The sequence below is a fragment of the Bufo bufo genome, chromosome 10 (assembly GCF_905171765.1).
Source record: "Bufo bufo chromosome 10, aBufBuf1.1, whole genome shotgun sequence".
In the NCBI taxonomy this organism is placed as follows: domain Eukaryota; kingdom Metazoa; phylum Chordata; class Amphibia; order Anura; family Bufonidae; genus Bufo; species Bufo bufo.
The window spans coordinates 118746876-118891054 of NC_053398.1; positions in this window are offsets into that span (position 1 = coordinate 118746876).

The following is a 144179-nucleotide window of genomic DNA, read 5'->3' on the forward strand; positions in this document are numbered from 1 at the left end:
GGCCACAAAAATTAGGCATTTACCTGACAGAAAAGAACTTGTGATTATGTGGCTGGAGGTACATTAGGCGATCACTGGATAACAATTTTACTGTATGCCTGTACAGGCCCCCAAAATTAGGCATTCACCTAACAGAAAAGAACTTGTGATGATGTGGCTGGAGATACAATCGGCGGTCACCGGCTAAAAATTTTACTGTAAGACAGTACAGGCCCCAAAAATTAGGCATTCACCTGACAGAAAAGTACAAGTGATTATGTGGCTGGAGGTATATTAGACGGTCAGTGGATAACAATTTTACTGTAGGACAGTACAGGCCCCAAAAATTAGGTATTCACTTGACAGAAAAGAACTTGTGATTATGTTACTGGAGGTACATTAGGCAGTCACTGGCTAAAATTTTTACTGTAAAACAAAACATGCAATGCAACAACTCTCTGCAAACCAAATAAAGTACAAAATTGCATAATAATTGCTAGTGCTATACTTATAAATTAGAGATGCTTGGCAAATCATTTTGTACAAAATTATTTGAGCCCGTCTGCCGCAAGTCAAGGCGATCTCTGTAAGAAGGGTTCCTAACACTAAATTCTACCTGTTATGTGCCTGTTATGTGGCTGACACCTCAGTCGTGCACTCCTGACCAGCTCGTCTGCCCCATAGGCTGATTTTAATTAGTGTGAGTATATAGCTTGGCCTGCTCTCCCTCACTCACTGGAAGCCATTTGGCACCAGGAGAGATATAGTTGTGGACTCTCATTGCATTCTTTTGTGGCCATTTGGCACCAGGAGTGGTGTGGAGTAGGCCCGGCATGCATGTTGGTACCTGCATTCCTTGGATATAATGGAGGCCATTTTGGCACCAAAGATGACAGAAATTAAAGCAGGCGCAGCATGCATGTGGAACCTACACTCCCTGAATTGTATGGTAGCCGTCATGGCACATAACAGGTAGAATTTACTGTTAGGAACCCGTCTTACAGAGATCGCCTTGACGTGCGACAGACGGGCTCAAATAATTTTGTACAAAATGATATGCCAAGCATCTCTAATTTATAAGTATATCACTAGCAATTATTATGCAATTTTGTACTTTATTTGGTTTGCAGAGAGCTGTTGCGTTGCATGTTTTGTTTTACAGTGTTGTTCTCAGCCATAGCAACGTGCCCCTGCGCATTGGGATGTGCTGACTGACCCCCTTTTTCTTTGCAGTTAAATTTTTTACTGTAGGCCAGTGGAGTACAAGCCACAAAAATTAGGCATTTACCTGACAGAAAAGAACTTGTGATTATGTGGCTGGAGGTACATTAGGCGATCACTGGATAACAATTTTACTGTATGCCTGTACAGGCCCCCAAAATTAGGCATTCACCTAACAGAAAAGAACTTGTGATGATGTGGCTGGAGATACAATAGGCGGTCACCGGCTAAAAATGTTACTGTAAAACAGTACAGGCCCCAAAAATTAGGCATTTACCTGACAGAAAAGAACTAGTGATTGTGTGTCTGGAGGAATATTAGGCGGTCACTGGATACAAATTTTACTGTAGGATACTGGAGTAGAGGCCCTAGAAATTAGGCATTCACCTGACAGAAAAGGCCTTTTATGCCGCTGTATATGCATAAGACAAGGACCGTTCTTTGTTCTAGGTGGTGGCGGTTGTGTGTAGGCTGGCATGAGGAAATTCAATTACATGTGGTCATCATAGGTGTTGAATTCCTCCGAGATCCATGCCTCATTCATTTTTAGAAATGTGAGGTAGTCCACACTGTCGTGAGCTAGGCGAGTGCGCTTATCGGTCACGATCCCCCCTGCTGTGCTGAACGTCCTTTCGGACAGTACACTCAACGAGGGGAAAGCCAAGAGTTCCATGGCAAATTGTTCTTGCTCTGGCCACTGGTCAAGCCTGCACACCCAGTAGTCCAGGGGTTCCTTGCTTCTCAGAGCGTCCACATCGGCTGTTAACCTGATGTAGTCGGACACCTGTCGGTCTAGGCATTACCAGAGGCTGGATCCGGAGGGCGGGTGTTGATGGGTTGGCTGCAAGAATAATCTCATATCCGAAGTGACCAACACATCTTCAAACGGCCCTCTTCTTGCAGGCGCAGTAGGATTGGTACCCGCACCTGTTTCGCTGTTGGTGGAAATTCATCTGCCAGCGCCCGCAACAGCAGAATGCAGCATCTCTCGCAGCAAGGCCTGGAAATGCTGAATTCTGCCAGCCCTCTATGATGCTGGTAACATGTCCACCATTTTGTGTTTGTACCAGGGGTTTAAGTACGTTGCCACCCAGTACTGGTCCTTGCCCTTTATGCTTTTTATATGGGGGTCCCTCTTCAAACACTGGAGCATGAAGGCCCCCATTTGCACTAAATTGGAAGCAGTGGAGCGCCCTGGCTCCTGTTCATCGCCTAGGAAAATGTCATCCTTGGTCTCCTCCCACCAGCCACGGACAAAACCAGGGATCCCCAAAAAGTTTAAAGTCCCCCTCAAAGTCTGCTCTTCTTGCTTCTCCTCCTCCCCCAGCCACCATCCTCCTCTGACTCCTCTTCAGACTTCTGCTGACTTGTCTCAGATGGAGTAGCCCCCATTTGGGAATTCATTCAGCATTGCGACTTCCTTATCTTCCAGCTCCTGCTCCTGGACGGCTTGATCAATGACACGACGCAATGCACGCTCCAGAAAAAAGGCGTAAGGTACAATGTCACTGATAGTTCCCTGGCTACGACTGACCAGTTTGGTTATCTCATCAAATGGCCGAAGAAGTCTGTATGAGTCGCGCATGAACAGCCACTGGTGCGGTGAAAAGAAACCAAGCTCCCCAGAACCTGTCTTGCAGAGTTTGTACAGGTAGTCATTAAAGGCACGTTGATGCTCGAGCAACCTATCAAGCAAATACAAGGTGGAGTTCCAGCACGTCGGGCTGTCACAAATAAGACATCTGATGGGCAGGTGGTGTCGCGGCTGAACATGAGCAAGGCGAGCCCTGGCCGTGTAAGATCTTCTAAAATGGCCAGAGATTTTCCTGGCCTGCCGCAATACGTCCTGGACCCCGGGAATTTGTCAACGAATCGCTGCACGACTAAGTTCAGGACATGTGCCATGTACGCACATATGTCATTTTGCCCTGTTTTAGCGCGCTCGGCAGATTGGCACCGTTGTCGCACACCACTTTACCAACTGTCAAATTGAGCGGGGTTAGCCACTGATCGGCCTGTGACCGCAGAGCTGAAAGCAGTGCTGGACTGGTGTGGCTCTTGTCTTCCAGGCACAACAGCCACAGGACAGCATGGCAACGTCTCAGCTGGCACGTTGAATAGGTTCTGGGGAGCTTGGGGGGTGCAGCGGAAAAGGCGGTAGCAGTGGAAAAGGAGGAGTCAGTTAAGGAGGAGACAGAGAATGGAGTAAGAGGAGGAGAAGAAAAGGCAGGCCTGTATGCAATCCGTGGCGGTAACACCAAATCCACACTGGTGCCACGGGTTAAATGCTTGACGCCCGTCAGAAGGTTCACCCAGTGGGCAGTAAAAGTTATGTACCTTCCCTGCCTGTGTTTGCTAGACCAAGTGTCTGTGGTCAGATGTATCTTGGCACTGACACTGTGTGCCAGAGATATATTCACTTGCCGCTGAACGTGGCCATATAGCTCTGGGATGCCCTTCTGGGAGAAATATTTCCTTCCGGGGACCTTCCATTGCAGTGTGTTCTAATGGCCACAAATTTTCTAAAGGCCTCCGAGTCCACCAGTTTATATTGCAGTAGTTGGCGGGCTAGCAGTTTCCGACAAGCCAGCGGTTAGCTGTTGGGCATAAGGGTTATCCGGCGTCATCAACTTTTTACGCTCGAAAATTTGGGCCACGGAAGCCTGCCTTCTGCCAGATGAATTTGACGACGGCACGGTGGAAGGTGGAGTGGAGGACAAATGGGACGAGAAAGGAGAAGGAGAAGAGGCAGGACATGGAGCGCCAGGAGTGTGGCATTGTGGGTTCTAATGGCGTTGCTCCCACTGGGCTTGGTGATGGGAGGCCAGGTGCCTTTTTAAGGTGGTCGTCTCTTGGTGAGTGTTGGGCTTACCGCGACTTATGCGTTGACAGCACAGGCTGCAGATGGCAACACTATTGTCAGCAGCTGATACGTTAAAAATAGCCCAAACTGCGGAGTCATGTGCCGGCGTCCTGGGAGCGCAAGATGTGACTGTGCATGGTGGATGGCTCGCTCCAGATACATTTGCAGTCTGCTTTTTGCCTCCTGTGCACTGCGAGTTCTGCCTGTTTCTCCTCCCTATCTGCTGTTCCGTATCTCCCTCTGAACTCCCCTCCCCTTCCTCTCTTGTGGGCACCCACAGGACGTCCATCAACACGTCATCATCATCACCTTCACCACCACTGATATTAGAGATCTCAGAGTAGGCAGCAACAGCAGGGACCACCCTCCTTGGGCTTATCTGGGTACTGTCGTCAGACCACTGGGTGGCGGCCGTTGCTACCTCCTCTTCCTCATCCGATGCCAAGAATGGCATTACTGGGATTTTCACGCAACAACCATTTCTAGGGTTTACAAAGAATGGTGTGAAAAGGGAAAAACATCCAGTATGCGGCAGTCCTGTGGGCAAAAATGCCTTGTGGATGCTAGAGGTCAGAGGAGAATGGGCCGACTGATTCAAGCTGATAGAAGAGCAACGTTGACTGAAATAACCACTCGTTACAACAGAGGTATGCAGCAAAGCATTTGTGAAGCCACAACACGCACAACCTTGAGGCGGATGGGCTACAACAGCAGAAGACCCCACTGGGTACCACTCATCTCCACTACAAATAGGAAAAAGAGGCTACAATTTGCACGAGCTCACCAAAATTGGACTGTTGAAGACTGGAAAAATGTTGCCTGGTCTGGTGAGTCTCGATTTCTGTTGAGACATTCAAATGGTAGAGTCCGAATTTGGCGTAAACAGAATGAGAACATGTATCCATCCTCTGATGGCTACTTCCAGCAGCATAATGCACCATGTCACAAAGCTCGAATCATTTCAAATTGGTTTCTTGAACATGACAATGAGTTCACTGTACTAAAATGGCCCCCACAGTCACCAGATCTCAACCCAATAGAGCATCTTTGGGATGTGGTGGAACGGGAGCTTCGTGCCCTGGATGTGCATCCCTTTAAATCTCCATCAACTGCAAGATGCTATCCTATCAATATGGGCCAACATTTCTAAAGAATGCTATCAGCACCTTGTGGAATCAATGCCACGTAGAATTAAGGCAGTTCTGAAGGCAAAAGGGGGTCCAACACCGTATTAGTATGGTGTTCCTAATAATTCTTTAGGTGAGTGTATATATATATATTATATTATATATGTTATATTATATTATAAGTATATCACACCCCTCAGTATATCACACCTATCAATAGCACACCTATACCAGTCCTTAAAAGGACTTTTGTGCCCCTATTAGCTAGTGTTTGGTGTCCCTAACAGTCTGTCCCTGCTCCACAAAGCAACCTCTCCCTACACTGGCAAAACACAGAATGTAAAATGGCAGATCGGGTTCTGTTATAGGGTGGGGGTGTGTCCATGTGCTGAAATGTCTCAATTGGCTGCCCTGTCCCACTTGATGGATGTGTCATGGGTCAAAGTTTGGCGCAATGCAAAAGAATATGGCGCATGCGAACATCGCCATATGTTCGCATGTTCGGCGAATTGCGAACAAGCAAAGTTCGCCACGAAATGACAGCTGGGCGAACCGCAAGGCCATCTCTAGTCCTAATCAGTGGCGTAGCTAGAAATGACTCGGCCCCACAGCAATTTTTTTAAACGCCCTTCCCCCCCCCCGAAACTTCTTTGCAACCCCCTCCTTACATGCCGCTCCGTCAATTTCCTACAGTATCTCTGTATATTATGTCGTTGTATAATACTGTTGAGGGGGCCCTGACAATAAATTCATTTAGTCCTCATCATGGGTGTGCCCCTTCTGAGTTCAGGCCTCAATGCAGGAGCTTCCCCTGCTTCCTCTATAGCTACGCCCCTGGTCCTAGCCTTTCAATCAGCTTGTCTACCCGGGGCATGGGATACGTATCGAACTTGGAGATTTCATTCAGTTTCCAGAAACCAGACCCATCCAGCTTTGGTATTAAGACTATCAGACTGGCCCACTCACTTTTGGACTCCTCAATGACGTCTAGTTGTAGCATTAGCTGCACTTCCTTCGAGATGGTTTGTCGCCGAGCCTCAGGTACCCGGTATGGTTTCAACCAAATTTTGGCCTGAGGCTCAGTCAGGGCCGTCTTTACCGCAGGGCAAAAGGGGCAGCTGCCCCGGGCCCAGTTGCTCCTGGGGGGCCCAAGCAGCATTTTACTTGGGCCCCCTATATTTTGTTGCCGCTGCCGCCCCCCGGCCATGTAACATAACAAAGTCATGGTCCGGACTATAGAAAGAGAGAGTGAGGAGGGGGCGGGGCCTGGGGCCGCTCTGCGCTCCGCTCTGCTGCCTGGCCTGCCTGTCTCTTTAACAGAGCAGACCAGTGGCTGCTGGAGCGTGATGCAGCTGCCGCACAGGCAGAGAGAAGAAGGAGGCGGAGCCCCAGCCGGCATCCACAACAGACAGCCTGAGCCAGCCAAGCAACTGAACTTACAGGTATTTGGTAGCCATGGGGGAGGGGGGCTCATATAGGACAGGGGAGGGGGGGGGCTCATATAGGACAGGGGAGGGGGGCTCATATAGGACAGGGGAGGGGGGGGCTCATATAGGACATGGGAGGGGGGGGTCATATAGGACAGGGGAGGGGGGGGCTCATATAGGACAGGGGAGGGGGGGCTCATATAGGACAGGGGAGGGGGGGCTCATATAGGACAGGGGAGGGGGGGGGCTCATATAGGACAGGGGAGGGGGGGGCTCATATAGGACAGGGGAGGGGGGGGCTCATATAGGACAGGGGAGGGGGGGGCTCATATAGGACAGGGGAGGGGGGGGCTCATATAGGACAGGGGAGGGGGGGGGCTCATATAGGACAGGGGAGGGGGGGGGGCTCATATAGGACAGGGGAGGGGGGGGCTCATATAGGACAGACAGGGGGGGGGCTCATATAGGACAGGGGGTGCTCATATAGGACAGGGGGGGCTCATATAGGACAGACAGGGGGGGCTCATATAGGACAGGGGGGGCTCATATAGGACAGGGGGGGGCTCATATAGGACAGGGGGGGCTCATATAGGACAGGGGGGGCTCATATAGGACAGGGGAGGGGGGGCTCATATAGGACAGTGTGTGCTTTCCTGCTACTACATCACCCCCCCCCCCCCCAGGGATCTTGGGGGCATTAAGGGTTGGACTTTAACTCCTTGCTGCTGATTTTGAGTGTGCCAGTGTGTGTGTCCGTCCCTGTGTGTGTGTGTCTGTCCCTGTGTGTGTGTGTGTGTCCATCCCTGTGTGTGTGTGTCCGTCCCTGTGTGTGTGTGTCTGTCCCTGTGTGTGTGTGTGTGTGTCCGTCCCTGTGTGTGTGTGTGTGTCCGTCCCTGTGTGTGTGTGTGTGTCCGTCCCTGTGTGTGTGTGTGTGTCCGTCCCTGTGTGTGTGTGTGTGTGTGTGTGTGTCTCTCCCTGTGTGTATCACCATGCCCACAGTGTTCCTATGTCTTGACGCAGCTGCTTCAGAACGTTCTGTGCGGGACAAGAGGAAGAAGATGGAAGAGGAGGCAGCGCCAGCATGGAGTCTGTGCGATAGACACAGGGAGGCACACTAAGGACGAAGGTAACACTTCCACATGATCTACACTAGTGTTATCTGTGGTTTTACATAGGACTGCAGGTAACACTACTACATTATTTAGCACTAGTGTTATCTGTGGTTTTACATAGGACTGCAGGTAACACTACCACAAGGTTAGCTCGCACAGGGCGCCTGAACACCTAAGGCCAGCCCTGGCTGCGCACCCCAGCGCCAAGGGATGACGTCACTGATGTAATATGCCTCTTATATGTGGAGAGCGGTGATGTCACAGATGTAATATATCACCTATATATGGACAGCGGTGATGTCACTGATGTAATATATTACTTATAAGTGATATATTACATCAGTGACATCACCACTCTCCACACATAAGTAATATATTACATCAGTGACATCACTGCTGTCCACATATACCGGTAAGTAATATATTACATCAGTGACATCACCGCTCATCACATATATGTGGAGAGCGGTGAGGTCACTGATGTAATATATCGCCTATATGTGGACAGCGGTAATGTCACTGATGTAATATATCACTTATATGTGGAGAGCGGTGATGTCACTGATGTAAAATATCACTTATATGTGGAGAGCGGTGATGTCACTGATGCAATACAGCGCTCCAGATGGCGAGCAAAATGGTCGCCAATGTGCCTTAAAATTTGCAGATGGCGACAAGACTTGTCATAGACTACAGGCCTGAGGTCTATTTGGTAGTGAAATCCCAGCGCAGGCAGGCGTGATGATGTCATCACGCCCGCCTGTGCCAGGACGCGGTGAGGTGTGCTCGTCAGCGTTGCACCATCCCTCGCCGTACCAGCAGCTAGTGAGCGCCAGTGAAAGGAAACAGGTGAGTATAAGATTTTCGCTTTTTTTTAAGGTGTGGGAAGGCGGGATCCAGGGGGCCCAAGTAAATTCTTGCCCAGGGTCCAATCAATATTAAAGACGGCCCTGGGCTCAGTGACAATGTCATGCTGGATTATAGAAGTGCATCCAGGGAGGTCTGAGAACACGTCCGTGTTCCTGCTGACGAACTCCCTGGCCTCCTGAGTTTGTTTAGAGGAGAGGCTGTCAGCAATCTTCACTGTGGCAACCGCTTCCCTTGCATCAGACTGAGGGTCCGGAACCTCTCCTCCTAGAAAACTCAACCTTGGGCTATCGTCAGTACTGGTCTCCCTATCTTTTCAAGGTTTGAGCAAATTCACATGGTACACCTGCCTTGGCTGGTGTACCTTGTAGTTTACTTCTCCAACCTTTTCGAGTACCTCGTAGGGTCCCTGCCACCTAGACAGTAACCTACTGTCCACTGTCGGTACCAGAACCAAAACCCGATCTCCCAGGTTATAGATGCAGACCCGAGCCTGCCGATTATACACCCAACTTTGAGTTCGCTGAGCTGACTCCATATGTTCCTTTACCAGCGCCAACACGGTTTGCATACGTTCCTGCCTCTGGGTAACATATTCAATAATGCTTTTATATGGTGTGGGTTGTTGCTCCCATGCCTCTTTGGCTATATCCAATAGACCACGTGAATGTCTGCCATATAGTTCGAACAGCGAGAACCGAGTAGAGGCCTGGGGCACTTCTCGCACTGCAAACATAAGATAGGGCAGAAGGAGGTCCCAGTCCTTCCCATCCTTAGACACTACTCATTTTAACATGGTTTTTCAAATTTTATTAAACCTTTCTACTAGGCCGTCAGTTTGCGGGTGATAGACAGACGTCCGTATCTGCTTGATGTTCAGCAACTTACATAGTTCCCGCATGACCTTGGACATAAAAGGGGTCCCCTGGTCAGTCAGAACCTCTTTAGGTAGCCGCACTCTGGAGAACATCTCTATTAACTCCTTTGCTATGAGTTTGGCCGATTTATGTCGCAGTGGCACTGCCTCCGGGTACCGAGTGGCGTAGTCTAGGTTGGTGCCCTCTAGCGGACTTCGGTACTGGGCCTACGAGATCCATAGCGATTCTTTCAAATGGATTCTCGATAATCGGGAGAGGCACTAAGGGACTGCGGAACTGGTGCTGGGGGCTAGTTGTTTGGCAGGTTGGGCCAGACTTACAAAAGTCATCCACCTCTCGAAACACACTGGGCCAGTAAAACCGTTTTAGTATCCAGTCCTGTGTCTTCTGAAGTCCCAGATGACCCCCGAGAACATGTTGGTGGGCTAACTCTAACATGAGTTTTTGATAAGCCCGGGGCACCACCAACTGTTCAATGGGTTCACCCCGCAGCTGGTTTACCCGATATAGCATATTCTGGTTGACCACAAAACGGGGAAACATTGACTCGGGCCCAGGTTGTTGAGGTACCCGATCAACTATTACCACATTCTCCCAAGTCCGGGATAGGGTTGGGTGTCGGCTTTGGGCTGTACCAAAATTCTCCCCGGAGACGTTGAGGTCTGCCAACTCAGGTCCCGGTGGCAATTCCCCCACATCTACCACCATTACGCCTAGTCAGGGTTGTCTCCCCCTCTTCCACCAAGGTGGCTGTCACCCCTACTGCTGGCCCTTCGTACTCAGGTTCCCAGGGTTCTGGCCATCCTCCTGAACAAGGCCAATCTCCTGGGCTCACCCCTGACTCAGGGGTACCAGTCACTCTTACAACCAGCCATAGGGTCGGGAAACCCGGAAAGTCTCGGAGTTCATAGTGCAAGTTTGCGGCGACTGTCACTTTGTGGGTCCACCTGCTGGCTACCGTGGATAGATTCACCAGTGCTGTGGGTTAGTCTTTTAAGTCTCCGTGAATGCACATCACCCCAACTTTCCGGCCAGTATACTCAGCGGACCGCATTAGGGTATCCCTTACTAGGGTCACCAAGCTCCTTGAGTCCAGCATCACCTCAGCTTGAGTGTCTCCCACTTCCACCTGGCACAAGTGGTCTAGAGCCTCTGGGGTACCTGTGGCACACAGTTTCAGTGCATACAGTGACTGACAGTAACCACAATTTGTGTCCATGGGCTCAACCCGATGGGGACACTAAGCCCTTATATGGCCAGGTTCCTGACACCGCCAGCAGATTACCTGGGTCAGGCCCATAGTGGGAAACTCCCAGGTGGGTTTCATCGGCTCATACAGATGGGCCTGGGGTGGGGAGTTCTGGGGTTTACCTGCCCCTCTCCCGAAAGAACACCCATTAGGATTCTTAGTGGCCATAGCGTTCCACCAGGTCCACCATTTACAGGGCATTTCCAGGAGACAGCTTGCCGATCCAGAGCTAGAGAGGGGGTGGCAGCGCCCTCCAGAATATGTCAGCCAATAGTCTATCCAGCATAGCAGTGGAACTCATCACATCAGGCTGTAGCCACTTTTGCAAAAGGTGGAGTAAGTCATAATACTGGGGTCTCGCAGGCTCAGCCGGCTTAAACCCCCACTGATGTACCTGCTGGGCTCGGACCAACACATTAACCCCCAGTCTTACCAAAAATCTCACCCTTTACCTTCGGGTACTCGGCCGCTTGATCGTCCGGCAAGTCGAAATATACGTGCTGGGACTCTGATGCCAGGAAAGGAGCAATGACCTCAGCCCACTGGTCTTGGGGCAGCTTTTCCCTGGTGGCCACTTTCTTGTACATCGTCAGTTAGGTTTCGATGTCGTCTGCGGGTGTCATCTTAAGGTTCGCTGCACGGACTGCTTTCCGGGCATCGTGGACGCTTGGGGTTGCTCCTGCTGTCTGCAAAGCCATCACATGTTTTCAGCAGCAACTGGTTGGTCTCTTGCTGTTGCTCATTAGCCTCCCGTTGGTGCAGGTTGGTCTCTCGCTGCTGTAGATTAGCTTCCACGAGGGCCTTCACAACAGCCTCCATTTTGTCGTGTGGTACGGGTTGTAATACCGCTGGTTTGATGTACGACATACAACCGTGCCCAAAAATGAAAACAAAAAAAATATATCGACATTAACACCAGCCTCACTGTGCTTCCCACATCCTCCACCAATTATGGGGACTCGCTCTGGTAGTTAGGATTAGCAGGTGCAGCACAGAGGTATAGTACAAGTTCTTGGTTCAAAACATCAGTGTTTATTCACACGTGAAAGCAAAACAAAATCGCAAGTTGCTTGGTGATCGTTCATACCCATGAAAAGTTCATATACAAAACAGTCACCTTTTCTCCTGGGTGTTACTTCACACCCTGTTGGAAGTTCTGCTTTGTCAAGTCCACAGGCAGGCGTTAGTCGGCCTGTTCGCCCACACAGGGGTCTGAGCCCTCCAGCCCGGCTCAAGCCGCAGATCCCAACACAGCCCCCAGATCACAGCACACAGACCTCCTGAGCTCCACAGTCAGATGAGGTAATTCTCCCCACCTGGCAGTGCTGGCTAGTTTTTATGCCTGCCAAAACCCGGCCTGGAACATGGGGAGTAGTCACCTACCCAGCACTTTGACTACTCCCAGAAGGGCCATCCCGGATCAGCAATTACAGCCATACTAAGTATCAAGGTGTCAAACAGAAACTGCTGCTGACATATAAAAACCGGCTTTTACTCCACCGAGGCCAGGAACCTCGGTGACACGTAACTATCATCAACGATGATTCCGTGTACCTTCTTACATCTGTTATAAAGTATATTACTTTGCATTCAGTCCTCAGATGGAACTCATAGGCTCAGAAAGTCAGCGGACTTTGTATGCCAAAAACTGGAAATATCTTTTGCTTGGTCCAGTATGAACCTATTAATCTGAATAGGGGTACTGACCTCTGTTTGGATTTAACTGCTTACTGCATAGCATAAGGATCACACAATTAAAGGGGTTGGTTACTTTCTGGTTACTGTTGACCAATATTTTTGTGAGATGATTACATGACACTTAGCACACATATAGACACATATAGCGTTTGTTGAAATTCTGGTGCTGTCCTTAAAGGGTTTCTGTCACCTCCCATTTAGCAATTTTCAGTATTGGACATTAGCTATTTGCTAATGTCAGTTGAGTCCATATATATCACTCTTACCTCTCTCTGTGCTGTAATTTCTTTAAAAATCGTACTTGCTAATTACTTCACTACCAGCAAGTTGGGCGGTTACTTGCTGGTAGCCGCCGCATCCTCTGACTTTAAACACGCCCCGCCTCCACTTGATAGACAGGGCCAGCGAGCGCTCTCCTCCTCCCGTTGGCCCTGTCTGCCCATGAAATCCCGCGCCTGCGCCGTACCGGTCCTCATTTGGCGCAGGCGCTCTGAGAGAAGGACGCTTTTCTGGGTGTAGGCTGAGGTCATCGGCGCAGGCGCACTGAGGAAGGAGCGGGCAAGTGAGCGTCCTTCTGCGGTACGCCAGACCTGCAGGGTAATGCGATTGTGAGGTCACAGTTAATGGCAAGCGAGGGTTACTCACAGTTCTGTAGGGAACCCTGGGCAGGCATACGGCAGTGAAGGAGAGGCTGGCACAGGAGTCCTCTGGGGCACACTCTGTATTTAGGGACCAGGCCTGGTGGTGGATGAGGTGCCCTGGATGTTGCAGGTGTTTTATGTGCCTGGGGCAAGGTCCCTTTAAGGTACGTGACGCCAGTGCCTGTAACGGTGGCACACCGGTTGGTAGTATTAATAAGTGAGGTACACAGATGGTATGGTGAACCAAACTTTGCTTTACTGTGATCAATTCAACTTTATACAGTTGGATGTCAAACTCAGTTCCACATATCAAGTACACTTCGCAAGCAGGTTTTCATAATTATGGCAGGTATACTGTTTCTTGACAAGATACACAGAGGGTAAACATCCACATGCGCAGAATCAGGCTGTACAGACTCCTCGGAGATAGTGTACAACGTTCATTAGAACTCCTGTCTGGCTTTGATCCCAAGGCCCAGATACCTTATTGTAGGCTTTTATCCTTGGTAAATAATCCTCCTCAGGTACTCCTTCTTGCCTTACATTTCTACTCTTTCTGCCCTTCAGCTTACTTGTTTTAGCTGGACATGTTGACTCTGCTTGGCTTGATGGGAACTACAGGGTTGCTCTCCCAGGAGGTAAACTCTTCCCTTGGGGTAGATCTTCTGAGCTAACCATGGCTCTCTTGATCAGCAGGTAGACTAGGATCCCTTTACCAGTCTCCTGGTGGCAACTAGAAGCCTGGGCTGTCTAGTTGCATGTCAGGAGAAGGCTCTGGCTTGTGCCTTCTAGCTTGTCTCTGCAGACTCCTGACCTTCAACCACCTTCCCTGTCTGGGCCTGAATATATATACCAGGGGTTCTCTAACTCCCTCTAACGTCTGGGATGACTAACTGCAGCTAACTAGGCCTGATGTTACATATTACAGGGGAACATTGCATGCAAACAATACCTTATAAATTACATAAAATGCACAATTAGAGATAACATTCCTGTCCCTAGTGAGGAGGAGTAACGCACACACCAATTGACCCTTGTGTAGTGCCCACGCTTAGTCCGTGAGGCCACTACATACCCCCACGCTTTAACGTTGCCCGACCTCGGCGCAACCTGAAGGGGCCCTGCCCAGCTGGATACTGCACCTGAAAAAGAGACCAAAACGCAAAGCAGGAAACACATCTACATTTGCAGAAGCATAATATATGCACACATCAGGCAATTCCAACTGGCTTAGGAACAAGTACTGGTGAAAAGGGGCGTCGTTCTCTTCTCTCAGGATCATAAGAGGGAACAGGGGCGCTGACCTGGCGCAGCGTAACATTATTACCAGGATAGTCCATATGTGCAAATTGTCCTTAAGAGAACAGCAGGAAAATGTAAACAATTTAAAAGTTCTTGGAGGCTCAAGGAACAAATATGAGTCCGTACCCAGGTTCCTTTCTTATAAATCACAGAGGCTCGCGTACAGTGGAGTCCATCTCTGGACACGTTTCTTTGGAGTTCCGTTGCACAATAAAAATGACAGCACATAAAAGATAGTCCATACTGTCAGGTGATATAAAAACAAGTGCTGTAATACCCCTGATCAACCTGAAAAGGGGTTTAAGGGTAAAAGGTGCAACAACGGAACAGGCACAACTTGGTGTGTGATAGCAGAAGCAGGCAGGAAGTCCTGGAAACAAACTTGGCTTTGCTGACTTTATTATCTCAGTGGGTGACCACTACCACTGAGCCGTGGGTAACTGGCAGCAGCAACAAAGGACCATAAACATAGGACTCCTGTCCTGAAAGAGTTACATTTTCAAAAGTCATCCCTTGGCAAAATAAATCAAATGCCTAGCAGGCTAATTCACAAGGGCGTATCACAGTTACCCGGGTCTGCTGGCAAATAAGGCCTGTAGTAATCCTCTACAGGTGGATGTGCCCACATTACAGTGTTAGGGGGCAGCTGCAGCATGAAGGGACCCCTTATAGGTATCGGCCCCATAGGCCTAGGGGTAAGAACGTTTGAGGACCGCACCGGTCCAGGCATGATGATTGTAGGCGGTGCTGGATTAGATACCGCCGCAGCAAGCGGTCTGGTGGGCTGTGAAATGACTGACTCTGTGCAGCTAGTCATAGAGTTAGAGGGCCGTCTTGGAGGCACCGACGGTGCGGAGGTGGTAGAAGGTGGTCTACGGGTGGTGACAGGCACCCTTACCTCGTCCTTCCTAGGCGGCGTCTGGATCCTGGCGGTGGCAATCTTGCGCAGCTCCCGCAACTTTTCTTCCAGACGGACGATCTGGTCACCTATGCTGTCGGTCTCAGAATCGCTGTCCTCTGCTGTCGCCGCCGGCGCAGGTACAGTGTAGGATGCATCGGACGCAGCCGCTGCAGGTTCCGGTGGCGCATCGGGTCTCATACCCTTCCGGATATTTTCCAGGGTAACGCGGAGTCCTTTTAGATTTTCCATGTCCTGGATTGTTCTCTCCCGGCGTGGCAACTCGGGGGACGGATAGGGACTCACCCATTTTTCCAACACAGTTGGCTGCCAAAACACATTAGGACCAATGAAAGAGCCCCGCTCTTGGAATGCGTGATGGGCCGGTTCTGGAGAGCGCTCAGGTTTGCACTCGCAGCCAGAGTAGTCCTCATCTGCCTCCCAGTCCTCCGGTTCCTTCTTGGGACGGGTCACGGCAGTCGCATATGGGCCTCGCAGGCTCTCGGCAGGGGTGAATTCTACCTCCTCTCCCTCGCGGAGGTTATGCAAATGCTCAGGGAGGTACCCTCTCTTGACAGACCTCCGGTTGACGTACAAGTCTCTGCCAGTAATGTGGTCTTGTATGAACCCGTAGCCACGGGTCTTGTCAAAGGACAGCACCAACCCCCTTCTCCTTTCCAGGCGGGGTTGGGTATTAGGATGACGGTCGTAAATGGACTTGGTCAGTTCTTCATAGTATATTTTAGTTTTAGTATTCCTCTGTATAGCGGCCTCCCGGATCTCTGCCATAAGTGTCGACCACTTGAATGAGGGCTGAAAGAAGTCTCTCCAGGAGCCGTAGTAGTGCTCCGGTTCTTTCCCCAGTGGCGGGCAGGCGGGTCTCTCCGGTCCCGGAGAGTAGGCCGGTGGAGCCTCTTCTGGCTCTACACCAATATCAGTCACGTTCAGTAAATCAGGCGCGGACATCTCAGCAGAGCAGTCTTCACTTTCCAACATGCTCGATCCTTCTCTGGAGAGCGACAGGGTGGCGCCAATAAGTTCAGACAGATCCTCCCATCGCACTGAGGGGCCGCCTCCCAGGTACTCCAGTATGGGGAAGGCGGAGTCCATTCTGGCAGACATGCAAATGTCCAGACAGGCGGTGGCGCCAACTTTTACCGCCAATTTAGGATGAAGATGACGCAGCAGTAATCTCAAGCAAGCTCAGCGGCCATCTTTAGCAAAACGCTGTCTATTCACTGACAGCAAGCGGTGGCTTAAACAAGCAGCAAACAGTCCATAAAACACTATTTTCACACCGCTACTTAGGACAGTCCTTTGGCCCAGTAATTTTCAATAAACCAATTAGGGCTTGGTCACTTTAAGATGATTTTCAGCACACAGTTTTGTAATCCAACAATGGCGCAGATATGTTCCGTATCCTGTTCGTGACGCCAATTTATGCGGTACGCCAGACCTGCAGGGTAATGCGATTGTGAGGTCACGGTTAATGGCAAGCGAAGGTTACTCACAGTTCTGTAGGGAACCCTGGGCAGGCATACGGCAGTGAAGGAGAGGCTGGCACAGGAGTCCTCTGGGGCACACTCTGTATTTAGGGACCTGGCCTGGTGGTGGATGAGGTGCCCTGGATGTTGCAGGTGTTTTATGTGCCTGGGGCAAGGTCCCTTTAAGGTACGTGACGCCAGTGCCTGTAACGGTGGCACACCGGTTGGTAGTATTAATAAGTGAGGTACACAGATGGTATGGTGAACCAAACTTTGCTTTACTGTGATCAATTCAACTTTATACAGTTGGATGTCAAACTCAGTTCCACATATCAAGTACACTTCGCAAGCAGGTTTTCATAATTATGGCAGGTATACTGTTTCTTGACAAGATACACAGAGGGTAAACATCCACATGCGCAGAATCAGGCTGTACAGACTCCTCGGAGATAGTGTACAACGTTCATTAGAACTCCTGTCTGGCTTTGATCCCAAGGCCCAGATACCTTATTGTAGGCTTTTATCCTTGGTAAATAATCCTCCTCAGGTACTCCTTCTTGCCTTACATTTCTACTCTTTCTGCCCTTCAGCTTACTTGTTTTAGCTGGACATGTTGACTCTGCTTGGCTTGATGGGAACTACAGGGTTGCTCTCCCAGGAGGTAAACTCTTCCCTTGGGGTAGATCTTCTGAGCTAACCATGGCTCTCTTGATCAGCAGGTAGACTAGGATCCCTTTACCAGTCTCCTGGTGGCAACTAGAAGCCTGGGCTGTCTAGTTGCATGTCAAGAGAAGGCTCTGGCTTGTGCCTTCTAGCTTGTCTCTGCAGACTCCTGACCTTCAACCACCTTCCCTGTCTGGGCCTGAATATATATACCAGGGGTTCTCTAACTCCCTCTAACGTCTGGGATGACTAACTGCAGCTAACTAGGCCTGATGTTACATATTACAGGGGAACATTGCATGCAAACAATACCTTATAAATTACATAAAATGCACAATTAGAGATAACATTCCTGTCCCTAGTGAGGAGGAGTAACGCACACACCAATTGACCCTTGTGTAGTGCCCACGCTTAGTCCGTGAGGCCACTACACTTCTCTCAGAGCACCTGCGCCAAATGAGGACCGGTACGGCGCAGGCGCGGGATTTCATGGGCAGACAGGGCCAACGGGAGGAGGAGAGCACTTGCTGGCCCTGTCTATCAAGTGGAGGAGGGGGTGTGTTTATAGTCCGAGGATGCGGCGGTTACCAGCAAGTAACCACCCAACTTGCTGGTAGTGAAGTAATTAGCATATTATAAAAGTAGGATTTTTAAAGAAATTACAGCACAGAGAGAGAGGTAAGAGTGATATATATGGACTCAACTGACATTAGCAAATAGCTAATGTCCGATACTGAAAATTGCTAAATGGGGGGTGACAGAAGCCCTTTAAGATGACTGCCTATGGACAGTCATGTGACCAGGCAAATCACCTCCATGTGATGACTCCTCTATTCAGATACACTACATCAGCACTAAACTTCCAACAGAACAAGTGCAGAACAAGTGCAGATGGCAGGTGCAGAGCGTTTGATTGGAGGAGACATCATATGGAGGTGATTTACCTGGTCACATGACCCTCCATCAGCAGTCATTTTCTGGACAGGACCTCTGTGTGGACAGCACAAAAGACTTTGTAAACAAGGGGACATTTAATATACTGTATAAAGCTGAATGTATGTATGTATGTGTGTGTATGTATGTCCGCTAAAGGAATCCGCGCCGTCGCATTTACAATCACGAAATTTGGCACACAGGTACATCAGGTGTCCGGAAGGTTTTTAGACCAGGTCTGAGGTCTCTAGGACGTACCGTTCCTGAGTTATTCCCAAAAAAATGCATTAGCCAATAGAAGCCTGGTCACATGACCCTTATCAGCCAATAGAAACTCGCAAGCCCTTAGTCTTCACATACACACAGTTTTAAACCAGGTTTCTATAACAAGCCATCCATTTTTCTTCACTGCTGTAGGTCAGCTTTAAAGGAAATCTGTCACCAGGATAATTACTATTGAAGTAAAGCCATAGCCTAATAGCACTTAGTACCTTATTTCCAGATGTGCCTTTGTTCCAGCAATAGATGTTTTTAATCCTATGAATATCCAGTAAGGTGTCCAGAGGGGCGTCACTCTTGCAGGAAGGAGCCCAGGCATGTCTCCTGTCACAATGTGTCCACACACCCCTCCTACATCACATTCAAGCCATAACTCTGCCCTTCCTTTTCCCTGCTCCCAGCATGAGGGTGGGCTTGGGCACTAGCAGGAGGCGTGCCTGGGCTCCTTCCTGCAAGAGTGATGACGCCCCTCTGGGCACCTTACTGGCTCATTTGCATACCAAATAAACTGGATTTCCAGAAGATAGAAACATCTGTTGCTGAAACAAAGGCATATCTGGAAATAAGGTACTAAGTGCTATAAGGCTATGGCTTTACTTCAATAGCATGTATCCTGGTGACAGATTTCCTTTAAAGGGCCAGGGTGCTGAGGATGACACTGTTAAGGGAGCGAAGTGCTATAGAGGTCACAGTTATTTCAGGCCACCCTCAAAATACGAACTTAAAAACCCCGCCCCAATGTCTGCTAAGCCACTCCCCAACCCAGTTAGGCCACGCCCTCCCACTCAGCAGACGACGGAGATTGAAAAAATGAAGGTAAAAATCAACTTCTGTCAGCTGCAGGGGTGGAAGGGAGGGTGACTTTCTCCCTGCAGCTCACGCTCAGACAGCACAGTGCTGCTGTCTGAGAGAGAGCTGTTCAAAAGGACATCCCTGTGTCCGTCCAGGCCCTGCGCTGGACGGAGGACAGGGATTCTGAAAGCCAGACTGTCCTGCCTAAAACCGGACCTCTGGCCACCCTAGGGGACGGTCCGCTATGGAGGTCAGTGTTAAGGGGATGATTTCTGTTGAGGCCACTGTTAAGGGGGCCTGGTGTTGTGGAAATCACTGTTAAGGAGACGGGGTACTGTGGAGGTCACTAATAAAGGGTTGGCTGCTGAGGAGCTTACTGTCAAGGCGGCAGGTCGCTGTGGAGGTCACTTTTAAGGGGACAGGATGCTGTGGAGGTCCCTGTTAAAAGGGCGGGCGCTGTGGAGGTCTCTGTTAAGGACACAGGGAACGGTGGAGGTCACAGTTAAGGGGATGGTCCGCTATGGAGGTCAGTGTTAAGGGGCGGGGTGCTGTAGAGGTCCCTGTTAAGGGAATGGGGTGTTGTGAACGTCATATTTTAAGGGAGCAAAGCTCTGTAGAGGTCACTGTTAAGGAGGCGGATTATTGTGTAAATCATTGTTAAAGAGACGGGGTACTGTGGAGGTCACTAATAAAGGGGCAGCCGCTGTGGAGGTCACTGTTAAAGGGGAGGGTGCTGTGGATGCTACTGTTAAGGGGGCAGGCTGCTGTGGAGGTCAATGTTAAAGGAGCGGACACTGTGGAGGTCACTGTTAAGAGAGGAGGGGACTGTGGAGGCCACTATTAAAGGGGCAGCTGTGTACTGTGAGGTCAATGTTAAGGCAGCGGGGTACTGTGAGGTCACTGTTAAGGGAGCGGGGTTCTGTGGCAGTCACTGTTAAAGGGGCAGTTGCTGTGGAGGTTTCTGTTAAGGGCTCTGGGAATGTTGGGGGTCACAGTTAAGAGGATAGTAACCTATGGTCAATGTTAAGGGGCGGGTGCTTTAGAGGTCACTGTTAAGGGGGCGGGACCCTGTGGAGGTCATTGTCAAGGCGGCGGGGTGTTGTGGAACTCACTGTTAAAGGGGCAGACTGCTGTAAAGTTCAAAGTTAATTGGGTGGACTGCTGTGGACGTCCAATTTTAAGGAGACGCGGCACTGTGGAGAGGGGGTCAGTGGTAAGGGGTGGGGGGCTGTGGAAGTCACAGTTAAGGGGGCGGGGTGCTGTAAATGTCATTGTTATAGTGGATACTGTCGATATCTTCTAACAACACACACAAACATTAAATTAAATAAATTAAATATACCTGTGCGAAGCTGGGTCCTTCAGCTAGTACCTTATAAAATACAGAAAATGGGGCAGAATTTCAACAAAGGCTATATTAGTAATTACCATATAATCATCTTACAAACACATTGGTTAACAGTAACCAGAAAGTGACCAAACCCTTAAAATTTTGACTGCCCAATGCTTTTGTTCGCCTCTCTCTGTTCAGGACACATGAATGCTTGGCCAAGTCCTCGTGCATGTGTATGGTGGAGTCATCCGAGTTTGGCCAACCGCTACATAAAGGTAAGGCCACACAATGAGATTTTTGCATGTAATTTTAGAAGCCAATACCAGGAGTTTATAAAAAAAAAAAGAGTAGAAGTTGTTTCCGTCCTTTATACTTTTTGTCCTGTTATGATCTACTCCTGATTTTGGCTTCCAAAACTGCATCAGGAAACCTGACTGTGTGGCCGTTCCCTAAGGTGTATGAGGCATTGATAATCTAGTAAAATAAGAGCCAGCATTACCTAATAACCTTGGATTAAGGGGTGAAACTCTATAAAAGTAGAATACTAGAGATGAGCGAATGAATGAAAAGTTTGATTCAGCTGCTTCGCTGAATTTTACAAAAAAAACGTTTCAAGACAATCCCCGCCGTTCCCCGTCATTGTACCCCTCACACGCCGCATTCATACATGATTACGGCATCTGATATAAATAAAAGAGTGTAAAATTAAAAAAATAAATCATACTTACCTGATCTATTTGCTCGTGACGGGCCTGCCGTCATCTTGCTTGAAGATCACGCCGGCTGGTGTGGTGATGTCATGCATCGTCACACATGGGATTTCGGCTGAGATCTTCAAGCAAGATGGCGACGGCCAGCCCGTTGTGAGCAAATGGATCAGTTAAGTATGATTTCTTTTTATTTTTTACACTATTTCAGGTTAAATCGATTCGCTACCACGAAGCAAGAGGAAATTCAGCTTCACAGCAAATCAAATTTATCCTGAAATTCGGATCAATTCGCTCAACACTATAGAATACATGTATATACTACTATATGTTCCTGGTGACTGGTCACTGGTTTTGTGTTCATACCTGGTTACTTAGTAACTTTATTTCAATACTAGTTTCAATCTTCTATAGTTTAGAACCTATCCCTGGTAGTCCAGTGGTCTAGTATCCATCCCTGGTGGTCCAGTGGTCTAGTATCCATCCCTGCCGGTCCAGTGGACTACGATACATCCCTGGTGGTCCAGTGAGCTAGTATCCATCCCTGGTGGTCCAGTAGGCTAGTATCCATCCCTGCTAGTCCAGTAAGCTACGATCCATCCCTGGTGGTCCAGTAGACTAGTATCCATCCCTGCTGGTCCAGTGGGATACGATCCATCCCTGGTGGTCCAGTGGGCACTAGCCCACTTATATGGAAAGATGTCACCAATATCACAATTGCCCTAAACCCAGAAAAGACTAAAAGATCTGAATATAAGGTTCAACAGGCAGCCACTTTACTACCAGGAATGGATAGTAGCCCACTGGACTACCACGGATGGATACTAGCCTACTGGACTCCCAGGGATGGATACTAATCCATCCCTGGGAGTCCAGTAGGCTAGTATCCATCCCTGGTAGTCCAGTGGGCTAGTATTCATACCTGGTAGGTAAAAATCCTCTTTCTGAGCCACTTCTAAAAGACTGGCCTGAAAGTGTTAGAGATGACCCCTCTTCCTCCTCCTCGTCCTGGGCCACATCATCTTCCATCATCGCCCTAAGTGTTTTCTCAATGAGACATAGAAGTGGTATTGTAACGCTGATAACGGCGTCATCGCCACTGGCCATGTTGGTGGAGTACTCAAAACAGCGCAACAAGGCACACAGGTCTCGCATGGAGGCCCAGTCATTGGTGGTGAAGTGGGTCTGATCCGCAGTGCGACTCACCCGTGCATGCTGCAGCTGAAACTCCACTATGGCCTGCTGCTGCTCGCATAGTCTCTCCAGCATGTGCAAGGTGGAGTTCCACCTGGTGGGCACGTCGCATATGAGGCGGTGAGAGGGAAGGCCGAAGTTACGCTGTACAGCAGACAGCAGAGCGGCAGCAGGATGAGAACGCCGGAAGCGCGCAGAGACGGCCCGCACTTTATGCAGAAGCTCAGACATGTCGGGGTAGTTGTGAATGAATTTCTGCACCACCAAATTCAGCACATGTGCCAGGCAAGGGATGTGCGGCAAACCGGCTAGTCCCAGAGCTGCAACGAGATTTCGCCCATTATCGCACACCACCAGGCCGGGCTTGAGGCTCACTGGCAGCAACCACTCGTCAGTCTGTTGTTCTATACCCCGCCACAACTCCTGCGCGGTGTGGGGCCTGTCCCCCAAACACATCAGTTTCAGAACGGCCTGCTGACGTTTACCCCTGGCTGTGCTGAAGTTGGTGGTGAAGGTCTGTCGCTGACCGGATGAGGAGGTGGTAGAAGAGGAGGAGGAAGCCGAGAAGGAAGAGGAGGCAACAGGAGGCAAAGAATGATGCCCTGCGATCCTTGGCGGCGGAAGGACGTGCGCCAAACAGCTCTCCGCCTGGGGCCCACCCGCCACTACATTTACCCAGTGTGCAGTTAGGGAGATATAGCGTCCCTGGCCGTGCTTACTGGTCCACGTATCTGTGGTTAGGTGGACCTTGCCACAGATGGCGTTGCGCAGTGAACACTTGATTTTATCCGATACTTGGTTGTGCAGGGAGGGCACGGCTCTCCTGGACAAGTGGTGGCGGCTGGGAACGACGTACTGTGGGACAGCAAGCGACATGAGCTGTTTGAAGCTGTCCGTCTCCACCAGCCTGAATGACAGCATTTCAAAGACCAGTAGTTTAGAAATGCTGGCATTGAGGGCCAGGGATCGAGGGTGGCTAGGTGGGAATTTATGCTTTCTCTCAAAGGTTTGTGAGATGGAGAGCTGAACGCTTCCGTGTGACATGGTGGAGATGCTTGGTGACGGAGGTGGCGTTGTTGGTGGCACATCCTCTGTTTGCTGGGCGGCAGGTGCCAACGTTCCTCCAGAGGCGGAGGAAGAGGCCGAGGCAGCAGCAGAAGAGGGAGCAGGAGGGGTCTGAGCCCTTTCTTGGTTTTGAAGGTGCTTACTCCACTGCAGCCCGTGTCTCGCATGTAGATGCTTGGTCATGCAGGTTGTGCTAAGGTTCAGAACATTAATGTCTTGCTTCAGGCTCTGATGGCACAGCGTGCAAACCACTCGGGTCTTGTCGTCAGCACATTGTGTGAAGAAGTGCCATGCCAGGGAACTCCTTGAAGCTGCCTTTGGTGTGCTCGGTCCCTGGTGACGGTGGCCAGTAGCAGGCAAACTGTTTTGGCAACGGCTGCTCTGCTTTTGCACCCTGCTCCCTCCTTTGCTACGCTGTTGGCTCGGTCTCACCACTGCCTCTTCCTCCAAACTCTGAAAGTCAGTGGCACGACCTTCATTCCATGTGGGGTCTAGGACCTCATCGTCCCCTGCATCGTCTTCCACCCAGTCTTCCTCCCTTACCTCTTTTTCGGTCTGCACACTGCAGAAAGACGCAGCAGTTGGTAGCTGTGTTTTGTCATCATCAGAGACGTGCTGAGGTGGTATTCCCATGTCCTCATCAGGAAACATAAGTGGTTGTGCGTCAGTGCATTCTATGTCTTCCACCCCTGGGGAAGGGCTAGGTGGATGCCCTTGGGAAACCCTGCCAGCAGAGTCTTCAAACAGCATAAGAGACTGCTACATGACTTGAGGCTCAGACAGGTTCCCCGATATGCACGGGGGTGATGTGACAGACTGATGGGCATGGGTTTCAGGCACCACCTATGCGCTTTCTGCAGAAGACTGGATGGGAGATAATGTGAACGTGCTGGATCCACTGTCGGCCACCCAATTGACTAGCACCTGTACTTGCTCAGGCCTTACCATCCTTAGAACGGCATTAGGCCTGACCAAATATCTCTGTAGATTCTGGCGGCTACTGGGACCTGAGGTAGTAGGTTCAGTAGGACGTGTAGCTGTGGCAGAATGGCCACATCCTCTCCCTGCACCAGAGGCTCCACCAACACCACCACCACGACCATGACCGCATTCCTTAGTAGATGTTTGCCTCATAGTTAGCGTTCACCAAGCAAAGTAAAAAGTGGTTAAAATAATTAACCGCCAATAAAAACCCTGATGCAGGGTATTGCACTCAAAAATTCTTTTTAAAACTCTATATGACAGCGGTTTTTGTGGCCTAAATTTCACAGTAACTTACGCATGTTTAATCCCAGATGTGCAGTATATCAGAGGGTTTTTTAATCCCAGTATGAAAAAAGACGTATTTCTGGCCTAAATGTGACACTCACTTATGCACGTCTATTCCCAGATGTGCAGTATATCAGAGTTTTTTTTTAGCCCCAGTAAGCACAAATCTGTATTTGTGGCCTAAATGTGACAGTCACTTATGCTTGTCTAATCCCAGATGTGCAGTATATCAGAGGGTTTTTTCACCCCAGTAAGCCAAAAGCTGTATTTCTGGCCTAAATGTGACACTCACTTATGCACGTCTAATCCCAGATGTGCAGTATATCAGAGGGTTTCTATAACCCCAGTAACCAAAAATCCGTATTTGTGGCCTAAATGTGACACTCACTTATGCACGTCTAATCCCAGATGTGCACTATATGAAACAGATGGGTTTTTTTCACCCCAGTAAGCAAAAAGCTGTATTTCTGGCCTAAATGTGACACTCACTTATGCACGTCTAATCCTAGATGTGCACTATATGAAACATGTTTTTTTTTCACCCCAGTAAGCAAAAAGCTGTATTTCTGGCCTAAATGTGACACTAACTTATGCACGTCTAATCCTAGATGTGCACTATTTGAAAAAAATGTTTTTTTAACCCCAGTGTCTCAAAGCAGTATTTCTGGACTTGCAGACATGCAGATATCCTGTGCTGGTGCACTATTGTTGCATAAAATGGCTGCCGATTATGTATTGATATTGACTAACTGACGGAAAAAAAAGTTCGTTTTCAGTAGTAGTTGGCTCAGGGCAGGCTTAAAAAAATTGTGCACTGCACCCACAAAACACATTTGCTGCAGATCGCTGAGTAAAGAAGCAGTTCTTTATAAGATTTCTCCCTGATCTCTCCCTCACAGCAGCTGCAGCCTCTCTCTACACTAATCCGAGCAGTGTGACGGGCGGCGCTACGTGACTCCAGCATAAATATAGAAACATAGAAACATAGAATGTGTCGGCAGATAAGAACCATTTGGCCCATCTAGTCTGCCCAATATACTGAGTACTATGGATAGCCCCTGGCCCTATCTTATATGAAGGATGGCCTTATGCCTATCCCATGCATGCTTAAATCCCTTCACTGTATTTGCAGCTACCACTTCTGCAGGAAGGCTATTCCATGCATCCACTACTCTCTCAGTAAAGTAATACTTCCTTATATTACTTCTAAACCTTTGCCCCTCTAATTTAAAACTGTGTCCTCTTGTGGTAGTTTTTCTTCTTTTAAATATGCTCTCCTCCTTTACCGAGTTGATTCCCTTTATGTATTTAAAAGTTTCTATCATATCCCCTCTGTCTCTTCTTTCTTCCAAGCTATACATATTAAGGTCCTTTAACCTTTCCTGGTAAGTTTTATCCTGCCTCCAAATAGAGGCTGGGTCACATGCTGCAGTTGGCCAATCACAGCCATGCCAATAGTAGGCATGGCTGTGATGACCTTTTGGGGCAAGTAGTATGACGCTTGTTGATTGGCTGCTGTGCAGCCTTTCAAAAAGCGCCAAGAAAGCGCCGAACACCGAACCCGAACTTTTACGTAAATGTTCGGGTCCGGGTGCCGAAAAACCTAAAGTTCGGTACGAACCTGAACTTTACAGTTTGGGTTCGCTCAACTTTATACCAGATCTGTGACCTAAGAACAAGAGGTTAGAATTATTGCTAGAGAACTGCTGAGAATATCAGCTTTTAATAGACAACCGTATAATCAGATGACCTAACTGTGCTTTAGTTTAACCACCTTTAGATTGCTAGTTATGGCTTTTCACTGAAGAATGCAAATCTACACTTTATGCCAAGGGGTACTTGATAAGCATATGAATAAGTTTTGAGGGATAGTGGGTATTTTAAATTTTGCAACCGGTTCACTAATTAGAATTGTTGGCTTGCAAATTTGACTAATGTCCTTGAAGATACCAGCACGCAGATAGAAGGAGCATCTGCTGATGACTCAGAATTGCCCAATCGCTGGGTCAGAGCAGGATTCCGATATGGTCTGCTTCCAGACTTGCCAATTTCTGTCAGTTCCGGTGTGTTACACAGCCGGGCTCGAGAGCATTTAACCAAGGCCTTGTTGGAGAGCAACTTAGCCAACGTTTTTTACAATCTGTTCAAAGACAACGTCAAGCAGGGAAAAAGAGATGATTAGCAAGTTTCTGTTAGCACCAGTGCTGCCGACAGCACTTTTATCAGGACAAACTACAACTTGCTAATGACGAGAAAATCAAAGCAGTTTCTGCACGGACCAGAAAATGACAATTTTATTGCATTCCTTCCTCTGGGAGCTTTCAACAACGAACATGGGATTTGTGTTCTGTGAAACTGATTACGCAATAGACACGTGCACATTCAATTTTGAGTGTGTTCCTGATCCTGATCCTCTGGCTTTTGGGTATATTAAAGGGATCCTTTCAGCTAGTTTTAGCATGAAGAGCCCTTTACATGTCCTGCTAGATCTCAACTAGCATGTCTGTAAATTTCATGTGCCATAGCTAGAGATGCTTTTGTTTAGTTAGAAAAACGATGTTATAAATAAGTGAATTAGGTCAGAAAGGAGACCAAGGGGCTGCTACTAGAGTTTCAAGAGCCGATCACCACCCATTGTGAAGGAGCCCAGCACCGCCCGCATCCTCCATCTCCCCTCCCTTTCCCCCCGATGTTACACAGTTAAAGCGCCGTAATCTTGTGCAGGACAACTAGCGCATGCGCAGTTCGTAACCTGAGGCTGATGACAGCACGAACTACGAATGCGCTAGCTGTCCTGTGCGAGATTACGGAGCTTCAACTGTGTGAGCAGGGAGTGGAGTTGGAGGATGTGGGGAGTGGGGCTGGGCTCCTTCATAATGGGTGGTGCTGGGCTCTTAAAACTCTGGTATCAGCCCATTGGGTTCATTACTGACCTAATTAGCATATTTATAACATTGTTTTTCTGACCATTTCAAGCAGTTGAAATTATAATATAAGAATGCTGAAAAAAGTATAACACAAAATATAGTAAAATACAATTAAAAGCACAAAAAGGAGATATTCCCCTGGGATTTACTCTTACAACACCTCTGAGGATTTGTCTATCCAAGAACCTTCTCCATAACTGTGACTCCACTCTTCCTTAGGCTCCACTCCTTGGTGGCTTTCTAGACCCAGATCTCTACCCAAACTTACAGTAGGTCTCACAATGACCTTACTGTGCACACACTCCTAGAGCAACCAAAACCCCATCACAGGTCTGGATTCAGAGTCCCTGGGCAAAAGCTGTGACAAAAACAGCAATTCATGGCAAAAGCGAGAGATGATCTTTGTTGTAATCTAACAGAAGGGAATTTGGGGTGGGGAACCTGCTCTATGTTGTCTATATGGCCTTATAGCAAAAAATAAATAGGAAGAACCAACTGGAAGTCCCTCCAACCCGTCTTTTAACCATCCAGGCCACCTTAAACCATACATCTAGGTCAATGGGCACTAAAATCATGGACTAAGGGGATCCATGAGATTTCAATCCTCTCTTGTATTACTGAGACCCAGTTCTGCACAGTTAGATGGTATTATTTCGGCACTATAAAACATAACTATTTGAGCATTGTATGACAGTAGCAGAAATTTCTGTAATGATTCTACTCTCATGTGAACACATCCTTATTACGTTAATTTTCTGCACAACTTTGTCCATTTCACTCTTTCCAAGAGAAGGAGAGCTGGCCCTTCTACAAGAAGTTGCCCAGAGTCATCCACAAACCTTGCGCAATAGGGTTATACCCTGAAAGATATACTATGGAGTTTTTTTTAGGAACATTTTGAACATTCTGAACATTTTTCATATTATATTTTCATTTTCTCTGTTACATTTTTCCTTTTCAGAATCGAATTCTTAACCAGAAAAGAAGAATAATGTGCCAGGGAATCTCCTAACTGATGTACAGTGGTTGCGCTAAAGAAGGAGATTCCATATTTTTTATCCTCTGGTCACTTCCACACATCAGTTTACATCCATATCCAAACATATAAGATAACCCATTTGGGTAGAATAGAGCACGCGTCTGCTCTTAGTAACAGACAATATTGCAAATTCATTGCAAACCAGCTCTCCATAATGCTCCACATGGACAATTCAAGCACATGATATACTGTAGGTATGAGACCAACAAGTTCCACTGACAAGGGAAACCATCGGTATAACTCTTCAGAATGAATTAACTGGCAGCTCTGGTGAGAAAGGAAGAGGAAGGTGATGGACCCCAGCCAAATGAGATGTCCTTTCTTCTTCTGGGAACAGCTTGTAACCCAACCAAGTGACTTTCCATGAGGTCACAGGTAAGGAAACACCTGCTGTGGAAAGGAAGAGTGTCTACAGATGGACCAGACATTTTTACAGCTCTGGTGATAGAGGGCTTAATTGGGGAGCAATGGGTTAACGTGGCAATGAACTAACAGGATATTAATATTACTCTAAAAATTACATAACAGGGAGCAAGATGCAGGGAACACACAAAATATGTTTTCGGCTATGGTATCCAGTCATCTGATGAAGGTCGATGAGTGAAGAGACATTTTTGTTTTGTCATTGACTCTAATCACGCTTTCATGCCAAGCCTACAATGTCTATTATATGCTAAAATGTAAGATTTATTAGTACCCGGAACAGCCTTGTTTTGTTTTACCACTGAAATAAGAATTTCCATGAATTTCACTTTATTGTGTAGTATCATATGGCATACAGATTGCACAATAATGCTGAGAACCATAAAAATGTTATTTCTCTTGAGCAAGGGGTCACAAGTGCTTTCATGGTGCGAGTTTAAGAAGAGATGGCATCCATAATAATGAGAACAAAAATATGGAGGGAGTAAAGAAGATCTAGCAGATCTACTGTATTTAAAGGTCAAGCAAATGTATGCTGAAGAAAGTGAGCATGTTAGGTACTAGGTTGTGTAAGTGAAATAACCGAGGCCAGGGGGGGATTGGCCATAGACCTTACAGGAAAATTTCCCGGTGGGGTTATGCCCAGGGGGCAGCCCAAGCCCCCGTCTCTGCTGCTGGCTGGGTACATTATGAGCTCTCAGCTGTAATTAACCCTGCGAGAATTAGATATTCATGACCAGCAACCACGCATGCAGTCCTGAATTCAACAGTTGTGGCCCACATCTCACCTCCTAAGTACCCTGCTCCATATCTTAATCAGAGACAACTGGAGGAGTAGAAGAAAAAATGGCCACTACTAATGGCCAACTCAGAGGGACAGCTTTTGGGGTAATACATTGTGTGGTATTTTGTGCTATGGTATTGCTGACCTCCCTACTTTTGTTGCCCTGCCTCCTGTCAATTTAGATCCTCCTACAATATGGGGCCACTTTTAGGTATTTTTTTCCAGGGCCACTTTAGGTTGCCAATTCTCCCCTGACTGAGGAGTTCCTTTTTGTTGAGCAATGAAGAACACTTAGGTCACATTCACATCTGGTACAAATGGAGGCTGTCAGCTGGACCAAAATCATCAGATCATTCCGGCATTGCCAGATCCTATAGTTCTCCGTCAGATTCCCATTGACTATAATGGGATATGGCGGTGAACTATAGAATCTTGCAGTACCGGATCCCATGAAATCCAGCATGCTGCTTAGGGCCGGAACAATCTCTCAGATGTGAACAAAGGTTTAGAGTTCATGCACACATGCATATATTGGATCTTTATGACTCTAAACAAAAATTTGATGCATTATGAATGATGACCAAAACCTGCTGTGGTCCAAGACAAAAAAGTGGCCATGTTCTAATACATGGTATTCCTTCTACACGAGAATACAATCCCTCACTATGACTTGTTGGCATCTGTTGGCACACAGAGTTCACACGTTTCCGTAGAACACATAACCATAATGACCTTTGTGCCATGTGTATGGAAACTTAAAGGGGTTGCCCAGGATTTTTTTTAATTTTATTTAATCCCAACACCCCCCCCCCCCACACACACACACACACACACACCTGCCAGTGGTAGCCTGCAGCTTCATTCCACCTCCATGGCTCCTGCACTGTCTTTACTGGACTTCTGGTCACCAACTTTTGCATGGATGGAGTCACTTCCACCTCTACAGCCGACAATTGGTCTCTGAGGTGACGTGTCATGTGACCCAGTAGTGACATGGCGCTTAGGGACACTGCAAAGCTGAGGCTGCAGAAGTTGACATGCAGGAACCAGAAATCCAGTAAAAACAGCCCAGGGGCCACAGAGCTGGAACAGAGCATTGGGATTTTCTTCACAGGTACTGCTTGCCTTGGTTAGGGTGGCATTTAAAAAATATGGAAAACCCCTTTAAAGGATTATTCCCATCTTGATATTTAGGGAATATCCACAGGATATGTCATAAATGTCCAACAGGTTTGAGTCCCAAATTTGAGAAGATCAACTAGCTTCTCATGGCCACAATGGTTGAAGAAGATTTCGCTTCATTCACTTCGATAGGGGTCCTGAAAATAGCCAAACCTGCTCACTGACCTATGTTAGACTGGATGACACGTAATATGGCCACTGTTGCATGGCCCAAGATTAGGAGAGAGTAGAGACACCACAATTTCACCTTTTTGCTTGCCTGAATTTCTTGAAGAATGGCCAAATGATGGAGCAGATGGCTTTGGTGACAAAAATGAATAAGAGGTATTGCTTCACTAGACCACTCCTGTTTTTCATGCATGTTGCCGTCAAGGACAAACTGTATGATATATCTCCTTCAAGGTGATATCTCTTCACCCATTCCTTTCAACGTCACTGAAGGGAAAAAAATGCAAACTGATGGACTATCACTGTACAGTTCCATAGTAAAGCGCACACAATGTGCAGCGTGAGAAATGACAGCCTCCCTGGAGAAGATCTTGTTCTAACACGATCCTGGTAAATTATTTTGCTTGAGATAACAGCCATGTTTTCTTGAACTTCATCAAGGGACAGGTGGCATTAGGACATTTAGCTGTATACAGTCTATGATCCTTGACTTTATCTGTGTTCTCCTATAAAACAATCAAAAATTATTTTCTATTTACGGATTCTACATCCTATATTGTGCATTAAATGATTTCTTGAAAAATCTAGGCAATCAATATGCAAAAACTATTTTACTGTTGTATCCCTAGCACGAACATATATATTCTGCAGTGTTGTACACAGGTTTCAAACACATCAAGCCCTTTACCGAGTAAAACTTACAAAATCTGATCTCCCAAAAAAATAAACCTGGCCAATGTCATAGGTTCTAAGTGAATCCCTAAGGTCACTTTACTATATATATATATATATATATATATATATATATATATATACAGTACAGACCAAAAGTTTGGACACACCTTCTCATTCAAAGAGTTTTCTTTATTTTGATGACTATGAAGGCATCAAAACTATGAATTAACACATGTGGAATTATATACATAACAAACAAGTGTGAAACAACTGAAAATATGTCATATTCTAGGTTCTTCAAAGTAGCCACCTTTTGCTTTGATTACTGCTTTGCACACTCTTGGCATTCTCTTGATGAGCTTCAAGAGGTAGTCACCTGAAATGGTCTTCCAACAGTCTTGAAGGAGTTCCCAGAGATGCTTAGCACTTGTTGGCCCTTTTGCCTTCACTTTGCGGTCCAGCTCACCCCAAACCATCTCGATTGGGTTCAGGTCCGGTGACTGTGGAGGCCAGGTCATCTGGCGCAGCATCCCATCACTCTCCTTCATGGTCAAATAGCCCTTACTTTCAAAGTTTTCCCAATTTTTTGGCTGACTGACTGACCTTCATTTCTTAAAGTAATGATGGCCAACAGTCTATTCAGTAGGACTATCAGCTGTGTATCCACCTGACTTCTCCTCAACGCAACTGATGGTCCCAACCCCATTTATAAGGCAAGAAATCCCACTTATTAAACCTGACAGGGCACACCTGTGAAGTGAAAACCATTTCAGGGGACTACCTCTTGAAGCTCATCAAGAGAATGCCAAGAGCAAGGCAAAGCAGTAATCAAAGCAAAAGGTGGCTACTTTGAAGAACCTAGAATATGACATATTTTCAGTTGTTTCACACTTGTTTGTTATGTATATAATTCCACATGTGTTAATTCATAGTTTTGATGCCTTCAGTGTGAATCTACAATTTTCATAGTCATGAAAATAAAGAAAACTCTTTGAATGAGAAGGTGTGTCCAAACTTTTGGTCTGTACTGTATATATATATATATATATATATATAGTGTACTCCAAAATACTATGTATGGGAGGAAATAGCTAAACAGGCAGTTCTTAGCGTATTGGCAGACAGGCTGGCCCTGTCTCTGGTCAGTGGACAGTCTGCTAGTTAACAGGCAAGAGAGAAGACATGTTTTATGTCTTCACCTGAAAAGTAGGCCAAGAAGTTATCCAAGAAAACACCATTCCTAAGAGTGGAAAACTGCTAGAAAAGCGACTATGCTACGGATAAACCTCTGAGAGATGGAAGCCTTAAATATTTGCAGAAGTTCGAGGACCATTAAAAGGCTATGCTGGACAGCAAAGTAATGCACACTTATGGCTTTGAACTTTGCTGCATGTGGTTAGGGTTAATTGCTTATGGTGCCTGCCACACTACTGAAATGGATTAGCTATTTGATCTAGGACTGCACCCTACATTTGGGTAGACAAGAAAGTTTATTGAGAGTTTGCCAGTGGTCATCTTGATTCCCACAAGACTGGCTGCTGGATAGATACAAAGGTACGGAGGAAGATAACGGGGACTTCAATGTGTGGTACTACCTCCAGTGGACAATCAGAATACAGTATGGGTTCAGGAGATGCTTTAATTAGTTCATTTGCAACGTGTTTCGGGTCTGGAACAGACCCTTACACGAATGTTAATGCTTGACGAATAGTCCAATACGAACCTGAAACTCGTTGCAAATTTATAAAAGCATCTCCTGAACCCGTACTGTATTTTGACTGTCTTCTGAAGGTAGCCCCTTGCATTGAAGTCCCTGTTCTCTTCCTCTGTACCTTTTCCCTAGGAAGAGGCCACAGTGCTCACCTCCTCAAACAGTTGATCAGCGGAGATGATGGGAGTCAGACCCTCACTGCTCCAATATTGATGGCCTAACCTGGGGATAGGTCATCAATATATTACTCCTGGAAAACCCCTTTAAGACTAGGATAGCACATTGAGAATCCAAGCCATACGGGGAAGACTCTCTTTGACTAGGTTACCAACAGGAATCCATATTACATCCCTCACTCCTAGTGCTTGTCCCAGCAGCTGAAATCTTACATGGAAAAAGTATGACTAACACATAATATCTATGTTCTAATTCCCCACATCTTTTTTAAGGAACCAGTGGTCAAATAAGTGGTAGCTTAGACTAAAATTATGACATGGAACTAGAGGAGGTGATTAAAAGCCATGTAATTTCAGCTGTCACATCCCAAACTTTGAGCCATGCAGTTTGGTGATGTACATGATTTATTTGATGGATTGCTTCTTTCTCTATATGACAGCAATAGCTTACAATCATAAATACATCTGCAATATTTTACCTACAACTGGATCTCCCTCACGTCCCATTCTCCACTTTTTTAATACGTGTCACTTTCTGTTCTTCCCTGATTTACCATTGCTCGTTTTACTTTTGAAAACCATTAATTATCAGGGTAGATTATATTCCGTTATATATTATGTTCACGTCTGGCTGTGGTATCGCCTTGGCATGCGCTGCTGTCTGTCTGGCCACTCAAGCCTGTCTATATTTTTGGATACTCTATCACCCAAATGCATCTTTTATGTGCCCCTCTCTTGCCCCTTGTGTGCGAAGGCGAATTACATGCCGTGCATCGTAAAATGTTTACTCTGATTCTCCAACGATGTGCAGTAGTACTTGTATATGTGTCTCTTGTCGAGATGATGTCAGCTGCAGTGTAGTATATTAGGATTTACACTGCGGGAACTTTACATAAAAATAAATTTATGGCCAAAAGTTCAGATTGTTCCTCTTTGAAAGAACACATTATAGCCAAGGCAGAATAATGAGTCTATTGGGCTTGAAACCGGAAATCAGGAGAGTAATATTCTACGGCGTATTGTTAGAGGACAAAAAGGAAATAATGAAAGCAATTATTAAAAGGAGAAAATCATTAAAAAAAAACTATGAAAAACAAACTCCACTTCTGCTTTTTCTTTCCAGTCATGGGAATAAAGGCCAGAACATGAAATCAGTTTGCAAGGGTATTTTATTAGTGGCCCGGCAGAAATATAGGGGCACATTAGGTGTTGTCAACTATAGAAATGGTTTCACTTGCTTTAATTTTCAAATACTTCTCACATGTCTAGTAATTTCTATGTTAAAAAGCAAACAAAATATCAAAAAAGCACAAGCAAAATGTAAAATTAGAAACTGAAGAAAAAAATATAATTGTCTAAATTTGGTAGCATTGGTAGAAATGGGGCCAAAAAGGGAAATTATTCTGTGGGCCCGTCCTCTGTGTATACCTGACAAATGCATGTTAATTTTGAAGTAATTTTTGTTGTCAGTGCACATACAGGACTTATCATCAAGAATGTTTAAAGGGGTTTTCCATGGATTTTATGACCTGTCCTCCATTTGGTGAGGGTCTAACACCCGACAGCTCCATTTCCAGTAGGAAAAAAGCATTGTTAAAACAGACTCACTAACACTCATTATACATGCATGCTGAAGAAAACAAAAAATCCATTGACCCTCAAAAAAGCTCCTTAAGGTTGAAAAAGTGCTTGCAGCTGCCACTGCTTTGCTCACCTCTCCCAGCAGTGTAGACCTGCCTCCCTCTGTTTCCTTCTTTCTGGCAGGACCAGGTGCTGGGCCTGCTCTGTTCCTCCATGCAGGCCGTGGCCTGCTTGACGACGCTGGCTATGCATGCTCACTCTTGCTTTTAAATGGCCAGCACAGGTTCATCCTAATCTTTACCAACCAATGGCTGGCAACTCTGGGGTACTTAAGGCACCTTTCCCTGTGGGAGGGTGCCTGATCAATAGATTCTCTAGCTTACTAAGTTCCAGCAAAGGTCTGCTGTCTGTTGTCTGTCTGCGTTGTGATTCTGCCCATTTACAGGATTCTGACCCTCCGCTGCCTGACCAGTGCTTCACCTTTGTTTTGACCCTTTGCTGCCTACCAGACTAATAGCGAATACTCCACCTGCCCTGACATCAGCCTTCTCTCTGATTATGACTTTGCCTAGCCCCCCGCTGCTCTGCACTGGTGTCTCTAACCCTCATGGGACAGCTGTCAATCATACAGAGACTACTCTGGGAGGTAGAAGTCTGGTTGTTTACCTGAACAAAGTCCAGATCTCTGTACAATACTTAAAGGGTAAAAACCAGGAGACTGCCAGGACAACGCCCTTAGGAGTAGCCCAAAAGCCTCATCTGTTGGTTGACACAATCACAGAAGCCTAAAAAACACATTAGTTAATTGGTGCTCTAAAAATTTATTTGTTTCTAGAATCCTTATGGTTAGCATGGCTGTATTTCAATTATAGCATCTATGGATATATTTCCACAAACCACATTTGAGATTTTTTTTATTTATTCCTCCTAATACTAGTAGTTATGCTCATAGAGTCCATGCTGTCTACTGAACTTGAGGAAAGGATTAGCCAAACATGGATTGCCCTAATAACTAGAAGGGGTTTTCCAGTTTATAAAACACATTTTCATATACTCTTTTATGGAATTGTGATAATCTGTTATTTGAGTCATATCCTCTTTTTATTATCTTCATACTAGGCCTGGTGGGGAGAGCAGTTCTAAAGAGTGCCTCTCGCTCTGGAGGACCTGCCCTGACCTATATCTCACAGACAACACTTTCATTTGAAGGGGCCCTGTGCAATGCTTAATTTCTCCTAGGGTGGTGCTGCAGGGAAATTGAACACTTGCCAGGTTTTCCCACAGATAACAAGGGGCACAACAAGGGATCTGCTTATTGCCAAGGGATCCTTCTAAAAAGTAAGGATAGCCCAAAGTGAAAGAACCTTATTTAATTTAAAGCTTCCAATCTATTTACTGTATTTAGTGCTTGCATCTGTTTATGTGGTCACAGGCAACATTAATGTATGATGTAAGACATGTAAGAAATTCAGTGCAAATTGGTCATCTTCTGGATTCTGTACATTTTAATGTTTTCATCTAATGAAAGGAATGGCCAACCATGCTCTGTTACCCTACATAGCAGACAGAGGACAACAAAGGGAGAAGATAATTCTTCACAGTTTCCCTCATTAAACTAATGAGTGTGATACCTTTATTCAATCATATTATCCATTTAACATTAACAAGTACAATCTAATTATTTGATGAATCAGAATCAACAGATTTATGACTCTAAAGACTAAAGAAACTTCCCTTTTTACTTGTTAAGTCACTAATTTGATATTAACCATTAATGGGTTCAAGTTGTGATGGTGTCAAAATGCCTGAATGAGCAGATGTTATAGCTGAGTAGGTCTACATCACAAGAATACAATGATGAATGGGTTCATGTTAGGTGTCCATAAATGATCAACAAGGCTCCGAAATCCATGAATACAATCTGAAATCAAAAACACTTAAAACAAGAAACTATTGTAAGTGTTGAATATGTTGATTTACTAATGGAAAATGTATTTACTAAAAAAAAAATCAACTCAAATTCTGGTAAGGAAGTGATTAGACCATAACACCGTTAACCAGGGGAGTGATGGTGTTTTATAGTCCATCCATAGCATTATCTGCATTCTGCAAGAAAGCCCTCATGCACACTGTCATATTATGGATCCATATTGGTAGAGGCTCACTGCCTTATATATAAGGTTTTGTCATGGCCTATCCCAGGGGTGGCCAACCTGCGGCTCTTGAGCCGCATGCGGCTCTTTGCTTCTTCAAGTGCAGCTCTAGCTGTGGAGCTGGGAAGCAGTCAGGCCAGCTCACTCTCCACCCCATACTCAGATCTCTTTTGCTGATCGGGCACTGTTGATAGTTTGCAGGTCCACCTCACTCTCCACTACATCCTGATGCACACAGTGTAAGAACGTAGTACGTGGAGACACGCACTACGACCTGACGTTGTGCTCACAGTGGAGAGCGTGTCAGATCTGCAGAGCAGCAGGTGCACGAGCAGTAGCCCAGTGTCTGATCAGGAGAGGGAAGAGATTTCTTTTAAATTATAGAACTGAGCATGAGGGTCTGATCTAAGCATGGGAAGTTCTGATCTGAGCATGGGGGTCTGATCTGAACATGGGGGGGGTCCTGATCTGAGCAATGGGGGTCTTATCTGAGCATGTGGGTCTGATCTGAGCATGGGGGTCTGATCTGAGCATGGGGGTCTGATTTGAGCATGGGGGTCAGATCTGAGCATGGGGGGATCTGAGCATGGAGGGCAGACCTGAGCATGGGGGGTCTTGATTGAGCATGGGTTGGTCAGGTCTGAGCATGGGGGGTCAGATCTGAGAAGGGGGGAGTGGGGGGGGAGATCTGAGCACTGAGGGTCTGACACTGGGAGTCTGATTTGTGTTGTCTGATCCGAGCATTGGGGTTCTTATTTTGGGGGTCTGATTTGGAGGTCTGATGAAGTTTAAGGATCTTATTTTAGGTCAGATGAGGATTGGGGATCTGATTTAGGAGTCTGATCTGAGGTCTGATGAAAAATATATATTTTATTTTTTTCTATGGTAATGAAAAATAAGAAAAAAATATTTTGATCAGACCTCAGATCAGATGAAAAATCTTTTTTTCTCTTATTTTTCTTTGTTTAAACCTAGGTGCATCTTGTAGGGCGAAAAATATGGTGACTCGTGTTTAAATGTATAGATTGTGGCTCCTGGTAGTCATACATTTTTTTTTGTTGTCTCTTTGTGTCTGTAAGGTTGGCCACCCCTGGCCTATCCTATCATGCCACAGCATTTCCCATGCTATAATAGACAGCTAACCAACAAATGTTGATGACCTCTCCAGATATAAACAGAGAGAAGGATAGGTTTGTTAGATTTCAACATGCCCAGTCTTTATGCTTTTAATGTCAGGCAACGTCTTATTCCTTTCTACTAGTGTGCATGTGTATGGTTTTTTTTAAAAAACATTAACTTTGAGCTGACAGCTATCAAATATGTATGGACTGCTTTAGAAGCATTGCTTCAAAAGACATATGGAACCCCACAGTGGCTATATGGACCTTAGGGACTCCATGTGGAGCTATATAGCCATGTACCATGTGCATGAGCATAGTGTGACAAGATGAATGAGCAAGTGGATTATTATTATTTTTTTTTTTAATTAAACACAAGTCACAAGAGATGCTGAAAGTGAGCAAGAGGTTATGGCCACCACATCCCCCAGACTTGTCCACATGCTATTTTTATCTGTGGGGAAATTTGAAACAGAAAGTGTCCACTAACAATCCACATCATCGGGATGAACTCAAGAAGAACATCACAAACACCATCCGCAGCATCACAAGCAGCATCAGCCGACATAATCCGACCTGCCGAAAGATGCAGAGACCTGAACGGGAACCACTTTCAGCATCTTTTGTGACCTGTGGGTAATTTAAAAAAATATATAATCCACTTGCTAGTTCATCTTGTCATGCTACTTTTTCGTGGCACATTCATGTATCTATTGTCTGAGAAAAATACGGACAGGGCAATTAAAATGCTTTTATTAGCTATGAATAACTGTTCATGGGAAAAATCATTTAAGTTGTGGGAAACGTCCTTGTATGTGACCTTCTTTGCAATCATTCCTATTTAATAAAACCAATAGGAATACCATCATAGAGTGTCCAAATCTTTACATATTGGCTAGTTTAAATGGTCCATTTTTCACATTTCTGCTTAAATTAGTTGTACTGTACAGTTGAATAGAAGAAACGTTGTAATATACAGTGCCTTAGAACAAATAAGGCTCTTTCTTCACTTATCAGATCTCCTCTTCCCAAAAATTTTACATCTCAAAACTGTCAGCTCACTCCTTCTCCCTGTCCCATCTCCAAAGATTTCTAGGGGCAACTTATAGACCGATCCCAGTGATCTGAGACTGTTGGTAATACAGGAAAGGGGGAGGGGGAGAACAGGAGACCGACACCTCTGCCGAACGGGTGGTCCCCCCTAATTGCAACCTGAACTAGATAAAGAACACTCGTACAACAGGTAACCTTTAGCTGGGTGATGATCGGCCACAGCTTATTTATTTTTTCAACGGCAAAACCAAAGAACTGTCATCTTGGAGCGGTATGGGCAAGTACGCCATCAGCTATCTCCAACTCTCCGCTGTAACAAATGCCGCAAGCTGTGACTTCATAGCTCAAACCAGACCGCCATTCTTAAGAGAAGAAAAACAACATAAATATTTCCACATTATCAGTTACTTATGTCCCCTTTTTCTTACATTTTTTTATTTAATTTTTTTATTGTAACCTCACTGAGAACAATCAAGAGTCCCAGTACAACGCAGAGCTGGAAATGACCCATTTAAGGGCGGGAGGGTGGGAAACTTGGCTTCCGCGATCAAGAGGAAGCGCAGCAGCAGAGGGGGGAGTTATATAACCTCAATAGAGGGAGGGGTTAACATCTCCTCAACGCCCCTATGACGCACTCTCAACCTTCCATTAACCCCTTAGTTAACAAACCCCATAACAGGGGCCAGATGACCCGCATTAACCTGGGGTTGAGAAGAGAAGGGGAGGGGGGACCACCAGTCCCTAAGCACCCTCCCTAAAAAGTCGGGCGCTTGCCAAAGTCATTCTTTCTCTGTCTTGGAGAATGTTATTTTAGAATGCACAGCATGACTAAAAAGGGCAGCACAGTGGCTCAGTGGTTAGCACTGGTGCCTTGCAGAACTGGGTTCCTGGGTTCAGATCTTGCCAAGGACAACATCTGCATGGAGTTTATATGTTCTTCCTGTGTTTGTGTGAGTATCTTCCAGGTATTCTGGATTCCTTCCATACTCCCAAATAGAGTGTGGGTACAATTTACAGAAAAACAAACTTTATGCCTTTAAATAGGTGTTTTACTGCATGGAGAATGGAAGGTGTTGCCCCACAATGGACGTTTATCACCAATCCAAAGGATAGCTGGGATACTGGAACCTCCAATAACTAGAACGGAGGTCCCAACCACCCCATATCTAATCTCTGCACAACTGCAGGTAGAAGAAATTTGAGTGGAGAATAAGTCACGCATGCACCAGTCACTCCTTTCAATGTCTATGGGGCGGATGAAAATAGTCAACTTCTGTAGTTAATGGTCACTGTCAGTCCCATAGACATTGAATAGGGTTGAAGAACATTCTTGACCACCCTTCCTTTCAAACATCTACTCTCTATATCTGTAAAGAATAAATCAAGTCAACTGGACTTACTGTAGATTTCTTGAAAACGTTTCACTCGTTCTTCCAACGAGCTTTCTCAATTCTGAGTGACTGTACAAGAATTCTCTGAGAATAAATATGTAACTGAATCAGCATCTGGTAATTATACCCAGCATGGGGTCAGAGGTCATTATACCCAGCATGGGGTCAAAGGTGTTCATCCCATTATCCTAATTGGAGTCAGTAGGTGATAATGACCTCCCAGAAAAAGGTGTCAAGACAGCATTGCATGTGGCAGACAATAGATGTCTAACCCCCCCGCCTCTATTCAAGCTTGGCTTCTCCATTTTTACGTAGATGGCCTCCTTCTACGTTTTCCTTTTACGTTTTCAAGAAATCTACAGTAAGTCCAGTTGCCTTGATTTATTCTTTACAGATATACCATGACCTGGATAAATGAGAACCTTCACAGACATCTACTCTCTATGGTCATTCAGTGAGGAGAAACAGAGGGCCCATTCTAGTGATCATGGAGGTCCAAGTCCAGCTATTAGAATTTTATCACCTATTGCAGTGGATAGGTGATAAATGTCCATTGTGGGACATGGATGATTGTTCATGCAAGGGAGGCAGATCCTGAAACCACCACCTTAGGCACCAGTACAGCTTTCCTGCTCCTGCAGAATTTGCTTTGCTACATTGGAAATAGAGATACTGATCTCCCCTGCAGAACAGTTTATAAAATGAAGAGATAATTCCCACCATTGCTAGCAGGATGTATACATTGGCCTTCTTTATTCATTCATTATAGTTTAGATTCTCATTTGGGAGACTGAGATGAAATGGTCATCATGAATGTTGAGTCGTTCAGGATCAGCTCCAACACGTTACACTTCAGTAGACTCCATAGGTCCGTTCTGAGGTGCAATTTACTGGTCTTGACAGAGTTTCCTGAAATCAAGATAGAAAAACAAGGCCTGTCTGTCTATACATTAGCACAATGGTGGAAGGAAGGGAAGCAGTGATCTGTAATGACATCTGTGTTTTACCTGGCTCTGATGCTTTCCATCGCACAAGCGCTCTAGATTTTTTTTCTTTTTCCGCTGCGTCTATTATATAAAGAAATACTAAACTAAAAATACAATTTATGTTATACATGACAGAACCAATAGTGGCATTTCCAAGATCTCTACATACAGTACATGTAGAAATGCATAGATACTTGAAATAAAACTGCAAGAAAATGTTTATCCAATTTCACCAGAGCTTCACTCTTTAACCAATTGAGTTCCTGAAGTTCATACTACTATGGTTGGGCCCAGCTATCATTCGCAAAGGTTATTTCAGTCCGAAATTGTGGATGTTCTCTGTAATGTAAAGGTCCCTGTTTATACAATATCATAACAGAGCAGTTCTGGCTCCTATGCTGTTCTTCAGTGACGGAGGAACAGAGGTGGAGGCAAGATGTTGGCAGTGGAGCTCAACTTTATTGGCCAGCAATCTTCACCCATAATTCTAGAAAGGCAGAGTTTGACCACTTACAACAGTCTCTCAATAGGCGGTGGTGGTGGTTGACATGTTTCAGGTGAACCAGCCACTTAAAAACTGTACAGTCCTTACCTAACTCTTGGCTTTCTCTACTAACTAGCTACTTTAGCTGCAACAGAACACACCTTCCTTCGTTGAATTCAACTTCTAGCCACCCAAAATCAGGACGGAATAACCAGCACAGAGAACCCTTTTTCCAAGATCCCTGTAGTAAATGGAAGGAAAACTGTGGCTTGCATGGGAGGCACCAGGTGGAGAGAAGTGGTAGTGTGGCACTTACGTGGTGGGAATCCTGCTCCAGACGTTCTCTGGAACACTGAAGCTGGGACACACTGACTTCCCCGGAGCACACTTTGGTGAAAAGACCCTAGCCTGATGCAAGGTGGGGTGCCTTTGGCGTCAGAGTTGTGATGAGGTGCAGGATGAGGGTCCAGGGATGGTGAAAAATTACAGCCAGACTAGAGTTGTCAAACAAAATAACCAGTTCTTTACTAAAGTCTGTGCAATCTCTGCATACATTTACTTTCAAAAGCAGCCAACATTTTTGGTAACAGTCTCAATTACTTCCAGGCTGAAGCAATAGGGTTAATTTCATGTCCTATATCCAAATGATTTTTCCCTATTCAGCCTAGCTTCTCTTCATTCCAATATTCTCCCAACATATGTTTCTACAATGCCCACTGCAGGGTGTAGACGTTTAACTAATTTGTAATCTGTTTCTCTCTTGTATGGCTAGGGACCTTAGGCCTTTACTCTTAGGCAAAATGCTATACAGTCCATTTGCCAAAATGTGTGGATTACTTCTACAGGCAGTCATCCTCGCACTTCCCATATGGGTGCTTAACGTTCTGCATGTTTAGTCTCAGTTTCAATAAATGGGGATGGGTTTATGAAAGTTCTCTCTTAGGCCTCAACTACAGTAGGTCCTCAAAGAACTCAGACTCCTGCAGGCTGCTATCACTGTTCACACCCACAGGTCAACTCCTGTCTCCCAGGAAGGAGCCAAGCTCAAGGGGTTGGGCCCATCCCTGCCTAGAGATAGTAGCTAAGCCCCTTCCCTTCAGCCAGGTGTTATATAACATTGCCACAACACAATCTTAAACTTTGACCACACAGAAAATATAGCATATCAAAAATCTCACCATTAGCAGTGGCCCTCTGGGTCACTGCAGGAATGTATCCCCTTTATTTTACTGTATTATTACAATGTGTACATATAATTCATACAAAGCACAGCCTCTTTATGTCATATTAGCCTACAATGTACGGTATAAACATCTGCCTCAAAGAAGCTATCATAAAAGTTTATAGAGCCTCTGATGCTGATATGATAATCGTCCCTAATCCATTACATCATGCCTTGTTTTTTGTGACACTGATGCATCTATCAGAAGGTTCAGAGGTTGTATATCTTGGCAATAGGTTTATAATACACATTTTAGATAAGCTTTATTATATATCATTTTTTCTGGCAACACCATCATTTTATTGCGGTTAATGTGCTCTGTGTTGGATTTGGTTACGTTCTCCATCTAATGTCTTGATGGCTTTTAGGAAAATAAAATATAAAAAAAAACACAAGAATACAGAGGGTAGAAACAAAATAGATTTTGTGAGATAGAGATATAAAATGCTTTTAATCTGGTTCTTTATATTATGAAAATCTGCAAGTAAATTGTAAAAAAATTCAACATTTATTCTTGCACTAGATTTGTATTTAGCAGCATTGGCTCATTAAGACGTCTTTGACATGGAAAAAATTATCCTTACCTATGTTAATGGAAAGAATTTTTTTATTCTGCAATCTTCCTTTTTTCACATCCCTAATATTTGCAATCTGCACCAGACTTCTCTCATGTGGATGTGTGCTTCCCAGTAATACATGTGTTGAGGATTCTGTTGCTATTCCCCTGTGATCAGCTTTGTGTGTACTTCTTTCCTATCTGCAGTCTGTGTGAGCTGCCATCCTTGGATCCTTTCCCCCTCTCCACATTCTGATCTGCCAAGTACAACCTCCTCCTCCCTGCTCCTATCTCTAACATTGTGAGAAGGGAGAGGAGAGAGAGTCATCACAAACAAGAGCAGTGTCTGATGGATTTATTTCAGAATCAGCATAATCAGCAGCTAGGTGAAGGCTTTACACCCACTCTGCAAAATGGTAGGAATATTTATTGAAGACTGTCTATTTAATGTACCGTGTTTAGCAACTTGTCTAATTTTGTGTTTAAAGGGAACCTGTCATGTGGATATGTGATTATAATCTAACTAATTATATATAATCATTAACTACTAAAAAGTGCCTTAGATGTATTCACTTACTGGTGTGACAGATGGTTACCTCATAATATACACACAAAGATGCCACATGCCGCATGCTAATGAGCTGATTTGAGTCCAGCGTGATGTCATTGAGTCTAGCGTATATTTAATTCAGAGCTATAGCCACTCTCCCGCCCACCTGCTGCTGATTCCTATGGAAAATAACTGTCATTCAGCAGCAGGTGGGCGGGGAGAGTCAGGAGCTCATGAATATTCATGACTCATCATTATCAGCTGGAGCTTTTCAATACAAGATGTTGACAGATTGACTTGGTCAATTAAAGAAAGTGACCCAGCATTTTGCTAAGCGAATCAGTCACTTATTTATGTTGCCCTTCATTTCTCATGTGGTGGAGCTTTAGAAGAATTTATCACTTTTAGCCAGGTTCCTTGTAAGATTGCAGCTGATCATTCGAGGTTGTAGCAGCAGAATAGTCAATAATCAACTTATATTTTGGGGAAGCTTGCAGCAAAAGGGAACTATCCAAAGCAGACAGCTCCTTAAAGGGCATCTGTCAGCAGATTTGTACCTATGACACTGTCTGACCTGTTACATGTGCGCTTGGCAGCTGAAGGCATCTGTGTTGGTCCCATGTTCATATGTGTCCGCATTGCTGAGAAAAATGATGTTTTACGATATGCAAATAAGCCTCTAGGAGAAACGGGGGCATTCTCATTACACCTAGAGGCTCTGCTCTCTCTGCAACTGGCGCGTCCTCTGCACTTTGATTGACAGGGCCAGGCAGTGTAAACGTGATCACACCTGGCCTTGACAATTCATAAAATCATTAAAAGTGCAGAGGGCGCGGCAGTTGCAGAGAGAGCAGAGCCTCTAGGTGTAACGGCAACGCCCTTGTTGCTCTTAGATTCTCATTTGCATATATTAAAACTTAAATTTCTCCAGCAATGCGGGCACATTAGAACATGGGACCAACACAGATGCCTTCAGCTGCCAAGTGCACATTCAATGGGTCAACCAGTTTCAAAGGTACAAATCTGCTGACAGATGCCCTTTAAGGAATTTTTTCATTTTGGAGCAACATCCTTTAAAATAATCCTTTATGAACACAGGTGTTATTTTGTAATGTATTTTATTTTACCTTTTATGCTCCCATCCCCCGTTCTGGGCTGCGGTCACATGACCATGTCCATTCAACTCTTCCTTATTTCCTGTGATGTCATGTCCATTGACGGGTCAGTGATAGGGGAGTGTCTATGTATCTAGATGGGTGGGAGGAGCTATAAACCAGCTTGGTGTTGTTAGGGGCAGTGATAGGGGAGTGTCTATGTCACTAGCTGGGTGGGAGGAGCTATAAACTAGCTGGGGGTTGTTAGGGGCAGTGATAGGGGAGTGTCTATGTATCTAGATAGGTGGGAGGAGCTATAAATGAGCTGGGTGTTGTTAGGGGCGGAGCTGCAGCTGTGGCAGAGGAAGGAGAAGTGCATCATGGGTTTGGTTGGATACAACAACAGGAAGTGTTACATACAGGATGGAAACAAATCCACAAATCAGAGTCATTGCTTTACAAGGTGAGAATGGGTCAAAAAATAGGGGGGGGGAAGCATGGGGAAGATGTACATGAGGTAATCAACAGATTAAAGGAAAACTTAAAGGGAAAACCCCTTTAAAGATCTCTGCTTGCAGGCATTGAATGGGAACCGCCATTGTTTACTCAGGGTATAGACATCATCTTGGTCATCACATAGCCTCATGCCTTGTTTCACGATAATCATATTGTAACTTTACCAAACTGTGCACCTGTGATTTCCACATGATTTTTATTTTTTGGACATAAACAGTGACTATTCCCATTCACTAACTGCAAGCAGAGATCCTGAAACTATGAGAAATCGATGCACGCTTTTTTTTTTTCTCATACAATGAATGAGCTTCAGTTGCGGAAATCGGGATACCCCTTTAAATCCGGACATCATTCAGAAACCATAGATCAGTGAGATGCCAGCGTCACACAATAGCTTTTATTTGCATAATTTAAATGATATTCCTCATTTGAATGTCACCGAACAGCAATGATCTATGGGCAAGCTCCCGATCCACCAACCTGTCCGGCGCGCTCCTCGATGATTGCCTTATTGCAGCTTTAATCATTTTATAGTTATCTAAGATTGGCGCTAAGCAAATTATTTATATTCCAATTTGTAATTAAGGTCTGAATGATGTCCTGGATCATAATAATACCTGTTTTCATCTGCGGCGGGTAGGACAATCCAACGCCATATTTTAGAAATGAATGACTGCTCGATAGGACGGGGTGAATCTCTGTCTCTCTTGTAAATTAGCTTCTGGTCACCAGGAAGCAAGGCGCTTGATTTCAGTATGCCGAGCATCACTAATATTCTCGACAAAAAAGACATAAAAGGCATTTTGTCATCGTAATGGCGCAGGTGATTCTCGCTATCCATTCATAAATCAGAAACAAGCGTATAATTCTATTAAATAGTTTTTGCCACTGAATAATTTCAAAGAGAAGGTAAAAACCTATCCCAAAAGGATAATTATTTTAGCATTTGTCAGCAGAATGTCCGCAGCAACACGCCGTTAGTTTAGAGACTTTGCATAATACCACAATCATCAGTGTACCTGGACAATGTCATGGGGAAACAGTGTGTGGAGAGTCACTTCACAATGCTAGACGCTTTGTGTGGATGACTTATACTGTCTTTCAGAACTAAACTCAACGTGCAAAACTCAGCATCTGTAATAATTATGCCAACCGTGTGCGCCACGGTAATACTGGGTGGTATGGACTGTCCTGGGGACTTTCCCTTTTAAGATCTAACTCAAGTAGATTTCAAAGTAGATGAAGATGTTTGGGTAAGGCTAGGTTCACATTTTATTCCGGCACTCTGTTCCAGAAGAGGAGCAGACTCGCGGAATTACCATATCTAGAGATGATGTAGTGAAAAAACATGAGCTTCTGGTGGCACTATGAAGATCCTAAGGAAGGTTGAGAGCAGAATTTCATTGGTGGAGATCAACACGTTTAGGCATCCTACTGATCCCTTCATTAGGTAAGGACGAAGGAATCAGTACAATCCCGAAAGACGTTGATCTCCACTAGTGTTGAGCGAAATGAAGTCCACAAAATTGACTTTGATCTGAATTTCAGGATAAATTTGATTCGCAGCGAAGCCAAATTTCCTCTTGCTTCATGGTAGTGAATCGAGTTAACCTGAAATAGTGTAAACAAACCTAAAAAAAAAAATCACACTTACCTGATCCATTCGCTCGCAACTGACTAGCTGCCATCTTGCTTGAAGATCTCGCAGGAAATCCCAATGCGAGGTGACATATGATGTAATACAAATTAGTGGAGAACCATACAATAACGAATGCACTGAGTCGGCTAGAGGGGAAGCTGCACTTTTAAAGACAAAACAAAAATTGGTGACATAAAAACATAAAAGGACCAATACTTTCACCAATTCCAAGCCGCTACTGTTTTGATGCTGTCTGGTTTCCCATTGCTTACTGCTTACCTCTCCCGTCTCATGACACAGGAGATGCTTCAAAATAGCCTCTCAGCCAATCACAGGCCACAGTAGTGAACTGTGCCAGCCAATGATTGGCTGACCGGACATTTCTAGGTATTTTCTATGTGTTGAGATGGGAGCTAATAGTAGAGAGCAGAGGAGACCCGATCAGAGGCAGTTCAGCCATGACTTCATTTGTGTTATTAAGCTATTATGACAATGATGCCACCAATTTTTGTTCTCTGGTTCATAGATGGGGTTTCTCAAGTAAGGAATCTCTCCTCAATGACATCCTATAATTCACAGATTGGACAACCACTTTAAGCATTTTTTTACGTCTTCTAGTCATCATTCTGTTCAGGAGGGGCAGACCACCCCAAGTCTCCTATAACGGACCTCCTGGTTGAATGATGTGAAATGGGGGAAGTGTTACCATGATGGAAACCATTTTTGATGTATCTATAGGGCCCCAGAAGCCCTACTGAGCATCTGAACCCTTGAGTCTGAAGGTGTCCTAGAGGTCTTTTGCCCCATATGATGAAACCAGTAGTATTAAAGACCTGTGATATTTATTTAGACCACTGAATCAGTTAAGAGACCCATCACATAATTCTGACCTTACAAGACTGTATTATATAATGAAGATTCAGAACAAAACAAGGAAAGATGATCTAATCCCTGGCAGTATAGGATTCCTCCGACAAGACAAAAATATATTGGCACAAGCAGTGTATTAGGATTCTCTCCTGTCACTTTCTTCTCACATTTATTCTGAATGACCACAACCTATCCATCAACCCGTAAAGAGTTTCCTATCAGTACACTGACCTTGAATGCTGTGCATTGATTTTCAGCACAGCATCACGAATAGGGTCGTTACATTCGCCCAGCAGCGGATGTGATTGGGAACAGATTTTCTGAAATTTCAATACTGTGCCACCTGCCCACGATGATGGATCGTTCCTCGGCTCCCCATCAATCCTCACCTGGTTTGGGAGACGGAGACACCTGTATGAAATTCATCATTTCATAGAGCAAAAGGCAAAACAAGCAGAGACAAGTTAAGCACTTCGGCAATTTCATTGGTTTACTTAGTAATCGTTCCCTGGCTGTGGGACTCTGCAGCTGTGGGCTACACAATCTTTTGACTTCACATTTCTATGGATATTATCGTGTCAAGAGTCTGACAGTAGCAGAAAAATAAAATTTTGTAGCCTAAGTTAATTCTTCTGGTGTTTAACCATTGCAGTGCTAATACTAATGCTGCTGTAAGTTGTTAAAGTGTAGCTCCATTTTTTATTATATTTAACCAATTAAACCTACGTAAGATGTAGAGTAGCTTTGTAAATGCTTTGCTTTACATGTTTTGTACTGATATTGAGTTACATTGTGATCTCTTCTTCATCCTTTTTCATAGTGAAAGTAGAAAATCTGCAGAGGGCGTGTGCAGTGTGTCATGTGACCTCACAGCTTAGCACTGTGCTGCTGTCATGTCAACTCCCACAATGCACTGCTCCCTGCACTGCAACCAGCAGGATTTTGAATGCAAGTTTGTAATCTTTGGATAACGCAGAAAAAAAATCTTTAAACTGAGCGCAAGATGGGAAAAGCAAAGTATTTGTACATTTGAAAAACAGTATTGTTTTACCAGTTGCCCCCCAAAAAAACTGATTGAAGCAGTGGTGTTATATACCAATAATATACTTTCTATATAGTGCATTTGGGTAGTGCAGCATTTGTTTGCGGTTTTGCTGCGTTACCGCAGCTACAGATAGTGACAAACGCCATTGGAACAAATCATTTCTACTGCTGCGAAATACCAGTTGGCCCCCCAAAAAATTGATTGAAGCAGGCATGTGATATAACAATAAAATACTTTCTATATAGTGCATTTGGGTAGTGTAGCATTTGTTTGCGGTTTTGCTGCGTTACCTCAGCTACAGATAGTGACAAACGACATTAAAACAACGTACTCCCGTGGCCTAAAATAAAAAATTTCTAGGCTCCAACAGGACACATTTCAGAGAATTTCCCTTTAAGACGCATAAAAATGTCCCCTGATTAAGATACATATTTTTTGTTGGAATTTTTGTCATTGATCCCCCTCTAGTATGTCACTGTCCATGTTATGGGACTATTTGTACACTTCTACTAAGTATTTGGTGGCTGCAAATATGAGCTGAAGGTTTTTCAGGTTCGCCTGCCATTAACGTGAATGGGGCCCGCCACGAACTTGCGGTTCGCGAACATTTGATCGCGAACCGTCCCGGCCGATGTTCGTCCATCACTAGCCCAGATATACGACATCCATTGATTCGCCGCTGTCAAGTCCAGAACTTACCTCCTCATAGAAACTGATTAAATTAGTTTGACAGGACCGATCCCTTGTGAAGCCAGGCTAATTGTCACGGCTCAGCCGTGCGATGTCGAAGATGATAGTCGCTGCTTGGCCAGGAGCACAGAATTAGGGAGCAGGTCACCTCCTATCACATCCCTAATCTGACCCTGACTCCTAGCTGCATGAGCCGACCTTGAAGGTAGGAGGGCTCATGCTCCGGAACCTCGGATCCCTAGTAACCCTCCGCAGATCCCTAAAGCTAGGAGCAGGGTAAGACTACCTGTTCCTCCTAGACACGGAGGAACCGGAGTCTCACAGGCCAGGCTACCAAAAAGGGGAAACATAAACAACTTATGGCAATGGCAGGTAAATGCAACAAGTATAGCACCTACCTGCCACAGACACAAAGCCTGGAACCCATGCAGAAGCGCTGCTGTCCAAAGAACACACACGGACACAGCACACACCAGACATTACACAGGAACCCAGGACCATAAGCTGCAATAAACAAACATACCCAAAACACACCTTAAAGACATCATGCGTGACATAAACTTATGACCACAAGGGTGGCCCACACTGGCAGATGGTAAATGACCAGGAGGATGCCTCCAGCAACCATGGCTGAAGTACCCCTCAGCATCTGGTCTCCAGAAAGGCTTTATAGCCCAAAGTAGCCACACCCACACTCAGACATACCCAGTGTTCACACAGAAAGAAGGAAGTTAACCCTTCCTACACCAGGAAAGGTAGTGAAGCTACTAAAAGGGAAAAGCCCATACACACACTCACCTGTTACCGCCGGCAACGGCATGCGTGGCAACCATGTCCTGTGGAACAGCCAGCAGGCTGAGACACTGCCACCACATGCACACAACACCAGACGTTACCGCGGACAACTACAAGTGAAGGGAGGTGTCACTGTGCATAAAAACATAACCTCGTGCACAACAAACAGACAAAGTGCATACACAAAACAACACGTTGCCAAAGACAACCGCATGCATGGACAGCGAGCCGCCCTGCAACCAGCTCAGGCTGCTCCACTTCCCAACAACCACAAGTTGCCAGCGGCAACCACACATGAGGCAAGATACTAGCCGTCACCTGTGGTTGACAACAATACACAGACCTCGGGCAAATGCATGCGGCTCCCAAGGAGTCACGACCATGACTATGGTCGTGACACTAATATGGCGTTATTGTCTTATTTTCATTGAGGTACTTCAAGATAGCATCTCTTAGAAAACCTTCAAACAGTTTACCCACGACAGATGTTAAACTTACTGGCCTATAGTTTCCGGGCTCTGTTTTTGGACCCTTTTTGAATATTGGCACCACATTTGCTATGCGCCAATCCTGTGGAACACTTCCTGTCAGTATAGAGTCCTTAAATAGCAGAAATAAGGGTCTGGCTATAACATTACTTAATTCTCTTAGGATAAGGGGGTGTATGCCATCTGGTCCTGGCGATTTGTCTATTTTAATCTTTTTAAGACGCCGCTGTACTTCTTCCTGGGTCAGACAGGGCACTTTTAATGGGCCAAAAACAGGAAGAAATGACCCCTTACAAACATAAACAGACAGACACAGTCAGGACCCTAAATGCGTGTGTCCCGTGGTGCAAGCATAGGCAGTTCACTAGGGACTCTCAGGATTTCAAGGAAAACAAGGCATACCTATTCCTGACAAACCCTGATACCTCCCAGAAAACCGATCAATCCTCAACTGATACCGAGATCTCAGATAACGAGAGAGATAGATACCCCAAGACCAGGGGCCGGGGCCGGGGCCGGGGTGGTTACAGATCAAGGCACCGGGGTGGGCGCTACAATACGAGTCAGTACACTCACCAACCACAATGTGTCCCCTCTGCCCCTCAATCATCTTCCTCTTCATCTTTTTTAGATCAGGGGACGCACTATCCATTGCGGAGTCGCAACAATCAACCACCGCCAACACAACAGTGCTAACCGATGACCAGCTGGTTATCAATTTGTCATCTCGTCCCTTGACCCAAACTGAGATCAAGGTTCTCAGATGTGGTCTGTCATTTGTACCCACCACAAGATTCGATTTGTTTCGCTGGACCAAGGATCTCCACCTCTTTTCCTGCAAGCTAAAGTGGCATAAGCACTTTAGGCTAAGAGATAAAAAAGAAAGTTGCGAGCTGGGGATACCGGTGGAGATCCTTGGTGATGTCCGTCTCCTGTATAACTTGGATACTATGCCTAGTAACCCCGAAGGAATAGGTCCTTTTACGGACCTCAAAAACAGAAACACTAAAATGCCGCCCACAGGGGAGATCTCGTGCATCGATGTCTTTCTAAAACATACTATTTCTGAACTCTCTACCTTGGACTCTACCTCCATGACGTTCAATTGTAGTAGGGAAGAGAGGTGCGCAATACAAGTATTGGAGAAAGATAAGAAAATAACGATTAAACCCTCTGACAAAGGGGGAAACGTGGTCGTTATGAACACTCCAACTTACAGGGACATGTTTCTAGTGATTCTGAATGACAGCCAGGGGTAGGAAATCCTGCCTTCTGATCCCACTCCTAGATTTCGGAGTGAGCTGCTACAAATCTTAACAAAGGCAAAATCTGACAAACTAATCAGTGCTGATGAATTCGAGTTTCTCTATCCTCCCCACCCAGTCACGGCAACTTCTATTGTTTACCCAAAGTCCACAAGGACACCTTGCCCATTAAGGGACGCCCCATTGTCTCAGGAGTGGGGAACCTTTCACAGAATATTGGCATCTACGTGAACCACATACTCTGCCCTTTCGTACAATCACTACCCTCCTATGTGAAGGACACAGGGATTTGCTGACTAAACTAGAGAATATATATATTGAACCGCACTGGTTTCTAGCCTCGATCGATGTAGAGGCCCTATATTCATCCATTCCGCACGAAAAGGGGCTCGAAGCCACTACACACTTCCTGAGAGCCAGGGGTCAATAGTTCTCCGCACACAACAACTTGGTTCTGAACCTATTGAATTTTGTTCTCCGCAGCAACTATTTTCTATTTGACGGCCACATTTACCACCAGCTCAGGGGCACCGCGATGAGCAGTTTGTGTGCGCCATCCTACGCGAATCTGCTCCTGGGCTGGTGGGAAGAGACAGTGGTCTTTGGTGATGTACCTGGTTGGTACTTCGAGCATATTGCCCTCTGGTCCCGTTACATAGATGATATTTTCATTCTGTGGAGCGGGTCAGAGGGTGACTTCATGAGGCTGGTCGAAGAACTTAACCATAACACTTTTAATCTTAGGTTCACCTCCATAATTGTACGCAATCATCTTCCCTTCCTGGACATCTCCATATCCAGGGACGGTAGTGGTGGCCTACAGACTACTATCTACCGTAAATCCACGGCAACAAACTCCCTGCTTAGGTGGGATAGTTGTCATCCCACCCCGCTGAAACAGGGTATACCTGTCGGGCAATATTTGAGGCTGAAACGAAATTGCTCTGAACAAGGGGAGTTCAAGCGCCAGGCAGACGATCTGAGAAGGCACTTCCAAGAACGCGGTTACCCCGATAAGTCACTAAAAAGGGCCTATCAATGGGCACGGGAGGAGACACGTACCACCCTCCTACACCCCACCCCACGCCCAGGAAATGACTCTCTGAAAACCATACGAGTCATAGGCACCTTTGATTCAGCAGCCACCAGAATAAGGGAGATTTTAGGCCGCAACTGGGAGACTCTTCTCATGGACCCGGATTTGGCCGCGGTTCTAAGCCCCCACCCCTCTGTGACTTTTAGGAGAGGCACCAATCTAAGGGACCGGTTGGTAAGCAGTCATTACAGCCCACCAGAGAGACAACGCACGTGGCTGGATAGCCCGGTTAGAGGCTGCTACAAATGTGGACACTGCAGCTTCTGCAGTTGCTTCACCCAGGGTAAATCTTTTGCGTTGGACCCCGCGGGTAACACCCACCACATACGTGATTTCATCAATTGCCGCACCACAGGCGTTATTTACCTTCTCACCTGGGAATGCGGCAAGCGTTATGTGGGGAAAATCCGCAGGGAACTACGCAAGCGTATGGGCGAACACATTGGGGACATACGCAATGACAGAGATACCCCGGTGGCGAGGCATATCCACACTGATCATGGTGGCCGGACCTCAGCCCTGAAGTTTATGGGCATCGAGCATGTCCCGAAACCTCAACGGGGGGGAGACTGGGATAAACGTATACTCCAAAGGGAATGTTGGTGGATCTTCAAATTGAATACCACCAACCCCCATGACCTTAATGACCAGCTACAGTTCGGATGCTTCCTCTAATGGGGTCATATTCTAGACCTGCATTCTTTCCAGCCTGCACCATCTTTGCTGGTCTGAGGCGAGTGAGGTCTCACTGCCCACATACACTTTACTCCGTGATACCCTTTTAATATGTTTATTTATCACCCCTTCATGTGGGTTGGGAGTCAGTCACTCACTTTATCAACTGGCACGTACCGTTAGCAGTGGGACAGCTCCTGCGCTCACCTGACCATCGGCGCGCGCTCACGTGACACATGCCGCAACACGTGATGCTTGTTCGTCACACCCGCGGCCACGTCCCGCGCGCGCATGCGCGGACTAATCCCAGCCTCCCCCTTCCTTTGAAATAGAATCAGCGCGCCAAATAGCGCTGCCAGACGCTACGCTGCCGGCATAACACATCTTGTCTGACGCCAGTTCACCTAGACGACTGCCACACGCACCCTAGGTAGAATGTAAGTAGACACATTATACACTTTATACATTTCACATGACCTTTGGTGCATTGTTTGCAGGCCCCTCTTCTAATGGGGTCAGCCAGTGCATCTTTATGTGTATTAGCTTAATTAGCTTAAGAGGGCTTTCCCTTGTACCCTTATGTGTTACAGGTGCTCCTGGTTACTTGCAATACGCGCTCCAGGTATACAGTGAAAGTACGCCACATACTATTAAGTGGTCTGAGCCAGTCTGCGCCCCCCTCCCCCTGCTTAGTAATACTCTATTTATTCTTTGCAGCTGAGGTCGGCTCCAGTGAAAGTACGCCACGTACCACCTAGTGGCCTGAGTTAGTCTGCCCCCTCCTGCTTAGCAATACACTATCTACACTTTGCAGTTGAAAGCAGCTCCAATAGTGTCACCCCTTGTCCCCTGACGATTCATGGGGTCTGTTGTGACTAACCCATAGGTATGTTCAATTGATGAAACGCGTAGGGACAGGTAAAAATACCCATTTATTACAGTTACGGTTTTACTACCATCACGCCAGGTGTCCATCCACGATCCTATCACCCCAGCAGGGTCTTACAGGGACCTTATACCAGGGTGAGGTTCCAGGCGGGACCACCCCTTGCGGGGCATGGATCCCGTGTTAGGGCACTAGGCTCTTAACAGGTCAAGTAGGGTGCAACAGGGGCAGTTTACCTCCCTGAGGCTCTCTACGACATATGACCGACTACCTGAAGACCCCCCCCCCTGCCATAAAAGGGCACCTTACTCAGAATCTACGATCTGGAAAAGACCATCCTTTCCAGCGACATCCTGTACTCGGTGAATAGCGCTGCCTATGAATCCTTACCGGTAAAATCTTTCCTTGTTATCTTACTCACATAAGGCACCGTCCTAGTCCTTGCATAGATTCACAGGACTCTGACGTTAGTCTTCACCATTACGTGTGGCTCCTCTTGACTCTTGGGGTCCACATATTTTAGGCTTTGCATTTCTCATCTTTTTAGGTGTCTATTCAGACCCAACACTCTCATAACAAGGGTCAGACTGTGGGACCCCACCAGGCGTGACCCGTTTCACCACGGACACACGCATTTAGGGTTCTGACTGTGTCTGGCTGTTTATGTTTGTAAGGGGTCATATCTTCCTGTTTTGGGGATATTCTAATTTAGACCATTAAAAATTTTATTTTAAAATGTTACTGCCCCTTTGATTCTCATATATTTACGTTTTTGAGCAGTACTTCGGTGAGAGGTGCGGCCGCACCATTTTCCCTTGAAGGGACGACTCTCCCTTTTTGCACTTTTAATGGGGAATTTACTTTTAAATTCTGCATTTCATCTGACAGTTTATTTTCTCCAGTGAATACAGTGGAGAAGCGTTCATTTTTAACGTAAATTTGTTTTCCCTTAGTCCTAACAGCAGTACAAGTGGGGGGAGTTCTCCCCTGTGAAACTGGTAGGACAGGTGGAATTTTTGTTGACAATAAATTTCCTACCAAGCACTAATTAAATAATTAGTAAAACCCACCCCTATAAAGGGCAGACTGCCCATATCCCAGTGCTTTATTATCAAGTAGAAACTAAAACAAGGGTGGGAAATTTGTGTGCTGCTGTTAGGACTAAGGGAAAACAAATTTACGTTAAAAATTAACGCTTCCCTTACGTCCTAACCAGCAGCACAAGTGGGGACCTAGCAAGTAACACAAACAAATTGGGAGGGTCCCCTAATAGGTACTCAATACAGCTTTTTTTCTTTTTTTTTTATGAGAGGGCGGCAGACAGAATGGTGCGTCCGAATGCTACCCCCTCAGAGCGGCTGGAGTCTAGGCGATAGTGCTTAACAAAAGTGCTGTGGGAGCTCCAAGAAGTCGCAGCACAAATCTGTTCTAGCGGAACTAGACCTTTTTCCGCGAAGGAAGTCAATATTGCCCTCGTGGGGTGGGTGGTGAAAAAGGATGGAGGAGCCAACCCCTGGGTTAGAAAGGCTTCACGGATTGCCTCTTTCACCCATCTACTTAGAGAGGGTTTGGAGGCCTTTAGACCTTTGCTTTTACCAGAGAAGGAGAGCAGCAGGTGCTCTGATTTTCTAAAGTCCGCAGTCCTGCTCAGGTAGATTTTGAGATTCCTGGAAATGTCCAAGGAGTGAAGGGCTTCCTCTTCAGGAGATGACGGAGTGAGACATAGGATCGGCAAGGAGATGGTTTGATTTCGGTTACCGAAAGAAGGAACTTTGGGAGCAAAGGTTGGCAAAAATCTCAACAGGACACAGTCTTGGAGAAAGAGGGTATTAGGCTCAGCGGCCGCTAAGGCCTGTAACTCTTCAATCCTTTTGGCCGATGTTATGGCCAGTAGAAATGTGACCTTTAAAGATAGGAATCTAAGGTCTACATTCTCTAGGGGTTCAAATGGGGGAGAGGATAGCCCCTTTAGAACAATGGATAAATCCCATTCAGGGATAGGTCTCAGGATTCTAGGTTTTAATCTTTCGGCTCCCTTGAGGAACCTCCTGAGTAGGGGGTCTTGAGATAGTGGTCTACCTAGAAAGGCAGAGAGAGCACTGGTATGGACTCTGAGAGTAGATGGGCTTAGACCCTTGTCCAGGCCGTCCTGCAGAAATTGTAAAATAGCTGAAAGAGGAGGATCTGAGGGTACTACCTCTTTTACAGCACACCACTGAAGAAAGATCTTGTGAATTCTTGAGTACACCTTGTTTGTAGACTCTGCACGGGAGTGTAAAATAGTTCTCAAGACCTCCGCAGAAAGCCCTCTAGCTTCTAGTAGGGACCTGTCAATCTCCAGGCTGTCAGATTGAGTTTCCTCAGATCTAGGCAGGGGCCTGTGTCCTGATACAAAAGGTCCTGCGTTAGGGGAAGTCTCCAATATGTGCCCTGAATCATCTTCATGAGCTGGGTGAACCAAGACCTCTTCGGCCAAAATGGTATTATTGCAATGACCGGGGTCTGGTCTTGTTTGATTTTCGTCAATACCCTTGGTATCATGGAAAGTGGAGGGAATATGTATGCCAGCCTGAACCTCCATGGAATGGACAGGGCGTCTATCGATAGAGGGTTGTCCTCCTTGTAGAGGGAGCAGAACTTGTCCACCTTCGCGTTCAACTGGGTCGCCATCAAGTCGATCTCTGGAGTGCCCCAACGTAGAGTGATCTGGGAGAAGATGTCTCTGTTCAGTGACCATTCGCCTGGAACTGGTAGACCCCGACTGAGTCGATCCGCAACTATGTTGAGATCTCCCCTGATGTGAACTGCGGAAAGGTGGGATAGACTGAGCTCTGCCCAAGAGAGGATTAGACCAACTTCCTGGAGAAGAGGTCGAGACCTCGTACCTCCCTGTCTGTTGATAGTAGCGACCACAGTCGTGCTGTCCGAACGGACTCTCACCGCCTTACCGCGGATGAGAGGAGCAAAATAATAAGGAGCTAGATGTACGGCTCTTAGTTCTCTAATATTGGACGAAAGAAGCCTCTCCTGTGGAGTCCAGATACCCTGTACTGGACTGTCTTCCAGATGGGCTCCCCAACCTAGAAGGAAGGCGTCTGTGATCAACGTGATCCCACGAGGTTGAATCAAGGACCTCCCATCTGATAGGTTCCTCCACCATTTGAGTGAGGACCGGACTTTGACAGACAGGGAGTGAGTCTTGTCCAACCCCCTGGGGTTGTGGTTCCAGACTGCTAACACTTCTTCTTGAAGTGGACGAAGGTGCCAAAGGGCCCAAGGAACTGCTTCCGCAGATGCTGACATGTGGCCCAACATCTTCATAAGTGTTCTGATGGACACTCATCGAGGTGCCATGAGGAACTGAGCGGCTCTTATGACTCGATCTTTCCTCTCCGGGGAGAGAGAGAGCATCATTCTTTGAGAATCCACTATAAAACCCAGGAATACCCTGGAAGTGGAAGGCAGGATCTGGGACTTCTCCCAATTTATCAACCAGCCTAATCGCTGGAGAGTCTGATGAGCCAGATGAGGATGGATTTGAAGAATGTCTAGAGACGCGGCTTTTAAAAGGCAGTCATCTAGATATGGCACGATTTCTAGTCCTTGAAGTCTGAGCTTGGCAACAACCGGAGCCACAACCTTAGTAAAGGTGTGGGGAGCGGAAGAGATGCCAAAGGGTAGAACAGCAAACTGGTAATTCTTTACCATACCCTTTGTGGAGACCGCAACTCTTAGAAACTTTCGGTGAGTTGGATGAATAGGGACATGAAGATAAGCGTCCTTTAGATCTATGGTGACCATAAGGTCTCCGGGATTTAGAATGTTGATCAAGGAGCGGATGGTCTCCATTCTGAAGTGCTTCTGCCTTATGAAGCAATTCAGGTAGCTCAGATCTATTATCATGCGCCAGTCTCCAGAAGGCTTTGGGACTAGAAAAATGGGGGAATACACCCCCCGCCCTCGTTCGTGGGAGGGAACCTCCTCTAGGGCTCTTTTGTGAAGGTAATGGAGGACCATGTCCTCCAGGATCTTCTGTTTGGTTTGAGGTAGAGGCCGGGTTAACACAAACTTCTCCTGAGGGGGAGACACGAAATCTATCGTGTAGCCGGACAAAATTATATTTAGGACCCACTGGTCCAGAATTTCTTGCAGCCAGGGTTGCTGAAAAAAACTTAAACGACCTCTGACCGGAGGAGAACTTAGAAGTTGTGCGTCGCACGAAGGGCCTGGAGGGGAAGGTAAGCGGGAGAGTCATAGGTCCGCTTTGCGATCTTTGCCCCGACCGCGTCCACATCTGGAGGACCCCTGACATCTCTGGGACCTAGAGAGGCCCTGGGGTCTTGTGTTCCCGGACCTGCTGCGGACTGTTGAGGGAGATTTTTCCCTTTTTTGTCTGCCAGGCTCTCCATAAGCTTGTCCAGCTCGGAACCAAATAGCCTCCCTGGCTCATAGGGCAGGCCGCATAGATTAAACTTGGAGGCATTGTCAGCGACCCAAGGGCGCAGCCAGAGGGGCATACGGCTGGCAGAAGAAAGCGCCATACTTTTCGCAGCCAGCTTTAAATGCTGCGCTGAAGCGTTGCATAAAAAGTCTGCTCCTAGCAGGAGGGTTTTAAATTGATCCAGAATGTCCGTTCTGGCCACTCCGGCCTCTAGGTCAGCCTGAATCCTCAGGATGCGGGAGCATACAAAGTCCGCGACCTCAGAAGAGTCAACAGCCACCGAAGCGGAGGCGGCCACCGCGGAGTAATTGCGCCTTAAGGTGCATTCAACCCTCCGATCTAATGGGTCCTGGAGGTTACTACCGTCATCTGACGGGACTAGGGTCCTTTTAGACAATTTGGAAATCGCCAAATTGTAGTAGTAATCTATAGGCTCATACCGTACTGATGTGTTCCTCCAATGTCATACCTCCATGCAAATTTCCACTGTATGCTGAATTATAGATGTATTCACTAGAAGCATTGCCTCTGTAATATGGTGCCGTATGGAGGCTCAATAGTAAGGCACCCCAGGGAGTGCACGTGTGTGACGTGTGATGCTGAGTTATACTGGATGTGGATCTCTCTTTAAACTCATGCACATAGTCATACGTGTGGGATGACAATCTGTCCAACATTTCATGATCTTGGCTGATGCCTATGGTGGCTTATCATTAACTAGGTTATGACTCACTGCTCCAAATTTTAGTGACTTCTATCCTTGGTGAATAAATTGCTTTACTTTTCACCTGTAAGAATGTTTGTCTCCTAACAGATTACGTGTTCTTTGACCTGCTTCTTACATGTGTGATTGGCATAAATGTTCTCATGTTATGTGTATGACAAGTCTGTTCAGAAGCTATTTCTGACTTTATGCTCTGAGAAGATTATCTAGTTGGAGATAGAGTTGGATAATCATTAAGGTATCATCCTCCATAAAGATATAGAAAGTATTTTTCTAGGTTGTGTTACCTTGTTTCTTTGTGTATGTGCTAAATTACCATAGTAATAAATGAACAAAGAAAAGTATGAAGAACTTGTTATAATCAACCACGAGGCCAGTTTCAGGTGGCCACATTTTGGGATCTGTATTGTGGCTCCTGTACCTGGACCCCTCCACATTTCTACTGAAATCATCTGTAGGGTCTTATCTTGATAATCTAAGATAGGTTCAGTAGAATTTCAGGGGATCTAAGTCTTGCAGCCATAATCCAGACATTGAAATGCAATTGTAATACGAATACTATCATCTAATGTAACAGCGGCTGCTGTGCGCCGCTGTTCCCCTGCTTACCACCGCGATCCAGGGCGTCGTGCTCAGTGGTGATCTGTGGTTAGAGCTTCTCATTCACCGCTGCAGCTCTGGGCTCTGTGTAGGTGCTGTGGTTCTGAGGATCCCCTCCACAGTTTCATCTCAGCCCTAGCCACAGCATGCTTGCTGCTGTTTTTTTGCAGCACTTCCTTAAAGGCCGGCGCGCGTCACTTCCTGGGGTTTATGGGTTAGGTCATGTGACCTCGCTGACCAATCCTAGCCCTCATGCGCATATATAGATGGCTCAGCCCCCTTCCCAGATGCCTCAGTGTCAAGGTCCTTGTGTCCTGTTTAGTTCCTGATAACCACTTGTGCTCCTGTGTTCCTGACTCGTATTGTGTTCCTTAATTCTGCTACCCATCTGATCCCTGCCTGCTTGCCTTGACTCTCCTGTTGCCGATCCGGATTGCCTGAACTGTGCCTGTACCGCCTGCCCTTACCTTTTGCCTGTCTGACTATGCCTCTGCCTCATCCTTCGGTCCTGCACTATTACTCCTGGTAATGACCCCGCCCGCTGACATCACTTGTACTTCTGGTACCTTTCTCAGTTATCTTCTGGTCTGCCTGGACTAGCTGCCTCGTGTGCCTATCCTCCTCAAGAGGTAGTGACCTGGTGTTCTCCTCTGGAAAGTCTCTCCCCACCATCAGGGGTACTGTGAAGAATCGAGGGGTTCACTTAGACAACGTCCTTAGAGGAGGTAGGATACGTGGCACAGTGGGTTCACACCCGCTGGTTCGTGACAATACACTGAGGCCATGGACCTCACTGGTCACTCCAAGCCTGTCATTCAGGAATTGTTACATGAAGTGAGGCGTCAGAGCGAACGTCAGGACGTCATGATGCAATTCATGCAAAATGTTGCTGCTTGTCTGGATGCCATCTCTTCTCCAGCTTCTGCAGGGTCGCCAGTCGCTGCTACTCCTGCAATTCCCACACCGCTGAATCCAGATTTGTGTGCTGCTGGTGTGCATCTCCCTCTGCCATCCCGCTATGGTGAAGATCCAAAAACCTGTAGTGGATTCCTGAACCAGTGCCTGGTCCACTTTGAGTTGCATGGGCAGAAGTTTCCCACTGAGCGGTCCAAGGTTGCCTTCATTGTGTCCCTACTGTCTGATGAGGCCCTTGCTTGGGCAAATCCTATATGGGAACATGGAGGTCCAGAGGCCACTAATCTGCAGTCTTTCCTGGCTACCTTCTGTCTGGTCTTTGAAAAGCCCAGCCGAACGTCCTCTGCTGCATCAGCTCTGCTGCATCTACAACAGGGTTCCTTGTCTGTGAGTCAGTACGCCATCAAGTTTTGTACCCTGGCTGCCGAACTTGCATGGAACAATGAGGCTCAACTGGCGGTGTTTTGGGAGGACCTTTCTGACCGGGTTAAGGATGAATCGCGACTCTACTCTGAATGACCTGATCACCTTGGCCGCAAGGATAGATATGTGTTTCAGGGAACATTCTAAGGAGGTTGCATGCACCAGAAGACCATCTCGTTTGGCTTCATCCTTCCAGGGGTCGATTCTTCCTCTAGTGTCCACACCAATGCCATCTGAAGAGCCCATGCAAATACAGCGCCTTCGATTGTCTGACCAGGAACGTTTACGTCGCAAAGCAGAGAACCTGTGTCTGTATTGTGGAGGCAAGGACCACTTTGTGGACCACTTTGTGGACCACAATTGTCCGCAGAAGCCGGGAAACGCCAATGTCTAGGATCAGCTGGAGAGGTGGTCCTAGACAAGGAGAAGTTCTCTCCAAAACTTTCAGTTCCGGTGACTCTCTCTCACAAGGGAGTCACATTGTCTCTGCCTGCATTCTTGGACTCTGGATCAGCCGGTAACTTATTTCAGCAAGCTCTGGCCCATCAGTACTGGCTTCCTATCATCCGTCTAGAAAGGCCTCTGTCAGTGGCTTCCGTAAATGGACTGCCACTTCCCGAACCTGTGCTTTCTATTACAATGCCCCTTAAGTTGCAAATAGGGGTTCTGCATTCAGAGATGATCTCCTTCTATGTGCTGCCAGCGTCCGTGAATCCGGCTATCCTTGGTCTTCTCTGGCTGCGTCAGCACACTCCAGTTCCCGAGACCCAAGTGATGTCTGATTACATCAAGGAGAATCTCGAGAGAGGGTTTATCTGGAAATCTACTTAACCAGCCACTGCCGGGTTCTTCTTTGTGCAGAAAAAAGATGGTTCCTTACGGCCCTGTATCGACTATCGAGGTCTGAAAAAGGTCTCAGTCAAGAATCGATACCCTCTTCCGCTAATTTCGGAACTCTTTGACAGGATCCGTGGAGCTAAGGTCTTTACAATATTTGTCCTGCGCGGCACATATAATCTTATCTGCATTTGAAAGGGCGATGAGTGGAAGATTGCTTTCAACACTCGCAATGGACACTACGAGTATCTAGTCATGCCCTTCAGTCTGTGCAATGCTCCCGCGGTATTCCAGGAGTTGGTAAAAGATATCTTCCGGGACCTGCTCTATGTTTGCATGATAGTGTACCTGGACGATATACTGATCTATTCTTCAGATTTGACCACTCATCGGAAGCATGTACGTTTAGTTTTACAGCGGTTGAGAGAGAATCGACTTTATGCCAAACTCGAGAAATGCATCCTTGAAAAATCTACCGTACTGTTCCTCGGATACATCATTGCAGATTGCTGGGTTGCAGATGGATCCTGAAAAATTGAATACAGTTATGGACTGGCCCCCGCCCACAGAGTCTTCGTGCTATACAGCGCTTCCTTGGATTTGCTAATTTCTATCATCAGTTCATCCCAAATTTTTCATCTCTTTTTTATCCAATCTCTGCTCTTACTAAGAAAGGGGTGAATGCCAGAGTCTGGACTCCAGAGGCGAAGGACGCCTTCGTCCAATTAAAGAGGTCCTTTGCTTCTGCACCTGTTCTGCGTCATCCCAATGTCTCCTGCCAATTATTTTTAGAAGTGGACGCCTCCTCCACAGGAGTCGGTGCTGTTTTACTGCAGAAAGGTTCCAAGGGCAAGATGTTTACATGTGGATTTTTCTCCAAGCTCTTCTCCCCTGCTGAGAGGAATTACTGTATAGGAGACAGAGAGCTTCTGGACATAAAACTTGCCTTGGAGGAGTGGCGTTATCTATTGGAGGGGGCCCAGCATCCAGTGATAATCTTCACTGACCACAAGAACCTTACATATCTGCAGACAGCCCAGCGTCTGAACCCTCGCCAAGCCAGATGGGAATTTTTCTTCTCCCATTTTGATTTTGAGCTTCACTTTCACCCGGCCGAGAAGAACATCAAGGCGGATGCTCTGTCTCGGTCATTTGACTTCTCCGAACAGTAAGAGGAGCCCCAGTACATTGTAGATCCTGCTCGCTTGATAACAGTGGCTCCTGTCCTGGTAAAAGACATCCCTCCTGGGAGGAAATTCGTGCCATCTGCCAAGAGAAAACGTATTCTAGCTTGGGGGCACAACTCCAAGTTGGTTGTTCAGCCAGGGATCCTCAAGACCACAGAACTTTTGTCTCGCCACTACTGGTGGCCCACTCTGTCTAAGGATGTGCGTGATTATGTGTCTGCCTGCACGTCTGTGCTCAGAATAAAGTATCCAGGACCAAACCACCCAGGCTGTTGTTACCTCTTCCTGTTCCTGATACTCCATGGCAACACATTGCCATGGACTTTGTTACAGATCTGCCCTCTTCTGCCGGATGTACAGCTATCTGGGTGGTCGTGGACTGGGTCTCCAAGATGGCGCACTTTGTTACTTTGGCTGGACTGCCATCGGCTGCTGAACTTGCTAAACTATTCGTGAGACACATATTCCGCTTGCATGGTCTACCTTGGCACATTGTTTCTGATTGCGGAGTCCAGTTTACCTCTAAGCTCTAGAGAGCTCTTTACCGGCTACTTGAAATTGAGCTGTACTTCTCTTCCGGTTATCAATCCCAGACCAAAGGGCAAGTAGAGTGGGTTAATCAAGTATTAGAGAATTATCTCCAGCATTTTGTTTCAGCCCAACACGACAACTGGGTACAATTGCTACCTTGGGCTGAATTCTCCTATAACAACCATTCTAGTGAGTCTACCGGATCCTCTCCATTCTTTGTTGTTTATGGACAACACCCTCGTACTCCTCTCCCTGTTCCTACATCTTCTGGGGTACCAGCTGCGAATTCCTCTTTTAGGGATTTTTTTAAGATTTGGCGTGACACCAAGGACTGCATCAACAAAGCGGTGACTCGCATGAAAACTAATGCAGACAAGAGAAGAAGAAAACCAACTCGGTTCTCGTTTGGAGATAAGGTATGGCTCTCCTCCAAAAACATCTGCTTAAGGCTACATGGAAACGAACGTATTTTGTTTCCGTGTCCGTTCCGTTTTTTTGGCGGATAGGATGCGGACTCATTCATTTCAATAGGTCCGCAAAAAACGCGGACAGCACATCGTGTGCTGTCCGCATCAGTATGTCCGTTCCGTTGCCCCGCAAATAAAATTGTGCATGTCCTATTTTTTCCTAGTTTGCAGACAAGGATAGGCCCTATTACAATGGATCCGCAAAAAAATGGATCTGCAAAAAAACGGATGCCATACGGAAAGTCATCCGTTTCTTTTTGCGGATCCGCAATTTGTGGACTGCAAAACATATACGGTCGTGTGCATGTAGTCTAAGGGTTCCCAGTTTTAAGTTTGCTCCTAAGTTCCTTGGACCCTTTGAAGTATTGAGGAGGATCAACGAAGTGACATATAAGTTCCGTCTACCTCTCTATCTGCGTATTCCAAATGCCTTCCACATGTCCTTACTGAAACCAGTAATCCTTCTACTCCAACTCCGGTATGTGACGATTCTGACGAGACATTTGAGGTCAAAGACATCCTGGATAGAGTTGAGCGAACCCGAACTTTAGGTTTTTCGGCACCCGAACCCGAACATTTACGTAAAAGTTTGGGTTCGGTGTTCGGCACTTTCTTGGCGCTATTTGAAAGGCAGCACAGCAGCCAATCAACAAGCGTCATACTACTTGCCCCAAAAGGCCATCACAGCCATGCCTACTATTGGCATGGCTGTGATTGGCCAACTGCAGCATGTGACCCAGCCTCTATTTAAGCTGGAGTCACGTAGCGCCGCCCGTCACTCTGCTCGGATTAGTGTAGGGAGAGGCTGCAGCTGCTGTGAGGGAGAGATCAGGGAGAAATCTTATCAAGAACTCCTTTTTTTACTCAGCGATCTACAGCAAATGTGTTTCGTGGGTGCAGTGCACAATTTTTTTAAGCCTGCCCTGAGCCAACTACTGCTGAAAATGAACTTTTTTTTACTTCAGTTTGTCAATATCAATACATAATAGGCAGCCATTTTATGCAACGATAGTGCACCAGCACAGGATATCTGCATGTCTGCAAGTCCAGAAATACAGCTTTTTGCTTACTGGGGTTAAAATAAAACTTTTTTTCATATAGTGCACATCTAGGATTAGACATGCATAAGTGAGTGTCACATTTAGGCCAGAAATACATCTTTTTGCTTACTGGGGTGAAAAAACCCTCTGATATACTGCACATCTGGGATTAGACGTGCATAAGTGACTGTCACATTTAGGCCAGAAAAACATCTTTTTGCTTACTGGGGTGAAAAAACCCTCTAATATACTGCACATTTGGTATTAGACGTGCATAAAAGAGTGTCACATTTAGGCCAGAAATACATCTTTTTGCTTACTGGGGTGAAAAAACCCTCTAATATACTGCACATCTGGGATTAGACGTGCATAAGTGACTGTCACATTTAGGCCAGAAATACGGCTTTTTGGTTACTGGGGTGAAAAAACCCTCTGATATACTGCACATCTGGGATTAGACGTGCATAAGTTACGTGCATAAGTTACCCTCTGATATATACTGCTAGAGATGTCGCAAACATAAAATTTTCAGTTAACCAACGGCGAACACGAACTTGCGCGAATCTTCGCGAACGGGCGAGCCGGGCGAACCGCCATAGACTTCAATAGACAGGCGAATTTTAAAACCCACAGGGACTCTTTCTGGCCACAATAGTGATGGAAAAGTTGTTTCAAGGGGACTAACACCTGGACTGCGCAAGTGCGCAAAACGGCCGTCGCCAGCTGATCACTCAGCAGACACACGCTAATGTCCGCCCCAGCCCGCTGAACTTGTATCTGAAGTATATGAATAAAGAAACATTCTGCAACACTTGCCGCTATCATTATTCTATCTACTTACCGTCTTGTAACACCTGGACTGTGGCATGCCGGAGGGGGATCCATGGCAAAACTCCCATGGAAAATTACGTAGTTGATGCAGAGTGTGGTAAGTTTAATTCGCAATGTGATTAATATAACCTGCATTAATCGCATTGCGAATTCAACTTAGAGCTGGGTTCCTAATGGTTGTATTGCTAGAATTGACGAATATAACGAATATAGCACTATATTCTCAATCTTCGTTATATTCTAGCAATACAACCATTAGGAACCCAGCTCTAAGTTGAATTCGCAATGTGATTAATATAACCTGTATTAATCGCATTGCGATTACAACTTAGTCAAATTTGTGACACTGCAGCTTTAGAATGAATCTAAGATGGATGCTGTCCTTGATTTTTGATAAGAGGTGGGAGGGTCTGAGAGGGAGGGTATGCTGATTGGCTGGAATGTGTCTGCTGACTGTGAGGTACAGGGTCAAAGTTTACTCAATGATGATGTATAGGGGGCGGACCGAACATCTCATATGTTCGCCCACCGCAGCGAACGCGAACAAGCTATGTTCGCCGGGAACTGTTTGCGGGCGAATAGTTCGGGACATCACTATATACTGCACATCTGGGATTAGACGTGCATAAGTAAGTGTCACATTTAGGCCAGAAATAAAGCTTTTTGGTTACTGGGGTGAAAAAACCCTCTGATATACTGCACATCTGGGATTAGACGTGCATTAGTTACTGTGAAATTTAGGCCACAAATACCGCTGTCATATTATTAGCGGTTAATTATTTTTAACAGACTTAACCACTTTTTACTTTGCTTTGTGAACGCTAACTATGAGGCAAACATCTAATTAGGGACGCGGTCATGGTGGTGGTGTTGGTGGAGCCTCTGGTGCAGGGAGAGGACGTGGCCGTGCTGCCACAGCTACACGTTCTAGAGAACCTACTGCCTCAGGACCTAGTAGCCCCCAGAATCTACAGCGATATTTGGTTGGGCCTACTGCCGTTCTAAGGATGGTAAGGCCTGAGCAAGTACAGGCACTAGTTAATTGGGTGGCCGACAGTGGATCCAGCACATTCACATTATCTCCCACCCAGTCTTCTGCAGAAAGCGCACAGGTGGCACCTGAAACCCATGCCCATCAGTCTGTCACATCACCCCCGTGCATATCGGGGAATCTGTCTGAGCCTCAAGTCATGCAGCAGTCTCTTATGCTGTTTGAAGACCCTGCTGGCAGGGTTTCCCAAGGGCATCTACCTAGCCCTTCCCAAGTGGGGTGGAAGACATAGAATGCACTGACGCACAACCACTTATGTTTCCTGATGAGGACATGGGAATAACACCCCAGCACGTCTCTGATGATGACGAAACACAGGTGCCAACTGCTGCGTCTTTCTGCATTGTACAGACCGAAAAGGAGGTCAGGGAGGAAGACTGGGTGGAAGACGATGCAGGGGACGATGAGGTCCTAGACCCCACATGGAATGAAGGTCGTGCCACTGACTTTCAGAGTCCGGAGGAAGAGGCAGTGGTGAGACCGAGCCAACAGCATAGCAAAAGCGGGAGAAGGGTGCAAAAGCAGAGCAGCCGTCGCCAAAACAGTTCGCCTGGTACTGGCCACCGTCACCAGGGACCGAGCACACCAAAGGCAGCTTTAAGGAGTTCCCTGGCATGGCACTTCTTCACACAATGTGCTGACGACAAGACCCGAGTGGTTTGCATGCTGTGCCATCAGAGCCAGAAGCGAGGCATTAACGTTCTGAACCTTAGCACAACCTGCATGACCAGGCATCTACATGCGAGACACGGGCTGCAGTGGAGTAAGCACCTTCAAAACCAAGAAGGGGGTCAGGCCCCTCCTGCTCCCTCTTCTGCTGCTGCCTCTGCCTCTTCCTCCGCCTCTGGAGGAACGTTGGCACCTGCCGCCCAGCAAACAGAGGATGTGCCACCAACAACACCACCTCCGTCACCAAGCATCTCCACCATGTCACACGGAAGCGTTCAGCTCTCCATCTCACAAACCTTTGAGAGAAAGTGTAAATTCACACCTAGCCACCCTCGATCCCTGGCCCTGAATGCCAGCATTTCTAAACTACTGGTCTTTAAAATGCTGTCATTCAGGCTGGTGGAGACGGACAGCTTCAAACAGCTCATGTCGCTTGCTGTCCCACAGTACGTCGTTCCCAGCCGCCACTACTTCTCCAGGAGAGCCGTGCCCTCCCTGCACAACCAAGTATCGGATAAAATCAAGTGTGCACTGCGCAACGCCATCTGTGGCAAGGTCCACTTAACCACAGATACGTGGACCAGTAAGCACGGCCAGGGATGCTATATCTCCCTAACTGCACACTGGGTAAATGTAGAGGCGGCTGGGCCCCAGGCGGAGAGCTGTTTGGCGCACGTCCTTCCGCCGCCAAGGATCGCAGGCATCATTCTTTGCCTCCTGTTCCCTCCTCTTCCTACTCGGCTTCCTCCTCCTCTTCTACCACCTCCTCATCCGGTCAGCGACAGACCTTCACCACCAACTTCAGCACAGCCAGGGGTAAACGTCAGCAGGCCGTTCTGAAACTGATGTGTTTGGGGGACAGGCCCCACACCGCACAGGAGTTGTGGCGGGGTATAGAACAACAGACCGACGAGTGGTTGCTGCCAGTGAGCCTCAAGCCCGGCCTGGTGGTGTGCGATAATGGGCAAAATCTTGTTGCAGCTCTGGGACTAGCCGGTTTGCCGCACATCTCTTGCCTGGCGCATGTGCTGAATTTGGTGGTGCAGAAATTCATCAGCCACTCGGCTGTCTGCTCTACAGCGTAACTTCGGCCTTCCCGCTCACCGCCTCATATGCGACGTGCCCACAAGGTGGAACTCCACCTTGCACATGCTGGAGAGACTGTGCGAGCAGCAGCAGGCCATAGTGGAGTTTCAGCTGCAGCACGCACGGGTGAGTCGCACTGCGGAACAGCACCACTTCACCACCAAAGACTGGGCCTCCATGCGAGACCTGTGTGCCCTGTTGCGCTGTTTCGAGTACTCCACCAACATGGCCAGTGGCGATGACGCCATTATCAGCGTTACAATACCACTTCTATGTGTCATTGAGAAAACACTAAGAGCGATGATGGAAGAGGATGTGGCCCAGGAAGAGGAGGAGGAAGAGGGGTCATCTCTAACACTTTCAGGCCAGTCTTTTAGAAGTGGCTCAGAAAGAGGATTTTTGCAACAGCAGAGGCCAGGTACAAATTTGGCCAGCCAGGGCCCTCTACTGGAGGACGAGGAGGAGGAGGATGAGGAGGAGGATGGGGATGAAGCAAGTTCACAGCGGGGTGGCATCCAACTCAGCTCGGGCCCATCACTGGTGCATGCCTGGGGGGATACGGAGGACGCAGACGATACGCCTCCCACTGAGGACAGATTGTCCTTACCTCTGGGCAGCCTGGCACACATGAGCGACTACATGCTGCAGTGCCTGCACAACGACAGCAGAGTTGCCCACATTTTAACGTGTGCTGACTACTGGGTGGCCACCCTGCTGGATCCCCGTTACAAAGACAATGTGCCGTCCTTAATTCCCTAACTGGAGCGTGATCGGAAGATGCGCGACTACAGGCGCACGCTGGTAGACGCGCTTCTAAGAGCATTCCCGACTGACGCCGGGGGACAAGTGGAAGCACAAGGCGAAGGCAGGGGAGGAGGAAGAGGTCGCCAACGCAGCTGTGTCAGCGGCAGCACCTCAGAAGGCAGGGTTAGCATGGCCGTCATGTGGAAAAGCTTTGTCACCTCGCCGCAACAACCAGCCCCAACTGCTGATATGGAGCGTGTTAGCAGGAGGCAGCATTTGAACAACATGGTGGCACAGTACCTGTGCACACGCCTACACATACTGACTGATGGTTCTGCCCCATTCAACTTCTGGGTCTCCAAATTGTCCACATGGCCAGAGCTTGCCCTGTAAGCCTTGGAGGTGCTGGCCTGCCCTGCAGCCAGTGTACTCTCTGAACGTGTATTTAGCACGGCAGGAGGCGTCATTACAGACAGACGCAGCCGCCTGTCCACAGCCAACGTGGACAAGCTCACGTTCATTAAAATGAACCAGGCTTGGATCCCACAAGACTTGTCTGTACCTTGTGCAGAATAGACAGTTTTAACAGCCTCAACCATCCATCCTTGTACTCAAGTGCACTTATTCCTTTTTTTTTTTCTATATGTCCCAATACTTTGGGGGATACCCCTATGTAAAAATGCAAAATAACACACATCTGTGTTGGCTACCTATTCCTCCTTCGCCGCTGCTTCCACCTAGACCGCCACGTGAGCCTACACGGCCACATCCACCCATTCACCGCCTCCTCAAACTCTTCCTCCTACATCATTCCTAATTTTTATTGTTTTAAGGTCTTTTATGGTTTTTAATAAATTTCCCTATCCGCATTTGTTTGCAGAGCATTTGCCATGCTCTTAAGCACATTTTGCTGCCTTTTGCAGCCCTCTAGCTCTTTCCATGACATTTTTACAGCCATTTTAGTGCTCAAAAGTTCTGGTCCCCATTGACTTCAATAGGGGTTGGGTTTGGGGTCAAGTTCGGGTCCCGAAACAATTTTTTTTTTTTTAAATCGCCGAACCTGCCAAACCCGAACATCCAGGTGTCCGCTCAACTCTAATCCTGGACATCAAGAGGCGTGGCAAGAAGACCTACAATCGGGTGGACTGGAAGAGCTTTGGTCCTGATGAGAGGTCTTGGGAGCTGGAGGAGAACATTCATGCTCCGGATCCGAAAAAAAAGTTTCTGTCTCGTCCTGGACTCAAGAAGAGGGGGCTGTGAGCCGCTGTTCCCCTGCTTAACACCACAGTCCTAGGCACCGTGCTCAGCGGTGATCTGTGGTTAGAGCTTCCCATTCACTGCTGCAGCTCTGGGCTCTGTTTGTGTAGGTGCTGTGGTTCTGAGGATCACCTCCACAATTTCATCTCAGCCCTGGCCACAGTATGCTTGCTGCTGTTTCTTTCCAGCACTTCTGTAAAGCCAGCGCGTGTCACTTCCTGGGTTCTATGGGTTAGGTCATGTGACCTCGCTGGCCAATCCTAGCCCTCATACGCATATATAATTGTCTCAGCCCCCTTCCCAGATGCCTCAGTGTCAAGGTCCTTGTGTCCTGTTTAGTTCCTGATAACCACTTGTGTTCCTTTGTTCTTGACTTGTATTGTGTTCCTGGATTCTGCTACCAGTCTAATCCCTTCCTGCTTGCTTTGACTCTCCTGTTGCCGACCCGGATTGCCTGACCTGTACCTATACCGCCTGCCCTGACCTTTTGCCTGTCTGACTACACCTCTGCCTCATCCTTTGGTCCTGCGCTGTTGCTCCTGGTAACGACCCCGCCTGCAGACATCGCTTGTACTTCTGGTACCTTTCTCAGGTATCTTCTGGTCCGCCTGGACCATCTGCCTCATGTGCCTATCCTCCTCAAGAAGTAGCAACCTAGTGTTCCCCTCGGGAAAGTGTATTTCCACCATCAGGGGTACTGTGAAGAATCGAGGGGTTCACTTAGACAACGTCCTTAGAGGAGGTAGGATACGTGGCACAGTGGGTTCACACCCGCTGGTTCGTGACATTTAAAACCAGTATAAGGAAGAGACACTGGAATGAGTGCCACTAAAGGCTGTCATCCAACATCTATTTCCCATGTATGAGACCAGGATAGTTTAGAAGTGGCTAAATATGATATTACAATAATGATGTATCTTATTGCAGCAAGCCTGGGAGAGGGGAGCTTAGGACGGAAAGAAGGTAGTGGCTATGCTGGTGGTTAGGGTTAGGTTTACAGTGGCAATCCTGACCCTGGCTCTCCCTGGGGCTATACAGTGCTTGGAAGGAGCACCCTTTTCGCCATTTTGACACACCCTGTTGTTGGGGCTCTTACCTGATGGTAGTTGGGGTGCCCTTGATGTTAGGTGTTTGGCTGGGTGCTAGATAGGAGTGGGGATGCAGCAACAGATGTATATTGGAGTCAGTAACCAGGCCAGTCGGTATCATAAACAAGTCTCTATTTTCTATAGTGCTGAATAGGAGTAGTAGTAGTACATGCAACATTAGCAAGGCACATTCTTGAGGCATACAACACAGTCCAAGCCATGCACAATAGCAACGTATGGAAATCAGCAATGATGGGGAGTTGTATCGCTCCTTCTCTTTGTCATTCTAGGTCTCTCAACAGAACCTTAGGCATGCAGTGAGGTTCTCGTTATATTTCTCTGCAAATTCCTAGCTGAGGGGTGCAGATTTAAGATATGGCTGGCCAAACCATCTCAATATGTGGAAGGGTGCACTGGCAATGTTCCCTAAAACAGCAGTACGGTCTTTCTGCCATAAACATGCACAATGCTTTCTTTTTTACTCCAGTGCATGGCTTTGTAGATCCTGGATCTGGACCTTCTAACTTTGTTTTCTCTCTCTGGAGGCTTCTGATGTAGCAGATGTTCTTTAGCTGTAGAGATGGTGGTTCTCAGGGACTTGAGGCTTTAACTGCAAAGCGTTCTCAAAGACATCTATTCTCTTCCTTTGCTTAGACTCCTCTGAGGACAGACCCAGGGTCCCTCTCCTCAACAACCGAAACCTAAACACAGGTTTAAATATTTATTGGCCATACAGTGTAGAGATTAGCAGCATAGGTAATATTTGTTTTCACGATATTTCGCAAATTTTTGGCCTAATATTCGCCATAAATTTGCAAATTCTAGAATTCGTGATCTCCAGTCATTATTTTCTTGATTGCAAAAAATCAGCAATGTAATATGCGCGTATTGCGCGTGCTATACAGGCGTGGCTCACTTTTGTTACATTTTTCAAGCTGCTAGAAGTTTCCTGAGATTGGAGAAAATGACTGTGGGATGACTTTATTGGGTTTGGGTCAATGGCGCAAAAATCTAATAAAATAGAGATTCAAAAAAACAGACAGCAAATGACTTATTTTTTTCAAAGACAAAAGACAAAGACACTAATCCCGATCACAGCACAGTAATTCCTCTCACAGCACAATAATCCCTATCACAGCACAGTAATCCCTATCACAGCAGTAAAAAACAGACAGCAAATTACTTTTTTTTTTCAAAGACAAAGACACTAATCCCTATCACAGTACAGTAATTCATATCACACTACCTAACACCCTGCACTGGAAACCATAAGCTACACTATATCACTATCTAACCTACACTGACTATCTCCCACTAACTATCTGTATAATATATATGAGCTAACTAGCTATCTAATGTAATTGAATAAGAATCCAGATGACTCAGCAAAGCACAGATCACAGCAATGACACTGCTCTCTCTCTCTCTCAGAACTGCAAAAAACAGCAGAAAATAGCTGCTGGGGAGGATCTTATATAGTAAAGGGGTAGGCAACTTTCTTTTTGGTTGCTAGGGATGTTGCTAAGCTCAGACAAAAATATTGCAGCCTTCTCATTGGCCCACAAGCAAGAAGCAGGGAGGGTACTGATGAAAAAAAATCTAGAATATTCACGATTACGAAGATATAGCACTATATTGTAGATCATCACAAGTTCTCATAGTACCGATATTCGCGATAACAATTTGCGATTCGAATATTCGAGATCAACACTAATACAGTGCCATTAGGTACAGAGATACAACAAATGAAAACATTTAATTCAAAGGTAGAGATGGCCTTGCGTTTCGCCCAGTGGTCGTTTCGCGGCGAACTTTGCTCAATCGCGATTCGCCGAACATGCGAACATATGGCGATGTCCGCGCTCGCTATTATTTTGCATTGCGCCAAACTTTGACCTATGACACATCCATCAGGTGGGACAGGACAGCCAATTGAGACGTTTCAACACATGGACAGACTCCCAACCCTATAACAGAACCCGATCTGGCAGCCATTTTACATTATGTGTTTTGCCAGTGTAGGGAGAGATTGCACTTTGGAGCAGGGACAGGCTGTTAGGAACTTAGGGACACCAAACGCTAGCTAATAGGGCCACAAATGTCTTTTTAAGGACTGGTAACGTTGTGCTATCGATAGGTGTGATACACAGAGGGGTGTGATATACTTATAATATACTTTCTAACATAGAAAGTATATTATAGTGCATTTGTATGCTTCCAGAAAATACTGATTGAGGCCTGCCACCACAAAATAGTGATAGAGGTTTTCCATATACCTGCATCCACAAAATTACTGCTTGAGGGTGATATACCAGCTTCAACTAACAACTGATTGAGGCTTTCCATATATCAGCTTCCACAAAATAGTGATATAGGTTTTCCATATACCTGCGTCCACAAAATTACTGCTTGAGGGTGATATACCAGCTTTAACTAACAACTGATTGAGGCCTGCCATATATCAGCTTCCACAAAATAGTGATAGAGGTTTTCCATATACCTGCATCCACAAAATAACTGCTTGAGGGTGATATACCAGCTTCATCTAACAACTGATTGAGGCCTGCCATATATCAGCTCCCACAAATACTGTTCTTCTCTAGGAACTTTGGCACAGGGTCATTTTGAAAATTACAGGCAGAGGAAGAGGCAGGCCGTTCCTCAGGGGTGGTAGGGGTCGGGCAGGTGCACCAGGCCGGAGCCTAAGTGGGAAGTTGGAGAAGGTGTGTGCGATTATGTCAAAGGACGCACCAGAGTAGGTTGAGTGGCTCACTCAGCCTTCCGCTTCTGCACCCGCCTTATCCTCTATATCTCCGCCCCCCTCACTCTCTGCTGTGTGCACCCCCAAAGAAACCCCCACTATAGCCCCTCCACTCGAGTCAGAGGAATTATTTTCCCATCCATTCCCAGACCTTACCGATACGCAGCCATTTTTGGCATCGGATGAGAAAGTGGAGGTAGCAACGGCCGCCACCCAGCGGTCTGACACGACAGTACCCAGATCAGTCTAAGGAGGGTGGTCCCCGCTGTTGCTGCCTACTCCGAGATCTCTAATGTCAGTGGTGGTGAAGGTGACGATGATGACGTGTCGATGGACGTCACGTGGGTGCCCACAAGAGAGGAAGAGGAGGGGAGTTTAGAGGGAGAGACGAAGCAGCTGTTAGGAAGGAGAAGCAGGCAGAACTCTCAGTGCACAGGAGGCAAAAAGCAGACTGCAAATGTATCTGGAGCGAGCCATCCACCATGCACGGTCACATCTTGCGCTCCCAGGGCGCCGACACATGGCTCCGCAGCGTGGGCTTTTTTTAACGTGTCAGCTGCTGACAATAGTGTTGCCATCTGCAGCCTGTGCTGTCAACGCATAAGACACGGCAAGCCTAACACTCACCTTGGGACGACCGCCTTAAGAAGGCATCTGGCCTCCCATCGCCGAGCCCAGTGGGAGCAATGCCGTCAGAACCCACAAAGCCACACTCCTGGCGCTCCACGTCCTGCCTCTTCTCCTTCTCCTCTCTCCTCCTATTTGTCCTCTGTGAGGAATATGGATTAATATTTACTGTCAGCCATGTCCTCACACCCCCATTTGCTGACAGATAGCGGAGGTAGTGAACTCCACAGGAGGGCCCTGCTTCAAAGCCCCAACCCTGATTGTCATCTGATGCACCTCTTGGCATGTTCAGTGTACATGCAAAATTAGTTTCCAACCCTAGCCACCTGAGTGTCAGTTGGCAAGGAAGAAATCCCCAGGGGGGTCCAGGCTTCAAGGAGAAGGTCACACCTCACATCCACCAGTTTGGAGCCAAGCTGAATCCTGCAGGAAAACCCCAGCAGGGGGTATCCGCCCTTGCCCAGGATCAATGAGACCTCCCAGACATGTTGGCACCTACCTTTCATAAGGAATTATGAACCGCCTGGCCATCGCAGGCGCAAACCGGATACAAATTTGTGTCCCGGTGGCCACTAGGTACGTTCCCATGGTCTTTGTTTAATGAGACGAGGTCAGGGTAGGGAGATATCCATATCTCCCCATAGAAACCACATAACGGTACCAGGTTTGGGCTCTACTTGTAGCCGGAACCCAGGTAGGTCCATTGGTCCCAGAACCATCTCCCTGTGACCCTCTGGTCTGGAGCTATGAACCCTAAAGGGTTTTGTGGGTCATTTGCTGCCAGCCCAGAAGAGGGGGGGAGGGGAGGGGCTGGCTACAGGTTAAAAGTCTGGTGCCAGCAAGTAGGCGCGTCTTTCTCTGAAGAGGGGTCACATCCTACAAATGTGTTTAGAGGGACCCAGGAAATAGCTGAGATCACGGCCCTTCATGTGGACTCCAGCAAAGAACATCCCTGTCGTAACCATATAACCTGTATCTGTAACCTCAGACCACTGTATATATTGTCTGTGTATATTGTGTTAGATCTAGTGTGCCCATACGGCGATTAAATCTATAATTTAATCTTGTATCTCGATCACGAATCCCCACGTCAGTGTTTTGGCCTAGTTATAAGCTACCGCGGGTTGGTTTCTGACCCTATATAATCCCGTTAGTGGACCGGGCTTATATCAAACGAGATCTGGTGGCAGATACGGGCTGAGGAGGCGCTGTTTCACTGCGGCAGTGAAAAGGCTCTCTCAGCTTGTTGCCTCTCTGTGCCCACGTGGACAGGAGGTGTGTGTAAGCTATACCAACCTGACCTTACGTGCTCCACTGGAGGGCGTAACTTCACGTTTTTGGTAGACCCGTGACCATACCACGTCTCGTGAGCTCGACGTAGTTGACGTCAAGCGGGCACGAGGTGTGGTATTCATCACATCATCCACTCCACTTTCCACCGTGCCATCGTTACGTTCATCTGGCACAAGGCAGGCTTCCGTGGCCCAAATATTTGAGCGTTAAAAAATTATGACTCCGGATAATCCTCTTGCCCCACAGCTGACCACTGGCTTGTCGCAACTGCTAGCCCGCCAACTACTGCCATATAAATTGGTGGACTCGGAGGCCTTTAGAAAATTTGTGGCCATTGGCACACAGCAATGGAACACATGGCACACATCCTGAACTTAGTCGTGCAGCGATTCGTTGCCAAATATCCAGGACTAGTGATGGACGAACATCTGCCGGGATGGTTTGCGAATTGCAGCAAAGAAATAATTACTAGAAGTGCACAAATAGTCCCACAACATGGACAGTGACATACCAGATGTATTATTAAAATTTGCGATCTCCATTCATTCTTTTTTTCAATGTGAAATATCGGCAATATAATTTTTGCATACGCGCATGCGCAAATGCACTATACAGTACCCAAATGCACTATAAAGAAAGTATATTGGTATATAACACCCTGCTTCAATCAGTTTTTTTTGGGGGGCGACTGGTATATCACACCAGTAGAAATTATTTGTTCCAATAACGCTTGTCCCTCTTTATACCTGCAGTATCGCAGCAGAACCGCACACAACTGCCGCACAATACAAATGCACTATAATATACTTTCTAACATAGAAAGTATATTATAACATTGTACACGGAAGGCAATCCATTAGAATATACATAAAGATAAACCTTTAATAATGTTACTATGAGGGTCCATTCACACGTCCGTAAGTGTTTTGCGGATCCGCAAAACACGGACATCGGCAATGTGCATTCCGCAATTTGTGGACCGCACAACGCCGGCACTATAATAGAAAATGCCTAATCTTGTCTGCAATTGCGGACAAGAATAGGACATGTTCTATTTTTTTGCGGAAACGGAAGCACGGATGCGGAAGTGCGGATCCGCAAATGCGGTTGAAAATGAATGGGGCTGCACCCGTTCTTCAAAATTGCGGAACGGATACGGACCCATTTTGTGGACGTGTGAATGGAAAAGATATCCCTCAAAATGAAAATAAATTAAATTATTAAAGTTAAGCAAAAAGCATAGATGTGGTCGGCAATAACAAGTGCTCGGCGGCACTAAATCAGAAACCATATGTCCTACCACAATCCGGGGGGTTCCAGTGCAAATCCATAAATCCCGGAGGGAAAGCAAAAAACATCTATCCCTGGGCTAGATGATGATGTGGTATTGAAGGACAGGGTGGGCAAATAACTGTCCCTGATATTGCCCTACAGGGGGGTGCTATTCTGGCCCTGAAAGCCTAACCACAGACCACCCGCCCTGATAAGAGCGACCCCGTCCGGAACCTTACCCTATATAAAAATGGCCCTAGTAAGCCCCTAGCCCCTAGGCTGCTGACTTCCAGGTGATCACTATATAGATCTATGTGTGTTTGACTCATTATAAAAGTATATTATCAGTATATCGCACCCCTCTGTGTATCACACCTATCAATAGCACACCTATACCAGTCCTTAAAATGACTTTTGTGGCCCTATTAGCTAGCGTTTGGTGTCCCTAAGTTCCTAACAGTCTGTCCCCGCTCCAAAATGCAACCTCTCCCTACACTGGCAAAACACTGAATGTAAAATGGCGGCCAGATCAGGTTTATTTATAAGGTAGGGGGTATGTCCATGTGCTGAAACGTCTCAATTGGCTGTCCTGTACCACCCGATGGATGTGTCATGGGTCAAAGTTCTTTACAATGTAAAAGAATATGGCGGGCGCGAATATCTCTATATGTTCGCATGTTCGGTGAATCGCGAACACGCAAAGTTCGCCGCGAAACGACCGCCGGGCGAAGCGCAAGGCCATCTCTATCCAGGACGTCCTGCGGCAGGCCAGGAAAATCTCTGGCCAAGATCTTACACGGCCATGGCTCGGCCGTGGCAGATTTGAGACTGCCCCACGCGCTGGAACTCCACCTTGTATATGCTTGATCGGCTGCTCCAGCAGAAACGTGCTGTTAATGATTACCTGTATGAACTCTGCGGCAGGACAGGTTCTGCGAGCTTGGTTTCTTTTCACCGCGCCAGTGGCTGCTCATGCGCGACACATATAGACTTCTGCGGCCATTTGATGAGATCACTAAACTGGTCAGTCGCAGCCAGGGCGCCATCAGTGACATCGTACCTTACGCCTTCTTTCTGGAGCATGCATTGCGTCGTGTCATTGATCAAGCCGTCCAGGAGCAGGAGATGGAAGTTGAGGAAGTCGCAATGCTGAATGAATTCCCGGGGGGGCTACTCCATCTGCGACAAGTCAGCAGGAGGAGTCTGAAGAGGAGTCAGAGGAGGATGGTGGCTGGGGGGAAGAGGAGGAGCAAGAAGAGCAGGCTTTAAACTTTTCGGGGATCCCTGGTGTTGTCCGTGGCTGGGGGGTGGAGACCGAGGACGACATTCTCCTGGGCGATGAGCAGGAGCCAGGGCGCTCCACGGCTTCCAATTTAGTGCAAATGGGGGCTTTCATGCTCCAGTGTTTGAAGAGGGATCCCCGTATAAAAAGCATAAAGGTCCAGTACATGTACTGGGTGGCAACGTACTTAGACCCCCTGTACAAACACAAAATAGCGGACATGTTACCAGCATCAGAGAGGGCTTGCAGAATGCAGCATTTCCAGGCCTTGCTGTGAGAGATGCTGCATTCTGCTGTTGCGGGCACTGGCAGAGGAATTTCCACCCACAGCAAAACAGGTGCGGGTACCAATCCTACCGCGCCTGCAAAAAGAGGGCGGTTTGAAGATGTGTTGGTCACTTCGGATATGAGATCATTCTTGCAGCCAATCCATCGACAGCCGCCCTCCGGATCCAGCCTCAGGGAATGCCTAGACCGACAGGTGTCCAACTACATCGGGTTAACGGCCGATGTAGATGCTCTGAGAAGCGAGGAACCCCTTGACTACTGGGTGTGCAGGCTTGACCTGTGGCCAGAGCTGGCACAATTTGCCATGGAACTCTTGGTTTGCCCCGCGTCGAGTGTCCTGTCCGAAAGGACATTCAGCGCAGCAGGGGGGGGTCGTGACCGATAAGCGCACTCGCCTAGCTCACGACAGTGTGGACTACCTCACATTTTTAAAAATGAAAGGCATGGATCTCAGAGGAATTCAACACCTATGATGACCACGTGTAGTTGAATTTCCTTATGCCAGCCCACACATATCAGCCACCTCCCAGAACAAAGAATGATCCTTGCCTTATGTATATACAGCGGCATAAAAGGCCTTTTCTGTCAGGTGAATGCCTAATCCTGTGACCTGTCCATAAATAATGCACCTCCAGCTACAGAATCAAAAGTTCTCTGCTGTCAGGTGAATGCCTATTGCGTAATTTTTGGAGCCGGTGCTGGCCGACAGTTACATATTTATCCTGTGACCGCCTAATGTACCTCCAGCCACAGAATCCAAAGTTCTTTGCTGTCAAGTGAATGCCTATTGCCTAATGTTTGGGGCCTGTACTGGCCGACAGTTAAATTTTTTATCTCTAGCCACATAATCTCACCCCTGTCTCACTCCTCTGCCTCTCATTATGGTGGTGTATGAACCGCATTCGCATTCGCATAAGGACCTTTTAATGTCACAGGGTCATGTGCCCCCCACCCTGTACTGTGCCCCTCACCCCATACTGTGCCCCCTTATACCATGCATTGTGCCCTCTTCCCACACCCTGTGCAGTTCCCCTAGTCATTCCCTGTACTGTGTCCTCTTATACCCTTTTATATGGTGGTGTTATCTTCTCAATGTATGGCGGTGGTATCCAATAACTGGATGGCATAACTGTATCCCCTTCCCTGCCCACGCCATCCTTTTTTAGACCTGGCATGAGCGGTAAAAATATGCAGATTGTGGTACTAAGGACCTTTGCGCCACAATCTGTGTCAGAAATACGCCTAACATAGACATATTTTTATATAATAAATGACCACCTAATTGTATTATTATTCGGGGGTAGGGCTAATATCTTTATATGATATAGATTCTAGTGTATTATACTGTGCCCTGTATTTCCCAGTAGAAAATGATCCTTAGGAAACACAGTCCTAATCCCTGACCACCAGGACCAGGTAGCGCTCTGTCAGTACATGGCGGCCTCCCCTCTCCGCCACGCTGCTCCGCTGTGTACTGGTGCTTATTCTGACACTAGGGCTGGGTTCACATCCTATTTTTGCCATCCATTTAATGCATACCAAAAATGTATGCGCTAACAGATGCCTCAGACTGATGCCGTACAGTGGCGTCCGTTCACCATACAGTTCCATGGTAAAAAAAGAAATTACGTTAACGTATGCATTTTTTTAATGGACTCTTCAGGATACAAAAACATGGAGTGCTGCACATTTGTATACATCAAACCGATAGGAAATAAAAAATTTCTAGGCTCCAGCAGGGCACATTTTTGAGAGTTTCCCTTTAAGAGGCATAAAAATGGCCCCTGATTAAAATACATATTTTTTATGGGAATTTTTGCTCCCTCTCTGGTATGTCACTGTCCATGTTGTGGGACTATTTGTGTACTTCTAGTAAGTGTTTGCTGGCTGCAAATATGACCTGAAGGTTTTTCAGGTTCGCCTGCCGCTAATGTGAATGGGGCCCGCCGCGAACGCGCGGTTCGCGAACGCGCGGTTCGCGAACATTTGATCACGAATGGGTGTTCGCGAATCGTCGCGGCCGATGTTCGTCCATCACTACTTAAAGGCTATGGACACCTACGGGTGTTATTATTATTATTATTTTTGCATTGTAGTCATTTTCAGCTAAAAATCAATTGGTCTAAAAATGTTGAGCCCCCTTCTCTATACAACCTTGAGATTCTCTAGTAGCAGGCTTTGTGTTTTTACTGTGTTCTGTCAGGCAGCTCAGCTGATGGCTCTTTATCTGGCTGAATTATAGTTCAATTCTTATCTTACTGATAAGAATGTGGCTTAGGCCTCATGCACACGACCGTTGTTTTATTCCGTGTCCGTTGCGCCGTTTTTCGTGATTTTCTGCGGACCCATTGATTTTCAATGGGTCCGTTGAAAACTCGGCTAATGCACCGTTTGTCATCCGCGTCCGTGATCCGTGCTTCCAGTCCGTCAAAAAAATATAACCTGTCCTATTTTTTTCGCGGAAAATGATTCGCGGACCCATTCAAGTCAATGGGAGCACAAAAAAACGCGGAGGCACACAAGATTGTCGTCCGCGTCCGTTTTTTTCCTATCATTTGCATGGCAAACTTGACTTAGACTTTTTTTTACTTTCCTTTATGTCTGGTGGTCCTCCAAAAATAAAGGAAGACACACGGAAACAAAAGCGAAAACAGATCACGGAACAACGGAACCCCATTTTGCGGAACGGAACACAACGGTCGTGTGCATGAGGCCTTAGATACGTGTTTTTGAGCTATTAGTAATTTAGAGATACGGTTATTAGATGACCGGCACAAAGTGAAAGTGAAAGTAGGATTCTCACAGCTAGTCTGAAGTTAACTCTTTATGAGAAAGCTGTTGAATATTTTTAATAAAGGCCATTTGAAAAAATGATTTTAAGCCCAAGATGAGTCACATGCAATCATAAAAAAAAATTGCCCCCGAAGGTGTCCATAGTCTTTAATCTAATATTACATCAGATTAAAGACCCTGTTCTGGTGCACTGCATCATGTTTTTGGTTCTTCTTTCCAATGATTTTTTAAGGGGTGCATTGCTTTTTAATAACTCCACATAGAAGCCTTTACAATGACCTAGTATTTACTAGCTCGCAGCAGAGGCACAGATCTTCTTGCCAGACTGCACCATTGAAATGTGGGGCTTGTGGCATATTCTTGATTTTTTGTTCTTCCTCAATATCTTTTTCTAGGAAAGGAATGCAGTCTTGAGTTGTCAGACTAAGCAGCCAAGTCAGGCATCAATAAATTACTTTGACGTGTAGCACTTCATCAAATGCCTCTACCTCCTATCTCAAACTTGGAAACCGTCATGAATCACCTCGCTTGCCCGGGAAAGCTGCTCATAATCCTTTGAGAAATACAACTGAATAGGAAGACAAGTTTATTTTTCAAGCGTATCATGTGTTCCCGTTCACAAATTCAGAGATAGTTAAAGTCTTAAAGGAGAAGGCTAGAAAATATTGGGAAGGAGGGTATGCTTTCTTTTCCAGAATCAATGCCACTCCTGTCTATGGGCTGTGTCCGGTATAGCAGGTATGGAGTTGAGCTGGAATACTGAATTTGGCCCATGGACAAGAGTGATGCTTTTTCTAGGAAAACAATAATAGACTTTTTTTTTTTAAAAGAAAGCAATCCCTTTTACCTGAAAATATAGATGTTCAAAATGTGCCAAATTTGTCCAAAATGTGCTGTAAGATTAGTTTAGTTGACCCATCAAACCCAAGCAATATTGATTTGATGCTATGCATACCTAATGCTGCCTACTACAAGGCCTTGGGAATGAGAGGGGGGTTAGGGTATGGCCCATCTATTATTTTCATTCTGAAGGGATGTACAAAAATTGGGAAAGAGGATAGGTTTTCATTTCCAGAAACAACACCACCATTGTCCATGGGCTGTGTCTGGTATAGCAGGTAAAGAGTTGAGCTGTAATACTGGATTTGGTCCAAGGACAAGAGTGGTACTTTTTTTTTACCTTTTTTAACTAATTCTAAACTATCCCTTTGACCTGAAGTATTGGTGTTCAAAATTTGCCAAATGTGTCCAAAATTTGCTGTCAAATTAGTCTAGTTGATTCATCAGACTAAAGCAATAATAATGATATGATTCTGTGCATGTATAGTGCTAGTGTTGCCTATTACAAGGGCATTGGGATTGGATAGAGGGGTTGGGGTATAGTCCCACCTATCATTTTTATTCTGAAGTAACGTACAAAAATATAGGAAAAAGTGCAAGGTTCTCTGCTGGCAGGGACTGTGGGAGTCCATATAGGCTAGTGCTTTTTCCTATAGTGTGCAAGCACAGCCCCTGTTGTTGTATTGCAGGGTGGTCATAACCATGTAAATGAGCAGTGTATAATGGGATGGAAAAATGAATCCAGCCAGCAAAGGAGACAATATGGTAAATCACAGGGCCATGGGAAATGAGCGCTTCCATTGTGAAAATGCTCATTTTCTATAGTCAACTGTATGACAGTATGCCTTTAACAGGGGGAGCCTAGCAGAAAGGCTAGGTGCACTCCTGCATACACATTAGTGTATTTTCGGCTGAACACACTGAGAACAGTGGTTGTGGCCAACAGTCTAATGTTTATGGGGAGCTGGAATACATGGTGTTGGGGGAGAGAAGGATTGGCCAAGTAACATTTTTTTGCCCAACTCTTTTGTTCTCCCATTGCTCCACTAATGTCCTGCAGCAGCTTTCTTCTCTCTCCCCATTGACAACACATTCTGGCCCAGCCCAACCGAATGCATATGAGGGAATTGGGAATGAGGGCTGTTGAATGTGTATGTTGTCTTTACAGTATGTAGACTTTTGGAAAACTATCGTTCTCAGAGAGTTATTCTGGTAGGGAGTCAGTAAAATTACAGTCTGTCTCCTAGTTTTTGTTTGCCTTCTTCTGGATCAACATAGCAGGATAATAGGCTGAACTGGATGGATGATGTCTTTTTTTTTTCAGCCTTACAAACCATGTTCCCTCTGCTCAGCAGACCTAGAAATAAGAGTGTCCGGCATTTGTTGGGTTGAGCACGTTCTTGGAGCTGACCGCGGCACCTGCACGTATCTAACAGCAGCAAAAAACAAATTTGTCCAACTGCAAGCAAATGTCCTGATAGAGACTAGAGATGTGGAGCTGAACTGTGTCACAGTTTGCATAAGTTATCAGCAGTTGTAAACCAAGCTGTTAAAACGTCTGGCCTACCTACTCACTGCAAATGACCTGATCCCATTACTTACCCGAGCCATGAACACCTTCATTGTACTGAGCACCACCAAGACTCCCGCACTACCCTTGTTTGTAGCTGATTTTCTCTTCGTTGCTCATGCTTTTTTATTTTTTTTGTGAAAGGACTGTTAAATAATGAGGAAGGAGCCGGCAGAGGAGAGACATAATGCTTTTATGGTGTGTGAACGTAAGAATTACTTATAACACATGCTCTGGTTTTGGGAACATTTATTTGTTAGCTGGGAAACACAATGTAAGATTTGTCTGGTGGCTCGGATTAAGATGCGTATCAAATTTGCACGGGCACATGTAGCTAGGGCCAATTCCAGGCTCATTTTGTCTTGTTGGCTGACGTACGTGGCATTATCTAGTAGGGGGATTATTCTTGGAAGTTTGCTTGGCACACAAATCATGTGCACATAATTGAATTTGTGTAATGGTTTCCCTTAGGACTCAGGGGGCAAACTGTCCTTCAAGGCGTGGGGGCTCCACAGCTCCTTAGTTAATTTTAGCACTCCATTAATGAATGAAAAAAAATCAAAATCAGACATCGCACAGTACATGACAATGTCTTTCTAACAAAGCTAGAACCAGCCCTGTACCTCACATGGATCCAGAGATCTCCTCATTCATTGCTGCAGTTGCTCTGTTAGACTTATATCAAGGTTGGCAGCTCAGAGGGCATGTTCCTGTCATTAAACCCTTCAGATGCCGTGTTCATCGCTGATCGCCGCATCTGAGGCTACCATTTAGGCCTTTCAGGGGTTAATCAGGGTCAGGGGCGTAACTACCATAGCGGCAGACCACGCGACTGCTATGCTGCCCAGGGCAAGAGGGGGCCCAGTTGGGATCATCTTCTCTTCTACTGGGGGTGAAAACTTGGCCAGGACACTACCCTCTAACGGAACGACTTTTAACAAACGAGGCAGTGGAAAATGGCACAGGGGTCATTGAAAAGGGTTTAGGCGGAAACCCTTCTGTCCTGTGTGGGGGGCTGGTTTGAGCCTTGCTATGGGGCCCTTACTTCTCTTTGTGCGCCACTAATAAGGGTTAAAAAAATTACGTAGAGGTCGTGGCGGGCATCTTGATTGAAGACACTGTGCAAAATCTCGTGTGGTGACATGATGACGTCACGTTATGTCACAGCGGAAACTTCAATCAAGATGGCCGCTATTGCCTCTTTGAGCACCAATGGATTAGGTGAGTATGTATTTTTCTTGTTTTTAATGCCATTTCAGGGAAAATTGATCAGTTACCACTAAACGCGAGGAAATTTATCTCCGCGACGGATAACATTTTTCATGAAATTTGGATCTAAGTCAATTTGTTTGACTTCAATTCGCTCAACACTACCGGCACCTGATAGATCCAGACAACTATAATGGGGTCTGTCGGTTTTCTGACACGACTACCAGCAATCTGTGGAAAAAAATACCACTAGATGTATTAGTGCTACACATTGCCTCTAAATAGACTGATAACGGGGACTGCAACATACTAGATAGATAAGGCTGGCAATTCTCTCACTGGACTGGCAACTACTTCCCCTGACCCTCCTCACAATGCACATGCCGGCCGAGTTTTGCTGAGCGTTCCCCATAAGTTGATACCAGACGATGTCCTACCTCCCTTGAGAACAAAGGATTGGGCATGTTTAAGTCCAGCATGCCCAACTATTCTTTTGCATGATATATGCTGTCAGGTTCTGTCAGGACACCCCATGCACCTTAGATGGTTGCTCAGCCCCAACAAAATTGGTGGATTCAGCCAACATTCATCTAATGTAGATGCCCACCTTAAGCTTTCGTTCACCTGGACATATCTTGTTGTAGTGCACAATTGTCAGGTCACTGTTCCAATATCATTACTCCTGCTAGAATTCTGCTTGGGGACCCTACTACCAGAAAGAGATCCTCCACAGTGGACAACTACTTTCAACTGTCACCGTTTTTATGGAAAATCCCTTAACCACAAGAAGTCCGTTAGTCAAAGGACTACGATAGTATCCAGAAGGATCCAAAACAGTGTCTGATATATAGAACCTGGCCAGACCCGGCCAAGGAGAAATGTATCAATCTGGATGAGAGAACCAGGAAATATTCTGACTAGTAATGGCCCAATGAAGATCAAGTCTAGCTGAGGACAACACCAGGATTTATATTTAGTGATAATTATTTCTGTTTAGAAAAAAGAGAATGGCCAATAATTTCACAAGAATTTGGGTCCGAAATTTTTTTCTTCTCTTTTCTCCTAAAATTCAAACATTATTTGCACATAAATCTGTAAACTCCTGTACTGTATGGAAATGTATTTCATATGTGAGGCTCGTAAAAAAAATGGAAGAATGACAATGAAATAAGAACGTAGGAACAAGCGAAGCTCAGACTGAGCACAAAAACTCATTGTATTACATCTGCTGTGGGAGAAAAAGACTCAGCAAACAGCCTCAATGGGATCTCATACAACAGGCTGCTGAAACAAGAAAGCAAATCATTAAGTTCAAAGAATTTATTTTTCCATTTCCATATAGAACTTATAGCCACTCTATAGATACACAATATATACACTTCTCAACATTGAAATTGCAGCACCAAGAAGAACAAGCTGTAAGGTTATGCAAATTAAGAAAATAAATGATGTTGCTAAGATTTGCAGATGATCAAATTTTCAAGCACCTAGCTCCAATCTGTGGCATGTGGGGATGCAATTATAACCAGAGATTAGTCTGGAGACCACATGGGCATGAAATTGGCAAGGCTGGGAAAGATCTTCAGCCCTGTCAATCAATTGGCCGGAGGAGCTTCTTCAGACACTCACAGCTGAACAACTCTATTTATTGAACAAATCAGTTTGTACAAATCAATTTACTCATTCCTGCTCCAGATGGTTTGTCTTCTGCTGGACCATTGTGTCCCACTATAGCATCCTCAGGTTCTCTGCTGGGTCGGTCTGACCGAGGTCATGTTTCTTTCATTGATTATCATTCTTTTTCTTATTTTTAAACAGTATGTAATTGCATTGTCTTGTGTTCTGTATTATGTATTTGGGCTCTTTCTCTATTTAACACTGCATACTTTATGAATATTACCATGCCTTCGCCTTATGAATGTTTAACAAGAGCCATGAAATGCTACGATTACAATATGTGCACATGAATTCTTATCTTACTCTAAGCGACACATTTAACACTTCGCATCCTGTGAATCCAATCTTTAAATTTTGAGAAGTCTTAAAGAGGGGATCTTCTATGTATGTGGCTACTAGTGCAGATGTGGATTGAGTCTACACCAGGGATGTTCAATCTGTGGCCCTTCAGCTGTTGCAAAACTACAACTCCCGGCATGCCCTAATAGCTGTAGGCTGTCCAGACATGCTGGGAGTTGTAGTTTTGCAACAGCTTGAGGGCCGCAAGTTGGGCATCCTTGGTCTACACACATCAAATTTGTTTCAAATTTCCCAAAAATACTTTTCGGCAGAGTTTTTAAGATTCATCTTGTATCACTCAAAACAGTGCGGTGTGTTATTAACCCCTTCCCAAATATCCGCGGTAAAGGTCAGGTCTAGGGATGAGCGAATCGACTTCAGATGAAACATCCGAAGTCAGTTTGCATAAAACGTTGTTAGAATACTGTACGGAGCGAGTGTTCCGTACAGTATTAGAATGTATTGGCTCCGATGAGCCAAAGTTATTACTTTGCAAAGTCTCATGAGACTTCGGGTAATAAACTTCAGAAATTAATTTGTACTGTAAAAAAACTTTTACCAAACTCGGGTTCGGTTCCAAGGTACCACTTGGAACCGAAACCGCGTTCAGTAAAAGGTTTTTAGCAGTAGAAATGAATTTCTGATGTTATTACCCAAAGTCTCGCAAGACTTTGCAAAGTAATAACTTTGGCTCATCGGAGCCAATACATTTTAATACTGTATGGAGCGCTTGATCCGTACAGTATTCTAACAAAGTTTTATGCAAATCAACTTTGGATATCTTATCCGAAGTCGATTCGCTCATTCCTAGTCGGGTCTTTAAAGATGATGCCTTCTCCAGAGTGAAGCGAGCGCCTTAGTCACCGGGTACCTGCTGTTTCTTACAGCAGACACTTGCGGCTGATGTACGCAATCAACGGTAATGCTGACTGAGGATATTTAACCCCTGAGATGCCATGGTCAAATGTGACCACAGTGTCTGAGAGGACTAAAACCCGGAAGAGCGTGCTTTTTGGTAAGGAATGCCTCCCCGGGCGGAGATCGGGGATGGCATTCATACATAGTAATGAGCTTATACTAGGCTTCCAGGCATTTCGTTGTAATGAATCAAAATCTTTCATAAAATGGCTGCTGCACATGTTAGGACATTGAGCAAAGAACTCTGGGAATGAGGGATCACCCACAATGCCAAGCATGCAGCCAATCAGCTGCCAGCCAGCCCTGTGATGTCACATCCCTATAAATAGCCTCAGCCATCTCGGATTCTGCCATTTTCCAGTGTACTTAGTGCAGGGAGAGACGTCAGCAGGCGCTAGGGACAGTGTGAGGAAAGGCTTCATTGTGCTGAAAATATGATTTACAAGTTCAGGAAAGATTAGTCAAGGTGTAGGGAAAGGATAGGGAGGCATTACCTACACTATTTATTTATTTACTTATTTTATGCACTTATATATTCCACAGCGCTTTACAGACATTAGCATCCAACTGTCCCCAATGGGGCTCACAATCTAAGCTCCCTATCAGTTTGTCTTTGGAGTGTGGGAGGAAACTGGAGTACCCGGAGGAAACCCACGCAAACACGAGGAGAACATACAACTCCATGCAGATGTTGCCCATAGTGGCGTAACTACCGGGGAAGCAGGGGAAGCGGCTGCCAAGGGGCCCCTTCACAGCAGCAGCAGACCAGGCCCCCTCGCTAATATGATCTAATCTTACTGTCTCCTGAAGTCTCCTGATGTGTCTGGGATTCGAACCCACAACCTCCATGTACCATGTATCAGAGGCAAAGCATTTACCCACACAGCCATAAGGGCTGCATTGCTACTGATTGAAAACAATATGAGACTTCTACTGTTATAGCTGGCTAAGTGTACATCTATACACATGACAGCTGCCCCAACACACCCAGCACTTCTATATCTCTATATGACAGCTATCCTCAGCTCTGCTATATCTCTATATATGATAGCTGCCCCAGCACACTCAGCTCTGCTACATCTAATACACATGACAGCTGCACCAGCACACTCAGCTCTACTATATCTCTATATATGACAGCTGCCCCAGCAAACCCAGCTCTGCTACATCTATACACATGACAGCTGCCCAAACACACCCAGCACTGCTACATCTATACACATGACAGCTGCCCCAGCACACTCAGCTTTGCTATATCTCGATATATCTATCTACTGTATAGCAATACTTAGAGATATATAGATGTAGCAGAGCTGGGTGTGCTGGGGCAGTTGTCATATATAGAGATATAGTAGAGCTGAGTGTGCTGTTGCAGCTGTCATGTGTATTAGATGTAGCAGAGCTGGGTGTGCTGAGGCAGCTATCATATATAGAGATATATTAGAGCTGAGTGTGCTGGGACAGCTGTCATATAGAGATATAGCAGTGCTGGGTGTGTTGGGGCAGCTGTCATGTGTATAGATGTACACTTAGCCAGCTATAACAGTAGAAGTCTCATATTTTTTCAGTCAGCAGCAAGGCAGCTCTTATGACTGTGTGGTTAGGTGCTTTGCCTCTGATACAGAAGGTCGTGCGTTCGAATCCCAGCAGAAACTTTTCTGAAATACAAGCACTGACTCCATATATGAACATACAGGGCAGGACACAGGAAGAGGCTGCATCGCATCGCATCGCTGATATGGAGGTAAGTAGAAGTGTTTATTTTTTTTTTTTTAATACCCGACTGTTACTGCCATGGGGGGAGCGGGAGGCACTTGATACTGGCACATGGGGGGAGGGGGGTTGGCACCTGATACTGGCACATGGGGGGGAGGGGGGTTGGTGTCTGATACTGGCACATGGGGGGGAGAGGCACCTGATACTGGCACATGGGGGGGAGGGGTTGGCTGGAACCTGATACTGGCACATGGGGGGGAGGGGAGAGGCACTTGATACTGGCACTTTTTTTTTGGGGGGGGGAGATGGCACTATGATACTGGGACATGGGGGGGGAAGAGGAGAGAGGCACTTGATACTGGCACGTGGGAGGGGGGGTTTGGCACTTGATACTGGCACATGGGTGGGTTTTTGCACTATGATACTGACACATGGGGGGGAGAGGCACTTGATACTGCCACTTTTTTGGGGGGGGAGATGGCACTATGATACTGGGACATGGGGGCGAGAGAGAGGCACTTGATACTGGCACATGGGGGGGGTTTGGCACTATGATACTGGCACATGGGGGGTGGGAAAAAGAGAAGCACTTGATACTGGCACATTGGGGGGATGGGAGATGGCACTATGATACTGGGATATGTGGGGGGGAGGAGAGAGGCACTTGATACTGGCACATCATGGGGAGGCATCTATGGGGACACTTACTGGCACATTATTGGGGGGCATTATGGGGGACACTAGACCGGCAGCCTATCAGAGGCCGGACACTGAGGGGCATCTACTGGGGCACTATATATGGGGCATTTTATACTGGTACATTATGGGAGGCAATAGCAGGAAGGGGGGAGAGGAGCACTATGGGGGAATTTACTGTGGGGCACTATATAGGGGTATTTTATACTGGGACATTATGGGGACACTATGGGGACATTAGCTCAACTGGGGGCATTACAAGGGGGTATTTTTGCACTGTCACATTATAAGGAGAATTATTTCTACTGGGGGGGCATTATGGTGGGCTTTATTACTCCCCCATGGTATGAGCCCCTAGTAGCAGCACCAGCCTCTCCCTGCTCTGCTATCCCTCTGCCCCTTCTCCAAATCCTTATTATGAAATCTTTCTCATTAGGATAAAACACAACATCAGCTCCGCCGAGTCCCCGACCAAAGTGTGGAAGTGACGTCCGAGATCCCCAAGGGCCAAGTCAAGTAACTGTAAGTTTTCATATGAAATATGTTTATGTTATACACATATAGCCTACACTGTGCCCCACAATATACAGTATACCGCTACACTGTGCCCCACAATATACAGTATACCGCTACACTGTGCCAAAGGAGTGGGGTTTACACAGGAGGAGGGAGGTGCGAAGCGCGCTGGGGGGGCCCTTACAAATATTTGCTGTGGGGCCCAGTCACTTCTAGTTACGCCCCTGCCTAGGACCCCAGCTCTGCAAGGCACCAGTGCCACCATGCTGCCCTGCCCCACTATAAAAGGAGAACAGGGTGCAATAGGAGAGTTAACAGCCTGGATAATAGGAACGATTCTATTATACCTTGCTGCACTTATTGGGGATCCAAACTGGTGTTACACTGCTGCTTTTAGGTTGTTTGCACTATATGATACATCTCTAATTCCAGCAAACTTTGCTTGTGATTGGGGTGAAAATTCTGTGTGATACAGCCATTTACGGGGTGTCTTAAAAGGAAATGTACGTACGTCTTATTAGCTGTCCTGCGTTGATTTTACATTGTTTTACTTTTTTGGGGGGGGTGTACTAATAGGGGGAAAAAAAAAGAAAAAAATACAGTATATGTCATAAGTGCCGTTCCACGGTGAAGTTACATTGTACTACAGCCATTTACGGGGTGTATTAATATGAAAGATACTTACCTTCCATTAGCCGTTCTGCGGTGAATTGTGATTGTTATATTTCTTAATTTGGGGTGTTGAAATAGGAAAAAGAATACGTCTTAATTGCCGTTCTGCGGTGAATTGTGATTTTTTATTTTTGGGGGGGAGAGTTTATTAATCAGAAAAAAATATATACGTCTTAATTGCCGTTCAGCTGCTGCTACATCACTACTCTGTGGTCTCCTCATGCTGCTGCCACCTCACCACTCTGTGGTCTCCTCATGCTGCTGCTACCTCATCACTCTGTCACTGGGCCACTCTGTGGACTTCTCATGCTGTTCCCACCCTCTCCACTTCATGACTGGGCCACTATTTTGCCTTTCGGCCTGGTTGACATCATCATTTATATGACTCTTATTCTGATCTGTCAGAAGGAAGGAAAAATGAGACGCACAACGGATCCTGTGTATGTAGCAGCTTTAAGGCCTGTATGGTCCCATCCGAATTGGCTTGTGATTTGGTAGCCAAAAGCAGGAGTGGGTACAAAACACAGAAGACATGTAAATATTCCATTTGGATCCACTCCTGTTTTTTTTGGCATTAGCAATACTAATGGATTACTGACCAAATGCTGACCGAGTGAAGGCGGATGCTCCACAGACAGGATCCGTTTTTTGTGGGTTATTATTCTGACGGATCAGAGGAAGGGCAAAAAAATCTGTGACATCAACACAACACAAACTCAAAATGGGAGTTTAAGCATGCATGGGATAGGCATAAGGCCATCCTTCATATAAGATAGGGCCAGGGGATATCCATAGTACTCAGTATATTGGGCAGACTAGATGGGCCAAATGGTTCTTATCTGCCGACACATTCTATGTATCTATGTTTCTATGTTGCGTTTTTTTTTTCTTTTCAAATTCCACCCCATTTGAAATGTTTTCCCACTTCCCACTACATTGTATGCAATATTAAATGGTGTCATGTACAACTTGTCCCGCAAAAAACAAGCCCTCGTACGGCACCCACAACACTTGGAGATGGACTGGCCATCGGGTTCTATGATCTGCAGCCCACCGTGGGAACTGCAGTTAATTTTCGCACGCCTGTGGTCAATGGTGAAGATTTCTAGCCCCTACAGAAAGACACGGGGACTACTAATACCATCATTGCTGCTGCCAATAAAAAGCCATTGGGGAAAAATAAGCTCTGTGATATACCTCGGACCCAGCCTCTATTTAAGCCGGAGTCACTTAGTGCCGCTCTTCACGCTGCTTGGATTAGTGTAGAAGGAGGCTGCAGCTGCTGTGAGGGAGACATCAGGGAGAAATCTTATCAAGAACTGCTTTTTTTACTCAGCGATCTACAGCAAATGTGTTTTGTGGGTGCAGTGCACAATTTTTTAAGCCTGCCCTGAGCCATCTACTGCTGAAAATGAACTTTTTTTTACTTCAGTTTGTCAATATCAATACATAATCGGCAGCCATTTTATGCAACGATAGTGCACCAGCACAGGCTATCTGCATGTCTGCAAGTCCAGAAATACAGCTTTTTGCTTACTGGGGTTAAAAAATAACTTTTTTTCATATAGTGCACATCTAGGATTAGACGTGCATAAGTGAGTGTCACATTTAGGCCAGAAATACGGCTTTTTGCTTACTGGGGTGAAAAAACCCTCTAATATACTGCACATCTGGGATTAGACGAGCATAAGTGACTGTCACATTTAGGCCAGAAATACATCTTTTTGCTTACTGGGGTGAAAAAACCCTCTGATATACTGCACATCTGGGATTAGACGTGCATAAGTGACTGTCACATTTAGGCCAGAAATACATCTTTTTGCTTACTGGGGTGAAAAAACCCTCTAATATACTGCACATCTGGGATTAGACATGCATAAGTGAGTGTCACATTTAGGCCAGAAATACATCATTTTGCTTACTGGGGTGAAAAAACCCTCTAATATACTGCACATCTGGGATTAGACGTGCATAAGTGACTGTCACATTTAGGCCAGAAATACATCTTTTTGCTTACTGGGGTGAAAAAACCCTCTGATATACTGCACATCTGGGATTCGACATGCATAAGTGACTGTCACATTTAGGCCAGAAGTACATCTTTTTGCTTACTGGAGTGAAAAAACCCTCTAATATACTGCACATCTGGGATTAGACGTGCATAAGTGAGTGTCACATTTAGGCCAGAAATACATCTTTTTGCTTACTGGAGTGAAAAAACCCTCTATTATACTGCACATCTGGGATTAGACATGCATAAGTGAGTGTCACATTTAGGCCAGAAATACATCTTTTTGGTTACTGGGGTGAAAAAACCCTCTAATATACTGCACATTTGTGATTTAGACGTGCATAAGTGACTGTCACATTTAGGACAGAAATACGGCTTTGTGCTTACTGGAGTGAAAAACCCCTCTAATATACTGCACATCTGGGATTAGACGTGCATAAGTGACTGTCACATTTAGGCCAGAAATACGGCTTTTTGGTTACTGGGGTGAAAAAACCCTCAAATATACTGCATATCTGGGATTAGACGTGCATAAGTGACCGTGGGAACTGCAGTTAATTTTCGCACGCCTGTGGTCATAAGTTACTGTGAAATTTAGGCCACAAATACCGCTGTCATATAGAGTTAAAAAAAAAAGTGCAATACCCTACATCAGGGTTTTTATTGGCAGTTAATTATTTTTAATAGACTTAACCACTTTTTACTTTGCTTTGTGAACTCTAACTATGAGGCAAACATCTAATAAGGGACGCGGTCGTGGTTGTGGTGTTTGTGGAGCCTCTGGTGCAGGGAGAGGACGTGGCCGTTCTGCCACAGCTACACATCCTATTGAACTACTACCTCAGGTCCCAGTAGCCGCCAGAATCTACAGCGATATTTGGTAAGACCTGAGCAAGAACAGGCGCTAGTCAATTGGGTGTCCGACAGTGGATCCAGCACGTTCACATTATCTCCCACCCAGTCTTCTGCAGAAAGCGCACAGGTGGCGCCTGAAACCCATGCCCATCAGTCTGTCACATCACCCCTGTGCATATCGGGGAACCTGTCTGAGCCTCAAGTCATGCAGCAGTCTCTTATGCTGTTTGAAGACTCTGCTGGCAGGGTTTCCCAAGGGCATCCACCTAGCCCTTCCCCAGCGGTGGAAGACATAGAATGCACTGACGCACAACCACTTATGTTTCCTGATGAGTACATGGATATACCACCTCAGCACGTCTCTGATGATGACGAAACACAAGTGCCAACTGCTGCGACTTTCTGCAGTGTGCAGACCGAAAAGGAGGTCAGGGAGGAAGACTGGGTGGAAGACAATGCAAGGGACGATGAGGTCCTAGACCCCACATGGAATGAAGGTCGTGTCACTGACTTTCAGAGTTCGGAGGAAGAGGCAGAGGTGAGACCGAGCCAACAGCATAGCAAAAGCGAGAGCAGGGTGCAAAAGCAGAGCAGCCGTCGCCAAAACAGTTCGCTTGCTACTGGCCACTGTCACCAGGGAACGAGCACACCAAAGGCAGCTTCAAGGAGTTCCCTGGCATGGCACTTCTTCACACAATGTGCTGACGACAAGACCCGAGTGGTTTGCATGCTGTACCATCAGAGCCTGAAGCGAGGCATTCACGTTCTGAACCTTAGCACAACCTGCATGACCAGGCATCTACAAGCGAGACATGGGCTGCAGTGGAGTAAGCACCTTCAAAACCAAGAAAGGGCTCAGGCCCCTCCTGCTCCCTCTTCTGCTGCTGCCTCGGTCTCTTCCTCCGCCTCTGGAGGAACGTTGGCACCTGCCGCCCAGCAAACAGAGGATGTGCCACCAACAACAACAACTCCGTCACCAAGCATCTTCACCATGTCACACGGAAGCGTTCAGCTCTCCATCTCACAAACCTTTGAGAGAAAGCGTAAATTCCCACCTAGCCACCCTCGATCCCTGGCCCTGAATGCCAGCATTTCTAAACTGCTGGCCTTTGAAATGCTGTCATTCAGGCTGGTGGAGACGGACAGCTTCAAACAGCTCATGTCGCTTGCTGTCCCACAGTACGTCTTTCCCAGCTGCCACTACTTCTCCAGGAGAGCCGTGCCCTCCCTGCACAACGAAGTATTGGATAAAATCAAGTGTGCACTGCGCAACGCCATCTGTGGCAAGGTCCACCTAACCACAGATACGTGGACCAGTAAGCACGGCCAGGGACGCTATATCTCCCTAACTGCACACTGGGTAAATGTAGTGGCGGCTGGGCCCCAGGCGGAGAGCTGTTTGGCGCACGTCCTTCCGCCGTCAAGGATCGCAGGGCATCATTCTTTGCCTCCTGTTGCCTCCTCTTCCTACTCGACTTCCTCCTCCTCTTCTACCACCTCCTCATCCGGTCAGCGACAGACCTTCACCACCAACTTCAGCACAGCTAGGGGTAAACGTCAGCAGGCCGTTCTGAAACTGATGTGTTTGGGGGACAGGCCCCACACCGCGCAGGAGTTGTGGTGGGGTATATAACAACAGACCGACGAGTGGTGCTGCCAGTGAGCCTGAAACCCGGCCTGGTGGTGTGCGATAATGGGCGAAATCTCGTTGCAGCTCTGGGACTAGCCGGTTTGACGCACATCCCTTGCCTGGCGCATGTGCTGAATTTGGTGGTGCAGAAATTCATTCACAACTACCCCGACATGTCAGAGCTGTTGCGTAAAGTGCGGGTGGTCTGTGCGTGCTTCCGGCGTTCTCATCCTGCCGCCTCTCGGCTGTCTGCTCTACAGCGTAACTTCGGCCTTCCCGCTCACCGCCTCATATGCGACGTGCCCACCAGGTGGAACTCCACCTTGCACATGCTGGAGAGATTGTGTGAGCAGCAGCAGGCCATAGTGGAGTTTCAGCTGCAGTACGCACGGGTAAGTCGCACTCCAGAACAGCACCACTTCACCACCAAAGACTGGGCCTCCATGCGAGACCTGTGTGCCCTGTTGCGCTATTTAGAGTACTCCACCAACATGGCCAGTGGCGATGACGCCGTTATCAGCGTTACAATACCACTTCTATGTCTCCTTGAGAAAACACTTAGGGCGATGATGGAAGAGGATGTGGCCCAGGACGAGAAGGAGGAAGAGGGGTCATCTCTAACACTTTCAGGCCAGTCTTTTAGAAGTGGCTCAGAAAGAGGATTTTTGCAACAGCAGAGGCCAGGTACAAATTTGGCCAGCCCGGGCCCACTACTGGAGGAGGAGGAGGATGAGGAGGAGGATGGAGATGAAGCATGTTCACAGTGGGGTGGCATCCAACGCAGCTTGGGCCCATCACTGGTGCGTGGCTGTGGGGATACGGAGGACGCAGACGATACGCCTTCCACAGCGGACAGCTTGTCCTTACCTCTGGGCAGCCTAGCACACATGAGCGACTACATGCTGCAGTGCCTGCGCAACGACAGCAGAGTTGCCCACATTTTAACGTGTTCTGACTACTGGGTGGCCACCCTGCTGGATCCCCGTTACAAAGACAATGTGCCATCCTTAATTCCCTCACTGGAGCGTGATCGGAAGATGCGCGACTACAGGCGCACGCTGGTAGACGCGCTCCTGAGAGCATTTCCGACTGACACCTGGGGACAAGTGGAAGCACAAGGCAAAGGCAGGGGAGGAGGAAGAGGTAGCCAACGCAGCTGCGTCAGCGGCAGCACCTCAGAAGGCAGGGTTAGCATGGCCGACATGTGGAAAAGCTTTGTCACCTCGCCGCAACAACCGGCCCCAACTGCTGATATGGAGCGTGTTAGCAGGAGGCAGCATTTAAACAACATGGTGTAACAGTACCTGTGCACACGACTACACGTACTGACTGATGGCTCTGCCCCATTCAACTTCAGTGTACTCTCTGAACATGTATTTAGCACGGCAGGAGGCGTCATTACAGACAGACGCAGACGCCTGTCCACAGCCAACGTGGACAAGCTCACGTTCATTAAATTGAACCAGGCTTGGATCCCTCAGGACTTGTCTGTACCTTGTGCAGAATAGACAGTTCTAACAGCCTCAACCATCCATCCTTGTACTCAAGTGCACTTATTCCTTTTTTTTTTTATATGTCCCAATATTTTGGGGGATACCCCTATGTAAAAATGCAAAATAACACACATCTGTGTTGGCTACCTATTCCTCCTTTGCCGCCGCTTCCACCTAGACCACCACGTGAGCCTACACGGCCACATCCACCCATTCACCGCCTCCTCAACCTCTTCCTCCTACATCATTCCTAATTTTTATTTTTTCAAGGTCTTTTATGTTTTTTTGATTAATTTCCCTATCCACATTTGTTTGCAGAGCCATGCTCTTAAGCACATTTTGCTGCCTTTTGCAGCCCTCTAGCTCTTTCCATGACATTTTTACAGCCATTTTAGTGCTGAAAAGTTCGGGTCCCCATTGACTTCAATGGGGTTCGGGTTCGGGTTCGGGGTCAAGTTCAGGTCAAGTTCGGGGCCCGAACCCGAATTTTTTTTTCAAGTTCGGCCGAACCTGCCGAACCCAAACATCCAGGTTTCCACTCAACTCTATGGGCCGGCATCATATGTCAGCCCTTGCCCCTGTACCCCTGCCTCGCACGTTGCCAACTATTCAACATCAAAGAAACCCCAACTACCACCAGACAGGACCCCAGAAAGCTCCTCGAGGAAAAAATGTTGCACCTTCGATTTACTGTGTACAGCCCAGGGAGTTCCAGGGTGAGGATTACAGCGTGAACTGTGAGTACCACCATCATTGTCTCTACCACTCTTTCCTTTCTCACCTGTAGAACCACCCACCAAGGGCTCCATAGCAGCCACATGATCTACCTTTATGGTTCTAGAACATAATGTCGCTGGTATTCTCATAAACCTTGTCCGATATGTTACTATAAGAAAAATGGAGCAGGAAATATAAAAATTCATAGGAATGTTCTTTTACTTGAAATATTTGAGTTTTCTGCCTAGACCTAATTGACGCTGGAGAAGCTGCTCTACTGCCATCTATTATCTAGCAATTCCGCCAAACAATACCCAGAATCCTCCGCTCAGCAGTGATTTCCTCATTTTCTTAAAGTAACTCAATGTCTCATATAAAGCTGATAAGTGGTACACAGACTGTTCTAAAATAACTCCAGCGCCATCAGAATTTATTTACATACATGATACGGCCTGCCATAAACACAGCTGCATGCGGGAAGCAAGATAGCGGTATTTTAGGAAGTTCTGCCAGTGGCTTCACTTTAATAGAAACTGTCGAGTGACTGAGGACTCATATTTCTGATCACCAAGTGGAAATATTAGAAAAAAAACATATAAAATAAAGATCAAATGATGTATCTAGAAGAGCTGAGTTTAGAGGGAACCTCAGTTTGCAGCCATTGGATGATTTTTATGTTGGAGAATTTAAAGGCCATCTGTCAGCAGTTTTGTACCCATGTCTATGTTACATGTGCGCTTGGCAGCTGAAGGCATCTGTGTTGGTCTGATGTTCATTAGTGTTGGGCGCGATATTCTAATCGCAAATTTTAATCGAGAATATCGGCAGTTCGAGAATTTGCGAATATTTAGAATATAGCACTATATATTCGTAATTGCAAATATTCGCTTTTTTTTTTTATAGTACACATGATCCCTCCCTGCTTCTTGCTTGTGGGCCAATGAGAAGGTTGCAATGTCTATGTGTGAGCTTAGCAACATCCCTAGCAACCAATAGGAAAGTTGCCTCCCCCTCACTATATAAGAACCTCCCCAGCAGCCATTTAGTGCTTTTTCATGCAGTTGTGAGAGAGAGAGGAGTGCGATTTTTGTGCTTTGCTAAATTGCTGTGTCATATAACATCTGATACCTCATATATATTATACAGATAGTTAGTGGTAGATAGTGTAGGTTAGTTAGGGAACAGTGCAGCTGATAGGGTCCAGTGCAGGGTGTAGTGTAGGTTAGATAGAGATACAGTATAGTGTAGCCTTTTGCTGTTTAAAAAAAAAGTATTTTGCTGTGTTTTAGAGTTTCGTGTGCTAGGATTATTGTCAGCGTCTTTTGTCTGTGAAAAAAAAAAGTCTTTGGCTGTGTTTTAGTGTTACTGTTTTAGGTTTTCGTGTGCTAGGGAGGGATTATTGTCAGCGTCTTTTGTCTGTGAAAAAAACAAAAAAAAAGTATTTTGCTATGTTTTAGTGTTACTGTTTTAGGGTTTTGTGTGCTATGGAGGGATTATTGTCAGCGTCTTTTGTCTGTGAAAAAAACAAAAAAACAAAAAAAAAGTCTTTGGCTGTGTTTTAGTGTTACTGTTTTAGGGTTTTGTGTGGTAGGGAGGGATTATTGTCAGTGTCTTTAGTCTGTGAAATAAAAAAAAGGCTTTTCCTGTCAGTTTTGTGTCATTGTCTTTGGGTTTCGTGTCTATTTTATTTCATTGTTGCCCCATTGTCCCCAACCCAATAAAGTTAGCCCAAACTCCCTCATTATTTTCTTTAAATTATTTTTTTTCTGGTGTTAAAAACATTGTGGGCAAATCATGAGTGGATGTAGGCATGCTGGCAGCCGTGGTTGTGGTAGGGGAGTTGGTTCCAGTGCTGGACCGCTGCCAACACGGGGCCGCTCCTCTACCCACGGTGGGGCGGGTGCAGGTGGCAGGGGCATCCGCCTCATCCGTGATTTTTTTGGGCATGGCAGCCGCCCCATTTCATCTCAGGACGCCAAGGCAGTTGTGTAATTCGTGACACAAGCCAGTGGCACGGAATCCTCTGCCCTGGCTCTGAGCAGCAGCAGCTCTCTACCTCCTGCAGGACCAGCCCCCAGCCCCCAAGACTCATCCCTGATGCTGTTTGACAGCGACAGCGAGAGGGACATCTTGGGGGTGGTAATGCAGGAGAGTGAGCTAGAGCTTGGTCCAGATGCTCAGGACTTTTTGGAAGGGATGGAAGAGGAGGAGGAGGAAGGGGTACCACCTGTCAGTACCCAGTGGCATCCCTTCCAACTAGTGCGGGTGGTTTCAGCCACAGAAACCCCGCACCTAGTCAGGCCCAGGAGTCAGCGAGGGGACAGCGGAGTCAGGTCAGGGGCTCCAGGTGCTGTTCCCCTCAGTCAACTACTGGTCAACTTTGGGTCTGACATTACAGGGGATGAAGAGGAGGGTGACCTAGAATAGGTGCCACCTCCCTTTTCAGGTGACAACAGCACTGATGAGGAAGGTAAGCACCCAAGGCAAATGGTGCACCAGGTCACCAGGGAGCCCAGTGGCAGGGGTTCCACTGGTAATGGCAGCAGTGGGAGGCGGCAGCAGGTCCCGGCTCCACCTGTGCACACAGAGCTCAAACAGGCGCAAACCAGCACCACCCCATCTGACAGGAAGTCGCTGAGTAAGTCGCCTGTTTGGGCTTACTTCACCTTGGCAGCAGACGATCAGACAATTGTCATCTGTCAGCTGAGCCATGCCAGGGTGCGGAGAGGGAGGTCTGTTGCTTGGCTGCGTACCACTTCCCTTACCCAGCACCTGAGAGTCAACCACTGGCGGGAGTGGGACCAGATGCAGGGTGGTCGCAGCAGCGCCAGCAGCAGTGCACAGGGGACAGTAACTCCTGCCAGCATATAGTGCCCCTGACACTAGAAGTGTAAACAAAACATCCCCCAAAAATAATTGTGGTAAGCTGATACAGTGCTAAGGTGCTTCCACAGTAATAGTGCTCCCAAAAGTCCCACCAATATGAAAAATTCTCTGCTAGAGCACACATGGTAGTAATAGTGCTCCTACAGTCTCCAAAGTGTCCCATAGTGCCCATACTAGTAATCATGTTTCCCATAGACCCTCAGTAGTAATAAAGCCCATCATAATGCCCCCCAGTAGTAATAATTCTCCTTATAATGTGCCAGTACAAAAAAAAACTTTTAATGCCCCCAGTTGAGCTAATGTCCCCATAATGTGCCAGTAAGATGTGCCCCCATAGATGCCCCCTAATAATGTGCCAGTAACAAGTGCTCCCCTAGATGCCCCCCAATCATGTGCCAGTAATAAGTGCCCCCATAGATTCCCCCCATTCATGTGCCAGTAACAAGTGCCCCCATAGATGCCCCCCAATCATGTGGCGGTAACAAGTATCCCCATAGATGCCCCCCAATCATGTGCCAATAACAAGTGCCCCATAGATTCCCCAATCATGTGCCAGTAACAAGTGCCCCCATAGATGCCCCCCAATCATGTGCCAGTAACAAGTGCCCCCATAGATGCCCCGCAATCATGCGCCAGTAACAAGTGCGCCCATAGATGCCCCCCAATAATGTGCCAGTAACAAGTGCCCCCATAGATGCCCCCCAATCATGTGCCAGTAAGTAGTACCATTTCAAAAAAGTAAACACTTATAATTTCCTCCATCAGGCTGGCAGCGATGCGATGCAGGCCTCTTCCGGCCTGTGTCCCGCGTTGTACGGCTCAGGCGGCGCGATGACGTCATCACGCTGTCTGCACCGGCCTCTGATAGGCTGCAGGCCTAGTGCTTGCAGCCTATCAGAGGAATGGGGAAGGGAGACGCATCTCCTTCCCCTGCCCCGCCGCAGCACATCTATCTGTATCGCTGTCCTAAGGACGGTGATACAGATGACTATGGAGCGCTCATTGTGGAAGCGCTCATCTCCCTGTGCCCTGCCGCCGCCCCCCACTTGTCACCAGGGCCGCAGCGGGGCTCATGAGGCAGCTGCCTTGGGCCCTACAGGAGCAACTGGGCCCGGGGCAGCTGCTCCTTTTGCCCCGCGTTAAAGACGGCCCTGGGCCGACTACATGGGGTCCGTTGGTGCTTCTGACAGCATGAGCACCGACGACCCTATGGAGTACTGGCTGGACACCTGCCGTGAGCTCGCTCAGTGTGCACTGGATGTACTGTCTTGCCCCCCCTTCAGCGTACTGTCTGAGCGGACATTCAGCGCGGCAGGTGGGGTGGTCACTGACAAGCGGACCGGTCTGTCCACAGACTCCGTGGATAGACTGACATTTAGCAAAATGAGTCCTGGATCGGCAGCGACTTCTTGGGCCCCGCCGTCAGTTCAGGGAGCTGAAGGGTCCCTTCTCAATCCCTCTCCTTGGCTCTGCCTCCAAAACATCGTTGTTTTTTAACTTCTATATATATTTCTGGATGAATTTATTTATTTAGGGATGATTTTTTTAATATATTTATTTATTGATGACTTTATTTATATATTTCTGTATTTATTAATTAATTTATGTATTTATTTATTGATGAATTTATTTATGTATTTCTCTAATGATAAATTTATTTATGTATTTATTTGGTGAATAATTATTATTTTATTTTTTTATCAATCGATGAGTATATTTATCTATTTTTTCTGTAACGGTCGCGTACACACACACACAAGGGGGAGGGAAGTGACCACTGCGCTCCACCCTTACCCCTGGCCCTGCCTACTTGCCTCGCGAGTCCTAATGACAGGGGACAACTGGACGGCAATCCCTAACTTGGAGTAAGTGCAGGGATGACAGACAGACAAACAACAGGACGTGAACGGACCGAGTCAATACCAGGAAAGCTGCAAAGTACAAATGGAGCAAGCAGAGAATTGTCAGGAGAAGCCGGGGTCATAAATACCAGGAGAGCAGAGAAGTACAAGAGGAGTCCTAAGAGAGTAGTCAGGTGGGAGCCGAGGTCACAATACCAGGACGGATGCGCAATACAGGAGAATCAGGCAAAAGGATGGTCAAGGAACAGGATCAGGTAAGTATTCAGCAGTCCAACAAATACCAGGAATCTAGAAATTAACAGGCAACCTGTAGCCAGCAGGCTGCCTGTATTTATAGTGGGGAGTGAGGGTCATGTGACGTGGCCAGCGTCACATGACCGACAGACCAACCAGTCGAGCACCGAGTGATCAGCTCGGCGCTCAAGGCAGACTTAGGAGCAAGGAGCCACCCAGCTAGTAAAGCCGCCCTGGGAATGAGGTCAAACACAGAACCTCATTCCAAAAGCTAAGCAACAGTTCTGCGGGCAATGGGGGACCGAGTGCACCTTCGGAACCCCGTGACAGTACCCCCCCTTTTACGAGGGGCCACCGACCCAAGACTTCAGGCGATGGCTTTTCAGGGTGTTCTAAATGAAATTTACGAACAAGTCTAGGAGCATGAACCTCCCTGGCAGGTACCCAAGATCTCTCTTCAGGTCCATACCCCTTCCAGTGAATCAGGTACTGCAAGGAATTACGCACCTTCCTGACATCCACTATTTTAGACACCACATACTCGACAGCATCATTAACAAGAACTGGCGGAGGCGAGGCTTTTGATGGTACTACCGGTTCAAAATATTTTTTAAGCAGAGATTTATGGAACACATTATGAATGTGGAATGACTCAGGCAGCTCCAACCTAAAAGATACCGGGTTAATCACTTCCGTGATCTTATATGGTCCAATAAAACGAGGAGCAAATTTTTTAGAAGTTACCTTGAGAGATAGATTCTTGGAGGACAACCATACTTTATCCCCAACCTGAAAGTTTACCCCCCTTGAACGTCTCCTATCGGCCTTGAGTTTTTGAGAACATTGAGCCTTCTCTAGGTTCGATTGAACCCGGGCCCAAACTGTGCACAGTTCGGAGGAGAGTTTATCAGCTTCAGGGTTAGAGGAGGAGACGGACGACCCAGAATGAAAACGGGGATGAAAACCATGGTTACAAAAGAAAGGGGAGACCCCAGCAGAAGAATTGACACGGTTATTCAGAGCAAATTCAGCCAATGGAAGGAATTTGACCCATAATTGCTGGTCATCAGCAACATACAACCTCAGGAATTGTTCCACAGACTGATTAAGGCGTTCAGTCTGCCCATTACTCTCAGGATGGTAGGCGGAAGAAAAAGACAACGAAATTTTACATCTTTGACAGAAGGCCCTCCAGAATTTGGACACAAACTGCACACCCCTGTCCGAAACAATATTTTCCGGGATACCATGCAATCGAACAATTTCTTTCACAAAAATAGACGCCAGGGTTTTGGCATTCGGGAGTTTAGACAGGGGAATGAAATGGACCATCTTGCTAAACCTATCCACCACTACCCACACTACAGTCTTACCCTCCGCCAGCGGTAGGTCAGTTATAAAGTCCATCGAGATATGGGACCAGGGTCTACTGGGAATGGGTAGGGGTCGTAGGTTACCAGCAGGGCGAGTCCTAGGTGTCTTGGACCTGGCACAAACCTCACAGGCTGACACATAGGACTTGACATCCCTAGTTAGAGTGGGCCACCAATAAGATCTAGAAACCAGATCCTTAGTGCCCTCAACACCCGGATGTCCACAAAAGGCAGAATCGTGACACTCACCCAACAGCTGGAGACGAAATTGTACGGGAACAAACAACTTATCTGTTGGGGTGGATACCGGTGCCAGATGTTGTTCCGACCTAATGCGAGCTGAGATATCCTGGGTAAGAGCTGCTAAGAAGATTTTTGCTGGTAGGATGGATTCAGGTGGTACCTCAGTAGGTTGAAAAGCCTGGAAGCTCCGAGATAATGCGTCCGCCTTCACATTTTTACTTCCCGGCCTGAACGTGATGGAAAAATCAAAACGAGTAAAAAACAGAGCCCATCTGGCTTGACGGGGATTCAACCTTTTAGCAGACTCGAGAAACATAAGGTTTTTATGGTCAGTGACAACAGTTACACAATGCCTTGCCCCCTCCAGAAAATGCCTCCACTCCTCAAATGCCCATTTAATGGCCAGCAGCTCCCTATTCCCTATGTCGTAGTTTCTCTCCGTGGGAGAGAATTTCCTGGAGAAGAAGGCACATGGTCTCAGATTAGTGAGGCTGGCAGGACCTTGTGAAAGGACTGCTCCTGCGCCGTCCTCGGACGCATCCACCTCCACAATAAAAGGTTTCTCCTGATCAGGCTGGATCAGAATGGGAGCGCTACTGAATGCCTTTTTTAATTTTTCAAATGAAGAAATGGCCTCAGTAGACCAATTCTCCAAATCCGCCCCTTTCTTAGTAAGGTCGGTCAACGGTTTAGCAATTACGGAAAAATTCATAATAAATTTACGATAGTAATTGGCGAAACCTAAGAACCGTTGTAAGGCCTTTAAGGATGAAGGTCTTACCCATTCCTTAATTGCTAGTACCTTACCAGGATCCATCTTGAAGGCGTGAGGAGTCAGAACATGCCCTAGAAACAGAATCTCCTGCACACCAAAGACACATTTCTCTTGTTTAGCGGATAGCTGATTCTCCCTCAACACCTCTAATACTTGTCTAACATGAGACACATGGGATTCGAAGTCAGGAGAGAATATCAAAATGTCGTCAAGATAGACAATAACAAATTTACCTAAGAATTCCCTAAGAATGTCATTTATGAAGTTTTGGAACACAGCTGGGGCATTGCTGAGTCCAAAAGGCATCACCTGATATTCAAAGTGTCCTACCGGAGTATTGAACGCCGTCTTCCATTCGTCTCCCTCCTTGATTCGGATTAGATTGTATGCCCCTTTCAGGTCAATTTTGGAAAACCAGGTTGCCCCCAGGACCTGGTTAAATAAATCCGGAATCAATGGGAGGGAGTATCTATTCTGGACAGTGATTTTATTTAATCTCCGGTAATCGATACATGGCCTAAGACCACCATCTTTTTTCTTAACGAAGAAAAACCCCGCCCCCATAGGAGAGACAGAAGGTCTAATATGCCCTTTACCAAGGCTCTCCTTAATATAATCTTCCATGGCCTTGCGTTCGGGCATAGAAAGATTATAAATTCGTCCTTTAGGAAACTTGGCCCCCTCTACTAGCTCTATGGTACAATCATAAGGTCTATGGGGGGGTAGAACCTCTGGGGTTGGTGATGAGAATACATCAGAATATTCTCTAACAACAGAGGGTAAAGTATCAGACTTTACTGAGACCCCAGCCTGTACCACGGACAGGCACGAGTCACACTTAGGCCCCCATCTCACCAACTCCCCATTGGACCAATCTATAGTGGGGTTATGTAGTCGGAGCCAAGGCAACCCTAGTACCACCTCAGCAGGTAGGTTCTCCAGGACTAGAAGCGAACATCTCTCTGAGTGGCACACACCCACGGTTAGAGAAATCTCCGAGGTACATAAGCTCACCGTACCACCAATAAGAGGAGTAGCATCAATAGCCATGACATGGATAGGAGTTGGTAAGGCAAACATAGGAATACCCAATCTAACAGCATACTCAGAGTCAATAAAGCTAGCCGCTGAGCCAGAATCAATAAAGGCCTTACCCGCCCATTTATCTACTCCCAGAGAAATCGTAATGGGTACCGAAAGCTTACATTTAGAAAATTCAGGGTGTACCTGGTCTTTAGGTTGCCTTGCCTTAGGAGACTTGACAGAGAGGACCTTCTTAGGACACTGGTTGATCCAATGGTCAGAATCTCCACAGTAAAAGCATTCTCCACGTCTGCGGCGAAGATTCCCTCGGGTCATGCCCACCTGCATGGGTTCCTCGGTGGAGACCTCAGCATTGTCTCTGGGATAGGCCTCTGGCTGGACCACCATCTGGGAAGAGAACTGTTGTTCCTGTCGTCTCTCTCTAACCCGTCGGTCAAGTCGGACAACAAGGGTCATCATCTCCTCTAAGGTCTCTGGAAGTTGATAACTGACCAGAAGATCCTTTAATTTATCAGACAGACCTGACCTGAACTGACTCTTCAGGGCTGGTTCGTTCCATCCTGAGGGGACACACCACCTTCTGAATTGGGTGCAATAATCCTCCGCTGGTAAATTGCCCTGAACCAGTGCCTTTAGAGCCGTCTCGGCTACTAGAGCCCTGTCTGGTTCATCATAGAGGGTACCTAGGGCCTGAAAGAACCCCTCCACAGAATATAAACAACTGGCGCCAGCAGGTAAAGAGAACGCCCAGTCCTGGGGATCACCCTGTAATCGGGAAATGATAATGCCCACGCGTTGACTCTCGGGGCCAGAGGACACGGGGCGCAAACGGAAGTAAAGTTTGCAACTCTCCTTAAAAGAGAGAAACTTCTTCCGGTCTCCAGAAAAGGTTTCTGGGAGCTTAATCTGGGGCTCAAAATGCAGACTGGAGGCCTGAGGAGTGGAAGAGCCTTGCCCTAACTCAAAAGAGCTGAGTTTTTCCCCTAACTCCTGCACCATCTGCGTCAGATTAGAGACATAGTCAGTCAGGGTCACCAGAGGATTCATAATACAGTGGTTATTGGGCCTGTTAATCTGTAACGGTCGCGTACACACACACACAGGGGGGAGGGAAGTGACCACTGCGCTCCACCCCTGGCCCTGCCTACTTGCCTCGCGAGTTCTAATGACAGGGGACAACTGGACGGCAATCCCTAACTTGGAGTAAGTGCAGGGATGACAGACAGACAAACAACAGGACGTGAACGGACCGAGTCAATACCAGGAAAGCTGCAAAGTACAAATGGAGCAAGCAGAGAATTGTCAGGAGAAACCGGGGTCATAAATACCAGGAGAGCAGAGAAGTACAAGAGGAGTCCTAAGAGAGTAGTCAGGTGGGAGCCGAGGTCACAATACCAGGACGGATGCGCAGTACAGGAGGATCAGGCAAAAGGATGGTCAAGGAACAGGATCAGGTAAGTATTCAGCAGTCCAACAAATACCAGGAACCTAGAAATTAACAGGCAACCTGTAGCCAGCAGGCTGCCTGTATTTATAGTGGGGAGTGAGGGTCATGTGACTTGGCCAGCGTCACATGACCGACAGACCAACCAGTCGAGCACCGAGTGATCAGCTCGGCGCTCAAGGCAGACTTAGGAGCAAGGAGCCACCCAGCTAGTAAAGCCGCCCTGGGAATGAGGTCAAACACAGAACCTCATTCCAAAAGCTAAGCAACAGTTCTGCGGGCAATGGGGGACCGAGTGCACCTTCGGAACCCCATGACATTTTCATTAATTTATTAAACCTCTTATTTTTTTATTCAATTAACTAATTATTAATATAAATATATTTTTATATATATACAGTACAGACCAAAAGTTTGGACACACCTTCTCATTTAAAGAGTTTTCTTTATTTTCATGACTATGAAGGCATCAAAACTATGAATTAACACATGTGGAATTATATACATAACAAACAAGTGTGAAACAACTGAAAATATGTCATATTCTAGGTTCTTCAAAGTAGCCACCTTTTGCTTTGATTACTGCTTTCACACTCTTGGCATTCTTTTGATGAGCTTCAAGAGGTAGTCCCCTGAAATGGTCTTCCAACAGTCTTGAAGGATTTCCCAGAGATGCTTAGCACTTGTTGGCCCTTTTGCCTTCACTCTGCGGTCCAGCTCACCCCAAACCATCTCGATTGGCAGGGCCGGCTCCAGGTTCATGTGGGCCCTTGGGCGATAAATCCCAGTGGGCCCCCATGAGGCATTTTTTTACATTGACATGTCCCCCTGTGGCTCCTACACGGTATAATGACCCCCAGTGGCCCCTATACAGTATAATGACTACTAGTGGCCCTTCACACAGTATAATGACTACTAGTGGCCCTTCACACAGTATAATGAACCCCCAATTTCCCCCCCACACACTGTATAATGACCACCTGTGGCCCTGCATTCAGAATAATAACCCCCAGTCGCCCCCATTTAGAATAATGACCCCCAGTAGCCCCCACACTGGGGGAATACTGTATGGAGGGGGCTCTGGGGGTCATTATACTGAATGGAGGGTCATTGGTGATCATTATACTAAATGGGGGACACTGGGGGTCATTATACTATGTAAAGGGCCCTCACAGTATAATGACCCCACAGTGACCCTCCATTCAGAATAATGACCCCCAGTCGCCCCCACACTGGGGGTTATACTGTATGGAGGGGGCACGAGGGGTTATTATATTTAATGGGGGCTCTGGTGGTCATTATGCTAAATGGAGGGTCAATGGGGATCATTATACTAAATGGGGGGCACTGGGAGTCATTATACTGTGTAAGGGGCCCCCACAGTGTGATGAATGACCCCCAGTGGCCCCCTCACATACCTATCATTGCAGGGGAGCCGGTGGTCCTGTCCTTCACTAACCGTAGCTCCCTGCGCTCCTTCTCTCCTCCGGCCCGCTGCAGCAGTGAGCCAGGCCTGGAGGAGAGAAGGAGATGTGCAGTGATGGAGCTAGAACTGACTGGGCCCACAGCGAAATTTAGTATGCCCCCCTCCCCCCCCCCCCCCCCCAATGTGGGTTCACATTACGTTTTTCCTATCGGTTTGATGTATACACATGTGCAGCACTCCAGGTTTTTGTATCCTGCAGAGTCCAGTAAAAAATGCATACGTTAACGTATATGTTTTTTTACCATGGAACTGTATGGTGAACGGACGCCCCTGTACGGCATCAGTCTGAGGCATCTGTTTACGCATACATTTTTGGTATACATTAAATGGATGGAAAAAATTTGATGTGAACCCAGCCCTAGTGTCAGGATAAGCCCCAGTACACAGCGGAGCAGCGTGGCGGAGAGGGGAGGCCGCCATGTACTGACAGAGCGCTGCCTGGTCCTGGGGGTCAGGGGTGAGGACTGTGTTTCCCAAGGATCATTATCAACTGGGAAATACAGGGCCCAGTATAATACACTAGAATCTATATAATATACAGAGATTAGCCTTACCCCCTAATGATAATACAATTAGGGGGTCATTTATTATATAGAAATACGTCTATGTTAGGCGTATTTCTGACACAGATGTGGCGCAAAGGTCCTTAACACCGCAATCTGTATCTTTACCCGCTCATGCCAGGTCTAAAAAAAGTGGTGTGGGCAGGGAAGGGGATACAGTTATGGCCATGCAGTTATTGGATACCACCGCCATATAGTGATAACACCGCCATACAATGATAAAACCACCATACAGTGACCGGATAAGGCTACTTTCACACTAGCGTTCGGGGCTCCGCTTGTGAGCTCCGTTTGAAGGCTCTCACAAGCGGCCCCGAACGGATCCGTCCAGCCCTAATGCATTCTGAATGGACGCGGATCCGCTTAGAATGCATCAGTTTGGCACCGTTTGTCCTCCGCTCAGCAGGCGGACCCCTGAACGCAGCTTGCAGCATTCGGGTGTCCGCCTGGCCGTGCGGAGGCAAACGGATCCGTCCAGACTTACAATGTAAGTCAATGGGGACGGATCCGTTTGAAGATGACACAATATGGCTCAATTTTCAAACGGATCCGTCCCCCATTGACTTTCAATGTAAAGTCAAAACGGATCCGTTTGCATTATCATGAACAAACATGTTCATGGTAATGCAAACGGATCGGTTCTGAACGGATCTAAGCGTTTGCATTATAGGTGCGGATCCGTCTGTGCAGATACCAGACGGATCCGCACCTAACGCAGGTGTGAAAGTAGCCTTAAAGGGTATAAGAGGGCACAGTACAGGGAATGACTAGGGGCACTGCACATGGTGTGGTAGGAGGGCACAATGCAGGGTATAAAGGGGCACAGTACGGGATGGGGGGCACAGTACGGGGTGGGGGGCACAGTCACATGACCCTGTGACGTTAGAAGGTCCTTATGGTGAATGCGGTTCAGATGCCACCATAATGAGAGGCAGAGGAGTGAGACAGGGGCCCGGGGCCCTGGATGGACAGGAGGGGTGGACACAGCAAGTAGGTGGAAGGGGCTCTGAGGGGGATTCATAAAGAAGTAGGGGCAGGAGGTCTGTGCAGGGCAGCAATAGGAGATAGGAGGGTGGGACAGGAGCTCTGTATACATGAGGGAGGAAAGGAGACAGCAGGGGCCCCATGAGGATGAGATAGGACAGGATATGGGGGGGGGGGGCAGGTGTCATGGAGACAAACTGCTTAATAAAACAGTAACACAACTAAATAGAATGAAGCAGCAGCAGCAGCAGCAGCAGCAGCAGCGTCCCCCCCCCCCCTTTCCTTCTGTCCCACAGAGAAGAGACAGTCACAGTGCAGACTCACTCACTAACTGTCTTCACACTTCTGCTCCAGCCCTGCGGTCTCTCTCGGTCTCTCTCCTCAGGCAGCATGTGTCCTGTGTAGAGGGGGCGTGTCCTGAGTCTCTGCAGCTCAGAGGGCCCACCAAAGGGGTACTGCGTATGTGAAATGACAGCAGTGAGAGCTCCCATCTGTATTGATGGAAGTGCTCATAGCAGCTCAGTGGGCCCCCCCAGGAGCATTGGGCCCCGGCACTTGCCCGGGGATGCCGGGTTATGACGCCGGCCCTGTCGATTGGGTTCAGGTCCGGTGACTGTGGAGGCCAGGTCATCTGGCGCAGCACCCCATCCCTCTCCTTCATGGTCAAATAGCCCTTACTTTCAAAGTTTTCCCAATTTTTCGGCTGACTGACTGACCTTCATTTATTAAAGTAATGATGGCCACTCGTTTTTCGTTACTTAGCTGCTTTTTTCTTGCCATAATACCAATTCTAACAGTCTATTCAGTAGGACTATCAGCTGTGTATCCACCTGACTTCTCCTCAACGCAACTGATGGTCCCAACCCCATTTATAAGGCAAGAAATCCCACTTATTAAACCTGACAGGGCACACCTGTGAAGTGAAAACCATTTCAGGGGACTACCTCTTGAAGCTCATCAAGAGAATGCCAAGAGTGTGCAAAGCAGTAATCAAAGCAAAAGGTGGCTACTTTGAAGAACCTAGAATATGATATATTTTCAGTTTCACACTTGTTTGTTATGTATATAATTCCACATGTGTTAATTCATAGTTTTGATGCCTTCAGTGTGAATCTACAATTTTCAGTCATAGTCATGAAAATAAAGAAAACTCTTTGAATGAGAAGGTGTGTCCAAACTTTTGGTCTGTACTATATATATATATATATATATATATATACAGGGAGTGCAGAATTATTAGGCAAATGAGTATTTTGACCACATCATCCTCTTTATGCATGTTGTCTTACTCCAAGCTGTATAGGCTCGAAAGCCTACTACCAATTAAGCATATTAGGTGATGTGCATCTCTGTAATGAGAAGGGGTGTGGTCTAATGACATCAACACCCTATATCAGGTGTGCATAATTATTAGGCAACTTTCTTTCCTTTGGCAAAATGGGTCAAAAGAAGGACTTGACAGGCTCAGAAAAGTCAAAAATAGTGAGATATCTTGCAGAGGGATGCAGCACTCTTAAAATTGCAAAGCTTCTGAAGCGTGATCATCGAACAATCAAGCGTTTCATTCAAAATAGTCAACAGGGTCGCAAGAAGCGTGTGGAAAAACCAAGGCGCAAAATAACTGCCCATGAACTGAGAAAAGTCAAGCGTGCAGCTGCCAAGATGCCACTTGCCACCAGTTTGGCCATATTTCAGAGCTGCAACATCACTGGAGTGCCCAAAAGCACAAGGTGTGCAATACTCAGAGACATGGCCAAGGTAGGAAAGGCTGAAAGACGACCACCACTGAATAAGACACACAAGCTGAAACGTCAAGACTGGGCCAAGAAATATCTCAAGACTGATTTTTCTAAGGTTTTATGGACTGATGAAATGAGAGTGAGTCTTGATGGGCCAGATGGATGGGCCCGTGGCTGGATTGGTAAAGGGCAGAGAGCTCCAGTCCGACTCAGACGCCAGCAAGGTGGAGGTGGATTACTGGTTTGGGCTGGTATCATCAAAGATGAGCTTGTGGGGCCTTTTCGGGTTGAGGATGGAGTCAAGCTCAACTCCCAGTCCTACTGCCAGTTTCTGGAAGACACCTTCTTCAAGCAGTGGTACAGGAAGAAGTCTGCATCCTTCAAGAAAAACATGATTTTCATGCAGGACAATGCTCCATCACACGCGTCCAAGTACTCCACAGCGTGGCTGGCAAGAAAGGGTATAAAAGAAGAAAATCTAATGACATGGCCTCCTTGTTCACCTGATCTGAACCCCATTGAGAACCTGTGGTCCATCATCAAATGTGAGATTTACAAGGAGGGAAAACAGTACACCTCTCTGAACAGTGTCTGGGAGGCTGTGGTTGCTGCTGCACGCAATGTTGATGGTGAACAGATCAAAACACTGACAGAATCCATGGATGGCAGGCTTTTGAGTGTCCTTGCAAAGAAAGGTGGCTATATTGGTCACTGACTTGTTTTTGTTTTGTTTTTGAATGTCAGAAATGTATATTTGTGAATGTTGAGATGTTATATTGGTTTCACTGGTAAAAATAAATAATTAAAATGGGTATATATTTGTTTTTTGTTAAGTTGCCTAATAATTATGCACAGTAATAGTCACCTGCACACACAGATATCCCCCTAAAATAGCTAAAACTAAAAACAAACTAAAAATTACTTCCAAAAATATTCAGCTTTGATATTAATGAGTTTTTTGGGTTCATTGAGAACATGGTTGTTGTTCAATAATAAAATTAATCCTCAAAAATACAACTTGCCTAATAATTCTGCACTCCCTGTATATATATATATACTACTACATATTAAGCCCGTTAGAATAGTAGTGCATAAACATTAGTAGTAACAGTCTATCTTAAATGGCAAGGGAACTTGACCACATTGTCTTTTTGTGTCTAATTATTCGATTCAATTGATTAATCGTTTCAGCCCTAGTAAAGTGTAACCCATAGTCCTCTGTGTGATTTCTGGACACTGCCCTCCATACATAAGCCATACTGGAAAATAGACATCTCAGATACCAATTGGCACACAGCGCTCCACACGCTGCCCGCGTCGGTCTGCTCTCAGTTTCCATATCAGGCACATTGAGTCTGGAGAAGAACACTGCGGTAACCCAGCCTGCCGTGCCGTGTGCTGATTCCTCCAAGCCAGAGGGCAGCAGGACTGGCGGGGTTTAACAGTGGATCTCTCATCCTCCTTTTGTCTGTGAGGAGGCATGGTTACCGCCACTCACATGACCCATACATGATCAGCGCAACACACACGCTTGGCTCGGGCTATCGGCAGCACCCAGCCGTCCTCTGCCCTTCTTAACACAGAAGCCAGTGAGAAGCCAGCTTGCCTCGGCTTGGGTCTGGAAGTGTCCCCGGCTCTGCCGCCGGGATCAGTTCCCCTTCCCTCTGTGATGACTCAGTCACGGTCCCCGGCTGTTGGCGGGGTCCTTGGCGGCTGCCTCCAGTGTGCAGCCTGGATCATCGATTGCAGGTCAGGTTGCTGAACAAGTCATTAGCAGCCAGGCTTGGCTACACAGGGGGTAGTGTCACACAGCCCGGGCCAGACTTCACCAGGAAGGGGCTGACAGGCACCAGGGAGGACCACCACTGTCATCCAGCAGAGCGGATTTTGTAGTCTATTTTGAAGGCACCATGTGTTCTCGAGTTACATAGAACTGCCGGGAACCTTACCCCACAAAACGAATGCAGCTCTGCTTCATTTTTGTGGACTTGACATAGAAAATCAGTTCCTGTAGGTTCAATAAAAACGTACAGTAATCCGGTCCTATACAATGCACATGTCTGGAGGGGGAGAAGAATGCACGGCTTCCAGGGAGAGATGGGGTAAATAGATAGATTATAGCAGGATGGACCACATGTATATATCTATCTACCCCATCTCTCTCTGGAAGCCCTGCATTCTTCTCCCCCTCCAGACATCTGCATTGTATAGGACCGGATTACTGTACCTAAAGGATATGAGTTAGGCCCAGCTATGTGTATGCTTTCTACTACAGCATTACCATTTCCCTGCTGTTGTCTGTTCTGTTCCTGCTGAGTTAGGCCCAGCTATGTGTATGCCTTATACTACAGTGTTACCATTTACCTGCTGCAGTCTGCTCCTGATGAGTTTGGTCAAGCTAGGTGTAGGCCTTATATTACAGCGTTACCATTTACCTGCTGCTGTCTGTCCTGCTCCTACTGAGTTTGGTCCAGCTATATGTAGGCCTTATACTATACCCTTAACAATTACTTGCTGCTGCTGCTGCTGTCTGTCCTGACCCTGCTGAGGACAACCAGCATAGACAACTTATTTGCCCTTGGACTTTATCAACTATCGATTATTAGAATTCTCTTAAACTGGTGTGCATGCTTCATTTTTGCGCATGCGCTCTGTCATATATTGTCAATATTATATATATATATATATATATATATATATATATATATATATATATATAATTGTTTGAATAAAATGTGGTGTTACGCTTCATTCACCAAAAAATGTTTTTTTTTACTTTATTTAATTTTATGTTATAATTTTGCTTTACTTTGGGCGGCCCTGGTGTGGTTCTTACTAAAACTAGGTGAGGACCGCATGTGGGCTTCCCTTGTCAAAAGGTCTTGTGCAGTTAACATTGTACTGATTGAGGAACCTAATTACAGTTTATTATTTTATTATTTTCTTGTTTGTTTTAATCAGGATTTAGGTTCAAACATGGTGTTGTCTGTCGTCCTAAACAGGGTGCCTGAATTCCATGTTGACCTCTCCACATGGTTGTGTGTGACTGGCGTTATACTCATCCGTGTGCTAATCTGGTTTTGGGAATGGAGTGTTATTGCCACATGTATATATCTATATACAGTACAGACCAAAAGTTTGGACACACCTTCTCATTCAAAGAGTTTTCTTTATTTTCATGACTATATAAAATTGTAGATTCACACTGAAGGCATCAAAACTATGAATTAACACATGTAGAATTATATACATAACAAACAAGTGTGAAACAACTGAAAATATGTCATATTCTAGGTTCTTCAAAGTAGTCATCTTTTGCTTTGATTACTGCTTTGCACACTCTTGGCATTCTCTTGATGAGCTTCAAGAGGTAGTCCCCTGAAATGGTTTTCACTTCACAGGTGTGCCCTGTCAGGTTTAATAAGTGGGATTTCTTGCCTTGTTATGTATATAATTCCACATGTGTTAATTCATAGTTTTGATGCCTTCATAGTCATGAAAATAAAGAAAACTCTTTGAATGAGAAGGTGTGTCCAAACTTTTGGTCTGTACTGTATACTTCTTGACAAACATATAATGATAATTTGCACATATGATTTTTATATACTGAGCAAATATATAAACGCAGCACTTTTGGTTTTGCTCCCATTTTGCATGAGCTGAACTCAAAGATCTGAAACATTTTCTACATACACAAAAGACCCATTACTCTCAAATATTGTTCACAAATCTGTCTAAATCTGTGTTACTGAGCACTTCTCCTTTGCCAAGATAATCCATCCCACCTCACTGGTATGCATATCAAGGTGCTGATTATCCAGCATGAATATTGCACAGGTGTGCCTTAGACTGCCCACAATAAAAGGCCTCTCTGAAATGTGCACAGTTTTGCCTTACTGGGGGGTGGTCATAAAACCAGTCAGTATCTGGTATGGCCACCATTTGCCTCACGCACTGCAACACATCTCCGTCGCATAGAGTTGATCAGGTTGTTCATTGTGACCTGTGGAATGTTGGTTCACTCCTCTTCAATAGCTGTGCGAAGTTGGAGAATATTGGCAGGAACTGGAACATGCTGTCATATACGGCAATCCAGAGCGTCCCAAACATGCTCAATGGGTGACATGTCCGGTGAGTAGGCTGGCCATGCAAGAACTTTCAGCTTCCAGGAATTGTGTACAGATCCTTGCAATATGGGGCCGTGCATTATCATGCTGCAACATGAGGTGATGGTCGTGGATGAATGGCACAACAATGGGCCTCAGGATCTCGTCACGGTATCTCTGTGCATTCAAAATGCCATCAATAAAATGCACCTGTCTGTGTTCGTTGTCCATAACATATGCCTGCCCATACCATAACCTCACGGCACCATGGGCCACTCGATCCACAACGTTGACGTCAGCAAACCGCTCACCCACACGACGCCACACACGCTGTCTGCCATCTGCCCTCAACAGTGAAAACCGGGACTCATCCGTGAACAGAACGCCTCTCCAATGCGCCAGACGCCATCGAATGTGAGCATTTTCCCACTCAAGTCGGTTACAACAACGAACTGCCGTCAGGTCCAGACCCCGATGAGGACGGCGAGCATGCAGATGAGCTTCCCTAAGACCGTTTTTGATAGTTTGTGCAGAAATTCTTTGGTTATGCAAGCCGATTGTTGCTGTAGCTGTCCGGGTGGCTGGTCTCAGACAATCATGGAGGTGAACACACTGGATCTGGAGGTCCTGGGCTGGTGTGGTTACACGTGGTCTGTGGTTGTGAGGCCGGTAGGATGTACTGCCAAATTCTCTGAAACACCTTTGGAGACGGTTTATGGTAGACAAATGAACATTCATTGCACGGGCAACAGATTTGGTAGACATTCCTGCAGTCAGCATGCCAATTTCACGCTCCTTCAAACGTTGCGACATCTAAGGCTTTGTGCTGTGTGATCAAACTGCACATTTCAGAGTGTCCTTTTATTGTGGGCAGTCTAAAGGCACACCTGTGCAATATTCATGCTGTCTAATCAGCACCTTGATATGCCACACCTATAAGGTGGGATGGATTATCTCGGCAAAGGAGAAGTGCTCACTAACACAGATTTAGACAGATTTGTGAACAATATTTGAGAGTAATGAGTCTTTTGTGTATGTAGAAAATGTTTCAGATCTTTGAGTTCAGCTCATGCAAAATGGGAGCAAAACCGAAAGTGTTGCGTTTATATTTTTGTTCAGTGTATAATCACGGCTTTTCACTTTGCAATATAAACTGTGGTATATATAATATTCTTAAAGCTATGTCACCATTTTGGGAGTTATTCTTCTAATTTCCATGGTTGCTATCATGTGACCGCATAGACAGGATGCGTTTGTGGCTCAGCTTGCGTTCAATTTCAGGTGCGAACACGTTATCTGTTATCATGTGAATGCCCTGTCTATGGACACTCGCGGCCTGTGTGTGTTCCTCCTTTGATGCGATCATGTGATTGCATCACATGTTTCTTTATGTAATGCAGAAGTAATGTGCCGACATGCGCTGTTAAACAAACGGGACGTTATATCGGATCCATGCTGGTTAGTTCTTGGCCCCCTCCATTATGATTTTAATCGGTAATCCTGATATTGTATTGACACAATTGGTTTTGGACATCATTTTTTTAAAATGTAATTTTGATGAATTAAGCACATATTATGAATTCACATAGTTTAATTGAAGTTATTAATCTCTTCACAGTATGGATAATTGTATATTATGTCAATTTTTCAACTTTTAAAAAGCATTTTTTATTTTTAGACACAATACTAATTAAACACTTTAATTGTAATTCAATTATTAATACTTTTCATTAAATAATCACCTGAGTTAGTATTCGTATTTGTACTTAGCACCATTCACTTTTGTCACTGCTTGAGAAAGGTCCCATTGTGTGGACCGAAACGTCGATTTGGGGTGAATAAACGCACATTTTCTAGAGGCTGTGCCGTGGCATGTGTTTTTATATACTGTATATATATATATATATATATATATATATATATATATAATTTTTTTTTATTTCTTGCGGGCTTTACAATCTTACAAATCCTTTGAAATAGAAATTGTCAAATTAATATATTGTAATTTGTATGCATGGGAACACATTCCTGCTGTAGACAAAGAACCTTCTGCTGTCAGAGGTGTGTAAGTTTATTTTTGGTGTTGCCCAGGTCTGGTGGGGGCCCATTCCTATTAAAATATTCCTGCTACAAACAAAGAACCGGATCCTGTCTGTTCTGACTGAGTTTGGCCCAGCTATGTGTAGTCCTTATACTAACCCATTACCATTTACATGCTGCTGCTGTCTGTCCTGATGATATTGGCCGAAATATGTGTAGGCCTTATACTACCCCATTACCATTTACATGCTGATGCTGCTGTCTGTCCTGATGATTTTGGCCGAGATCTGTGTAGACCTTATACTACCCCATTACCATTTACATGTTGCTGCTGTCTGTCCTGATGGTTTTGGCCAAGCTATGTATAGGCCATATACTACAACATTACCATTTACCTGCTGCTGCTGCTGTCTGTCCTGATGATTTTGGCCGAGCTATGTGTAGGCCTTATACTACAATGTTACCATTTACCTGCTGCTCTCTCTCCTGATGATTTTGGCCAAGCTATATGTAGGCCTTTTACTGTCCCGTTACTATTTACCTGCTGCTGCTGCTACTGTCTGTCCTGATCCTGATGAGTTTGACCCTGGACTAAAGGGGCCTTACTGCAACCTTATTGTTCAAAATTGCACAAAAACAAAACAATATAAAAAAAACAGAAGCACACGTTAGAACTGAAAAAAAAAAATTATTTACAAACATGCCTCTATGGCAACTGTTTTAGTTAGTCATGAAGTTCCAACATCTCCTGCATCCGTTTGAGGTGCAGCTCCTCCATCTTCCGCATCTGCTTGCACATCAGCTTCCGAATCTCGTGCATGCCGGCTTCGTGCTTCTGCTGCATCTGCCTCATTTTTCTTTTTTTCTTTTTTAATTAATCAGTACTGTTAGGATAAAAAAAATATATGAAAATGACTTGCAATTCAGATTAAGAGGCATGGATACAGAATTATATTGCTATGTGCACATATTTACCCTCCTAGCGGGGGCTTGTGACAACCTCCTCCTTTTCATCGTCATCAGGAGCTGGGTGGGGGGAATCCGGCTGCTGGGAGGGTCCAGCCTCTTGCACCTCCACCTCTTCGCCCACATCAAGTGGGGGTGGCGCCTCATGCTGCTGCTGCTGGGAGGGTCTTCCCTGCTCTCCCTCCTCTCCCTTCTCCTCCTTGGCGGACAACACGACCACCTCCAGATCCTCTGTCGAAGGCCTGCAGTGGACGGAGGGGATGGGAACCCCTGTAATCACACAATGTTCAGAATTTAGACAAACAAATCAGAACTCATAGCAAATGCAAATTAAGTGGGGGATGTATCTAATATAATGATGGACGGGGTCTTTTACTGGAATACAGAATGATGACGGCAGTTTATGTATATACACACACACATACATATATTTAGGTGTGTGTGAAACGCAAAAAAATCCGCCGGTTACATCATACATCTGTACCTCGCTGTGTGTATAAATACTCATGGCGAGGTAGAGATAGAGATGTATGATGTAACCTGCTGATTTGCTACGTGTCACACCAGTTAATAAGTAATCATTTGTAAAGGGATGAAATACTTATTTTCATAACTGTATATATACATTACAGAGTGTTGGAGAGAGATACAAAGTAATGTAAGCATTGTACCTGGGCATTTTCCGTCACGGATCTCTCTGATCCGATCCGAGTTCCGACGCTTCAAATTGGATCATTTCTTTAATATGGCCATCCTAGGGTGCCTGCCATTGAACTTCTTTAAGAGCTCGAAACGGATCTCCCTCACAATCCTCTGCTTCTCAGCCTGGACCCGGGTCCTATCATAGCCCCGCTCCAACATGAGCTGCAGGATAAAGATGCAAGCATATAATCCCAATTTTTTTAAATACAAGTATTGAAAATAATGTCCTCAACAAAACATCAAAAAGTATTTAAGTATTTGAAGGGGAAATATTAGATTTAATGTTACCGTTATAAGATCGGATTGTATTGTGATTGTATGTGTGTGGGGTCCGAGCAATCGGATATTGGCCAGCTGAGCAGAGATGGACCTGTCTAGTGAAGTGACGTTACGGTATGGGGTGTACAGCTGGTTCGCCTGCCCGTGGTGCACCCTGGGTAACTTTAAATGAACCAGCAAATACTGGCGGTAATACAAATAAAGCTTCTCCTGAGTCCTGACCAACAGGACACAAACTCTAATCTATAGACTGTGTTTGTGTGTGTGTGTGGTGGTGGGGGGGGGGGTATATAGTGTGCGGCAGGAAAATGGATGTGCAATGTGCATGTCAGAGATATTTCTCTGCTGTCCATACATACATGCTGCAGACATAGTGCTGTGATGTCACAACAATACTGCATCAATCAGTAATATCTACTTAGACCTGATAAAATGTGAAGTTGTATGTATTGCGAAAAAACATTTGCATCATAAGTGACGATTTTTCGCAATCGCGAATATTTTATAACAGTCTATCTGCATATAAAGCAATTGTTCTGACATGCATGTGACATGTAATCAAATGCACTGCTGTAATATCAAATTACTTACAGTGGTCAGAAGTTCTTCCTCACTGTCGCGAAAATTGCTGCCAACCATGTTTTCCAATCTCCTCAAACCTTGGGTAGTTTAAAAATAGTTGCTAAACTAGGCCATGCCCCTTTCGCGCATGCGCAGTAAGCGAATTTTACATTGCGACTTTTGCATTGATAAAAAATAATGAACGAAGATAGCGAATTTGCGAATATATGACGAATATTCGCTCAAATATTTGTGAAATATTGCAAATTCAAATATAGCCCCTGCCCCTCATCACTAATGTTCATACAGGGAGTGCAGAATTATTAGGCAAGTTGTATTTTTGAGGATTAATTTTATTATTGAACAACAACCATGTTCTCAATGAACCCAAAAAACTCATTAATATCAAAGCTGAATATTTTTGGAAGTAGTTTTTAGTTTGTTTTTAGTTTTAGCTATTTTAGGGGGATATCTGTGTGTGCAGGTGACTATTACTGTGCATAATTATTAGGCAACTTATCAAAAAAACAAATATATACCCATTTCAATTATTTATTTTTACCAGTGAAACCAATATAACATCTCAACATTCACAAATATACATTTCTGACATTCAAAAACAAAACAAAAACAAATCAGTGACCAATATAGCCACCTTTCTTTGCAAGGACACTCAAAAGCCTGCCATCCATGGATTCTGTCAGTGTTTTGATCTGTTCACCATCAACATTGCGTGCAGCAGCAACCACAGCCTCCCAGACACTGTTCAGAGAGGTGTACTGTTTTCCCTCCTTGTAAATCTCACATTTGATGATGGACCACAGGTTCTCAATGGGGTTCAGATCAGGTGAACAAGGAGGCCATGTCATTAGATTTTCTTCTTTTATACCCTTTCTTGCCAGCCACGCTGTGGAGTACTTGGACGCGTGTGATGGAGCATTGTCCTGCATGAAAATCATGTTTTTCTTGAAGGATGCAGACTTCTTCCTGTACCACTGCTTGAAGACGGTGTCTTCCAGAAACTGGCAGTAGGACTGGGAGTTGAGCTTGACTCCATCCTCAACCCGAAAAGGCCCCACAAGCTCATCTTTGATGATACCAGCCCAAACCAGTACTCCACCTCCACCTTGCTGGCGTCTGAGTCGGACTGGAGCTCTCTGCCCTTTACCAATCCAGCCACGGGCCCATCCATCTGGCCCATCAAGACTCACTCTCATTTCATCAGTCCATAAAACCTTAGAAAAATCAGTCTTGAGATATTTCTTGGCCCAGTCTTGACATTTCAGCTTGTGTGTCTTGTTCAGTGGTGGTCGTCTTTCAGCCTTTCTTACCTTGGCCATGTCTCTGAGTATTGCACACCTTGTGCTTTTGGGCACTCCAGTGATGTTGCAGCTCTGAAATATGTCCAAACTGGTGGCAAGTGGCATCTTGGCAGCTGCACGCTTGACTTTTCTCAGTTCATGGGCAGTTATTTTGCGCCTTGGTTTTTCCACACGCTTCTTGCGACCCTGTTGACTATTTTGAATGAAACGCTTGATTGTTCGATGATCACGGTTCAGAAGCTTTGCAATTTTAAGAGTGCTGCATCCCTCTGCAAGATATCTCACTATTTTTGACTTTTCTGAGCCTGTCAAGTCCTTCTTTTGACCCATTTTGCCAAAGGAAAGGAAGTTGCCTAATAATTATGCACACCTAATATAGGGTGTTGATGTCATTAGACCACACCCCTTCTCATTACAGAGATGCACATCACCTAATATGCTTAATTGGTAGTAGGCTTTCGAGCCTATACAGCTTGGAGTAAGACAACATGCATAAAGAGGATGATGTGGTCAAAATACTCATTTGCCTAATAATTCTGCACGCAGTGTATGTGCCCACATTGATGAGCAGTGATGGCCAGTTCGCAGTGTTCGCCTGCGAACACATGCGGGCTGCCATCTTGACTCACCCGGCCGGCGATGCACAGGTAAGCCCTTACCTGTGCCTGTGCCGCGAGCCGGTCTGAAATCAAATGCGGTCACCGGGAGCAGGCAGTTCCGAGAACAGCCCGATGAAGGCCCCCGCGGCTGTTCTCGGAACTGCCTGCTCCCCGTGACCGCATTTGAACACTGCGAACTGGCCATCACTGTTGATGAGAAAAATTATGTTTTAATATATGCAAATGAGCCTCTAGGAGCAACGGGGGCGTTGCCGTTACACCTAGAGCAGTGGTTCTTAACCTTGTTGGAGGTACTGAACCCCACCAGTTTCATATGCGCATTCACCGAACCCTTCTTAATTGGAAAAATTAAATATGATTTTTTCAAATTCAAAACATAGGTATATATTTATACATAGGTGCACAAAGTGAATAAAACCATTAAAGAACAAAACCATTAAGAACAAAGAACAAAACCATTAAAACATGATTTTCACACAAAAATAAAAACATAATAATGAATATTTACTGCAAATCAGTGTGACTTCTGCTGTTGTCTTTCAGAGACCAGGTCAGAAATGCGCGGCTTTACCTTGGCAAGTGCCACTCTCATGTCATTTTCGCAACAAAGTCTGTTCCTTTTCTTTGTTTTTATGTCCAGCATCCTTGAAAAGGATTGCTCGCAAAGATATGTTGTAACAAACGGTATGAAAAACTCCAGACCTTTCTTAGCAATAACAGGTTACGTTACCATTTGTTGACAGCAAAACGTTGAGAGCGTTGTTGTTCTGAAGAGTTGCTGTTGAACCTGGCTCTGCTGAAGTTCAATGATTTAATCGAGGTATTCATCATTGACATCTGTTGTCTCAACACTAAATGTGAACGGCTGTCTCACCCATGCTGGATATGACTCTCTTGTAGGGAAGTATCCATCAAGAGACGTTGCAAGCTCATCTAAGTGCGTGTCAATTGCTTGCTTCAGTTCCGTGGGTACAGAAATGTCTCCGATTCCAGATACATCTTCGATCTTACTTACACAGTCGTCTAGCAGGGGAAAGTTTGCAAAGTTATCGTTCTCTATTCGTCGTTTCCATAACGGTAGCTTTTTTTGAAAAGCCTTCAGGTTTTCTTCCGCTTCGATGATGTTGACTCCACCGCCCTGCATCTGTTGGTTGAGATGATTTAGAGCTGCAAAGATATCAGTCATGTACGCTAAAATGAGAATGAACTCAGAATCTTTGAAGCAATCTGCATGACAATGTTGGTGCTCTTGCAAAAACAGGGCTAATTCCACACGCACGGCAAAAACACGATTCAACACCTGTCCCCGGGAAAACCACCGAACGTTGGAATGGTACAGAAGTACCTCAAATTCAGATCCCATTTCTTTACACAGCTCCCTGAAGATGCGGTGCCTCAGAGCACTATTTCGCACATAGTTCACACATTCCACTACAATTTTTAATACTTCTGCCAGTTTTGGAGGCAAGGTTTTTGTTGCCAATGCATGCCTATGCAGAATACAATGCGTAACAATGATGTGTGGTGCATCGGCTTTCACTAGCGCACCAAAACCAGACTTTCTTCCCAGCATGGCTGGAGCTCCATCCAAACAAACTGCAGAAACCATATCCCACAAAAGATTGTTGTCTTTGAAGAAGTCATCCACAAGTTTCTTCACATCGGCTGCCTTAGTTGTTGTTGTAAGAGGCTTACAAAATAAAAACTCTTCCTTTATCACGTCGTCTTTCACATAGCGCACGAATACTGCAAGCTGGCTTAGATTGGAGACGTCTGTGGTCTCGTCGAGTTGAAGGCAGAATTTTGCCGGGCTTGAAATCAGATCTGCAACTATTTGAGCCAAGATGTCTTTGCTCATGTCCTCTATTCTGTTGCTGATGGTGTCATTTGAAAGAGGAATTTGGGATAACTTAACTTCAGCCGCTTTTCCCGGCATGATATTCGCCATCTTCAACACAGCTGGTTTTATGAGTATTTCACCAATGGTGTGGGGTTTGCCCTGCTTTGCGATCAGGTAAGCAACTTCGTACGATGCTATGAGGATCGGTTTGTTGATGGGTACAAAGCCGAGAACAGGCAGACTAGCCTTTTCATCGACTCTGGCTCTCCTCACCTTGAATTCAGCGAGCGTTGTGTTCTTGTATTTTCCATCTCCATGCAGCTTAACCCCTTAAGGACATAGGACGTACCGGTACGCCCTATTTCCCGAGTCCTTAAGGACCAAGGACGTACCGGTACGTCCTGACTTAAAATCGGAATTCCGGCGCCGCGGGGGTTAATCGGAACGGGACGCCGGCTGAAATCATTCAGCCGGCATCCCGTAACAACGCAGGGGGGGGTCATTTGACCCCCCGTATCGGCGATCGCAGAAAACCGCAGGTCAATTTTCGGGTGTCCTGTGACCCGATGAACCGGAAAAAGACTGCGATCGGTGGCGTAATTATACACCACCTATCGCAGTCCGAGGATTTGGAGAGGCGGTGCTGGCCCTGGTGCTGAACGCCGCTGTCCAGGGTGCTGATTGGTGCAGGGGAGAGAGGCGCGAGATTCAAACTTCCTGCGCTCCTCTCTCCCCTCCTCTTCCTGTCCAGCACCCTGACCGTGCAGCATCGTCCAGCACCAGCTCCTGCGTCCCCCTAATCGGCATACATCACCCTCCTGCACCCATCGCCACCCAGGTAGGTTAGGGTCAGTGAGGGAGAGGCACCGTTAGGCAGGGAAAGAAGGGAAAAGTAAGTTAGAAAAAAAAAAGAAAAAGTACTTTTATTCCAAACTTCCATCTATCCATCTAACCCTAACCCAGACCCCCCCTGCCACTTGCCACCCCCACCAGCCCCCCCACCCCCCCCACCACCCCCCCCCCCCACCCCCCCACCAGCCCCCCCCACCCCCCCACCACCCTCCCCCCCCTCACCCTCCCACCAGCCTCCCCCCCCTCACCACCACTTTTTTTTTTTCTGCGTGCGCTGACTGGCCGGCACTTTTTAGCGTCCGTCCACTGTTAGCGCACCACCCCACCGACCGCTGATCAGCGTTGTACCGCTGATCAGCAAGTTTTAACTTTTTTTTTTCCTAACACTTGCACTTTTTTTTTTGCCTTTTTTAGTACGCGAACACCCGTTGCCCCCACACACATGCACATATAATAAAGGTTTACACACACGCACACCTACATGCACACACACCCATGGCCCGCCGGATGTTCTCGGCCGAGGAGGCATACGCCCAGATTGCCTCCGACTCTGAGAGCTCCAGTGAGGATGAGGATGACCCCACATTCCTTTTATCATCCGCATCCTCCTCATCATCATCGGATGACGATGAGCCACCAAGGCGGCGGAGACGCCGCCAGGCGGAGCCAGGGGCCCCACATGCTAGGGATCCCGTGGCCCACCCTAGTACGAGCCGCCCTGGGGTTCGTACTGGTTTCCCGGCCCACCAAATAAGTCCACCGGAGCCCCCTGCCGATGAACTTAGTTGGTGTCCCCCAGTGGACTTTGAGCCTGAGATTCCGGATTTTGCTGGCAATCCTGGAATCCAGATTCCCACAGTGGGGTTTACTGAAATAGACTATTTTAGTTTTTTTTTCAGTAACCCACTGGTGAATTTGATGGTGGAGCAGACGAATCTGTATGCCCAACAGTTCGTCGCTCAAAACCCAGGCTCAGTTTTGGCTAGACCCGGTGGCTGGACGCCGGTCAGTGCAGCCGAAATGAGGACATTTTGGGGCCTCGTGCTGCATATGGGTCTAGTCCAAAAACCCAGTGTCAGGCAATACTGGAGTGGGGACGTCCTATACCAGACCCCACTGTACAGTATGGTCATGACACGTACACGGTTTGAGGCCATCCGGAAATGTCTGCATTATTCCGATAATGCAGCATGTCCACCCCGAGGTGATCCTGCCTATGACCGGCTGTATAAGATACGGCCGGTCATCGATCACTTTGGGGCCAAATTCATGGAGGCCTACGTACCTGGAAGGGAGGTCGCGGTTGATGAGTCTCTCGTTGCGTTCAAGGGGAGACTCAGTTTCCGCCAATACATTCCCACAAAGCGGGCGAGGTATGGCGTGAAGCTATACAAAATTTGTGAGAGTACCTCAGGGTACACTTACAAATTTCATGTGTACGAGGGGCGAGATTCCCGTATTCAACCCCCAGAATGTCCCCCCACTCTGGGTGTTAGCGGGAAACTCGTGTGGGACCTTATGTACCCACTGCTGGATAATGGTTACCACTTGTACGTGGATAACTTTTATACCAGCATTCCCTTGTTCAGGTCCCTTGCCGCCAGATCCACGTTCGCTTGTGGGACCGTGCAGAAAAATCAACGCGGCCTCCCTGCCTACCCCCTCCAGGTACCTATCCCCAGGGGTGAGACCCGTGCCCTTACCAGTGGAAACCTGTTGCTGGTCAGGTATAAGGACAAGAGGGATGTCCTTATGCTGTCCACAATCCACGGTAACGGCACCACCCCTGTCCCTGTGCGAGGTACCGCGGCAACGGTCCTCAAGCCCGATTGTATAGTCAACTACAATCGGTATATGGGAGGAGTTGATCTCTCTGATCAAGTCCTCACGCCATATAACGCCATGCGCAAAACCCGGGCATGGTACAAAAAAGTTACGGTCTACTTGGTACAGGTTGCCATGTACAACTCTTTTGTACTATCCCGAAGCGTTGGCAGCACAGGGACATTCCTCCAGTTCTATGAGGCAGTCCTCAAGGCCCTGATCTTTTCGGACCGGGAAAGAGCAGGCCGGAGTACCTCGGGAACTGGAGGCGCCCGGATCTTCCCTGGCCAACACTTTCCAGGTGTGGTCCCCCATACTGGAAAGAAGGGACGAACCCAAAAAAAGTGCAGAGTGTGTCACAAGAGGGGGATACGGAAGGACACCACTACTCAATGTGACACGTGCCCCGATCATCCGGGTCTCTGCATTATCAATTGCTTCAGGGAGTATCACACTTCCATGGAGTACTAAATTTTTATAATCCCCAACAGTCCACTAGAGAACATAAAACACTATGGCTCTCAGACTTTGGAGACACGGAAACAATTTTTCTTTCCCCAAAAAATATTAGTTTTAGTGCAGGCATCCTCAAACTGCGGCCCTCCAGATGTTGTAAAACTATAACTCCCAGCATGCCCAGACAACCTACAGCCATCAGCAGGGCATGGTGGGAATTGTAGTTTTACAACATCTGGAGGGCCGCAGTTTTAGGATGCCTGCTTAGTGTTTCCAAAGTCTGAGAGCCATACATATTGGGCATCGTCGCGTGCGTAAAAGTCGTCGCTATAAAAATAACTTTTGACCAAACGCCTCGGATGAACGGTGTTAAAAATATTAAATAAAAACTGTGCCAAAACACCCATTTTTGGGCAAAATTTCAATTTGAATCCATTTTGCCAGTAATAAAGCAAGGGTTAACAGCCAAACAAAACTAAATATTTATTGCCCCGATTCTGTAGTTTGCAGAAACACCCCATATGTGGTCGTAAATGGCTATATAGCCGCACGACAGGGCATAGAACGAAGGGAACTCCATACGGTTTCTGGAAGGCAGATTTTGATGGACAGTTTTTTTTTTTACACCATGTCCCATTAGAAGCCCCCCCTGATGTAGCCTAGACTAGAAACTCCAAAAAAGTGACCCCATCTAAGAAACTACACCCCTCAAGGTATTCAAAAGTTACTTTACAAACTATGTTAACCCTTTAGGTGTTCCACAAAACTAAATCGCGAATGTAGAAACAATTTTAGAATTTAATTTTTTTGTTACATTGCCTCAAAAAAGAGTAAAATAGAGCAACCAAAAATCAAATTTACCCCAAAAATAGTCCCAAAACAACAACCACCTTATCCCGTAGTTTCCTAGATGGGGTCACTTTTATGGAGTTTCTACTCTAGGGGTGCATCAGGGGGCTTGAAAGGGTACATGGTGTAAATAAACCAGTCCAGCAAAATCTGCCTTCCAAAAACCATATGGTGTTCCCCTTCTTCTATGTCCTGCCGTTTAGCCAAATAGTAGTTTACGACCACATATGGGGTGTTTCTGCAAACTACAGAATCAGGGCAACCCATTTTGAGTGTTGTTTGGCAGTTAACCCTTGTTTTACTCCTGGAAAAAATTGATTATATTGGAAAATTTTCCAAAAAATAGAAATTTCTAAATTGTTTCTCCATCTGCCATTAACTCTTGTGGAACACCGAAAGGGTTAACAAAGTTTGTAAACCCAGTTTTGAATACCTTGAGGGGTGTACTTTCTTAGATGGAGTCACTTTTTGAAATTTCTATTCTGGGGGTGCAACAGGGGGCTTCAAATGGGACATGGTATAAACAAAACCAGTCCTGCCAAATCTGCCTTCCAAAACCCATATGGTGTTCCCCTCCTTCTATGTGCTACCGTTCGGCCAAACAGTAGTTTACGACCACATATGGGGTGTTTTTGCAAACTACAGAATCAGGGCAACCCATTTTGAGTGTTGTTTGGCAGTTAACCTTTGTTTTACTCCTGGAAAAAAATGATTATATTGCAAAATTTTCCAAAAAATAGAAATTTCAAAATTGTTTCTCCATCTGCCATTAACTCTTGTGGAAGATCTAAAGGGTTAATAAAGTTTGAAAAAACAGTTTTGAATACCTTGAGGGGTGTAGTTTCTAGAATGGGTCATTTTTGGGAGGTTTCTATTATCTAAGCCTCACAATATGACTTCAAACCTGAACTGGTCCATAAAAAGTGGGATTTTGAAGATTTCTGAAAATTTCAAAATTTGCTTCTAAACTTCTAAGCCTTGTAACATCCCCAAAAAATAAAATATCATTCCCAAAATGCTACAAACATGAAGTAGATATATGGGGAATGTAAAGTCATCACAATTTTTGGGGGTATTACTATGTATTACAGAAGTAGAGAAACTGAAACTTTGAAATTTGCTAATTTTTCCAAATTTTTGGTAAAAATTGTATTTTTTTATGCAAAAAAATTAACTTTTTTGACCGAATTTTAGCAGTGACATGAAGTACAATATGTGACGAAAAAACAATCTCAGAACGGCCTGGGTAAGTCAAAGCGTTTTAAAGTTGTGAGCACTTAAAGTGACACTGGTCAGATTTGCAAAAAATGGCCTGGTCCTTAAGGTGAAAATGAGCCCGGTCCTTAAGGGGTTAAGGAAGTGTTCTCTTAGTTTTGCCGGTGCTAGACTAGAATTGCTCAACTTGGCATTGCAAATCATACAGTTAGGACGCTGACTCCCATCACGTTCCGTTATACATGTGAATCCATATTGTACATATTCGTCCGACCACTTTCTTTTTTTGCTCGACATAGTTAGTATGAAGGGATAGGCCAAGCGATGTTGCGTGATCACCTGCAGCCAATGATGGACAAGCGGGGCGAGTCGGGTGTGTGTCTTGACCTCCAGGGCCAGACTGGGGATACAAAGCAGCCCTGGAAAAAAAATCTATGTCAGCCCCATAAGTCACTGCGCCTAATATACTACTGCCCCCCCCCCCTCTCCACTATCTAATACACTGCTGCCCCCTCCCCACCACCCCCAATACACTGCTGAACACCCTCCCACCCCCCTAATACACTGCTTATCCCATCCCACCCCCTAATAAACTGCTGACCCCCCTCCCAACCTCCTAATACACTACTGACCCCCAGCCTCCCAGCCACCCCAATACACTGCTGACCCCCCAGTCCCTCAATACACTGCTGACCCCCTCCCAAAACAATCTCAGCCCCCCTAATACAATGATGACCCCCTTCCCAGCCCCCCTAATTCACTGCTGACCCCCCTCCTAGCCACCCCAATACACTGCTGACCCCCCTCCTAGCCACCCCAATACACTGCTGACCCCCATCCTTGCCACCCCAATACACTGCTGACCCCCACCCTCCTAGCCCCCCCAATACACTGCTGGCCCCTCCAATACAATGCTGACCCCTTAAATACAATACACAATAGGTCCTCCAAGCCCCTTTACTCTTACCTGTAGTACAACAGGTCAGCTTAGCTCAGTGATGCCGGTGTCTGTGTGCAGGAGGGACAGGATGCCGCCGCCGCCACCATGCTGTGCAGTCACTAGATCCGCCGCCGCGCAGCCACCGGATATGACGTCCTGTCGTCATATGCCGCTCACATCCGGCGGCTGGCGGAAGCAAAATCATTGCGCTCGCTCGGCTCTTCTGATCATGAGCCGCAGCGGGCGCAAAAGGAGTCTGAGTAACAGGAAATAAATATTTTCCTGTCTTGTGGCAGCCACCTATCAAAGCGGCCCACCAGGGCCGGCGGCCGAACCCGCGAGACTGACTCACCGAACCCCTGGGGTTTGATCGAACCCAGGTTAAGAACCACTGACCTAGAGTCACTGCTCTCTGCAACTGCCGCGCTCTCTTCACTTTCATTGACAGGACCAGGCATTATGATGTTTTTACTGCCCAGCCCTGTCAATCAAAATGCAGAGAGAGCAGAACCTCTAGGCACTGTCCTCAGGATGGTGATACAGTTCAATACTGTGGTGAGGGTGGCAGTATTTTGTGCTGCACTGTGGTATTTAGTTCTGCTGGGGCAGTATGTTGTGCTCCACTACAGTATTGCAGGCCCCGCCTACCTCTGTTCTCTCTGCCTACTTGTGTTGCCCCACTTTTTCTCAATTTGGACCCGCCTACAAACGTTGGGGCAACATTAGGTTTTTTTCCAGAGCCACTTTAAGTACCCAGTCCACTCATGGATACTACTTGCAGACCGCCATCAGAATTCTGATGGTGGAGTACCAAATGAAGACAGAAATTTGGGCTGCCAGAAAACGTTGAAAATCCAAGTATCATAAAAAAATATTAAAAAAAAGTATTTAAAGCCATAAAACATAAAGGTTAAAGGTTCACTGAGTTTTTAGAAAACTTTTGATATGTCGTAGTGACATATCAATGGTTTTGATTGGTGGGAGTATGAGTGCTGAGACCCCCCCACTGATCGCCAGAACAAGGAGAGCGAGTGCAATATGCAAGCATTTCTCTCTCCTTGTTCTTAGAGAGATATCAAAAGTTTAGATGGGTGGGGGTCTCGGCCAAAATTAAAAGTCTTCTGAAAACTCAGTGACCCTTTAAAATCCTGTATACAGAGAAGACCCAATGTGGAATAAAATAAGTCCCAACACCGTGATGCAAGTCACATCCTTTATTTGAAAAGAAAAGATCAACAATGATCAACATAAATAATGTGCACAAATATAACATGCAAACAGTACACAGCTTGAATAAACAATAGGTTGAAGGATCCAGGAACTTGCACCATACTTGCACAAGCCTTGGGAAGGGTATTTACAGGGCTAATGAAATGCACTAAATCTATGCTCTGGGTGAAGGCAGACCTAAATAAGAGACCTAAATCTTTTGCTCTGTCAGGGTCTGTTCACATGGTGGAATTTGGCAGTTGAATTTTGGCACGAACACCATGGCAAAATTCTACCAGTGGCCACATGGTATCTGCCTTTCATTGTCTTCAAAGGGGGACAGTTCTGCAGATCGAAGGCTGGCTGTTTAAAGCCTCAACTGTGCCAAGAAGGGACATGTCCTTTCTTGTAGTTGTGTGTGGACAGCCGCCGCTTGAAACTGTTGCCACTGTCCATCCAACAGAGCCTAACCACAAGCAGGTCCACGAGGGAACAACTGCAGCAAAAACCACAGCAATTTCTGCCACAGTATAACGCAGAAAATGTTGACACTCTTCCTCTGCAGTGAACCCCCGTGGGGCCCAGTGCATAAGATACAGGGGTTATGGCCCTGATGATGATGTTGTTTTGTTATGGTGTCCTACCTCAGGCCGCTATCTGGAAATGGGTGCAGTTATTATAAATGCAACAAAGTCTTTTTTTACTAAGTGCAACATAGAACTTGAAATACATACAGTAGCAGCAGGCTTTAAGTGCAATTCTTCTGGCACCAGCTTAGGAGGTGTGGTGGCTGGTTGGATGGCTCCCATTCTGCACTTAGGTGATAGTGGCCTAGTGGTTGTTTGGTGACAGATGTCTTGGTTGTGGTCCCTCACCTTATAGCAGTGTCTGTAGATGCAGATGTAGCAGTTGTTCTCTCTGCTATCTGGAATCCCAAGGCTCCACTTGAGGCTATCCTTAGCTGTCATTCTGGCAGGAGAAAGGTATCTGGTTCCTGAACTTCCCTTAAAGGAGAAAACATATGATTCATGGGGTGGGTGTTCTACGAGCTACTTCCTAACCCACCACCACCACCACCACTATTAGAACAGGACCTCTTTTGTCCCCTCTCCTCCTAGCACTTACTCACTACTCTGGACTTTCCCCTCCTGGCAGAAAATCAGACTAAGGCTACTTTCACACCTGCGTTTAGGTGCGGATCCGTCTGGTATCTGCACAGACGTATCCGCACCTATATGCAAACGCTTAGATCCATTCAGAACGGATCCGTTGCATTACCATGTACAAAAAAAAAAAAATATATATATATATATATATATATATACATACACTCACCTAAAGAATTATTAAGAACACCATACTAATACGGTGTTGGACCCCCTTTTGCCTTCAGAACTGCCTTAATTCTACGTGGCATTGATTCCACAAGGTGCTGATAGCATTCTTTAGAAATGTTGGCCCATATTGATAGGACAGCATCTTGCAGTTGATGGAGATTTGAGGGATGCACATCCAGGGCATGAAGCTCCCGAGGTTCCACCACATCCCAAAGATGCTCTATTGGGTTGAGATCTGGTGACTGGGGGGGCCATTTTAGTACAGTGAACTCATTGTCATGTTCAAGAAACCAATTTGAAAACATCCCCCACACCATTACACCACCACCACGAGCCTGCACAGTGGTAACAAGGCATGATGGATACATGTTCTCATTCTGTTTACGCCAAATTCGGACTCTACCATTTGAATGTCTCAACAGAAATCGAGACTCCTCAGACCAGGCAACATTTTTCCAGTCTTCAACAGTCCAATTTTGGTGAGCTTGTGCAAATTGTAGCCTCTTTTTCCTATTTGTAGTGGAGATGAGTGGTACCCGGTGGGGTCTTCTGCTGTTGTAGCCCATCCGCCTCAAGGTTGTGCGTGTTGTGGCTTCACAAATGCTTTGCTGCATACCTCAGTTGTAACGAGTGGTTATTTCAGTCAACGTTGCTCCTCTATCAGCTTGAATCAGTCGGTCCATTCTCCTCTGACCTCTAGCATCCACAAGGCATTTTTGCCCACAGGACTGCCGCATACTGGATGTTTTTCCCTTTTCACACCATTCTTTGTAAACCCTAGAAATGGTTGTGCGTGAAAATCCCAGTAACTGAGCAGATTGTGAAATACTCAGACCGGCCCGTCTGGCACCAACAACCATGCCACACTCAAAATAGCTTAAATCACCTTTCTTTCCCATTCTGACATTCAGTTTGGAGTTCAGGAGATTGTCTTGACCAGGACCACCCCCCTAAATGCATTGAAGCAACTGCCATGTGATTGGTTGACTAGATAATTGCATTAATGAGAAATAGAACAGGTGTTCCTAATAATTCTTTAGGTGAGTGTATATATATTTTTTTGTTCATGATAATGCAAACGGATCCGTTTTGACTTTACATTGAAAGTCAATGGGGGACGGATCCGTTTGAAAATTGAGCCATATTGTGTCAACTTCAAACGGATCCGTCCCCATTGACTTACATTGTAAGTCTGGATGGATCCGTTTGCCTCCGCACGGCCAGGCGGACACCCGAACGCTGCAAGCTGCGTTCGGGTGTCCGCCTGCTGAGCGGAGGACAAACGGTGCCAGACTGATGCATTCTGAGCGGATCCGCATCCACTCAGAATGCATTAGGGCTGGACGGATCCGTTCGGGGCCGCTTGTGAGAGCCTTCAAACGGAACTCACAAGCGGAGCCCCGAACGCTAGTGTGAAAGTAGCCTAACCCACTCCTACCAAAAGGGGAGGAACAGGGTTGTAGCCCTGTTCCTGCCAACCATTACCTCCCCTGCTGGATAAAATGGCATAGTAAAAAAATACATAAATACATATCATTGCATATAGAAAAAAAATAGTAGTACACCAAGGTCTGGGGTATTAAACCTCCATATCCTTGCTGGTGGCAAAGAAGAATTGCACGAAAAGCCTGCTGCTGCTGTACGTATTTCAAGTTTGACGTTGCACTTAGTAAAAAAGACTTTGTTATGTTTAACTCTGGCCTCATTCTTCAGTACTATAATTTCACTGCACCGATCCCCAGGGAGCAACGGCCTGAGGGAGTACACCGTGACATTATACTTCATCAGGGCCACTACCACTCCCATCCTCTACACTGGCTCCTCGGGGAGTTGCTGCACTATTAGAAAGGAATGGTGGGGTCCAGGCTACACAACCAGATTGCTGCTATATGGGGCATTCTAAACAGCAGAGCTGGCCTGCTATTCTAGGTCCCCCAGACACCGTCAAGGTGTCACCATGTGTTGCTGCTCTCCGGAAAGAGATGGTAAGGTGTGGCGCACCCCAATGGGAATTAAGTCAAGAGAGTCAGGGTCTGCAGTAAACCAGGGTGCTTCTTTGCTGGAGGAATTCATGTGCAAAACAATACAGGTGAGGCATAGGGCTGGCGTCTCCAGTATCCTCCCTGGCAGAAGAAGGGTTTAATGCTGAGGAATGGCCTGGGTTAGCTGTCCCTTTCTCTCTCAGAAGGCTGGTACACTGGCCAAAGGCTGGAGGCTCAGGGTCTGTGGCAGAATATCCCTGTCTCAGCATCTCTTTTGGTTATTCAATAGTCTGGCAGAGTCTCGTAAACTAAAACCTTCTAGTGTGAGGAGTGGAGTGGAGAAACTCAGCACAAACAAATACAATGTTACAACTCTCGTCTGTCATGGACTTGCATTAGAGCTTTAATGCTAATCAATGGTAATGAGCAATGACACAGCAGTTTTTCCATACAAAAACAAGTCTTCAGACATAATTTAACATAGCAGCACCTGGCATTGAAAAGGTCAGCCTGTCTGGTTTTGGTGGTAAACAAGTATGCCTTTTTCCCTCCAAAACATGCTCTTCTTTAAACCTTATGGTAGCTGTGGAAAATTACCAGCTTCTAATTATTAGCTAGAAAGTTCCAAAGTCTCTTAGTGTTCATTAACCCTTTCCACAGTCCCATACAGGATATGTATCACAACAAACATATAAAATGCAGTTACACAGTATTAAGCAGTACATTACAAGTTAACCTTTTAAAGTGAAATAAAGTAAGGAGTTGACTTTGCATAGGGGAAACAGGCAAATGTCAACAAAAGCCCAGACTTCAAAATACCCCTGCTCCAGGGCACTACATTATATGTGGAAATCAATATGTGAGATCTTCCAGATGGTGAGGAATTGAAGAACAAAGTCTATTAGAAAGTTGCAGAACTTATGATACAAACTGTATAACTAGTAGTATATACTGCACCCTCAATTTCTGCATCATTTACGGTATAAAAATGACATGACATAATTACTATTTTTTATTACCAGTTAGGCTACTTTCACATTAGCGTTTTCAATTCCGCTATTGAGATCCGTCATAGGATCTCAATAGCGGAAGAAAACGCTTCAGTTTTGTCCTCATTCATTGTCAATGGGGACAAAACTGAACTGAACGAAACGGAATTCACCGGAATGCACTCCGTTCCGTTTGGTTGCGCTCCCATCGCGGACAGAATAATGATGCAAGCAGCGTTTTTCTGTCCGCGATGTGGTGCAGAGCAAGACAGATTTGTCCTGACACACAATGTAAGTCAATGGGGATGGATCCGTTTTCTCTGACACAATAAAAAATTGATCTTTAGACTTTCAATGGTGGTTATGATGGATCCATCATGGCTATAGAAGACATAATACAATCGGATCCGTTCATGGCGGATGCATGCGGATGTATTATGGTAACAGAAGCGTTTTTGCAGATCCGTGACGGATCCGCAAAAAATGCTGATGTGAAAGTAGCCTTAGTCATCTGGTTAAGAGCAAACTAAATCTACGATTTTACCTTCATTCTCTATAAAAGAATTAGCGCCGCCCCACTTTCCAGGACTATATTCTATCATTAGCCGCTATCTAGAATTGACAGCAGAGTAATTTGAACTGTGTCTCCCTAGGGCCTGCTCCTTTACTTCCTGCTCTAGGAATAAGGTGTGTATTGATTAGATATCACACTGTAATTGGGCTCCTGGCCTGCAGACGTATGATGGAGATGACAGGAAACAGATACCCTGTTGCTTCGTGTAAATTGTGTATTTGAACAAAATGGTTTGTAACCTTTCATGTCCCCATCAATTTATTTTTAATGCATTCTAAAATAATGTCGTAAAAAATTCTGTGAGAAATTACACATATATTGTCACTCTATTTATCTATCTCATATCTATCTATCTATCTATCTATCTATCTATCTATTATCTATCTATCTATCTATCTCATATCTATCTATCTATCTATCTATCTATCTATCTCATATCTATCTATTATCTATCTATTTATCTATCTATCTATCTATCTCATATCTATCTATCTATCTATCTATTATCTATCTATTATCTATCTATCTATCTATCTATCTATCTATTATCTATCTATCTATCTCCTATCTATCTCTTCTATCTATCTATCTATTATCTATCTATCTATCTATCTATCTATCTATCTACCTATCTATTATCTATCTATCTATCTATCTATCTATCTCATATCTATCTATCTATCTATCTATCTATCTATCTATCTATCTATCTATCCCTTTTGAGCTGACCACCAAAATTGCACAGAAAAAATGGTCTTTTATAGGATTGGTCCTCACAAAGAAATAAGCAAGCAGAATGAGCAATAAAGGGGTATTCCGATCTAGGCAATTCATGGCTAAGATCGGAATACCTGTCCTATTCAGCAGCCAGAGGTGACTGAGGTTTTGGAAAAAGCCACAAGGGCTATGCTACACTGTTTCTATAATTCCTATAGAAGTGAGAGGGAGCTACAGAGACAGCATAGCTCACTATCATGTGTCTAATTCTTGGTCCCTATCATGGCTCCCCTCTCATTCTTATACAGTACACCAGCATCACTACTCTCTAATTTCAGCATGGCTCCCTCTCATTCTTATACAGTACACCAGCATCACTACTCTCTAATTTCAGCATGGCTCCCCTCTCATTCTTATACAGTACACCAGCATCACTACTCTCTAATATCAGCATGGCTCCCCTCATTCTGAGACTCCATGCAGTCTCCACTCGCCATATCGGCCCATGGCAGTCTGCCAGCAATCACATGGGCTGGTGAATTCAGCAAGGCATGGGCTGCACCTTCCTCTCCTCTGAGAGCTTCCCTCCTCCTCCCTTGTGGAAACACTCCTCTTCCTGGTCTCTACGGGCCAAAATGCGTTAAAAAAAGTTTTTGGAATTGGTGGTGGTCGGCTTACGAAGGACCATCATCCATAGACTACACGATTGTAAAGTCTGCCATGGATAAAGCCAGTTTGGATGGGGACAGTTTGTAGCCTCAATGCACGAAACATCTGTGGGACCTTATTCTTCAGGTGCTAACATGCCAAGAGTACGGAGCACAAAATATAAGACCTGCATCACAGACCTGTTCCAGAAACCTTGCCAGTCTGCCAATAGCTTTGTAGTTTTGTGCCCTAGTTCCTGAAGATCAGTATTTTGTGCCTCCTCCTGTTTGATGACCTCCAGTGGTAGGGTTTTTCCAAGAGTAAAATATTGATGACTTAACCTCAAGATCGGTCATAAATATCTGATCGGTCTGGGTCCAACTTCCAGCAACCCTGCTGATCAGCTGTTTGAAGAGGCTGTGGCACTCCGGTTCCCACTTTTTAGGTCAATGATTTCCCATTCATTGGTCAGATAAACTTTTTGCAGCTCAGTTTCATTGCAATACCAAGCACAGCCACTATAAAATGAATGGTGCTGTGCCTGGTTTGCCTTGAGGTGGCTGCAGTGCTGAAGTCTCTTCAGACAGCTGATCGGTGAGGGGTGCTGGGAGTCCTGATCTCCACAGATCTGATATTAATGACCTACCCTGAGGATAGGTCATCAATATTGTACTAATGAAAAACACCTTTAAAGGGGTTTTCCAGTACTTTGATTATTGATTACTTTAAATGCTATTAAAAAAAAATGGCGCTCTATGAATCCTGGCCACCAGCAATGACGTTTCGACTTAAGGCTGTATCACACTGGACAATATTTCGACAGATAATTGCAAATGAGTGTAACGAAGCTCATTTATCGGGGACATCTGATTGTTAAGCATGCTAAATAATCAGCGCTTGCCGGCAGCAGATCGTGCTATCTAATAGCGATCTGCCACCGGCAAACCACCAGACAGTATGGAGTTGAGCGATGGCATAGCAATCGCTCCTCCCTAGGCTGCAGTCTCCTCTGCTAGCTAGCAAGCGATTGCCAGAAGGAAATGCTTCCCTCCCAACAATTTCTTGCTTATCTGCCTGTCTAATACAGGCTTTAGACTTGTGACTGCTGCAGCCAGTTTTGAACTCAGTGATGTCTGCCACTATAAGGAGACGTGCTGCGGTATTGGAGCAGCAGGGTATAGTTAAGATGAATATTACTCAGTTTTCTCTTTTGTAGTATTATAATCTTTTGGTAAAAATTTCCAGGATGTAAATCACCCCTTGAAACGACAAAATATTGGCTATGAGCAGCCACCACTAGGGGGAGCTTAGAAGTTTTCAACTTTTTATGTTCTATTGTTTGCAACTATTAAATTTAAAACATATCCTCAATCGATGAAACCACCCACTCAACAATAAAAGTTCTTCCTCCTGCATTTGTATACAACAATGTAATGTGGTGGCGTCTTTACTTCTCGGCGCGCATCTCCCGGGGGAACTCTATTGCACAACAGTGTTTGTCATCTGGATCCTTTGCTGCATTTCAAGCACTACTCAAGGTAACTGTCATCGTGGATTTATAGATATACTCCTAAACTCAATGGTCTTCTAACAAGTCTCTGCTATTTTTCTGACAGCGCGTCAATGCTCAGCGCTGAAAAAAGTGGCTCGACCGAAGAAATAATTTATGTTTTCTGTCACTGAGCCGAGTCAGAACAGGGCTCTGAAGTCAAGTGCAAATTTCTTTGGGTTGAGACCTAGGTAGGAGGCTGTACAGTATGCACTTGGTGTCAGAAGATTCGAGCTTCTAATAAATAGAGAGTCAGCGGATGGGATGAGAGGTGCCTGATTCTGGAGACATATCAGGGGTCACAGTTACATGTTTGGCAGGAAACTGTCAGCTCTGCAGATTAAAGCCCTGTAAAGCCATCACTCAGCACATCCCATCAGAGATGTGAAAATAATACATGCTGGCGGTATACTGTAATGCCGCAATGTCAATAAAATGGTATCAAGAGAGGCATAATTTGGAGCCCCTGAACCTTAATTTTAAATCTTGAACAGGAACCCACCTTCCATATACCAGTACTTATACTGGTGTCTTCTCATGTGGACTTTAAGCCCCCTCAGACAGCAGGGTTACAGCGACCTCTGCACCCCCTACGGTTATTCCCTCAAAACAATGGTGCACAAGGCAGTATTTAGAATGCACTCCTTGGGTTTCAACATTAATCTTTTGCCTCCCCCAGAATGT